Source organism: Fundulus heteroclitus, chromosome 2 (assembly GCF_011125445.2).
Source record: "Fundulus heteroclitus isolate FHET01 chromosome 2, MU-UCD_Fhet_4.1, whole genome shotgun sequence".
Classification (NCBI taxonomy): domain Eukaryota; kingdom Metazoa; phylum Chordata; class Actinopteri; order Cyprinodontiformes; family Fundulidae; genus Fundulus; species Fundulus heteroclitus.
The window spans coordinates 22371485-22514440 of record NC_046362.1 but is presented as its reverse complement, the minus strand read 5'-3'; the positions used below and the strand labels follow the sequence as shown (position 1 = coordinate 22514440).

The window sequence follows — 142956 nt, the reverse complement described above, 5'->3', positions numbered from 1 at the left end:
TTCAAGATTAAAAAACAAAATCAATGCGTGTCATGACAGAAATGGTTCAATTGTTTTCAAAGGCTTTGGGACTCCAGTGATCCACAGTGAGAGCCATCATCCAGAAATGCAGAAAAATGAAACAGTGCCGAACAACTTACCAAAATTATACCAAGAGAGTATCAACAACTCATCCAGGAGGTCACAAAAGAGCCAGAACAGCATCTAAAACACTGGAGCCTCACATGACTCCGTTCAACAGCAAGAAAGAAAAAAAGAGACGCGGGCCAAATGGATCTATGGGAGAGCTCCGGGTCAAAACCTCTGCTGACCAAAAAAGAACACGAAGGCCCATCTCACATTTGCTAAAAAAATAACATCATGATGTCCCAAAGACTTTTAGGAAAACTTTTTCTATAGGCTAACAAAACAAACGTAAAACTTTTTGGTTGGTGTAAGTCCTACCACATCTGGTTTCAAACGAACAAAATTTCAGTCAAACATGGTGGTGGTGGTAGTGTGATCTAGGGCTGCTTTTCTGCATTAGAACCTGGACAACCCTTCTGTCATTGATGGAACCATGAATTTTGCCCTGTGACAGCAAATCTGAAGGAGACCAGATTCTGATCGGCTCTGTAAAAACAAACAAAATTAAAAAAAAAAAACATTTTGGAGTGGCCTAGTCAAAGTCCGGACTTAATCTGACCAAGATCCCGTGGAGTGACATTAAACAGGTTGTTCATGCTCTAAACTCTTGCACGTGCTGTTGACTAGAAACAATTCTGTAAAGAGAAAGACACTTACTTCACATCCTTGATGGAGCTTTTCTCAACCAGGGCTGACACAACCAGTGAGGAGGTTTAAGAGGGGCAACCACTTTGTAACATAGAGCCAGACTGGTTTAACCTCTTAAGACCTGATAATTGAAGTCTAAACATAGGCTTTTTCATGCCTGAAAGGGATCACTTTCTCTTCAAACATATATTTTTCTTTCTCCTGACAGATCTTTAAATGAGGTTGACAACTGCTCAAACACATGTTTAAAGAGAAACTGATCTTTTCTGCCTCTTTTCGAATGTGTCTCAAAGCATATGTTTGGACCAATGTTCTCAGGTCTTAAGAGGTTAAATTCTGTAGCCATTTGTTCCTTAATAAAAAGAAAATCATACATTTTAAAAGGCATTTTGTATTTACTCAGATTATCTATTAAAATGATCTTGCTGTTTGAAACATTTAAAGTGAGACAAAAAGGCAGAAATAGAAGAAATCTGTAACTGTGTGCTCCTGTTATCTTTGCAATTAACTGGCTAACACGTATTTTATTTTACACAAGCACATTAGTCTTTGGAGTCCAGTATGTGACCTTAAAGTAATCACAACATTTTGTTTGATTACATCACTGTGTCACATCCAAAGAGCATTCTCTGCATCGCTGCGACAGAACTTTACCTTCTTTCACGGACATATTGGTACTTTCCTTCATTTTAAATTTGAGCATCCAAGCAATGTTTTCTTTTTTTCTTTTTTTTTCTTGAACCTGCAAGAATTAGAGTCTCATATCAGCTGCAGCATGTGGCAGACCAAACAACGCTGAGTTAGACTTAACAACTCTGGAGGCAAGCGAGTCTGCAAAGTTCAGCTGCATTTACCTTTACCGCCCGCATCCTAACTATGGATCAGACTGGAGGACCGGAGCTCCTCCTCCCAACATTTCTGCCTGAACAAAATCTTTGTTCCGCCGGGAGACGGTTACATTAACAGAGCAGCAAAAATTACTGGAACAGGTCTGACCGGGACTGAGTCCAGCATGCAACTTCTGCGCCACCTTACCTCAGCAGGTGGGTTTGTTGTCTTGGTTTAAAATGCAGATGGTGATAACTTTTATTAGAAATATGTGTGTGTGTGTGTGTGTGGTGGGGGGGGGAGTAGTAATAAAATTAAATGTCTATCACACCATGTTATTTTATATTGTTGTTTTGATATAAAGCTAGAAACACATATTTATCATCAAATTGTATTTGTTTTCATGCGTGTAGTTTTTTTTTTTTTTCAAATATAAGGTCAACATGTTTCTCTAGATCCCCTTAAAATGTTCAAATGTGGACTTTTTGCATATTTGCCCTGGACTTTCTGGTACGGCATTAATAGCCATTAGAACGCATCTTAGGCAGAATGATGCTTTTATGAGCTAATGCTTTGGTTTTAATGACCAGTCTTTTTGGTATCATCTGGTTTTGGCCGTGAATCAGTTCTGGGGCAGGTGGTCTTCACTAAAACACTAACACGAGAGGTCAGTAATAAGATCTGCACGCTTTCTATTGTTTTTGAGGCAGTTACAGAAACACGTCTCTGAGCTTTAAGTTAATATTTTTAGTAAATGTAGGAAAACAAAAATACTGTTCTGAAGAAAAGTGAATGTAGAGTCCAAAATGTCAAAACGTTTTATTTATCAGAAATTAAAATAGTGACATTTCTTTTCATCTTCTTACTTACACATCATGGCAATAACTAATATATATATATATTTTTTACATTTTCTGTTCCAACTTGCCGAAGCCTTTGATATTCTCCATTGTTCTGCACACACAGGAACAGATGAACCAGCACCTAATGCAGCTCTTTTTTCCCCCGGCGCACAAGGAAAACAGAAACATCAGTCGCATTACAGGCGCTGCCGCTTACTCTGAGCGCTCAGATTTTATGTCAACATAGTGGCCAGACATCCTTATCGTCTTTTAATTCAGATACAGGGGATGATCGGCGTGACTGCTATGGGGGGTTATGGACAAAACTCGTCCCCATCAGAGTCTGACTCTTTCACGCAGGCGGTGATCTGAGCTGATTGTGAACGATACAGTTTGGAGAAACTGAATTTTATCAGCAAACGGAAAACAGTAGCAGTGTTGGGGGAAATCTCTCTTGCAGAGCTTTTCTGATCTGCAGTTGTTTCACAGTCAGCTGGTGTAAAACAGCCTACGGCACAACATCTAACTTGGACACATATGAAGCTGTAAAAGCTGCCGGTACAAACAGAGATGGGGAAGCAGCTTGTCTGGTTCTAAGAAATGCCTCTTTTCTGTACAGATCAAATCAACTAAATGTAATGTAGCGTGAAAAACATTAAAGCATCACTATAATTTCATGATATTTACAAACAGCTAGACTTTCTTACACTCTTTGAAAAGTTCTTTGATAAGTAATTTTCTGGGGTTTCTAAAAGTAGTTTAAATTCAATTAAATTTTATTTATTTATTTTGGACTGCTTTTTCACTCAGAGGGAAAATGTACAAGTGGAGGACAAAGAATGACGAAAATACAGTATGAGCTAATTGACGAGTAGTTTTCCGCAGCCTTGCTATTACTAATATCCAATGAGATGAACTATAGTACTGTGAAAAAGTTTTAAATCACTCTGAATTTATTTCATTTTAACGTCCCAGGAGACAGATTTTTGTAATCTTTTACAGAGGTCGCCATAGTTTCTGAGATCTTTCTTTGGACTTGTCTATCTTTAAGAACCGCTCGCAAATAAGTCCAATGAAATAGTTTCTGACATCTTGAGCTCAGACTGGAGCTGATTCACCGCTATAGGAGCCAACACACTGAATGCTTCTTTCCTTATCAGTTCGAACACGAGGAACATGTAGAAGGATAAAGTCATTTGAGCGTAAAGCATGTGAAACTACTAGATCTATGCAAAAGAGAGCTTAAGTAAGTTGGTGTTAGTACAAGTAGAGATTTATAGATCAGGATCATCAAATGATTGTTTCTCCGAACACTTAAAGGAGGCCAATCAGCTTTTGCATACAAATCACAATGATGTGTCAACGTCCTACTCCCAGTTATAAACCCTTAAAGCACAATGATAAACAGTATTCAAAGATTTCAGACATTTGGTTGAAGCATTCATATATAAAACATCTCCATAATCCAGAAGTGGCAGGAAGTGTGCTGCTGCAACCAATTTACTTCTAGCTTTGAGTGGAGAAACACGGTCCATTTCGATAACTATGGGAATAAAGTGTAAATTGAGAATAAAGTGTAAAATTATGAAAGTAAAATAGTACTTTTTTATGAGCTCTGACAAAAAAATAGGAGTGTTGAGCATCTTGTAAAGTTATACGTTGGTACCGGTTTCACAAATAAAAAAATAAAAAACTTTTTAGTGTATCAGAATCAAATCATCCCGCCACCCCCACTTTGGTAACCCTTATTCTAAGTAATCGTATTTTTAATGGCATTTTAATTATTGTTGCGTCTAATCCAAAGTGTTAAACTATGTCATGGTTGGCATCACTGTAAACTATTAGTAATCTGAACTAAAATGGCAAATATTGAATATTTGCCGGATTGCTCTGAGGACAAAGCTAACGGTGACTTGTCCCCTTCATCAGTCTTTCTGGAAGAAGACCGAACAATGACCTTTCCACAAAATATCTCAGGAACAATGTTGCATTTTGGACATCCTTGTGTGCCCCAGTGTGTCATCTTCCTGTATCATCTTCTGTTTCTGTTGCTTTCAGGTTCCTGGAGTTCCCACTCACACCTGGCATGTTTCTTTATTGTCGCCCTGTACTCTGGAGGAGCGTCGTCCCTTTACGGGCCTGCCGTGGCCACGGGCCTCGGATCCGCCTTCTCCGCCGCTCAGACCAGCAGCGTGGTGGGAGGCAAGCAGAAAGCCGTGACTTTCAACAAGCTCTTGGTCAACACCGGAAGGGACTTTAATCCGGACACCGGCCACTTCCGCTGCCGCATCCCCGGGGCTTATTATTTCTCCTTTTCTGTGGGGAAGTTCCCCGGCAAGCTGCTCTCTGTCATCCTGGTGAAGAACGGGGAGGAGGTGCAAGCCATCGCTTATGATGACTACCGCAGGATTGGCCGGAAGGTCCAAAGCCAGAGTGTGATGATAAGTTTGAAGGAAATGGACACCGTGTGGCTGCTTTTGCAGCAGAGTCCCCAGTATGCCGTGTACAGCAACGCTGGCCCTTACATCACCTTCTCTGGTTATCTGGTGTACCCAAAGCTTCAGCCAGCCGCTCATGTCAGCAACCACCTCTCCTCGCCCGCTCTGTTTTACCCCGACTGCCCGCCTGAGGCTGTGGAGCGGCCGCGGTCGGCCTTCTCGGCGGCCCGGACGTCCACGCTCGTGGGTCAGAACGGCAGGCACCACGCCAAGCCTCCCCTGACCTTCGACGTGGAATTTGTCAACATAGGGGGCCACTTCAACAAAACCTCGGGCCTGTTCACGTGCCGCGTCCCCGGGGTGTACTTCTTCGCTTTCACGGTGGGCAAACACCCTCGCAAGGCCGTCTCCGTGAAGCTGATGACCGGGAGCGGGCAGGTGCAGGCCATGGTGTTCGACGAGGACACGTCGAAGAGGAGAGAGATGCAGAGCCAGAGCCTGATGCTGCAGCTCAGCAGGGGGGAAACGGTGTGGCTGTACAGCCAGCAGGACAAACGCTACGCCGTTTACAGCAACCAGGGAAGGTACACCACCTTCTCTGGCTTCCTGGTCTACCCCTCTGAGGAAACGACCCCCAACAACCCAGACAGACCCCACCTTTAAACAACTCTGTCTGCGATGCTGTCTGTGGTGAATGCCTGGGTCTGTGGGGGAAATTAAGTGATTTAAATGTGGACGTATGAGGCGAGTTTGTAGTGTTTGCTTTTGTTTTGTATTTTCTTCGGGTTTTTTGTTTTCCACCAGATGGCGCTACGAGACAGAATGACGCACAATGCCCAGCAGCAGGTTCTGACGCATCACCGTGATCCTGTGGCCAGAACAAGAATGTAAATTATGTATATTTTACTTAATAAAACAGCTTGCTTTAAAAACACATCATGGTCATGTCGCAGTCTCTTTCAGTGTTTTGTGTAAATCAATACTATATAAATTCCTTAGAATAAAAAGTGGTAATGTTAAAATACATTACCTTGCAAATATGTTTTTTATGTTACTTCAAATTTTCTGCAGATATATGTAATTTGATTGACCAAGACAAAGTGTTGCTTAATAGTGAAGAGGAAGGAAAACGATAGATGATGTTCACCTTTTATTCTGATACCTCTACATTGTCAGCAGTCATTGCATTAGTGACCAGAGTCCGCCTGTAATCTAATCTCAGTATAAATCCAACTGTTCTGTGAAGGCCTCAGAGGTTTGTTGAAGAACATTCGTGATCATGGAGGCCCAGGAAGACTGCATGTCTGGGATGATGAAGTGGCGAATTGACTGAATTTATATAGCATTTTATAGGCATGTTGACGGGAGACAGGGAGAAACTGGAACAACTACGCCACCCACTGGGCCCCAGTTGCATAAGGAGAAGTAGGATTAACGTATAAAACAATGTTCTGATGTGTGAACATCTCATGGAGCACGGTTCCATCCGTCATCTGAAGATCTAAATAGATGAGGCACAGCTGAGACAGAACCGACAGCCTGGGTAACCAGAGAGGCGGCCAGGAGGCCCATCGTAACTCTGGAGGAGCTGTAAAGATCCCCAGCTCAGGTAAGAGGATCTATTTGTCACGTCATCCACTAAAAAGCTAGCCTTTTTAAAAAAGTTGTGAAAAAATGCCTTTGTTGATCAAATATAGCCGCCAAAAGCCCAATTTGCTGCAAGTCAAGTTGAAGACACAGCAAACAGGTGGAAGAATGTTCACTTCACCCAGAAAACATTGTGAAACACGGTGGTGGCAGCATCATGCTGTGCAGATGCTGTTCTTTTCTGCAGGTGCCGGGATGCTGGTTGGGGTGAATGGGAAGATGGATGGAGCTAAATGTAGGGCAATCATGGAAAAAAACCCGTTGCAGGGTGTAAACACTTTAGACCATCCAGAGGTTTTCACATTTCAGCACAACAATCCTAAAAATCCTGCAGGAGGCACAATGGATATGTTCTACATAAAAGCAAATCCATGTGTGAAAAAGATTGAGATGTTTGTTTGTTTTTTTGTAGACAATTTATATTATTTGGCAGTTTCTTGCATGTTTGATCCATTTGCTGTCTGGGCAAGGAGAGTGAGTATCTTCTGTCCTAACGGCAGCTGGTAGGGATGGTTGTGCAAAGACTGGGCCGTTTGTACGGACTTATGCATGGCAGCACCTGGTGCTCATGGAGTAGAGGTAGAACTATAGTTGCTTTCACCTCAGTGTCTCCCAAAATCTCAAACAACAGTAGAAGTGCCTAAATTTGTTGCTAGTCAATCTTTAAACAAAAAAAGTTGCCTGAGCACCCTGAATATACGGAAGAGGATCAGGGCCATTAAAAAAAAAATAAAATAAAAGTCTATTCAATTCTGACTTTTCTCAGAATTCTGAGATTAAAGTCAGAATTATGAAAAAAAAAGTCAGAATTCAGAATTTTTACTTTAATCTCAGAATTCTGAGAAAAAAGTCAGAAATGAATAGACTTTCTTTTTTTTTTTTTGAATGGCCCTAATCCTCTTCTGTACTTGCTAAACATAGAGAAACAGTTGCAGGATTTTCTCTGAATAGATTCTTACCTCTCTGTGCTTTGTCTAACTTCCTTTCCAAACACCTCACTTGTTCTTTTATGTCGTATTTACTGATCGAATTAGATATTTATTTATTTTTAATATTTCCAACTGGTCGTCAGCTTATTGTGACAACAACAAGATGGCACCCGAACAGGGACATGATAATGTATAATTAATAAGCCAAAAACGGTCAGGTTCTGCTCCCTGGCTGAGGTCTTGGTGTATTTTATTATTTTTTTTGCTGTTTGCTTCTGTGAGGGCAGATTTCTAGGGGGGCTCTCTGAGAGACGACAGTCGTAATTAAATACACCAAACACCCTCAACAAACACCCCAAAGACTGATGGTTTAGTTCTGGGTAGTTAAGTTCCAGAGGGCAGAGATTCAGGCTAGCATATTGAAGACAAGCCTATAGTGGTATAAGTAAGTAAGAAAGGTATAAAAAAGAAAAATATAATGCTGAAAATTGTTCCAAATCTTTATTAAACAATTTTTATTGGCTATTATAAAATTGTCTGATATGTTACAGTCCTCTTATTGAGACGTTCCTGCTCTTACAAAGTCAACTACAGTCATAAATAAAAAATAATGCGTTCTCTGAGATTAAATAAAGGATTTATTTCATAAAGGAAATAAATACTTTGGCATTTGATTATTCTTTGGAAAGTTTTTTTTAGGCAATCCAATTGGATTTACACACATTTTATACGAAATAGGGTATATTATTTGTTTCCAGTGATGTATCCTCTGTGGTATAACAAAGGCTGCCATGTAAAACCTTTCCCTGGAAATGTCAAATATTAAGGCGGATACATAAAATGTACCTTTTTATGTGTCACACAAAAAAACAAAGCCATTATAAAACACTAATCTAAATATCTTACAACCTGCTTCTTGGCTTTGTAATAATTTCCAGTGTTTGTACTTCTTTGACTCATCAATTTGTTTTATAAAATAACCCCCAAAAGGCAAAAAAAGAGTATTTCTAATGTTTGCTTTAAAGCCAAATATCAGTAATAAAGCTTGAACATAAAAAAAGATCTGTTATAATACGCATATGTTACCATAACCTGCTAATAAAGTCAGGCACAACCAAAGCGAATGGGATGTTCAGGAACTGAATCCCGCAGTACTAACTGGCTCCCCTGCTGGAACGTCCATCTCTTCTTCCCTGCTCGCCGTGCCTCACTGCACGTCCCAGATCTCGCAGAGCAGCGGGGTGAATTTGTGGTCGTTCACCCTCCAGGAAGTGAGCATCTCTGCGTGGTGGTGGTTGAGAGTCCTCAGCTCCGTCAGCCGCCCCAGGAGGCGAGCAAAGTACTGCGGCTCCTGCGGATGCTGCAGAAGGCACAGCTTCTTCAGCAGGTCCACCATGGGCTCCTGCAGTCGCTCCACAGCCTGCTGGTCCTTTACAAAAGGCCGGTCTGGGGAGGAATACGGAGCACACTGTTTGTACAGTAAGCTTTCAAGGGGTATGGACATTAAAAGCATAGCAATAACTACCAGGAAGAACAGCAGACGGAAGTAAAAGATGGCTCACCTGGTGTCAGGATGGTTATTGCAGTGAGGAGAGCCTGTTCCTCCAGCACCATATGGAGTTCACCAACACTTTTGTAAAAATTAAACAAGGGCGTGATGAATTCTTCCGATATACCTGCAGAAACAGCATTAATCCATGTGTAAGAAATTACTTATTTGAAATAATCAAGGTTTGAAGTAAGTGTTTTTGAAATGTTAAATGACTAAGAACCACTTTGCATATCTATCTATCTATCTATCTATATCTCTATCTATCTATATCTATATATCTATCTATCTATACATATATATATATATAAAATATATATATATAAAATATATATATATTAAATATATATATATATATATATATATATATATATATATATATATATATATATATATATATATATATGAGGGGAGAAAGTATTTTTGGTATTGTATAATAATCTCCGTAGCCTACATGGTCATCTAGTTTGCTTGTATGATGCCATCTCTTCACTTTTGATTGCTGCACGGAGCGATTCTCATTCTTCAGGCTGGTACAGAAAAGCACCAAGACAAATATGCATTTATCTGCGGCAATAAGCTTCAAAGTCCACGTATTTGCATCGTGATCCAGGGAGCAATTTCTCTTCTCCTCCCAGAGGTGTGAGGACAGAGGGGCTGCTCCTCTGTCCTGTTTGTTTGGTTTTTTTCCACTATTTTTCTCCATTTGATCTTGACCGTTTTGCCAAATACAATGGCTTTATACAAGCAGGCAATCTTGAGTCTTCTAAAATAAAGTAGAGGGGTATATACACCTCTACTCTATATAGACCACGATTGTATGATTTACATGTGAAAAGGAAGGATTTAAAATATTTGTGTTTTAAAAAATCTATAAATATATTATATGCAAAAACTAAATATCTGAGCGCAAGTCAAAATAGTGATTATTTAGAGTCACAACTAAAGCCTCAAAGAGGGCAAGGAAGAAGCAACAGCTTTTAGTAACAGCTACCGTTTAAGCAGTCTTTGAGTCAATATTATCAAAAGAACCATTTGTTGCATTTAGTCGGTGGACCATGGAGAACTAAAATTATGTTGCTCTCTAAACTTGCTTTAAGGTTAAAAAAAAGGTTGAATAAATACATTATACAGGTCAATTAAAATGTTATAATCGCGATATATATTTACATTTTTTAACATTTTTAATTTTCATTGTTTTTACAACATATTAAATCATGCTTTAATTTGAAATGGCCCTTTAACAAATTTAAACAATCTGATTTCAATATCAAATATTGAAACTGTGTCAAACTTAGTTTGACACCCAAAGAGCCTGTTGAGTCACACCCTCAAAAAAACAGAAATGCAATTTCCTGAGGATGATCAGGATGATGATGTAGCACAAACAACTAAACAGTTTGGGAAATATCTGAATTTTTTTCTTGATTGAAAAAAGCAGTTTTAACAGGAAAGTTTCCAACACAGGTCTGACAGCTGATTAGTAACAGAAAGAGGGTGGAGGGAATTTCTTTTTTCTACAAAGTTCATCTCTGCAAGTAGGTGAGATCCATGGAAGTACAAATGCAAAGAAATCTGTCTTCATGGTCAAAAGCCGCCTCTGGGTGGGAAACACAATTTTCTCCAGCATCATGAAACAACTTAGAAAAGTAGCTTAAAGGGAGAAACAGCATAAAACTGAAGCAAGAGAATTTATGACAAAACAAGACGCCATGGCTCAAGCAGTGAGTCAACAGCCAGACCACTTAGGTGACTGTAGGTGCTGTTAACATAAAGTTTCTCAAGTAATGAAATGTTTTCTATTGCAGCAGATTCAGCTCTCTAGCAGAAAATCAAGAAGGGAAACTTGCTATCAGTTCATGACCTTAAAGGACATGTATCATGCAAAATCAACTTTTATGAGCAATTAACTATTTTATGATGCTATTCTTTCATACCCAAAGTGGTATTTTGCTTGATTAATGCCTGTCTGAGTAATCCTCCTGAATCTTGCTCTCTGACCAGGACCCAACCCGTCTAGGAAGTACTTATGTTGAGTGCACCGCCCCTGCCCAGCAAACAACACCAATGAGCGGTGATGTGAGGCATAGGGTCATCATTTCTGCTCAAAGTTGAGATGAAGTAGCTCTTTTAGCACCTAATCTGCACATCAATAGCAACTCCTCTTTTTGATACCATGCTGCAGCGGCTCTAGGGCGACCCCACATGGGGAGAAGTGGCGTTGCAGCAGAGAAAAGCGTCTTTCTTCCAGATTGGAAAAAAGCACCAGAAAACAACTCCTATTTCATAACAAATGAATACTCTGTAATGCCAAAGGCAATATTTCATCATATATGTGCATATAGTTGACTTTGGTAAGCTTAAAAAAAGCATGATATAAAACCTTTAAGCTCAAGCACACTTGTGTTGTGCAGTAGTACAATGATCCAAAGCAGCTCATCAAGTCCACCACTGAAAGACTCTGAAACCCACTGAAAAAGGAAAAAAACAAAACAAAAAAAACAGATGAATGTTTTGGAATGACCTAGTCAATGTTTTGGAGTCAATGTTCCATGGAGGCTGGACTGTGCAAGGAAGAGTACACCAAAATCCTTCCCCACCAATGTGAACCAATTCATGAAGGCCACAAAATAAAAAAATAAAAAGCCGGAAGATTTAGGCGTGACGAAAAAGCAAAAAGTGTTCAGTGTTTTTTGTTTTCAGCCATCTTCCTGTTTAATGCTTGGAGGCAGTTGAGGCTCGTCAAGCGAGCTGAGGGCGTCTGTCTGCCTGGAGACATCATTATCATAATCATCATCGTCATCCACATCATCATCATCATGGAGCTTTCAGAAATGCCAGTGGGCCTCAGAGGGAAAGAAGCGCACAATGGCACTTTTGATGTTGTGATAAGAAACAATGGTCTCTTCAGACAGCTTTGCTGCCTTTTCCTCCCCGACTGGCCTTTAGTGTGAATATCTCTTATCCCCACCATTCACCCAGGAGTTGAGGGACTCAGTGACACACACATACTTCTGCCGTCACCGCTGCTGTCTAACTGTCCGACCAGTTTGACACGATGACACTTCACACGCATAACAATGATTTTTAAAACCAGCACACCAGTACGGAGGATATTTGTGAAAACGGAGAGAGGCAGCGGGTGCGTTTTAATGCCCTGCAGCCCGTCCGGTTTGGTGTTCTTCGCCTGGAAAAACGCAGGCACACCTGAACAGAGTGAAACTGAACCCGCCAAGGGTGTACGTGTGCATGTGTAACCGACACCCGGCCCGGGATCAGGAGGTGACGCGCACGTCTCTCCGCTGCATCGCGCGGATCAAATATTTAGCAAGAATCCGACCAGATTTGGCCAGACTCCACCTGACAGAGCAAGAGACGGAGAGGCGGATGGCATGCAGCAGAAGGTGCTACGTTCGTGGTTCCAACGTAGTTTTCTTTTTAAAACCCAGGCTAACTTTTTTTTTAGATTGAATACACGCTATTATCTGCACGTACCTTTAAAGGACAACCATCCAAATATTGTGAGGGTGTGTGTACACATTTAAGCCTGCATGTATATATTTTCCACATGGCATTCAAACTTGTGCACCTGACTTTTGTCATCCAGATCAATTAAAACAAACTGATTTATTCAGTCCAGACTGAAATGTTTACAATTATAACGAATAATTCAGAGGTAAAATAGATCAATAAATAAATATGGCATTAGTAACTGTAATGAGTGCATGGAATATATGGCCTAGAATTGTATGATTACATGAAAAAGAGCAGTTGTTGTTTAAGTCATTAAGTTTTTTACATTTAAATGAAGAAACTGATGTTTTTCTCTACTCAAATTTCAGTTTTTCAAACATGTCAAGATCAGGAGACTTCTAAAATTAAATTCAGCGCTTTCTAAGACTTTTTTAAGGCTGAGTGAGAACCTCTGTATTGTTAGATTTTTGTTATTTTTGCAGTCAAAACTGGACCTTTCCTGTACTCTATAGAGTGAGCAAACTCACCACTTTTGCGTATCCTCTCTTCTAAAACCTCGGTGTGTCCTTTCGGCATCTTCCTGCTGAAAACTTGAGCCGAACGCAGAAACATGGCCTCCACAGCCGAACCCTTCAGCAGAGCGATCTGATCTTCATGATCCAGAGTCAGAAACCCTAAAAAAATAAAATAAAATACACCTCTCTGACTTTTCTGTCTCTTACTATATTAGATACAGTCCTGTAACAAAGTATTTGCCCCCTTACTGAATTTCTTTTGATTGCATTAAATGTTTTATATCAGTAAACAACATTTTGGTGTTAGATACAAAACCACAAAATCAAACAGTGATCACCCTCTTTGGGAATTTAAGAATAAACTTAGATTTTCCCAGTTTTGTTTTTTATTTTTTTGGAAAGCTGAGTTTCATTTCACATGGTGCACCTCGGTCTAATAACTACCAGATCTGTAGAGTCAAGGAATCGCTTAAATAGGACCTGTCTGACTACATGAAGTAGGTAAAAAGATATTAAAAAAAGCAATATACCCTGATCCAAAGAAACTCAAGAACAGAGGAGAAAAATACCTGGAATATTCTTCGTGAACTCCACCAACACCTGAACTTGGCTTGTTGCGATTTCAGTCAAGAGGAGAAAGTTTTCCTCTGTACTGTATTGTTCTTGTAGCTGGGAGAAAAACAAGAATAAAAAGATGATTTTTTTATTAAATTATTCCACATTATGCGAACATAATTCAGCATCAGGCTGAGCAAGTACCAGCTTTTTGGTAACATCCTGGGGGATTTGATGTTTGTTGTAAGCATCTAGAATGAGCTTCATGAGTGTTTCTTGCTCTTTAGTAATTTCCACCTTTTCCTACGTTTGAAAAGAGAAAAAAAACATGAAATTCTTGTCGCAGATTGACTGAATGTGCTTTGTCTATATTCATCAGGGACTCTGCAGGACGCTGTGTTTACCTTTGACAGCCTGGTGGTTGAGGTGACCTGCTTGTTGTCGGCGCTGTCTGCGCCCTCTGTCTCGTCTCCTGTCGACCGACCCGGGGAGGTCTTGGTGTTCTTGCGTAGCCTTTTGGATTTACACTGGATCTCTGTCAGCAGGCCTGTAGGCATCGACGAAGGCTTCACTTTCTGACTCAAACACCTCACGGCTTTTTAATCCAGAGAAGCTTTCCAAAACTAAACAAACTCTCTTGAACTTTCAATAAAGAAAAGACTCCTTACTGATATCAAATACATGAATTCATCCAAGATCCCTGTAGGTTGCATTTTATTGAGTATCTGTTTTATTTTACCATTTGATTAAATAAGTTTAGCGCATATTCAAAGAAGGAAAGGGGATTAAGAAAATGCTTTAATTTTTTTTCCCCTGCCTAATTAGCGAAGCTGTTAGTGCGGGAACGGATAGTATCATGAAGGCCCTCCATGCTGCAATATTGATCACAGCTGCCCTGAAGTATTCATGAGCAACAGGAGTCCAGTATGTCCTTCAGTGATTTTGTGCTTTTTAACAGAACAACTGGCTTCTGAAACTAGAAAATTGACCAGAGCGAGAGCTAAAACAGCCATTTTCCTGACCACATAGCAGTCAGCGACGTTGATTTCTTCTAGTCTGAACATTTTGTCAGACCGCTTCTCTTCCAGGAACCGAAACAAAAGCGGAGCCCTTCGTGTCGTGTGATATGAGCGACATATAATATCCCAGGGTAATTAAATAGACCACGTCAGAACGGAGAATGAGGATTCGCTCCCAGACAGACTCTTCCTGCCAGGCAGCACCATGTACGCACATCGACGGCTGCAAAGCTGCGTTTTAAAAGACGTCTGCATCGGTACTCACACTCTGCCAGCATGCCCATCTCCTTGCATTTTCTCAGCCTGCACTCCTGGCATTTCCGCCGCATGTACATGTCCATCTCACAGTTGCCGCCACTCTTGCATTTGTACACGGCGTTCTTTGTTATGCTGCGTCTGAAGAAGCCTGAACAAGACCAGAGCAGGACAGTGACTTCACTTCGTTTGTTGCATTCTGTGTTTTGTGTTCAAAATGGACTAACGCTTTAAAAAATCTGTTTTTTTTAGATCTGCAAAATTTGCACTTTTTTTTTTCAATGAAAAACTAAAAATCCCAAAGGTAATTTACAAGATGCATCATTAAAAGCTAACAGTTTGGACCCCATCATCTTGTTGTCCCATCATCTTCTTCGTTCTTCACCTTTCCATGACACCATCGGTTTCTGACGTAACTTGAAAGGACAAAATCCTGAGAATACATTTGACTTCCGCTAAGTCTAGTGAGTCTGGGCATTGATGCCAAGAAATGTCCTTCTAGGATCAGAGCTCAGACTTTACTTTATGTAAGAAGCTATGGTTGCTGTTTATCTAACTCATAAACCCAAGAAAATACATCCGATTATAAAAATAAATCTAAAATATTATATTTTAGGCAGTATATGAGCTAACTAGCAATCTAGTTATGTTCTATCATTTTCTTATGATTCCAGCTTTTTCCAAACAATCTATTTTTAGCAGGGGGGGTTTTAATCAGGGCTGCATTCCTTTCAGATTAAGTTCTGGTTTTGCATACGCTCAAACCCAAAAACAACGAGCACCAATGGAATACTGCCCTGTTTTCCCTACTTTTTAGAGGCTAAACTGTTGCGTGATCCATCCATCCCTCCATCCATTTTCCAACACGCTTATCCCTATTGGGGTATCTCCAGCTGTCAATGAGCGAGAGGCGGGGTACACCCTGGACAGGTCGCCAGTCTGTCACAGTTGTGTGATATGGACTAATTATTTGTGAGGAACAGCAGTTTCATACTGGTGTTCTGATAGTGTTACTGTCATACTGATGAATCCATTTAGGCCTAATCTAGACCAGCAGCCCTCAAACTGGGGTCCCCGAAACCCCGGGGGTCCCCCAACCACGGGTTGGGGGTGTGTGAAAAACATGTTGTGGGCCTGAGGAGGCACTGCTGATAATGTCGGGGTTGAACTAAGTAACAAAATGGACAAATATTTAACTCCATCCACTTCATCAAGTAAGGAAAAAGCCAAATCAGTGCTATTTAACAGTATTAAATAGTAACAGTATTAACAGTACAAAGGGCTGTTTAAAAAATACTATCAGCATGAGGAATCTAAAGGGGTCTGTGGAAAAAAATGCTAAGGGGTCCCTGGCCACGAAAAGTCCCTGATTTAGACGGCAACAGGTGAAAAGACACACGCACAATCTCTGCGCTGCTTGTTTAGCTGCTCCTCACCTTGAACCAGTTCTAACCTTTGGCCTCCACCAGGCGGCTGGTCCACGTAACGCCGTTAGACCCATCAAATATAGTAACAAACGGCGCTTTAACTCATTAACGTCAGGACAGCGGTTAGCCATTCTGACATCGTTAAACACAATGAAACGCAGCGTCGAGGGGCCGAGCTCAGGTTGCTCGTGCATTGTGCAGGAGAAAGGTGAGAAGGAATCCAATCGGGGCGCCGTCACCACGCAGGCCCGTGTCTATTCTCGGTGAAACGGCAGCACAGGTCAGCCGCCGCGCTCCTGGCATTGTCCGGCGCGGCGGGGTGGAATTACACTCATCCCTTCAGCCTGCTGTGCCACAGGAATCCCTCCGAATTCACGATGTAATAATAAAAAACACAGGGATGGGCTGCTGAAGGTCGCAACGGCGCTTTAAGACAAGTTAATCATTTGTGAACAGGGAAAGACTCGTAAAGTGCTCCCTCCCACTGTTTTATACAGTCATTCAGGCTTTTTTTTTTATATACCTTTAAAGTCTGCATCAGTCGGTCACTGTTGAACCTGCCTGATGTCGTAGGCTACGTGGATTTATTCCCTGTCCTTGGTGGGTAATTAAACATTCCCTCCTCAGCATTTAGAGCATGTTTTACGAGCGCTTTTTCAAGATCTTCAAAAGCCCTCACTTGAGCAGACTATCTTTAAAAGGACATAAAAAAATATTTCATTTTGGGGGGAAAGGTCCTCCTCTTCAGGCAGGACTGATGCATTTCAACGCAGATCTCTAAAAGTTGCGTAACTCTGGTCACTGTTGCCTCATGCGCACATATGATTCTTACCCAGATGTTTGGACTGTAGAAATAAACACTGGTGTCATGAACAGGTTCTAAAGGTCTACAGATATGGAGGACGGATTCTTTGCAATGCAGGGCAAATGTCTCTGAGCTTTTAGGTAAAAAATGTAAATATCATGACCGCCTGCGACTGGACTTTAAACGGATATCAGCTAGATTCAGCTAGCTATGCTGAATGCAGTGCCTTGCTAAAGTCTTCATACATCTGGAAGTTGTTCCACACTCGTGCCTTGAGGTCACGTTACAACCTCAAAACTTAAAGCATTTTGTTTGGATTTTAGTTTATGGACCATAAAATGCGGCAAATAATATTTTTACCGACAATAATTTCTCTATGAAGGCTTCATAGATTTGTTCCAGAACAGTTCAATGTATAAAAAAGATTGTTTTGTTTGTGGGTTTTTGTGACTCGTGACAACAAACAGAAAAAATTCACCTGTTACATTTTAGTATTTTAAGATCTCTGTCACAACGGTGGGGGTTGGAAGAACTTGGTATTGACTAAAAGCCAGTGTTGTAGTCAAGTCACTATGCCTCGAGTCCGAGTCCAGGTTCGAGTCTCCAGTGTTCAAGTCCGAGTCAAGTCCAAGTCATTAAAAAAAATCTGAGTTGAGTCTGAGTCAAGTCCGAGTCGAGTCCCTATTGATCAAGTTGAGTCCAAGTTCCGCACTAAAGTAAGCATAGCCTACATGTTTTTAAACTAAAAAAAAAATCCACACTCCACCACATTGCACTAATAATTTAGATATTAAAATCATACACCAAATAATATTCTAATGACATATTAAAATTTTAGCCTAACGATATAAAAAAGGTCGAGTCTTTTTCTCAATTTCCGAGTCAGAATGATCTGAATGTAGGAGTCCGAGTCCAAGTTCGAGTCATCAGTGCTCAAGTCCAAGTCAAGTCACGAGGCTCTAAATTTAGCTAATGACTCGGACTCGAGGTCGAGTCTCGGACTCGAGTACTACAACACTGCTAAAAGCAATCAAAAAGTTTGAGAGCAACTGATCTAGATCAAAGCATGTTCATGTATCAGAATGGCCTAGTCAAAGTCCAGTCCTAAATCCAGTGAAGAATCTGTGGCAAGACCTGAAATGTGTTGTTCACCCTTTATCCAGTCTGACTGAATTCAAAGACCAATGCTGCAATATCCTGTGATCTTGAGTCTTATGACGCAAGACTTTTCCACAGTGCTGTATCTCCTGTGGAAACTCCACACACCTTTGCATCCTTCACAGGTGAGAGCGTTGTAGTGGTATCCAGAGGCCTTGTCTCCACAGACCACACACAGTTCCTCCCCTTTGATCCTCCCAGCCTGGTTCACGTGCCGGTTCCTCTTGCACACAGCCGGCACAACAGAAGACCCCTCCTCCATATCCACCCCATAACTGCCCTCCAGGGGTCCCTTCCTCAGTTCATACAAGCCCATGTGGGAGTACCAATCGTCCCCGCCGTACGGAGGGTAATAGTTCTGAGTGGAGTAGTATGGAGTGGCGGACATGTTTGGCTCCATGGGTGGGTACTGCATGCTGGGGTAGGAGGTGAACGGCAAGATGTCGGAGTCCTGGAGAAGGGGACTGCCTTGATCTGCCAGTATGTCTGACGAAGGAAGAAAAGAAATGATTTAGAAAATATGCAACGCTGATATTACCGTTGTCTAGAATAACCATAGATTTAACACATTTAAAGGACCTGTTGACATAGTCCACCCTGTGCTGCGCATCAACATTTTCATTCGGCCTTTCTCACTGTGCGTGTGGTCCATTTCTGTTATTACACTGATTAGCGAACCATAGGAAATCTAAGATTTTAGTGACTTTTTTCCCCAAAGTATTGTGACACCTGTAGGAACAATAAATTTACCATTGTGAAGAATAATCTAACTTGGTATTAAGGAGCACTTTTCATAAAACAACAAAGTAAAATGTGAAACGTACTTTTTGTCGGTCAAGTTCACTGGCACTTTAGTTAATTAGCCTGGTAGGGAATTACTTTTAGAAGATAATAGGATGTTTTTTTTTGGTAGTTTTAGACTCTCCACTTATGCCAATATAAGTGGAGAGTTTATGCTTCCATATCCAGACTTATTGATATAATGATTTTTTTTAAAACTTTACATTTATTTGAATGTGTTTCCTAAAGTCCATCACAACTTATCAGCATCTATATACAAATTCTAGCTTGTGGTCAATATCACTATATTCTCTTGAGCACATACATACATACATACATACATACATACATACAGTACATACATACAGTACATACATACATACATACATACATACATACATACATACATACATACATACATACATACATACATACATACATACATACATACATAGATTTCATTTCAGTCACTAAAACAAATAGAAAACAGGTGATTATCCCTTATTTCCAATTCACATCTTTCCATCTTTGAATCTATTTGTTTTAATTTACGTGGATGAGTTTTAAGTCAGTTTATGGACATCATTTTACCTCTTAATATCATTATCACCATAAGCATGTATAGTCTACTTTTTAATTTTTGCTATATAACATATTGAGAATGAAAATCCCCCCACCCCCAAAAATATGGGAGAAGTCCACTACAAACTCGCAACCTCTCCAACAGACACTAACATGATCCTCGTGGCTAAGAGGAACTGCAAGGAAACATGGCAAATCATCAGTGCATTCGTCATTGTCGTGTTAAATCACCTGTAGTCCTTGGACTGATTATGGAGATCAATTTTAAGTGCAGCTTTAATGGATGAGACCATTTCATTGAATTTAAATGGTGGAACTTAAGTGTCATAGGCGGTAGAATACCAGGACATAAACCATGAGCACTTACCAGTCAGTTTAAACCATATATCTCTCCTGTATCACTCCAGAAATATAAATGCAAAGCCAAACGTATGAAAAGCAAAACTACTTCAGCCCGAAGGTAATAAAACACAAAGATCTGAAAAGATTGTGATCTGGGGAAGATGATGACAATGGGCATGCGGGTGTAAAAAAATTAGATAACAAAACCAGGCGTGCTGGAAGCGAGACTCAACTAACCAAGAGGATTTTCCTAATGTACAAAATGATATAAAACAAGCAGAAACATGATCCATCAGAATCTGAGAGGGAAACATGGACTCAGAACGATGAAACTAGCGCCACTAGAATCAGAAACCAAAATGTAGCACAGTAGTAAATCTGTACCTAACAATATTAAAACTACAACCTGCAGAATCTATTCCTAGTAAAACCCATCTCGCCCGCTGACAGCACCCTAGGAAACACAAAATGCCATAAAGTCATAAATGATTCACAACCTCTTTGTTCACAGTACACCTCGTCTTTAAGACTGGGGACGTACAGTAATCTTACCCCAAACAAGCTATTGACTCATAAGGATGTTAAAATGTTCAATTCAGTGAACCAGCTTCTAGAGCAATATTATTCATAATTCATGTCCATTCAGACACACAGAAATAACTTCAGCGAAACACAGAAATGCCCTCAGATGATTATTTGTTGAGAAGAATGATTCACTGACCTCTTGAAGTCTTGGTCTGAACCATGGCCGTCTCCATGTGGCCAGAGACACCAGACTACTCTGAGTCTTCGCTCTCTGACCTCCACAGTCCCGCTGTGTTTTGTAGTTCGGTCTTTTTCTCGAGTTTTAACAGAAAAATCATCTTCCACTCACACCTGTTGATCTGACCTCTTGCTAACGATGCGAAAACATCTTGCTCCCTGGTTGAGAAATGCCAAAGGGGAGCAAAGGTTGCTGAGGCTATTCATTAACTACCTAGTTATGGCGTCCTTACATCATTACAGGTAGCTTGCTGATTCAGGAGTTTGTGCGCGAACGGACTGCTACTGTACGACGTCTGGATTTCGCTACAGGCTCATTTACAAATTTGGCGGGTTAAGAACGGCAGCTACACGGCTGGTTGACGGTACCATGTATGAAAAGCTTTTTTTTTTCTTTTTTTTTTAAATACTGAGTGAGAACAAATGAGGATGGGTGAATGGTGGATTTTGTTTTCTTCCACTGGTGACCTGTCCTTGCACAGAAAGTCATATACTGTTATTGGTGTAGGAAGGAACGACCTTCTGTACCGGCGCATTTTACAGTTTTACAGAACCAAAGGCCCTTTGGTTGTTCATCGATTTATTGCATAAAAGTTGTGCTAAACAGATTTGCGTGTTTTACCTGGAGGAAATATTACCCTCTTTTCGCATCTATGCAGACGATACTTAGATTTACTCACACTTGACACGCCAAAAGCTCCATCTACTTGTCTTAAAGGAACTATAGCTGGGATTGTTTTGAACTTCCTTTAATTTTATGGATATGAGCTGAGCTAAAGCTCTTTGGATTCTGAGTCACTGTCAGCACTGTTTGTGTCCGTTAGCTTAGCCTTGAACAATTTAAAGAAATCCATGCTGGAAAAGTTGTTGGTAAAGCTTTCATTTTTTTTAAAGTCTAGACCTTTTCAAGTTTTCAAGTTATTACTATGGATGAGATCAGGGAAAAAAATAACTTTGTATATGGACTTATGCTGTTCTTGTTATTGTTGACTTTCACTATTACATCAGCTTATGTGGGGTTTTTTCTTTATCAGAAGTTTGTGCCTTAAACGTTGTGATGTTGAAATAAATTAAACAAAGTCAAACTTAATAAAAGGGTAATCCACGCTGGACGCTCTGGATGTTGTACAGCGATTCTCGAAAGTACACACCCTTGTTAAAACATCCAGTTTTTGTGGTGTCAAAAAAACGAAGCCATGAATAAAAATGTAAATTTTTTCCAAGCATTAATATGATGTAAATCCTCTTTAATTCAACTGAAAATCAAACAAATCAATTAGGAGAAGAAATTAAAAAATTATGCACATTAACATGTGCTTAAGCTAAAATTTTGGCAAAGGACACCTTTTGATTTAATTTCAGGGTTCAGTCACCTACAAACCTAACATAAATCCTACAAAATCATATTAATCAGAAATAAAACTTGCCTATCCAATTAAAATCTTCCTGATATTTGCTAATTTGCGTACTTTAGTTAAAACCAAAGTTTGTCTGACTGTACAATGGTGTCAGTCTGGAGAAGGGAATACAATCCACAGCACTATCTATATACCATAGCACACTGAAGACAATAGCTAAAGAAAATATTAAACAACAGTGACATTATGAAAACTGGACGTTACTCTAAGATTATCGTAAAAACAAACATGTAAACTGGTTAAGAGAACAACAGTAACATGAAAGGAGCTGCAGTAATTTCCAAAAAGTACTGGTTGTGCTTTAAATTTGACAGAAATGTCCTTTAATTTCTATACATCTGTACTGATTACCGTATGCTTACAAAACAGAAGCCAATTCTCTCCTGAAGGAAACATCCAATGTTGGCCAAAATCTTCTAAAATCTTGCAGGAGAACAAGTTATGATCCGATGGAACCAGATTTTTTAATTTGGAGCAAACTATTAAAAGGCAGCTTTGGCACAGAAACTGCACAGGGCATCAATAAAAGAGCATCGTGCTCAAAGTATAACATGACTGTGGCATCATCATGATCTGGTGCTACTTTTCTTCCAAAGAGAATGTTTTTGTTGTTGTTGTTTTTTCTATCAAGCATCTGAACAACCTTCAGATGTTTGATAGAAAGCCAAGGATCTTAATGAATCCAAACACACATCCAAATTGATATTTTGGAACTGCCTAACCAGAGTCCAGATGTCTCATTAAGAAAAAAATTTAGAAATAATTTGTCACGGTCTCATCTTCAAATCACACTTCTGAGAGCAACTATAAATCACGGCCCTCTTTATCACAGCAGTCTGAATTGCAGCAGATTTTCTGTTATCACGATCATGACAGCATGAGCACACCTACTTTTGTTCTTGCATCACCCTTAACTCACATCCTCCCCTGCCACTTCTGGCTTCCCGTTTTTTAACATCAAGATTGACTTAAAAACATTTTTTTTACTGTGTTTCAAGAGTTGCCTTTTCCTTTTCTTTTCCTTTTCTCGTATTTATTTATTTATTAGTCTGTGTGGTTCCTGCCATTCACACTTACCAAAGAAGTGGGTGCTCTCAGGGATGGAGAACTCATCGCTGGGTGGGATTTGCAGTGGTCCCACCACATTGATCTCGGGGCCCTCCCAATCATTCATTCAGGAACGCTTTCTGTCAGCAACTTAAAAATCCCACACAGCCAGGGGTCGTGACACGTTTTTGTCTGCTCCTGCAAAAAGATTTAAAACTTGATTTCGCCGTCTTGCCGAAGCTCTTTTAAGCAAACAATGCAAATAACCATTTGGATCCTGGGCAATAATAACGGTGTAATTAATCACTGGCACACCTTGACAGATTTGCTCTCTCCCACCCACGGATGAGATGTTTCGTAGCTGTAAGCAGGAAGAAAGAGAATGAAGGTCAGGTCACTACAAAGCCTTGGGAAGCACAACCAATGCAAACGAGACAGCCCTTTTTTGTCTTTTCAGTTATTACGCTAGCTCTCTCATTATGTACCAGAAGCTTCAGCTAATGTGCAAGATCTCCAATATTACTTTCCATTTAATCTCATCAAAGATGCATTTAACATAGCAAGCCTCCAGAGGTAGGTGGCATTTAAAAAGTAAAACCAAGGTGTGTTTTAAAAAAAAAAATCAAGGAGCTCTTTTGATATTTTCTTCTCCCAGGGTCACAAAATGGTCACACTGGACATTATCGACGACACTGCCACATTGTTTTAATTAAGTCAGAGTAATTTCCCTTGAGATAAAAAGCAACCCACATGGATTCCTTAACCTTCGCCCCGCATAAAAGCCACACATCGAGTGACAGTTAATAAAGGCATGGGAAAAGTAAGCACACTATTGGACCCGTAGGATTTAAGCATGCCACTTTAGAAGGGCCACAAGGCTGACCAAGCTGTTGCACAATGACACTGAATAAAAGAGATGCTCACAGGCCAGAGAATAAAAGGTACACAAGCAAATGCATGGTTGTGAAAAAAAAAGTATTTGACCCCTTGACAGTTCTTCTTCTTTGTTTTTTTGTGTGAAAATTAAACAGTTCAGGTCATAACAAGTTTGTTTTCCTACCAGACAAAAAAGAAAGAAAGAAACAAGTAAATATATAGCATGATTTTCAAATGGTTAAAATTGTGAAAATTAATTTATTAAAGGAAAAGGCTATTTACACCTAATTGGCCTTATAGGGAATAATAATTCCTCCCTCTGTTGAATCATGAAGTAACCGTGATTAACCACATCGTTTTGTTTAAGCCTGATTATTTCCCGACCTGCCATAGAAACAATGAACAGAACTTGTCTGTCGGGATTAAGCTGGATAAAATATATGAAAGACAACACATCAACCCCAAGTCTAAAGAAATTCAAGAACAGATGATAAGTTGAAGTCACCCACATTTATAGGGTATAAAGCATTCCTAAGACTTTGAGACTTCAGCAAACATCAGTGAGAGCCATTATCCACAAATAGAGAAAACATGGTGAACAATGGATGTGGGTCCATAACACAGTATTTCAGAAAGAAAACATGATACCACCACTCTATCAATATGACGATAGGGTAAGGGTCTGCGTTTACTTGCTATACCATGAATTATTTGTGAAAATCCAGTAGGAGAATGTCTGACCATCCGTCCATTAGTGGCCTCATAAGCTCAAGCGCACATTGGTTGTGCAACTGGACAATGATGCGAAACACTCCAGCAAGCCCAAGAAACCAAAGTGGTTTTAAAGTGGCACAGTCGCAGCGTAGAATAGATTTAAATCTGATTCGGATGCTTTGACATGACCTTGTATAAGCCTCAGCCCCCAGTACTGGGGGAGGAACGTAACTTTTCAACAGTTACAAACTATTCGAATAATCATATTAATTGTTTTTTGATTTGACATCTGTGGATTCCACACGTCTGTGTTTATGGAGTTTGTAATTGCTGAAGTAAACGTAACTGGAGTTAAAGATGTTATTTTGAGCTAAAGGTGTACAGATTCCAGAACTCAGCCTTCTACCTGGCTGAAGTAAAACAATTAAATGTGTGGACCACAATGCAAAAAAAATTAATGGTAGGTGTTGCTACTTGGTGTGGCATAATCAGATGTTAAGTTTGAGGAAAAATAATTTTTGGTTGGTTTAGATATATTTTCCCTGATAAAATAAATCATCATGCATTTTGTGTTTACCGAGGTTATTGTTGTCTGATGGTAAAATTAATTTGATGATCAGAAGCATTTAAGTGGCAAAAAAGCAAAAACAAAGAAAACCTGTCAGAGGACAAGCACCTTTGCACGATATTGTAAAAGTACTAAGACTTAAAAATAAACCAGTATACAGTACAACAATTAAGAAAGGGGGAAAAATGAGGTCACTGATTTTATATGTTGGTGGATAGACCTCAAATACTGGATTGTGGTGGGGCTGTTGCACCTGAACACCTGAATGTCTTCACTGTTGTTCTCATTAAAATTTGGGAAATTATTTGTCATCGGTCTATAGATAGTTGAGGAGAGCAGGCAGGGATGTGCTTCAATGAAAGATAAACACGGCAGTCGTCTGCATAAAAAATAATAAGAAAATGGAAAACAGCACTAGCTTGCAGCAACTACAAACAACAAAAAAGAAAAGGGGCAAGAATGGGGCCTTGAGGCACTCCTCCAGGTGCTGTTAATAAAATATACTAGAGTAATTGATGATCAGCAAGTGGGAGCACCTCTAATAAACCAGGAGTTTTGCTTTTGCAGATCTGGAGCAAACAGGTGTTTGTTGCCCACTGCCAAGATATAAAGACACAAGCATTGATTTAGAGTCTAAATTTTAGACAATCACTTGTTGTTGCCCATCAATCTTCAAAGCTTTATAAGGCTTCTCCCTACCAACCACTTAGCAGTGAGAATGACTCTTCATGAATGGAAACATCGAAGACAAACTCCAATGTCAGAACAGAGAAACTGTGAAAATTCACAAGCTTCCTCTCCTTTCAGAGTATTTGTGGCTCTGTTAGCAGATTAAATGTTAACCTTCATGACAGTAAAACCAGAAAATGACTGAACGAGATCAGCTTGTTTTGTTGTTTTTTTCAGGAAAAAGAGCATTGTGTCTAAAAACTATATTGCAGCGTCACTCGGGCTTGCATGGTTGTAGCTGAATGAGCCAACAATGGCTTCCAGAACAATATATTTTTGATAGCTGAAAGAAGAGATGTTCAACCTTAATGACATGGGATATGATGCATAATATTTATTTTGTGTTTTTTTTTACAACAAATGCAAGTAAGCAGAAATTGTCCATTGTGATTACACAAGTTATGGACTGAAAAGTGCAGGCAGAAGCTTTTACACCGACAGTCGTTTACAATCCTGAAAAATAAATGGCGGCTCTTAGTTTGATATTTTTCTTTCAATTTATAGCAAAAGAGATAAAAGGTCAGATAAAACTATCAGCAATTCTTGTGGTTTCTTCCTGTCATATCTATTTCACACATTGGCCTCTATAACATTGTTTTCTTGATTTATACTTTCATATATTTTCCCTTTAAATTCTCAGCGTGTTGCTCTGACCGCAAAAGACAGCTGGACGATATGGACAGAAAAAAAAAATCACTTGGTTATTTTTCTGTATTGAACACTCTGATAATTATCACAATATGGCTTCACATTAAAAGCCTAGTTTCTAAGATAGAATTTGTTTTAATGCACGGTATACTGGTTTTATATAATATTGCAATCATTTTAATTTGTACAATGTTTATGCGAGGCTTACAACTAAAATCTATGTTCAACGATCAATCACAAAAATCTGCTTTCAAACAGTCCCTCATTCTGAACATCTTTCGTCATATTCAGTAAACCTCTTTACGCAAAACCATTTCTACACACCTGTCAGTTTTCATTGTTGTAGTCAAAAGCAAAAATAGCAGCCGTTTTGCAAAAGAAACCAAATAAACAACAACAAAAAAAGCACATTAGCACAAACAGCCTGTGTTTACTCTCTAGCATGGTGGCGGAGGAGTAATGATTTGGGTTTATTTGGCGGCCACAGGACCTGGGAAACTCCTGTTGGTAAAAAAAAAATGTATGAACATTAAGCTTAATATCATCTTAGGATTGTCCCAAACTGGGTCAAAGGGTGCTGATCAAGAACAATCAAGGTGGTGTATTTGTCTATTAAAAGCCAAGATCTCAAATTAAAATGCTGTGCAAGGACCTCAAGGGAGTCCCCATAGAAATGAAGGTTGTAAATAGGAGAGGAAATAAATTTCTCTTCCATGATTTCAGGAACTAATGAGGTCATGAACAACATCCTCCAGTTTTTTTAGGTTATGAAGGTGATTCTAAAAGCTGTTAAATCATAGGCTGTAGCCAGTCTTTCCTACGACTGTATTGACCGTACTGGGAAAGTTTTCCCCCCCTCATGACAGTACGTACATCTCAAACTTCTTTGCTCGTCTCCTGTCTGGCAGTGCTTACCTTCTTCTGGCCGGCTGAAGTGGACAACGTGCCCTCTGTCTTTGTACACCCTCCGATTCCCACGCTGTGAGCATCAAGTCGAACGCGTCCGGACCTCAGGGAGAGGATGTGCGACCAGTTGAGGTCAGGGAGAGAAATGGACGGTGGTTATTAATTAAACTGTCCATTCCTGTCCATGTCAACCCACTCCCCCTGTACTTTTTATCAGAGCACGACAACAGGCCGCCTCATGGATCCCCCCCCCCCCCCCACACACACACACACACACACACACACACACACACGCATCATTAGCATGACTCAAACAGCTGCCATAGTCGTTAGTGAGCTGGACACATGTGTGGTCCGGCATTTTTCTAATAAAATTAAACAAAAAGGGGTATTTGTCTCTTTTTTTTAAAATTTCCGTGTTATTTTTTTTCCCCTTTATTTCTAACATTCATGGTAAATCTCTAAAGCCGACTGTGTGTCATACGTCCTTGAACTGATCCAGGCTGTTTCATCACGCAAGGTGACAGTCAATAGATTTGTTTATTTTGGCCTTGTCAGGGCTCGTGCATACCTCCCATCTTTGTTTTTTTTTTGTTTTTTTGTATAGGTTAATAAGAAATAAACTCCAAATGAAATTTCCTTTTGATTATAAATCCTTCATTTTCCTCCTAAAACGGGACAGTTTAATCATTGATGGGCTGTTGCTTAATCTGAAGAGGCCCTTCTGAGTCAACAGACTGTCTCCCTGAAATAAACAGAACCTTTGCCATTGACTGCTGTTTGTGGACTATCTGCTCTGGATTCGAGAGCATGTAATGATTGAAATAAGATGATACAAAAAAAAGCAAACCTTTATTTTACATATACACAGCTTAATTTGAAGAAACCTACTGGGTTTTAGTTGTTAGATTGTGGTTTTCATTGGTTTTATCCCTGATCCCGCCCCACACTGCGTTGTCGTTACTGGAAAGTAGCGCAGTTGCAGTACTACAAGGACAACCGGCAACAAAGTCCATAACCTTGAAGTTTCTTATCACAAAGTGAAAGGGTGTAATCGCCAGGCTTTTCAAAGCCAAATCACACAAAGTTGATTTGGAGGGTTTTACAGGTCTTAAACAGGGGAAGCTAAAAGAAGAAATGAATAAGCTGTCCAGTAATTATGAAACAGGCGCACGAGGATAGATAACGTTAAGGATGTTTATAGTGGGACTGAAAACAGACACATGTTTAAAACTTTGACCATCTTCACATAAACAACAAGCAAGAAGAGCATATCCTCATAATTTAAATAAGAGGTCATTTATATATATATATATATATATATATATATATATATATATATATATATATATATATATATATATATATGTGTGTGTGTATTATATATATATATATATGTGTATTATATATACATAAATATATATACAATATATATATATATATATATATATATATATATATAGAGAGAGAGAGAGAGAGAGAGAGAGAGAGAGAGAGAGAGAGAGAGAGACAGAGAGAGACAGAGAGAGAGAAAATCATGCTTTTCCTCTTTTATGCCTTTTTGGCTTGTTTCATTGTTATGCTTCTGAACCTCTTTTTCTGATTAAAGATGTCCTAATGCCATTTTTCAGTTGGCTTATTTTTTACATTTGATTTTCAACATATGCTTCTGTTTTTAATCTTCTACAATAAAGTTATTTAACCACCATTCCCATTAAATGTTCAGTCCATTTTATTGAAAAACTTTCAAAAATCAGTGTCCAACTTTTTTTTTTCTTGATCTCCAGAAAATAAAGAGGATAATTTTAAGTAAAGACTAAAGACATACTACTTTATAAACAAAAGATATGACCAAAAATGTGATTTGTAACTCAGGAACAGGCTAGGACAACCCAGAAGCAGATAATAGTCTTATCTTTATTGTTGGAAATCACTTCAGTGAGACACTTCCTGTGGACTTTCTCCAGTCTCCGACATCGGTCTGAAGAACGTTTGCCCCACTCCTCACTTTAAGCCAAGAGATGTTTGAGGGATTTCTTGCATGTAGAGCTGGATTCAAGTCACCACACAGCATCAGTGATGCTGGGCTCTAGGTCTTAATTCTCCCCATGACTTTCTATTTCCTAAGCCTCTGTCAGTTTGTGGTGGATTTACTGCTTGATGTTTTTGTCATGTTGCAGGGTCCACTTCTGCTTCAACTTAATGTTTTGATCCCTTGTTTTACAGTTTTGTCTCACATTTTCCTAAAGCATCATCTAATACATACTGCATACAATCTTCTTTCTGATGGCCTCAGAAAGGTCCTTGGATCTCCCCTTGATGTTCATCTGTCACCTCAACAGTAAATATATGCAATTCCCCCTGTTTAACCCTCCTTTAAAAATACTGATTGATGATTTTCCAATTCTGTACACCTGATATGATATGCCTGTGTGTGATATTTGCCATTTTAAGTCAGAATAAATGTTGTTTTTTCACTAGAGAAAACCTGCTTTTTTGAAAGCTGTTTTCTTCTGTTTAGTTTACCTTCATTAATAGAAATACTCTGTGCTGTTAAAAATACATGTTAAGTATCCACGTGTCCAAATATGTTAGAAAAACGCAGATGGGTGTCTTTGTTTTTACACATGACTCGGATAACAGTTTTTACCCAAGAGCCTTTGCTGCACTGAACTTTGCAGTATACATAAAGAACATAGAAAAACTGATCCAGGAGTACTTTATGTGACAAAAATAAATGCAGTACCAGCTTCTTCAGCGGCTACATTTAAGAGAGAAACAACTAGAAAAACAAGCTCTGAGCCAGTTTATAAGAGGGTGAAGGAGTGCACACACTGTTTTCTTAAAAGACAATCAATGGGAGCTTACCTGAATCTTGTCTATGCATTATGTATGCAATCGCAATAAAAGAATCATATCTAGTTTTGCATTTCTATACCTGAATGCTAGTTTTTACTTTTAAAAATTTTGTCTGTTTTGTTAATTTTGTCCCTTCTCTCATTCTGTTTCTGTCTTTCACTTCCCACATAACACCAGGATCCCAGTGGACCTCAGCAACACATCTTGGAAAAGTGGGATTTTCACTCCCCGGTAGCACAAGAGTGTCAAAAAAGTGAAAGATTGCATTATAATAAAGCAGAAGCAAGGGAGCCTTTAGACCAGGGGTGTCAAACATACGGCCCGCGGGCCGGATCTGGCCCGCCGAACAATTTAGTCTGGCCCTGTGGCTAAATGCATTATCATTATAAAAAAAATGATAATGATAATGATAATTTTTTTTTTTTTTTTTCCCAGTGTCCTGTCTGGCAATGTGGCAATAAGATGCCACAAAGAGCTCATCAGATTTGACTTTCACAAGTGGTCAAGATAAAAGGAAGAGAATGATAAAACAATTATTGAAAAAAACATGTACTTTGTTTAATTGAAAATATGCAGTTCCTATATTGTCCACGAGGGGCGCTGTGTTTTAATTAGCAGATTAAGCTTCAGGTGTGGAAAAATTCAAATACTTTCTCAATTTTTATCTGTTTGATGTATTTTGTCATGCAGGACAGTGTTTTTAAGTTCCAAAAAATGTGAATAAATGTTTTTCAACATTGTACAATCACTGTGATCAGTTCTTATGCATAATGCACAAGTAAATGTTTAACTGAGTAAAAGTATTGTTGAAATTGCACATACTTTTCTTAAAAACGCTGAGGTTATTCATAATATATTGTGTAAAAGTGAAATTAACTTAATATAAAAATCAACAAGTCCACATTTATTAGTTCTATTTAATCTTGCAATGAGTTAACTCGTGTGGCCCTCTTGAGATCAGATTAAGCTGTATGCGGCCCCTCAACCAAAATGAGTTTGACAACCCTGCTTTAGACCATGTGTTTTAAAGATTTCTGGGAACACATGGCTTTTTTCCCCCTCAACAAGATCTTCTGGGCAATGAGACCTGAAAAATAAATAAATCCAACATTATGCTGCAATTCAACGCTCTGATTTCAAACTGAACATAATGATTTGTGAGTAAACTTTGGATTTTGTTTTCACATCTATAGACAGACAATTAGTAATTTTATAAAGTCTTTAAGTTTACTTGACATCACAAAGGAACAAAAAAATGTTCATCATTCACATAAACACTACCCAGTAATCTAGAACCTTAAAGCCTTTTATATTATTCCCCATAAACAATCTCAATAATTTACAATAATGACATTTTTTTTTACACTGTATGTGTTCATGTGCAAATTAAGCCTAAAAAGTTCAAATTTACAACACAGTTTCTTTGTTCTACAGTCACAGAGAGTACTTCCCACATTCTTTTATGATTACAGTCAGATGCTCCATTGTTTTTAACCGGATCTCCATGTAGAGAACGCGAAAGAAGCTCAACATTCGTTTCGTCCAATTACAGCGTGGAGCTCAGAGCTCAGTAAATAATAAAGCTTATTTAAAGATGGTTCCCAAGCAGACGAGGGCACTAAGACCTGCTCGAACAAGCAAAAAGCAGTGACACGGTGCTAAACCATTCACCAACAGCAGATATACACAGAAAAACCTATGAAGACTGACACCATTAACACTGTGGTCTACTGAAGTCTCATCGTTACATTCCTTCAGGGTTTTTTTTTTCATGTTGCATAGCTGACACAAAACATTGTTCACATAGATTAACAGAAACTAATCGGCGCAATCTGCAGGAAATAGGAGAATGGGATGGAAGTTGATATGTGTTTCTCGTGTGTCTTCAGCATAGTGCTGGTTACAGTGGTTCGCACTGTGCAAAACAGACAGTTTTTTTCTAACATGGGTTAAATATGTAATTTCCTTGTCTCGTTTTTTTTTTTAATGACCGACATATCCTGCTTTTCCCCACTGGCTCTCTAATGCCAGAGTGATGTCCGATGTTAGCCTTTTATTTGTTATTTTTACATTTTCATGTTACAGTTAACCAAAGTACTGTGCAAAATGTAAGTCGTCCCTCATTTCTTTATATGTTGCTTCCAAGAAGTCAAATAGGGCCAGCCAGAGGTATAAGCGAACTTTGCAATTGCAACTGGTGTTTGAAATCTCCCCCAAGAAAACTTGGACAAAATGAACAGCTTCACAGCATGCAATCATCTGACTCCACCTGGCAGGAAAAAAGTTTATGACTTTTTGTCTGAGCTGCCAATTATGAATTTCTTCTCTTTACTAAAGACTTTAACGCTTACGCGAGAAAAAAAACATCCTTTCATAGAGGTGGTAGATTTGAAACTAGCAGAGAATTACAAGACTATGCCTATTGATTTATTTAATGCACATATCCACATGTGAAATACTATCCATTTTAGTATTTGACAAGTGGATCGCAGATCAAAGCTGATCAGTGCATCTCTGATGCTACAGAAAACATGGTTATATTCTGCAGCTGATTTATCTATAGATTTAATTTCCTCCACACAGGGATTGTTTGTAAGTAGATCAACCAGTGACAACCTTTTGACTTGTGAACTGAACATTAGATTTCCCCCCCTCCTTCCCGACTGTCAAAAGTTTTTGTATTTGCGATGCGCTTTAGCTGGAACTGGGACCCCAAACCAAATTCTGATAAGGGCTTCAGATAACCTTGGGCCAGCCATGGAGCCAAACTGTTTCCAATCTTGTTGGGAGTCTAGATCTTTCCTCATGCTTTTTAAATCTCAATGGCCACTTTTTATGCTCATTCTCAGTCCAAAAACCTGACCAGATTGACAGGAATGATTTTTTTTAAAGGCTGCAAAAGTGTATTGAAGAGCAGAGAAGACTGAACGGCTTGACAAACATGACCCAAACAAAATATAAAGATTTCTACACAGCATCTGGAGAGACTAAATTAAAGTTTTCTGCACTCCGAGGGACTCCAAGAACACAACAACATGTATCTAGGGGTTAAAAATTTGGATTTTGCATGATTTTTCCCCTTAAAAAGAGGATTTGAGGTTATTTTCTCTAATCTCCTCATAGTTTGGTAGGAGAAAATGTTTAGTGACATCAATAAAAAAAATATCTATCAGCAGGATGTTGATAAGTTAATTTTTGCTTTGATCACTGGCCCTATGCAGAAAATAATATAATCACACATTAATGTTTTTTTTAATGTCCATAGATTAAATTAAACAAAATAAACTAGAACGAAAATTAAACTGATATGCAATGGTTCAGTACTTGTTTAAGTTCCATTGAATGGATGTAGAAAGGGACTGAATGGTAAAACCCAATTTATCTAATTTACTTTCTGTCCAAAAAAAAAAAAAAAAAAATACTGAATTTAAAATCCTCTGACAGGCATCTAATAGTATTGTAACTATAACAACATTCTTCCCAAAAAGCTACTGGCTGAAAAACTAAGATGAAACCTTGTGAGGGCTGTTCGTCTTCTCTTTCCTTTCATGCTGCACAATACTTTGTGAGGATGGACTGATCAGAAATATGTGGAAAAACAGACAAAGCCTTAAGAAGGAAACCCGGAGAGTTATGGATCAAGACCACTAACATATTACGAGAATGCCTGGCTCCCCCTGAAATGAAATATTCTGATTTAGAAATGGTCTGAATTTGTTTGCACGGTACTCTAGATTCTTTTGTCAAAGCATGAAGAAAAAAAAAGGTTGTCTTGAGGTGCTCATGATGCTGCGGCTCCTCTTGTTTCCCTTCAATTGTTCCGTGGACTGAAATCAGACCTTCAGTGTCATCCGAGCGCTCTGGGAGTCCTGTAATCGTGATCCGCGCGTTGTCTCACTGGTACCCGTCCTGGTAGTCCCCGTTAACGCCGTGTTCCTCCTCCCCCCTCATGGTGACCCCCTTCTTCTTTTTCCAGCCCTGCTTTTGAGCGTACGAATTGTCCGTCGTCCCGTAGCTCTTCTTGAAAGCCAGGTCGCCTTCGCTGGCGAGCTCAGACTCCTCGGCCAGCTCGTCGGCGTCGATGATGCCGCATTTATCCTCGCTCAGGCTCTCGGGGTTGGCCCACTCCTGCTGCTCCCCTGACGCGAAGATAGCATAGAAGATGACCCCCGTGTAATGCACCATGGCGGCGATGACGAAGACGTTCTGCCACTCCAGACGAGTCTGTGGGGAGATGGAAGAGGCGGGTTTACTGATCTATCAGCGACGAAACACTGAGATTATGATAGATATCCGCAATCCTGCCACACCTGCACTAAGTATAATACATTTCACTGTAAGTTCAATTATAGACATAACCACTGGATAGCTGCAAATGTCACAGCAACACAGGAGTTCACATAAACATGTTCTCTATTTCATGCAAATTTCATCTAAATAGAAAGAATCCCATAGACGTTGATTAATGAGGTGTTTTGTGGATATCTTGGAAAATTAGTTTAACAATGGGTGCAAAAAAAAAAAATCAGACCAGAATATTACAGTCTATTAATTTCAAATCTGCCTCACAACAAAAAGTGTTAAAAAGACAGAATTTAATAATATGCACTAAAATCCACTAATTATTATTTTAAACTTTACTTTTTTATATATATATTTCTTTTTATCTACTGCCCACTTACTTGATAGGCTTACTATCCCCCCTGCAGTAGAGAGTCAGTGCTTTTCAAGGTTTATAATCATCTTTAATTAATCACAGGCAAAAGAGATTCTTCTGGGTTTTTCTTTTTGTCTTTTAGATCTCAGAGCAGCTTTTCAAGCCAGTGGACTACAACGATTTTATCCTGCGACTGGAGTGTCGTGTTTGGGTTTACTGGAACTGCGCTACAGTGGTTTGTCTCTACCTCGGCCTCGACTGGCGCCTAGGAGCTTAGAACTGGTGCGGACCAGGGCGACCCGCCTGTTTAATTAAAACACGCCCCAGATAGACAAGACAGTGTTCAGAGGCTCTGAGCCAAAACAACTTAAACTACTGAAATCTATGAAAAAGCATAAACAAGTTCCTTTATTTCCAGTGAATCTATCCAGCTTTGTTTTTTTTTTTCTTTGCGGTTGATGATTTCTGCTGAATATTTAAATATTTTGAAGACAATTAGTTTCCTTCCGACAAGTTTAGTTGAAATGCTTATTTCCCTTATTAAAATAATCTAGGATCCCTACTCTGAAATAGCGATTCACAGTAGTTTCATTTTTATGTAAAATAAACTTTAAAAAAAAAGCTTCTATGAACATACACAGCACTGTGACAATGTTTTTCTGCTCTTGCCGTTTTTGTCGGATTATAAAACAAATTTAATATCAGATAAAAAATATATAGAATTAAATACAAAAAGCACTTTTTCTTATCAACATAAAAACTAGTTTGACAATGTAAAACATTTCAAGTATGACAAAAACAGTAAAAATCTGTCCGGTGAATGAGAGTGAGGTGAGAGAATACTTTTCTGTCTGTCTAAAGCTTTTTCACCTTGTGTTTAGTCAAAGCTCCGACAATTAGGGGGCACACCATTCCCGACAGCGTTCCAACGCCGTTAGAAATACCCATCAGGATACTGGCATAGCGAGGAGCAATATCCAGATGATTGACGTTAAAACCTGAAAGCACAGCATGCACACATTTAGTGTTAAAAGAACGTAATGACGTGAAAATTAATCTGCATCCATACGGGACTTTTGTAGTGTCCTAGAAAACAATCTACAACATACCAAAACATAAAGTCTGTACAGTGGAACAAAGGGAAATAGGTGGGTCTTTAGACTAATTAGAAAATGTGCAAAATTCTGCATCACAGAATAAAACTCTTTATTAAGTAAATTAAAGTTTGAGGGTTTAAGAACCTGAAATGGCGAATCCACTGAAGCCTACAGCCAGCACGAGGAAAGAAATGGCGACTCCTCGAGTGTGAGAAAATCCAACAACCAGCAGGAGAGTGGCCTCCATACCAAAACCTGAGAAAAAGGCAACAAATTAGCTCATGTGAAGGTATTCTTAATAATCAGGTTAATAATAGAAATATGTTAATAAAATGAGCAGAAAAGGGTGCATGTTTTCATTCGGGAATTTCTGAAGGGATTCAGGTGCATTTCAAAATAGGAGCTTTGTTGTGTAGTTGGTAAATCTTGGTATGGTCCTCACTGAGTTTTAGCGTAACAGTAATATTTGAGAAATGGTTACACCAGCGTACCTCCGCAGTTCATGAGTTTCCTCACATTTGTTGTTGACATAATCTTTTTGCTCCGCAAGAAGTCCGCCAGTTGTCCTCCGATAGGGACGATGATCGTCATCACCATGTGGGGGACGGCGGACAGGATCCCCACCTGTAAACAATACACCCGTTCAGAAGGTAACGTGTTACAAAGCTAATCCCTGAGTTGGTAGAATGATCCAAATAAACCAACTATATGTTCAATTAGACCAGAAGTTCTCAAATGTTTTCAGCCCAACCCTCCAGTGAGCTACAATCTAAAACTTTATTTGGTAACGCTTTATATTAAGGTCCTTGTAATAAGCATTAGTTAATAGGTAATAAGACCTTAATAAGTGCCTATGCTGAGGAGGACTTTTTATTAATATACTTAAGCATCAACAATGTTTAACAAGTTTCTTATGAGTTCTTATAAATCTCTTATAGTCTGCTATTAACAATATTGTAATGATACTATTAATTCATATACCGTCTTATAAACACATAACAATGTTAATAAGCATCTTGCGTGCACTTACAAAGATCTTAACAAGTTTCTTATAAGTTATTATAAATATCTTATAGTCTGCTATTAACAATATCATAGGGAGTCTATTAATGCATATATAGTCTTATAAACAAATAATAATGTTAATAAGCATCTAGTAGGCACTTATTAAGGTCTTATTACCGATTAACTAATGCTTATTACAAGGACCTTAATATAAAGCCTTACCTTATTCGATTACTCTTCCTGTTCCTATTCACACTTGCATTAACATAGATTTAAAAATGAGAATACATATAATAAAGCATGAAAAATATGTTTATTTTAAATTAAATTAAGGTGAACACTGACTCTTCTAGTTCAAAGCTCAGCACTGGTAGCCCTTCGTGTGACACGACACCAATAAAGTAGCTCTCAGTTTCAAAAAGGTTGGTGACCCCTGGCCCAGATGAGGATATCATGGCTTTGTACCGTAACTACGAAATAGACATGGATATATGGGGAAAGAACATTATGTTGAAATACTGATGACATGGATGCATCGGTTCAGGAGTCATTCTGACAACAATCCACTGATATTTCCTATAATCCATCCACATAACAGAACCCCAAAACCTCTGTAGAGTAAGTTGGCAGACGTTTCTCGTGCTTTTGGGTCCATTGATACGAATGTCTTTGGCTCCTGAGACATTTATTACATGCCTTACTGTGGAAACCGAAGCTTTAGTGGCTGCTGCCACCTGCCTTGTTTCGGGTATTTTGACGATCAGTCGAGGATTTTGACCACCTGCCTCCTGTGACAGTCAGCCGTTAACGTTCTGTTTCCAACTGCATCTCTTAGAGCATTCAGGGCCATGGTTACCTTTTTTGTTTCCTTCTCCTTGTCTTCTCCAAAACCTTTTAATGATTGTAATTAATTCACGTAGCCATAATCCTAACATGCACTTAAAACCTGCTGGTGTAGAAGGCAAGGCAAGGCAAGGCAAGGCAAATTTATTTATATAGCACAATTCAGTACAGAGACAATGCAAAGTGCTTCACATGATTAAAAAATAGGAATGAAAGCAAGTAGGGATAGAATGTAGAAACAAAAATAAACATTAAAAACAGTAAAACAGTTTAACTAGAACATTCAAAGGCAATTTTAAACAAATGTGTTTTTAATCTTGATTTAAAAGAACTCAGGCTTTCCGCACTTTTACAGTTTTCTGGAAGTTTGTTCCAGATAAGTGGAGCATAGGAACTAAATGCTGCTTCTCCGTGTTTAGTTCTGGTTCTAGGTATGCAGAGTAGGCTGGAGCCAGAAGACCTTAGTGGTCTGGAGGTTGATACACTGATTACAAGTCAGTGATGTATTTAGGTGCTAAGCCATTTAGGGATTTATAGACTAACAGAATTATTTTAAAGTCTATTCTCTGAGATACAGGGAGCCAGTGTAAGGACTTTAGAACTGGGATTATGTTGGTTTATTTATATCTGTTTGAATAGCATTCTACCAACTCAGGGATTGTGATAGTGGTCTACATTTTTAAGAAAGGAGACACAAGAGTGCGTAACTGTAGAGTAACCTTTCTTTTTTCTTCCTCAAAACTGCAGTGGGCTAAAAAAAAGTCTGTCTATGAGGCTGACCTTGCTGATGGGGAATCCGAAAACTTCCTCAAAGTACGCCGGCTGGCTGATGAGGAGCAGGTAGAAGGTCCAGCTGCGGCAGAAGTTCGCCACAATGATGGCGTAGACCGGCATGGAGGTAAAGAAACGACGCCACGGAGTCTTGAATTTCTGTTGGAGGGCAAACGTGTGCGTCAGTGTGTCCGTAAGAAAAAAAAACGAACTCCAAAGTTTGCTAAACATGCACACCTCTGTAACACTCAGCTGGTTCATCGTTTCCCCGATGGCAGACTCGATGTACAACCTCTCCTCCTCTGTGATTGTGGGATGTTGAGCAGGACTTCCGTAAGCCAGCAGGAGCCACAGGATATACCACAGGATCCCAAAGACCCCTTCAGACGAGATAAGAGCAGAACGCGCTTGGCTTCAGCACGGTGGTTGTCTTTGCTGCAAAGCTTTTTTTTATAAAAGTAAGAATGAGCGAGTGTAGGACAAATTAATTAAAGCGAGCACAGACCCTCTCTGGATCGCATGAATTTCCATTATTAAAAATAGTCCCCGCATGAGTCACAGAGGTAGGACAGGAAAATGCTAATTTACATCAATAAATCATAAGATCATATCGCCGTGAGATCAGAGTGGGTTTTTTATTAAAACACGTTGGCCCAGGTACAAATTTCATGTGACTGTTAATCATTTTAATCCAACCAAGAAGCATTTTAGATAAAAACCCAGGTGCAAAAACACACCGAGCACAACTGGCGGGGAGCGACGTGTCGCACACAGATTATGAGAAGGAACGTATGTGGAATTAAACCGTCTATTTTCATTCAAACAAACTTGCCTCCTGTATTTACCAATGAGGTTATTAAAATCAGGCTTATTAGTGGCTGGTATTGATCAATTATCTAAAGAAGAGCTACAGTGGAGAGAAAGCAGCATTCGACCACCAGCTAAAAAATGCACACGGTTGTTCTAACTAAGGCCAAGTTCTGCTGCAAGTTTCTTCTACATGTATTACTCAGTATGAGGGATTGCTGCAAAGTTAATGACACAATGCAGTTAACCATCCACTGTCACAATACGTGTGTTCAGGAGGATGAATTGCTGCAAAGTGAGTGAGTCGAGCAATCGGCACTGTTCCCTTACATTTTTTACCAACTGGCACAATAAACCAAACTTGACTGCATTGCTGCAGGATCCAATTGTGTGTGCAACTGACTTTGAATCTGTCACTATAGATGGACTGAATTGTTTCTATATATAAAATAGATCTGTTTGTTTTGCAAAATGTCAATACTTTGTAGAGCTACGTTTCGCAGCGTTAACAGGGTCAAGACTTTTAGGACATGCCTGGAACAGCTTTGAACATCTAAAGAATACGATTTTTGCCACTCCTCTCAAGGTCAGTTAGCATGGATGTGGAGCATCTGCAGAAAATACATTTTAAGTCTTGCCACCGGTTTGATTCTCATTCTAACATATGACTATTATTCTATCTAAACCATTCCATTCTAGTTGTAGCTGCAGGTTCGGAGTAGTTGTCCCGTTTGAAGGTGCACCTTTGTCCCAGTTTCAAGCCTGTTGTAGCCTCTGACTGTTTTTTTTTTTCTTCCCAGGATTGCGCTGTATTTTAGCTCAGTCCATTTCCCCAACAACACTGAATAGTTTTCTTATCCCTGCTTAAGAAAAGCCATTCAAAAAGCATGATGCAGCCACCACCATGTATGACCATTGGGTGGTGTTAAAAACAGATTTACTGTACACCGGTTCCCGGAAAATTAACTGGAAATGTGCCTATTATATTTTTAATAAAGTTGAATAGAGACAAGAAGTCGATTCTTTTAGCAGTTTTACTGTAATTCAAATTGTGTAAAGGAAGTTGGTTGTGGCAGTTTTGTGTCTGTTGTGTTGTGCCTCACCATAAATATAGAAGACCGATGACCACCCGACGTACTGAACCAGGATTCCAGCTAAAGGCATCGCGATCACGGCTCCAGCGTAGGATCCTGATGACACCAAACACCACTGTCAGTCACTGCATCTCAGTGACAGCCACTGAAAAATAGGTTTTCCTTTGGTTGTTGTTGTTTTTTTCTTCTTTTCCCTCATGATTAAAACAGCTGAAATCCAGCAGCAACATTCAATACAATACATCAACGCTGAGGAGTTAAAATGTGTCTTATTGACTACAAACAAATCAAAGACATGCATTAGAGTCATTGAGCAAACACACTGTCAAAGTGAACCATTAGCGTTGCCATTACGGAGTCCGTGTTTTAGCCTGTTTTCTGCAGTCTGGCGCCTTTCATGAGCCGCGCTGAATTTCTATAGAGCGGCGAACGCTGAGAGGGCTTTTGGACGGTAAGCAATGTGACGCTTCATTTCGGTGAATGGACGGAGAAACTCCTTCAGACTGCACACAGGTGAGCTGTGTTCATTTACAGACAATGTCAAGAGGGTTTTGATGTACGGGTTGTCATGGTACCAGTTTAAAGTGCAACACTGTTATTTAAATTTCAATAGAGGCTGCGAGGGTCAGCATCTGCGGAGCAGAGCAAGCTCGCTCACGTCCATTTACTTGACACCCTCAGAGTGACTTGTGAAGAGGCTGCGTGGAAGATGTTTGGATCGGTGACGAAACTGAGAGCTGCTGTTTGTAGGAGTGAAGAAAGGAGAGCTGCGACTCACCGCAGAACGATGTGGTCGCCAGTCGACTACGTTCAAGAGGCGGCGCCCACTTGGACCACATCCCGTGACAAGCCGGGTACGTGACTCCCTAAAGGGAACAAGGTGCAGGAAGACAAACGGTCAAGGATTGGCTTGAGGGGAAACCTGGGATACAAAGCAGACGGGCTTTAGAGGGTTAATTAGTCAGACATTTAGGAAAAAGCAGTCATTGTATGATCATCCTGCCTACAAACAAAGAAAACAGCAGTCAGAATGTTTTGCATATAACTTGCCCCATATAGATTCTCTATGGATCACCAATAACTAGAGGAAACGGGATTTTTTAATGGGATTTTTTTAATTGCTTTACTGTGGTTATGTGAGCCAGAGTTACTTTAATAGAAATATGCATCGTCTTTGTCATGATTTCATTGCTACAGAGCTTGAGTTTGGCAGTGGCACATTTACACCCACGGATGACCAATGAGTGACAACCTGTCGCCACGTCAGACAAAACTCTCAATTTAGATAAAAACGGATGCTGCAAAGCTAGAACGTGGATCTTTAAACAAATGCAAACCAAACAAACCAGTAGAAACGGCTCATTGTTGTACTAAATGATCCGAATAACAAAGCATTACTCTTTATTTTACAAAGTTCATCACTGTAGCAGCTTGTTCCTTACTAAAGTCTACACAGTGCAGTGTCATTCCACTAAAATAAGAAAAAAAAGCCTGCAAGCGTGTAATAGTTGACTTTACTGTTATTACATCTTTTTATGTAACAGGGAAGATGTATTATGTATGAAAGTTTGGGATGGTGTTAAAAGTCCAGCTTTTCAAGTCTGGAAATCAGATTGTGGCGTTCTATGTAATTGTCTCAAGTTGGAAATCAGAAATTCCCACTTTTGAGTGAAAATGGAAACTGCATGATGATTTCCATTTTTTTTCCCCGTTTCTGGTTTTTACAATTAACAAGAAAATGATGTAATGATGGCCAGTACATTGGTTTTATTCAATAAGCGAAAGAAATGGGAAAGATACACATTAAAAAAATGCCCAAACCAACTCAACTGACTCCTTTAGATGTGGAGAAGCAATGGCTCTACTTCAAGCTCCAAGATGATTAAACTCCTCCCCCTATCTCTAAGGCTGAGTGTAGCCGTCCTCCAGAGGAAGCACATTTTGGCCGTTTGTTTCCAAAATGGAGAAGTTTGATTCCTAATCCAAATCTGATTACCATAGGTGAGGGTGGGAATGTAAGCGGACCAAGAAATTAAGAGCATTGCTTTGTTGCTCAGCTCTTTCTTCATCACAACAGGCCAAAGCTGTCCCCACATTACTGCAGATGAAGCCCTGATCCATCTGGCCGTCTCCTAATTTGATCCTACCATCACTTGTGAACAAGACACCACTGTGCCTAACCTGCACTGCTTTAGTCCAGAGACAATCCCCCAACACAGAAGGCCAAATGTAAAACTATGGCTTCCAAATACAAGGTTTGGAAATCAGAAGGACCCTCTGCAACACCCTCCACAGAATCCCCACATGGCACCCCTTCCAGGACATAATCTAGACACTCCAAGAAGGACACATAATCTGAACGTAATCTGCACTTCAAGCTTCCCTCTACTGACAAAGCGTTATGAAGAGGCTGATTTCATTTTCTAGCAGGATTTGACACCTGTACACTGCTAAAAGTACCAATATTTGGTTCAGTACCCACTGACAAACCTTGGATTAATGAGGGGAAAATGAAACATCCAAGCCAAAAATTTAGATGAGCTGGAGGGTGTTATTAAAGTAACCTGGGCTTCCATATAGCACCTTAGCAGAGGCACAGTCTGTTTGCCAACATGCCATGCCAGATTGATACCTTACGTCACGCAAAAGGAGCCCAGACCACATATACACTAACAACAGGCTGTATATGTACTTTGCAGGCTGGAAGAGAGAAGTTGTGGGACAGTAAAGAGGCTGCAATCTCTATATTCACAGATAGGTGGCACACAATATTCAAACTTTTAGAGCTTAAAGGGGCCTAGTCCTGTACTTTGGCTTTACACATTTCTACCTGCAGCTCACTCTGGTTGTGTAAAAATGTTTCCAGATTAAATTATCATGCCCTGTTGGCTTATTATGTTTTATGCCTTTGTTTTATACGTTGTTTTGGCTCTATTACTTAGTAAACACAGTACTTTTGTGTATATTTACCATAGCAAAATCATTAGATTGAAAGAACAATATTTTGCATGCACGAAATGAGTAAACAAGGACAAGCAATGGGGCCGAGCAAGTCAGCAACGTCCAGCGGATGTGCGAAAAAAGAAAGAGTCAAGGCCAAGACACACCAAACCATCTGACCGATCCGACGGACAGATCAGTACAGATTGTTTTCCAGACCTATTAGATACATAAAGGGTTCCCTCTACAAATGGAGTTTACTTCAATTACATCTAATTACTTCAACTTCATACGATGCAATTTTCCGTCGGAACGGCCGGTTTGGGTGATGGGGTGTGTCTCCACCTTAAGTAACCCTAATATGTCTCACTCCAACACAAAAACTCTCAGCATACTTTTCTTAGATCTCAATTTAGGCCTAATCTATCATTATTAATAGCAAAATCTATTTTTAGATGTGTAGATGTTAACCTGTCGTATTGTTCACATCACTCTCTCTTCCAGCGTGCAAATGACTTTGCTCATTTTTCCAGACTATTAGCAGACAGATTTCTTTCCTTACCTCTACTAACCCCTGTAAGATGCGTACAAACAGGACACAGCCATAGTGCACCCTCGCAGCGGATGGGATGAACATGTTCAGCACCGATGTTAGAAAAATGGCTGCCCCAAAAACTCTGTGAACAAAAAACAAGGGTTTACAATGAATCTGGACTCCATCTGAACAGCTTATGTGATTCAACAAATAAGTGTTTTTGGGAAATACATCTCCACTGAGATAACATAAAACTATGAAACAAAATAGGAATAGGTGAGTAGGAAATAAAATAACTTAGAAGTGCTGGTAGGTAGAAAGTTAGCTAAAGTTTATGTCAGCCAACAGTAAATCCCACCTTAAACTATGCTAACGAGCAGATTTTAGCTAGACCTAAGATAAACTGACGCGTTTTATGTTTTTGCTGCCACCTTTTCATACAAAGACTCGTGTTTGTGTTGTTTTACTTAGCAGGAGAATAATCTGACCACAAATGTATTTAAGCTGCTCAGTCAAAGCTCCTCTGGGACTTTTTAAAGTTTTGTTTATTTTTTTTTTTAAATCTGAGCATAAATCACTGTCTTCTTATTTGTATCTAAACTTGCAAAATTATTTTATGTGGCATAATTCTCCTTGGGAAAATGATTAATTGTCTTCATTGTCTATGCTTCCAGTGTATACAGGGGTATCTCAATAAGTTAAATAGTATGCCAGTAATTTAATTTAAAATTTCTTTAATTAATTTCACAAACATGGTCATATAAGACAAACACAACCTTTTATTTAAAAAAATAGAAACATAATGTTCTGATTATCATATGCTCCACACAAAGCCACAAAATTCTTCTTCTTTCGGCTTTTCCGTTTCAATGGTCGGCACATCGAGTAATTTGTCTCCATCTAACTATCTTCTTCTCTCACACCAACTACCTACATGTTTTCTTTTACTCCATCCATAAATCTCCTATTTGGTCTTCCTTCAGGCCTACAGCCTTGGCAGATCCACCCTCAGCATCCTTATACCGATGTACTGTACTCACTATCCCTCCTCTGTGTGTGTCCAAACCATCTCAGTCTGGCCTCTTTGTCTTTAACATGAGCTTGTCCCTCTGATGTACTTATTCCTGATCCCATCCATCTTTGTCACTCCCAAAGGAAACCTCAATGTCTTTATCTCTGGTACCTCCAGCTCTGCCTCCAGTCGCTACCTCAGTCTCACTCAAAGCCTAACAACATCACTGGTCTCATTCCCGTCCTGATACACCTTTCCCTTTTTTTAATACATGATACTTTTCTCCAGCCGTTCCACCTTGCTCGGATTCGTTTCTTCACATCTCCTTCACACTCGCAGTTGTTCTGGACTGTTGACCCTAAGTATGTAAAATCCTCCACCTTCTTTATGTCTGTTTTTTTTTTTTTTTTTTTTTGCTGACCAACAGAAGCCAGCATTACATAAAAACACAAAACGTGATTTCTAAAGAGGGATTTCATATTAATGGAAAATTGAGTGGAAGGGAAATTGGGTCTCGGTAGAGCTGTAAAGCAAAGCCCGATCAAGAGTTTTGAGGAGATTTGAAACTTTTTTGCTGAAATAAAGTGATGTTTCTAATTTGATGAGATGCACCTGCATGCGAGATGCTCCCCAAATCTTTCTGCAGATGTTGAAAGGACGACAAACACCGTGACGTGCCTGAAAGCTGCGGCGGTGTGATATTGCACCACATCTTTGAATCTATGACCGTCAAAGTGTCTCAGTCAGCATTATAGTCAGACATATCTCACACCTCTGTCATTCACAGACTGAGATAAAAAAAAAAGACATCCAATTCAACCCACTAGTTTCTGCTTCACCATCTCTGTGCCATTGCGCTCCTGTACACCTCACACCCCCATCGCCTTTTTTTTCCATAGCAGCGTGTAAGTGACACTTGTAATATTCCAGTGGCTGCTGTTTCAGAAGGAGATCACAAGCAGGATCTTTCATTATTAACTCTGTCAGTGGCATGTCCTTTTTTTTTTTTTTTCCTGTGAGGCTTTTATTACAGGATTGCTATCTGCTCCATCGGCAATGCTCACCACACCAGACAACTTTAACCCTTTAAACTGCACGCCCCTAACTTTAACACTCTTACTTATTTAGAAAAATTCGATATCTGTATATGCTCTACTGCTAAAACCGTAGTTTCCAGTGCTAAAACCAGCACACTGAAACACAGAGGCCAACCTGTTTGCAGACAGCTTGTTGGAGATGAATCCGCCTGGGATCTGAGTGACGATGTAGCCCCAAAAGAAAGATCCGTGGATTAGCCCCACGGTCTCTGGGTCCCAGTTAAACTGAGCTTTCTGAAAAAAAGGAATGAATAAAATATATAAGACAAAAATCTCATTTTTATGGAACATAAAATTGCAGAGTGCCTTCCTTAATTATCACACTTTTGTAATTAAACTGAATTCTTTACAAACAGATATTCCCGAAGAAAGAAAGTGTACATTGGCCTTTTTGTATGTTATGGCGGAGAATAAGTCAGTGACAAAACGTCGAAGGCCAACATAAACCTAAAAAGCCTGTTTTTCATAATTAACTGCATGTGATTTGAGAATAACACTATGTAAAGTGTAACCTGACACTCAGGGTTCAATTCCTGATTCATATGATAAAAGGTAATGCTGGTTTTATTCTACATTTCCCAAGAAACTGAGCCACATTTTCTTTTTTAGTTTATCTTGTGGGAATTAAACTCCTGGCTTGAAATTATAGAAAGGAGTGTTGCTACAATTTACATGTCAAAATTACATTATCATCAATCATTGATTGTCTCTTCAAAAATGTGTTATGGCCGTATTAGGTTGTACATAATAATTTGCTATGCTGTCATTGAGACCGGTCACAGAATGGGTAACCCACATTAACTGGCTGCTCACAGTGCTGTATATTGATGGAAAGTTCAGTGGAAGGAGAAAGGTGTGGTAGAAAAGGGATCATAAGCAGCAAGAATAACTATCAACTTAGAAAAGTTGCGATGCTCAGTCCATTCACAAGTATCCAGCTGGACTTTGTGATTGGAGAGCAGCTACACAGATCTTTATGTATGCAAGACCTGGGATGAAACTCACATTCTTTATACTATAAGTCATTACCAAAAAGGACTGGACAGTTCCTTTCAGACACCAGAAACAATTTTGGCATTACATTCGGAAACCAAGGTTCCAGAGTCTGAAGGAGGAGAGGAGAGGCGCAGAACCCAAGTTGTTTCAGCTTCATGATGAAGTCTGTGATTATTTGGTGAGCCAAATCATCTGCTATTGTTGGCCCACTGAGTTTTATTAAGTCAAAAATCAGCTTAAATGCCTAAGAGTTTATTTCAAAGCAGTATTTGTTTGCGTCGCCCTACCAGGAACAATTTATGTGTGTGCACAGTAATTCCTGTGGTAGCCGCCGTGTCGTGATCCACATGTCTAAACAAGGGGCTGTGTAACCAATGAGAGAGCTGGTTTCATCGGCTGGGCAACTGTGATTGGTTTAACTTGGTTTTCAGTGTGCTCAGGTACCAGAAGAATCACCCAAAAGCTAAATGGAAAAGGGAAACCGTTAAGAGAATGCACAGGGACCAGAGGGGTCACTGAAATGCTACACGAAGAGGGTAAAGTAAAAAGAAAACGCAAGAAGGTGAAAGGAAAATGGAAATGGGAAAAGAAATAATACCTTTTTAAATGTTTGATAAGAAAAGGTATTTCTTATCAGATTTATAAATAGTTTTTTAAATCTCCATTTAGAAATTGGATTTTAAAATTGCAGGAATGGATTAGTAAATACAGTTTACAAAACATTTTTCAAATTGTATTTCTAATTGTATGATTTAAATGTTACATTTTAAATGTTTGCAATGTTATTTAAAACTTTAAATGCCTAAAAGCCGCCACAGTTAATAAACATTGGAAATGGCATTGAAAAAAGTTTTACTATAGAGAGACGACATGGTTCAACTGTTGCATAAAGTGACTTTGAATTATAAAAGCACCTAATTTTGTTTTATTCAGAAGAGCCAGCAGCACAAATGGTACTCCACTATCCACTATTGTTGATATTTTCTTCTTCTGTGTTTTTTTAAATTGTAGGGCAGGCAGTTATTGTGTTATGATCATGTGCATTCATTTCTACTGATTTATATCATACTGCGCATGAGTCAGGGATTCCCTGTAAGAAAAAATCAGTTTTACCTGTTTACACAACAACAGAGACAGGGACGTTTTTCAACCATTACAGTCTGGAACCCGTTTTCAAATTGTGCCATTTTCAGAGAAAACATTTGTGGTTGTCGTGTATATGAACAATACAAACGCAACCAAACTTTTCCGTTATCATCAGAAAACGTTAGCGTGTAAACGGGGCCTAGGTGGTGTGGTTTGAGAGGATCCCACTTCCTTATACTCAGTGTAGTTGGACGTATACTTCTTTTATAAGTTTCACATTTTGAGATAATACAGAAATAAATCACCTTTTTTTATATCATTTACTAAAACCTGTGTCTTAAAACCTTTGAAGCCAAAGTAAGATTTAAAAAAAAAAAAAAGTATTCAACTTGCTGGGTACTGTCCAAGGTCACAATGTACCTGAATGACTGGAGTCCCATTGATATAGACGGTGTTGTTGTTCACCATCTCCACAATAGCCACACCCAGGTTGCATCGGATGCCAAAGGAGATGCAGAAGCCCAGGCCACTGAGGATAGCGATGATGTACCGTTTGGGCAGACCCCCACAGCTGCAGTCCAGCAGCGGGGCGGGAAGTCGTGCCGACGCCACCGGACGGCCATCCTCTGTCAGTTCAATATTGTTCTCGTCCTCAACATTGCTACCATCTAATTTCCTAAAGAGTAAAGAGGGATTGTTATCTATTCAGCTTCTTGCATTTTCATGTCACATTATTATACCTTTTATCATTATTATTATATGAAAGCACGTTTACAAAAAGCAGCAGACAAACAGAGGTGGAGGTGAAAGACGAGGATAAAGATCAGTGATCTGCTGTCATCAGGTTTCCTTAACGTCTTTCCTTTCCACGTCTACTCCACCTCCTGAATCAACCTCTCTCTGCTCACACCTGCCAGCAAAAGACCTCCTTAAATGCTGAGATATTACCAAGCAACAACGGAGTGGAGGGACGTTGCAATTTGCACAGTAATTCTGTTGCGGTGGGAGAGGACAGGACAAGCTTTGATGAATTGTAACATTAATTTATCTGAATTAATAAGCGTTTTTGCTCTCAGAGCGTCCCCATCTTGAATATTTGCCACTTCCTCTCAGTCTACGACCGATATATTTAGGTCTAAAATTAGGAGAATTGCTGTACTTTAAAAAAAAAAGCACTATATTTTTGCCGGAGTTGAAAAAGAGTTTTCTAACATATCAAACTGACAATATTGTAGCAATAATGATAATTATTATACACTGACAACCAATAAATAAATATTACTAGTATTACCAATATTACTATTATTTCTAATAGTACTGGTGGAAGTAATTGTGTTAAGTTTTATATTTGAATGTCGTTATTATTCTACTCTTAAGTCCTGGTTATAAATATAAATGTCATTATTACTAGATCTTGAATAAACACAATCCAGAAATTCACACTAAAGTTATCTTTCATTATTTTGTCCTATATATGGCTTCAACTTTAATGAGTTTTATGTATTTATTTTATTTTCTGTCATTGTGTTTTAATAATTCCATCCTTGTTGTCTTGTCTATGTAACCCCCCATTTTAGGTCAAGTTATCTAAATATATATTTGAGCTTCTCAATCACATACAAATGCTGCAGTTTAAAATGTATTAGATATAAAATATGTATTACTATCTGATTACATCACGGGCATTAGCTCGGCAAACGCTAGAATCAAATCTTTGTCTCCGGGATCTCTTACGGAGGAAGATGTCATGTGTTCACCATCAACGTTGACCCTCACCTGCACGATTTACACGGCTTACACGTACAAAAGGCTTCCTTTCCACACTTTTTCACACGAATGAACCCTCTCACCTCTGCAGCTTTCCTAAAGAGTCGCCCACGGTGTTCTTCGCCTCCTCCTTCCCAGGTTTTAGCACCTGCTTTTTCAAACCTGCGAAATCAAAAGGCATTTTTTTGTTTTCTGTTTTTTTTTTTTTCGTTCCTCTGAATCCAAAAACAGAAACTTTATTGCCCAAACGTTCCCACAAAGGAAACCAGAAAAATATCCGCTATATGCCGTCTGTCATCCTTCCTCGGTTTGTACCACTCGGGATTGACACCTGCGGTGCTGACGGTCCCACAGTGGCGACAAGGACTTTTCCCAACTTTTGGATCCGTGGAGAAGAGGAAGGGGAACGAGCCGTGGTGTTATAAGCGTCCCTCAGTGTCCTAAATGCCACAGAGTCGGAGATTTATGTGTCCTTAAAAGATCCATGGAGGAGTGAAGAAACAAATCAGAGGTGTGGAATCCACATTTTAGTGCCGAGACATCGTGGTACCGTCCTCCTCTGCAGCTGGAGAGAATAAGTCGCTCATACCTCCTCTCATCTCATAACTCATTCATTCCTGGAGAGGAGGGGGCAGGTGCAACTGGTTATCCCCCAAACCCAGCCCCTTCGCTTTCACACATCATCCTCTTCATCAGCTCCCCGGCTCCTCCCCATCCATCCAAGCCTGATTCATTTGATAGCTGCCCTGAAGACGAGCAAATGAAATATGCATAAGCCTGACATGCTGAAGAGAGACAGGGGTAGGGCTACTGTGAGGTAAAATGGTTGAGGCTGAAAACTGAGACAGAGTCTTTTAAAAAATCCAGGACGACCGCTCTACATATGTAATTTTTTCAGTTATTAGCATCTTTCATTTTCTGTTTATGGTGAATTGATGGGGTCCATTACAGTCGGCGTGAAGCTGCGAGTTTTACACTAGCAAATCTGAGGTATTAAGACACACCAAAGTGACGTTGTTGCATCCTTGCTTGGGAAAAATTCCCAATTGCAGATAATTCACTCAAAAACGGCCTTTTTGAAAACATTGTATCTGAGATTTCAAAATTTAATCAGCAGACTGGATGAGCCTGAAAAGTTGTGATATACCAACGGGCTTTATCTCACAGTAAATGTTGATACCCCAAGCTGTTAATGCTCTCCACAAAAGTTGTTTCTGAGGAAGCACTTTTTAAAAACAGGGTACTGTCTTTTTTTTTTTCTTTTCTTTTTTTTTTTTTACCTCCAAAGCATATTAGGAGAACTGGCCGACATTACAGAACAGTGTCCCCACTGCCCCATGGAAAAGCGGACGGCAGCAGCAGCTGGCGGTTCCCACAACAAATGGTAGGAGTGAACCAGCTGGAAATGTGGGAATCTCACCACAAAACAGATTTGCTGCACTTTAACATGACACTCAGGGAAAATAAAATCCTTTTCCTGACAACAAAGGTATGACAACATTCTTCGTTCTAAACGCTCTTCTCCTAAGTGGCCAGAGAGAGAGAGCAAGTCACACAGCCACAAACCTTAATATGAGGCAATGCAGCCGTGAATGGGATTAAACACTTCTGTGACAAGAAAAACATAGAAGTGATCATCTACGATCTTAACCGGGTGTCTTATATCTTAGAGAGCCTTCTGGAGATCATAAAAGAGCACCCGACCCTGGAAAACCTCACAATAATACACACTGGAGCCTTGGGTGATCTGAAGTATCTGAAGTATTGAAGGAGGATTTCATTCGTCTGCTAAATGAAGTTAAAGGCCTTAATGCCAAGGCGTTTTTCAGCGGACCTCTCACACCCATTAATAGTGGAGATGAGATTTTTTTTTCCAGACTTCTGATGCTCAACAACTGTCTAAAAAAAACATGCATTAAAACCTCTGTGGACTTCACCGATATTTCTTTTGGGAGAAAAGAGATCTTTTCAAAAGAGACAGTTTCTCTCTAAATAGGTCAGGAGCAAAACTCCTCATTTCCAACATGTTCTATTCTGTGAACCATGCACCAGTAGCTTTGTCTTTAAACAAAGTACAACAAGTGCATAAACAGATGATAAGGCCGGTACAGCCAAAAACAGCCAAGATAAAGATAGCCAGGAAGATGACCCAGAAAGAGACTTCTTCACTACTAGAGGAGGACTCACCCCAGATCTCAACAGGACAAAACGTGAACCCCAACAGAGCCCTCCTACTACTGAACCAGCACCTTCCAAAAGCCGCAGAGCCCACCGACCTCCTGATCTAGCTCCTCCACGTATCAAGGATGAACATGTCTGTGCTGAGGACCTTCAGATCACTTCACTGTGATACACACAGTGGCAACACTATCATAAAATGATAACTTCCAGAACAAGCTTTGTCCCCTGATGGAAGATAGCTTTAAAATCTTTGTGCTGTGTTCTTTTTGTGGCAGAAAGAACAAAGTTAAAAGGATAATAAACCGTAATAAACAATCTTACTTAAATTCCACAAATAGTCAGATACAACCAGCCACAAAGATAATATCAACTACGTCATCTAAAATCATTTTAATCAATGACTTCATTACTGACCATAATCCTGATGTTACGTTTTTAACAGAAACATGGTTACATGAATTCAATGAGGCACCTGTTCTACACCTCCAACCTACAAAGCAGACGACAAAGTAAAGGTGGAGGAGGGGTCTCTTTGTTTAGTCAGTCACTAAAATGAAAAAAGGTGTTTCTGAGCAAATTTGATTCTTTTGAACATTTGATTCTCCAGGTAGCCCGGTACAAACTATGCTCTTGAATGTCCAAAACAAACTTTTCTAAGGTTTTTAATGACCTCCTATCTGTGATATACGCTCAACAAAAATATAAACGCAACAAAGTGGAAGTAGAGGGGCAAGCTTGGTTAAAGATTTCAGCGGCATTGTCCTCAAATATGTGTTTTCTTATGATGTCTCTAGTTGTCTCACATTGTTCTTTTGCACCTCTATCTTCAGGATTGTCAATGTGAAAGTTGAATTCCTCCACAATAATTAAACTGTTGTAATCAACATACACTCAACAAAAATATAAACGCAAAACTTTTGGTTTTGCCCCCATTTTTTATGAGATGAACTCAAAGATCTAAAACTTTTTCCACATACACAATATCACCATTTCCCTTAAATATTGTTCACAAACCAGTCTAAATATGTGATAGTGAGCAGGTCTCTATTGCTGAGATAATCCATCCCACCTCACAGGTGTGCCATATCAAGATGCTGATTAGACACCAGGATTAGTGCACAGGTGTGCCTTAGACTGCCCACAATAAAAGGCCACTCTGAAATGTGCAGTTTTGTTTTATGGGAGGGGGGCGGCGGTCTGGGGACTCAGAAAACCAGTCAGTATCTGGTGTGACCACCATTTACCTCACGCAGTGCAACGCATCTCCTTCGCATAGAGTTGATCAGGTTGTCAATTTTGGCCTGTGGAAAGTTGGCCCACTCCTCTTCCATGGCTGTGCAAAGTTGCTGGATATTGGCAGGAACTGGTACACGCAGTCGTATACGCCGATCCAGAGCATCCCAAACATGCTCAATGGATGACATGCCGGCCATGCAAGAACTGGGACGTTTTCAGCTCCCAAGAATTGTGTACAGATCCTTGCAACATGGGGCCGTGCATTACCCTGCTGTAACATGAGGTGATGTTCTTGGATGTATGGCACAACAATGGGCCTCAGGATGTCGTCACGGTATCTCTGTGCATTCAAAATTCCATCAGTAAAATGGCACTAATGTTCTTCGTCCATAACAGACGCCTGCCCATACTGTAACACCACCACCACTATGGGACACTCGATCCACAACATTGACATCAGAAAACCACTCACCCACACAACGCCACACACGCTGTCTGTCATTTGCCCTGAACAGTGTAAACTGGGATTCATCCGTTAAGAGAACACCCCTCCAACGTGCCAGACGCCAGCGAATCTCAGCATTTGCCCACTCAAGTCGGTTACGACAACGAACTGGAGTCAGGTGGAGACCCCGATGAGGACGACGAGCATGCAGATGAGCTTCACTGAGACAGTTTCTGACAGTATGTGCAGAAATTCTTTGGTTTTGTAAACTGATTGTTTCAGCAGCTGTCCGAGTGGCTGATCTCAGATGATCTTGGAGGTGAACATGCTGGATGTGGAGGTCCTGGGCTGGTGTGGTTACACGTGGTCTGCGGTTGTGAGGCTGGTTGGATGTACTGCCAAATTCTCTGAGATGCCTTTGGAGACGGCTTATGGTAGAGAAATGAACATTGAATACACAAGCAACAGCTCTGGTTGACATTTCTGCTGTCAGCATGCCAATTGCACGCTCCCTCAAATCTTGGCATTGTGCTATATGATAAAACTGCACCTTTCAGAGTGGCCTTTTATTGTGGGCAGTCTAAAGCACACCTGTGCACTAATCATGGGGTCTAATCAGCATCTTGATATGGCACACCTGTGAAGTGGGATGGATTATCTCAGCAAAGGAGAACTGTTCACAATCACACATTTAGATTGGTTTGTGAACAATATTTTAGGGAAATGGTGATATTGTGTATGTGGAAAAGGTTTTAGATCTTTGAGTTCATCTCATAAAAAATGGGGGCAAAACCAAAAGTGTTGCACTTATATTTTTGTTGAGTGTATGTTGATTACAACAGTTTAATTATTGTGGAGGAATTCAACTTTCACATTGACAATCCTGAAGATAAAGGTGCAAAAGAACAATGTGAGACAACTAGAGACATCATAAGAAAACACATATTTGAGGACAATGCCACTGAAATCTTTAACCAAGCTTGCCCCTCTACTTCCACTTTGTCCTGTAACTCAGTAGAACTAGTAGACTAAACTTTCAGATTAAACTTTCAGACATCATTGACTGCATTGCTACAGTTAAAGTGAAGGTTGTTTCTGGGAAGAAAAAATATCCGTGGGTAAGTGCTCCAGCAGTTAGAAGTGGAAAAAAAGGAAGTGTGGAAAAGCTGAACGCAGGTGGAGAAAGACGAGACTCCAGGTTCACTATGACATCTATAAAGAGAGACTTTACGGATCTAACTTCAAACCGAAAAATGCATGGGAATCTTTCTTCTCTGAGATCATCAACAAAAACATTAATAATGCTCAGGACATATTTGCCACAGTTGACAGGTTAACAAATTCTCCTGTGTCTGTGGCATCTGCACTCCACTCTACGAGGGCCTGCAATGAATGTACCAACTTCTTTATTGAGAAAATCCAAAGTATTACTGGGGCAGTCCATATCAAGTTCAGTGCCAAAGTTGTCTCCAACTGGAACAGATTTTGACAAAATGTCCTCAATTCAGCCAAATAAACCACAAAAGCTTAGAAGAAATCATTTACCAACTAAGTTCCTCCTCCTGCTGTCTTGATGTTTTATCCACAGCTTTCTTCAAGAAGGTTTTGCCTGTCATAACGTCTGATTTGACGTGTTTGATAAACACGTCCCTCCTGTCAGATGTTTTCCCCGCAGTTCCTAAATACTGATACTGTTGATCACTCCATTCTGTTGGAGCGCCTGAAAAACTGGGTCGGCCTTTCTGGTTTAGCGCTTGACAGGTTTAAATCCTACTTAAAGGACAGGGACTTTTTTGTGTCAGTAGGTAATTTTACATTAGAGACGACAAAAATCACATGTGGGGCTCCCCAAGGGTCCATCCTGGGTCCCCTCCTCTTCAATATCTACATGCTCCCTCTAGCCCAGATAATAAAAAATAACAACATCAGTTACCATAACTATACAGACGACACACAGCTTTACATCACCATGTCACCAGGTGACTATGAACCCATTGAAGCGTTAAGTAAATCCATCCATCCATTTTCCGAACCGCTTAATCCCTCATGGGGTCGCGGGCGTTAAGTAAATACTTAAAATAAATCAATGCATGCAAAAAATTTCTACTGTTTAAAAACAAAACAGAGGTAATTATTTTTGGACCCAAGGAGGAGCGATCAAGAGTTAGCACACAGCTTTAGTTGCTTCGGCTGGTAATCATTGATCAGGCCCAAAATCTGGGTGTAGTGATGGACAATTACAAAGTTGGCCTTCTATCTCCTGAAGAACATTTCCAGGAATAAATTACTAATGTCTCAGCAGGATCTTGAAAACTAATCTATGCATTTTTCTTTAGTCAGACTGATTACTGCAACTGCTTTTTCACAGCTGCAGCTGATCCAGAACGCTGCTGCCTGCGTCCTTTCTAAAATTAAGAAAGTAGAGCACATCACCCCAGTTCTAAAGTCCTTACACTGGCTTCCTGTATGTCAGAGAATAGACTTTAAAATGCTTCTGTTAGTCTATAAATCACTGAATGGCTTAGCACCTAAATACATCACAGACTTGTTATCAGTGTATCAACCATCCAGACCACTCAGGTCTTCTAGCTTAACTCTACTCTGCATTATCAGAACAATAACCAAACAGGGAAAAGCAACATTTACTTCTTATGCTCCACTTATCTGGAACAAACTCCCAGAGGGCTGTAAAAGTGCTAAAACCATGAGTTCCTTTAAATCAAGGTTAAATCCTATTTTTTCATAGTTACCAGTGAATGTCAATGCTCTATTTAAACTGTTGCAATTAACTAAAACATTATCAGATAAAGTTTGTAGTCCAACTTATGTTGTCCTACTGCTACTATTCCATTGCAATGTACTTTCCCCTGTATGCTTTCTTTTCCTATGTTATGTTCATGTACAGCATTTGAATTGTCTTGTTACTGAAATGTGCTAGTCAAATAAGCTTGCCTTGCTTTGCCTAAAAGATTGAATGAGAATGGCCTCGACCTAGGTGAGCCAAAGGCTGTGTCTGCCATCTAGTGTTTGGAAAGAAGAAGTGATTGGAAGGTTTCCCATTAAATTCAGGGAAAGAACCCGCTAAAATGTGTTATGACATCTGGCTGCAACATCCAGTTCTCCAAAAGATACATCTGCCAGCTATTCAGAAGTTGCAGTGAAAATTTTGGATTTGTGTTTTTTTAGGTATATCATCAGCCTCACAATCTTCTCATGAATCTAGACAGAACCACTGACTCTGAATTAGGTGTAACAATTTAATGATACATCACTTCAGTTATGTGATTAAGTTTATTTACATAGAGCCAATTTATTATGTCAGCTAGTAAAAAAATATTCGAAAGAAGTTTTGTGAGCTGACGAGAGGACGAAAATATAAAACGGACCCCTCAATGACGGGTAAATGAGTTTTTAATTAAATATATAAACTGAAAAGAGAGAACAGGTGACACAAAGGGGAACTGTGGTGCATGAGTGAACAGAATATGACTGAGTGAACAGAGAGGTCCATGTGTTGCTGAGGTCATTAGTGAAAAACCAGCAGGTGGCTGATTAACAGGCTCAGTTAAGAGGGAAACTCACAGATGCCCAGAAACCCAAAAACTAACAGTCACCAAGCAGAAAGTAACCCAACACAGACAAGAATGACTCAAAATGCTAAACCAAAATGGTTTCATAACTAAAAAACGGAGGTAAATCAAAAACAGGAACAGGAAGTAAACTAAAGACAACACACAAAGGGAGATTGATCACTAAGATAAAACTGCCACTAAGATCTACGGGGGGGATAACTTAAGACTACAAATCAGAATCACAACACATAAAATAACTAAATTGCAAAACCTCAGTATGAATGGCCTTGTGCTGCAACCAACTTGGTGGCTGGATTTAGGAATGAAACTGCTAAATAAATAAACAAACCCTGATCCAGTTTTACTTTATATGACATGGAAAGGACAGTATATAGTACATAATCACTTCCACATCACCCCTGTTCCCACCTCCACGGTCTGCACTGAAATCTGCCCCAATCACCACTCTCTTGCTTCTCGGGATATTCTGCATCCCTTCATGTAACTCGCTCCAGCATTGTTCCTTCTGCTCTAACTCACACCCTGCCTGTGGGCATAACCACTAACAACACTGAGCATCACACCATCCACAGCTTCAGACTCGTCACCCTATCTGCGCTACGCTTTTTACCTCCAGAACCTTCCTAACAAACTCCTTCAAGGTACTGTAACTCCTGCACCATTTGTCTTCACTTCCACCACATCGTAGATGCCCTGCTACCTGTCCACTTGGTCTACCGAACACACAGCATGTCCTCTGCATCATGTCGGTCAACTTTCTGTTTTTTTCTATCATACGTCCAACATCCCTCTCGTTCCTAGATACTTGCTTTTCATCTTCTCTCTCTGCCTACAAAGACACGGGACACCGTGTCCCCCTTTGGGGCTAGATTGATACCATGATACTGTGTGTGCTTTTAATTTTTTTTATTTTAATTTTAATTAAATGGCAATAAACAGATGATATGCTCATTAATATAGGGTCAGTTTTTTCTGATAGATTGACAGCTTGAACATGGACAGGTCAAACGATGAAACAAATTAAGGGGTGGGTTTCTTTGGAGTGCATTTGATGATATGTATTTGAGAGTGTAAATGATGAGGGAGTGTACATGAGGAGGATTCTAATAATATAAAATAAGATAAGATAAGATAAGATAAGATAAGATAAGATAAGATAAGATGAGATAGGCTTTATTGATCTCACAATGGAGAAATTCACTTGCCACATCGGTTCATACAAGAAGGTGCAGAGTAGGAAAGGTGCATTCAGTTATATACAGTGAATATATAATACAATACATTTATAAATGGGTTTCAAGAGCTCTGATTGCCCCATATGTTCCTAACAGAGCACTTCACTCTCAGACTGCAGGTCTGCTGGTGGTTCCTAGAGTCTCTAAAAGTAGAATGGGAGGCAGATCCTTTAGCTATCAGGCTCCTCTCCTGTGGAACCAACTCCCAGTTTTGGTCCGTGAGGCAGACACCCTGTCTACTTTTAAGACTAATCTTAAAACTTTCCTTTTTGACAAAGCTTATAGTTAGAGTGGCTCATGTTACCCTGAGCTACCTCTATAGTTATGCTGCTATAGGCTTAGGCTACTGGAGGACATCAGGGTCTATTTTTCTCACTCTACTGATTTCTATTGTTCTCCAGTTTTGCATGACTGTTGTCATTTCAGCTTTTAACTTTTTGTTCTCTCTCTTTTTTCTTCATAGTAGGTACACCTGGTCTGGCGTTCTGTTAATTGTGACATCATCCAGAGAAGACGGCTCACCCGCTACTACCATCTAATGTAGAACAGATTACTAGATCAATGTGTGTTTCTGTGCTTTTTTGTCTCTCTTGTTGTGTCTCTGCTCTGTCTCCTGTAACCCCCAGTCTGTCGAGGCAGATGACCGTTCATACTGAGCCTGGTTCTGCCGGAGGTTTTTCCTTCCCGCTAATGGGTGGTTTTTCTTCCCACTGTCGCTTCATGCTTGCTCAGTATGAGGGATTGCAGCAAAGCCGTGTACAATGCAGACGACTCTCCCTGTGGCTCTACGCTTCCCCAGGAGGGAATGCTGCTTGTCGGGACTTTGATGCAATCAACTGGTTCCCTTATATAGGAAATTTTTGACCAATCTGTATAATCTGACCCAATCGGTATAATATGATTGAACTTGACTTTGTAAAGTGCCTTGAGATGACATGTTTCATGATTTGGCGCTATATAAATAAAATTGAATTGAAATTGAATTGAATTTTACCTTTTCTATATGCTATTCTAAACAACATAAAAAAGATTTTGGAAATTTTGGAAATTGGCAAGAGAAATGAAAATAAATATGCAGTATGCAGGACCAAAATTAGCCCTTGTAACAAGGGCCAATTGATCTTACCTACTGGAGGTTTTTTTTAGGAAAAACCAGAGCACCTGGGGGAAAACCTTTTCATCAAAGTCTAACACTAAAAGGCCATATCCAGAACCAGACACCTTTTACCTTTGCTATATACTATTCTAAACAACATAAAAAGAGATTCATATATCATGCCAAACTTTTGGAAATTTTAAAAATTGCCAAGAGAAATGAAAATAAATATTCAGTATGCAGGACCAAAATTAGCCCTTGTAACAAGGGCCAATTGATCTTACCTACTGGAGGGTTTTTTAGGAAAAACCAGAGCACCTGGGGAAAAACCTTTTCATCAAGACTGAGGCTGAATTAGAAAGGAAAAGGTGATGCATTTTCAAAGGGACAGAAGCGTTCTAGTAGATGGTAGAGACCGTCAGTTAAATCGGAGTTGTTGTTGGCACTCTGATAAATATATGCACCGAAAAGGGAGAAGCCAAATGTCATGCAGACGTGTGTCAGGACCTGAGCTGGACGACGCCAAAAATGTGAACTCTGACCCTGAGGAGCAACAGCCTCCTGATCGTCCACATAACCTGTCTCTGTCTGAGTTTGGACATCTAATTTAAGTACTTCCAAAGAAGCATCAGAGTCCGCAGATTCACATTCAGGTTCAAAAAATGTGTCATGGTTTTGCTCAGGAAACTCTTCCCAAGCAGAAAAAACTCCACTTTCACCAGTCTCCGGGGATGGAATAGGCAATAAAAGGCTACCTGTGTGCTTCTCCTCAAAGTTCTCAGGTTGCATATCCGAGATTGGCAAACATCCTATCTCATGATTCTCAGTCTCAGGAGTCTCTTCTTCTGGGATTGCAGTTTCCACAGCAGCATTGGCGCTCACCAATTCAGATTCAGTTTCCTGAGAATCTGCTTCAATCAACGTGTCACTGTGTTTCTCTTCTTCAACATCTGCATTCACTTCCAAACAGTCTTCAATCACTTCAACTTGAAATTGAAGTGCACCTGAAGCTTTACGCACACCTTTGATGTTTTCATTTACATCATCATGGTCGTCATTTCCAGATGAACTTACATTTTCAGCCACAGCCAGATTTTCTTCATCTTTGTGAATGATGTTGATTGATTCCTGTATGACACGCAACACCAAGAGCTCAGCTTGTAATTCAAAGCATATTTTGTTGTAATAGTCCTTTTGGTGCTTTTCTTCAGATAATTCTGTCTCAAGATAACAGTTTCTCTGTTGGAGAGAGAACAGCTCGGCTGTTTCTGCTTGTGCTGCACACAAACTTTGAGAGTCCCTGCTTTGTTCTGTTTCTTCTCTATCCTGGAGAAGGACACCGTCCAAACCAGAGGTCTGCTCTTGCTCCCGTTCTGGAGCTTTGCTGTCCAAAGGTGCGCTGTTGTTTTCCAGAGACATTCGATGGAAGTTGTCCCGCATTGCGCGCAACTCCAAGAGCTCAGCCCGTGATTTTTTGCACAGGTTTTGGTAATAGTCCTTTTGGCCCTTTACATTAAGAAGGTCATTAAGTAGCTCCGCCTCAACTTCAGAGTTTCCTTGTTGGAGAGAGAACAGCTCGGCTGTTTCTGCTTGTGCTGCACACAAACTTTGAGAGTCCTTGCTTTGTTCTGTTTCTTCTCGATCCTGGAGACGGACACCGTCCAAACCAGAGGTCTGCTCTTGCTCGCGTTCTGGAGCTTTGCTGTCCAAAGGTGCGCTGTTGTTTTCCAGAGACATTCGATTGAAGTTGTCCCGCATTGCGCGCAACTCCAAGAGTTCAGCCTGTGATTTATCCCACAGGTTTTTGAAATAGTCCTTCTTGTACTTTTCATTAAATAGTCTATTAAGTAGCGTCAGCGCACGATCACGGTCTCTTGGTTGGAGACAGAACAGCTCGGCTGTTTCTGCTTCTGATGTATACGCAGTTTGAGGTTCCCAATTTTGCTCTGTGTCATGTCTTGGCTCGAGGAGTTCATCCTGCAAAGCAGAGATCTGTTCTTGCTGACACTTTAGACCTTCAATATCCAAAGTTGTGCTAGATGTAGGTGTTGCAGCGGAGGCCTCCTCTGGCACAGGTTCAGAAGCAGTGATTTCCTCAACCTCCAAAGGAAATGCGTCCTTCGGGTTTGTTTCTTTGGGTTCACTGAACTTCTTAAGTTTTTCTGCTAATTCTTCGATCACTTGAACCTGTAACTCAAGTGCATCTGAAGCCTTCACGCACACTTCTAATGCTCTCATTTACATCCAGCTCCGTTGTCTTTTCTTCAGACCTCTGATTGAAGCTATCCAGCACTGCACGCAGTTTAATGAGCTCAGCTTGTGATTCATCGTAGAGGTTTTTGTAATAGTCCTTTTGGCCCTTTTCATTAAGTAGCTCCGCCTCAAGATCACAGTTGCTCTGTTGGAGAGACAACAGCTCAGCTGTTTCTGCTTCTGATGCACACAAACTTTGAGAGTCCTTGCTTTGTTCTGTATCTTCTCTATCCTGGAGACGGACACCATCCAAACCAGAGGTCTGCTCTTGCTCGCGTTCTGGAGCTTTGCTGTCCAAAGGTGCGCTGTTTTTTTCCAGAGACATTCGATTGAAGTTGTCCCGCATTGCACACAACTCCAAGAGCTTAGCCTGAGATTTATCCCACAGGTTTTGGTAATAGTCCTTTTGGCCCTTCATATTAAGTAGGTCATTAAGTAGCTGCGCCTCAGGATCACAGTTTCCTTGTTGGAGAGAGAACAGCTCGGCTGTTTCTGCTTGTGCTGCACACAAACTTTGAGAGTCCTTGCTTTGTTCTGTATCTTCTCTATCCTGGAGAAGGACACCATCCAAATCAGAGGTCTGCTCTTGCTCGCGCTCTGGAGCTTTGCAGTCCAAAGGTGCGCTGTTGTTTTCCAGAGACATTCGATTGAAGTTGTCCCGCATTGCACGCAACTCCAAGAGCTTAGCCTGAGATTTATCCCACAGGTTTTTGTAATAGTTCTTGTCGTACCTTTCATTAAAATACTTAGTAAGTAGCATCAATGCACGATCACGGTCTCTTGGTTGGAGACAGAACAGCTCGGCTATTTCTGCTTCTGATGTATACGCAGTTTGAGGTTCCACGTTTTGTTCTGTGTCATGTCTTGGCTTGAGGAGTTCATCCTCCAAAGCAGAGATCTGTTCTTGCTGACACTTTAGACCTTCAATATCCAAAGTTGGGCTAGATGCAGGTGTTGCAGCGGAGGCCTCCTCTGGCACAAGTTCAGAAGCAGTTATTTCCTCAACCTCCAAAGGAAATGCGTCCTTCGGGTTTGTTTCTTTGGGTTCACTGAACTTCTTAAGTTTTTCTGCTAATTCTTCGATCACTTCAACCTGTAACTCAAGTGCATCTGAAGCCTTACGCACACTTCTAAACCTCTCATTTACATCCAGCTCCGTTGTCTTTTCTTCAGACCTCTGATTGAAGCTATCCAGCACTGCACGCAGTTTCAAGAGCTCAGCTTGTGATTCATCGCACAGGTTTTTGTAATAGTCCTTTTGGCCCTTTTCATTAAGTAGCTCCGCTTTAAGATCACAGTTTCTCTGTTGGAGAGACAACAGCTTAGCTTTTTCTGCTTCTGATGCACACAAACTTTGAGAGTCCTTGCTTTGTTCTGTTTCTTCTCGATCCTGGAGAAGGACACCATCCAAACCAGAGGTCTGCTCTTGCTCGCGTTCTGGAGCTTTGCTGTCCAAAGATGTGCTGTTTTTTTCCAGAGACATTCGATTGAAGTTGTCCCGCATTGCACGCAACTCCAAGAGCTCAGCCTGTGATTTATCCCACAGGTTTTTGTAATAGTCATTTTTGCCCCTTTCATTAAGTAGCTCCGCCTCAAGATCACAGTTCCTCTGTTGAAGAGACAACAGCTTGGCTATTTCTGCTTCTGATGTATACGCAATTTGAGGTTCCACGTTTTGCTCTGTGTCATGTCTTGGCTTGAGGAGTTCATCCTCCAAAGCAGAGAACTGTTCTTGCTGACACTTTAGACCTTCAATATCCAAAGTTGTGCTAGATGTAGGTGTTGCAGCGGAGGCCTCCTCTGGCACAGGTTCAGAAGCAGTGATTTCCTCAACCTCCAAAGGAAATGCGTCCTTCGGGTTTGTTTCTTTGGGTTCACTGAACTTCTTAAGTTTTTCTGCTAATTCTTCGATCACTTCAACTTGTAACTCAAGTGCATCTGAAGCTTCACGCACACTTCTAAACCTCTCATTTACATCCGGCTTCGTTGTCTTTTCTTCAGACCTCTGATTGAAGCTATCCAGCACTGCACGCAGTTTAATGAGCTCAGCTTGTGATTCATCGCACAGGTTTTTGTAATAGTCCTTTTCGCCCTTTTCATTAAGTAGCTCCGCCTCGAGATCACAGTTTCTTTGTTGAAGGGAAACCAGCTTGGCTGTTTCTGCTTCGTCCTCATCGTGGTCAACCTCTACAGAAAACGCGTCCCTTTGGCTCGTTTCTTTGGGTTCACTTAACTTCTTAAGTTTTTCTGCTAATTCTTCGATTACATCAACTTGAAATTCAAGTGCATGTGTAGCTTCAAGCACACCTTTGATGTTTTCGTTTACATCGCGATGGCCGTCATTTCCAGATGAACTTACATTTTCCGCCACATTCTGTCTTTCTTCAGCTTTCTGATTGATGATCTCCTGCATGGCACGCAACGCCAAGAGCTCAGCTTGTGATTCATCGTACAGTTTGTTGTAATAGTCCTTTTGGTGCTTTTCTTCAGATAACTCTGTCTCAAGATCACAAACTCTCTGTTGAAGGGAAGACAGCCTGGTTATTTCTGCTTGTGCTTCACACAAACTTTGAGAGTCCTTGCTTGGTTCTGTATCTTCTCTATCCTGGAGAAGGACACCGTCCAAACCAGAGGTCTCCTCTTGCTCCCGCTCTGGAGCTTTGCTGTCCAAAGGTGCGCTGTTTCTTTCCAGAGACATTCGATTGAAGTTGTCCCGCATTGCGCGCAACTCCAAGAGCTCAGCCTGTGATTCATCGCACAGGTTTTTGTAATAGTCCTTTTGGCCTTTTTCATTAAGTAGCTCCACCTCAAGATCACAGTAGCTCTGTTGAAGAGACAACAGCTTGGCTGTTTCTGTTTCTGATGTATACGCAGTTTGAGGTTCCACGTTTTGTTCTGTGTCATGTCTTGGCTTGAGGAGTTCATCCTCCAAAGCAGAGATCTGTTCTTGCTGACACTTTAGACCTTCAATATCCAAAGAAGTGCTAGATGTAGGCGTAACAGCGGAGGCCTCCTCTGGCACAGATTCAGAAGTAGTGATTTCCTCAACCTCCAAAGGAAATGCGTCCTTCGGGTTTCTTTCTTTGGGTTCACTTAATTTCTTAGGTTTTTCGGCTAATTCTTCAATCACTTCAACTTGAAATTGAAGTGCACCTGAAGCTTTACGCACACTTTTGATGTTTTCATTTACATTATCATGGCCGTCATTTCCAGATGAACTTACATTTTCAGCCACAGTCAGATTTTCTTCATCTTTGTGAATGATGTTGATTGATTCCTGTATGACACGCAACACCAAGAGCTCAGCTTGTAATTCAAAGCATATTTTGTTGTAATAGTCCTTTTGGTGCTTTTCTTCAGATAATTCTGTCTCAAGATTACAAACTCTCTGTTGAAGGGAAGACAGCCTGGTTATTTCTGCTTGTGCTGCACACAAACTTTGAGAATCCTTGCTTTGTTCTGTATCTTCTCTATCCTGGAGAAGGACACCGTCCAAACCAGAGGTCTGCTCTTGTTCCCGTTCTGGAGCTTTGCTGTCCAAAGGTGCGCTGTTTCTTTCCAGAGACATTCGATTGAAGTTGTCCCGCACTGCGCGCAACTCCAAGAGCTCAGCCTGAGATTGATCGCACAGGTTTTTGTAATAGTCATTTTTGCCCCTTTCATTAAGTAGCTCCGCCTCAAGATCACAGTTCCTCTGTTGAAGAGACAACAGCTTGGCTATTTCTGCTTCTGATGTATACGCAATTTGAGGTTCCACGTTTTGTTCTGTGTCATGTCTTGGCTCGAGGAGTTCATCCTCCAAAGCAGAGATCTGTTCTTGCTGACACTTTAGACCTTCAATATCCAAAGAAGTGCTAGATGTAGGTGTTGCAGCGGAGGCGTCCTCTGGCACAGATTCAGAAGCAGTGATTTGCTCAGCCTCCAAAGGAAATACGTCCCTTGGGTTTGTTTCTTTGGGCTCTATTAACTTCTTAATTCTTTCAGCTAATTTTTCGATCACTTCAACTGAAAACTGAAGTGTATCTGAAGCTTCACGCACACTTCTAATGCTCTCATTTACATCCGGCTCGGTTGTCTTTTCTTCAGACTTCTGATCAAAACTATCCAGCACAGCATGTAATCTCCAGAGCCCCGCCTGTGATTCATTGCACAGGTTTTTGTAATAGTCCTTTTGGCCCTTCCCAATAAGTAGCTCTGCCTCGAGATCACAGTTTCTTCCTTGAAGGGAAACCAGCTCGGCTTCAAGCAAAGCTTTGATGTTTTCGTTTACATCATCATGGCTGTCATTTTCAAATGAACTTACATTTTCCGCCACAGTCTGGCTTTCTTCATCTTTCTGATTGATGATCTCCTGCGTGGCACGCATCGCCAAGAGCTCAGCTTGCGCCTCATTGTACAGTTTGCTGTAATAGTCCTTTTCACTCTTTTCGATACATAACTCTGTCTCAAGATCACAAACTCTCTGTTGAAGGGAAGACAGCCTGGTTATTTCTGCTTGTGCTGCACACAAACTTTGAGAGTCCTTGCTTTGTTCTGTATCTTCTCTATCCTGGAGAAGGACACCGTCCAAACCAGAGGTCTGCTCTTGCTCGCGTTCTGGAGCTTTGCTGTCCAAAGGTGCGCTGTTGTTTTCCAGAGACATTCGATGGAAGTTGTCCCGCATTGCGCGCAATTCCAAGAGCTCAGCCTGAGATTGATCGCACAGGTTTTTGTAATAGTCATTTTTGCCCCTTTCATTAAGTAGCTCCGCCTCAAGATCACAGTTCCTCTGTTGAAGAGACAACAGCTTGGCTATTTCTGCTTGTGCTGCACACAAACTTTGAGAGTCCTTGCTTTGTTCTGTTTCTTCTCTATCCTGGAGAAGGACACCATCCAAACCAGAGGTCTGCTCTTGCTCCCGTTCTGGAGCTTTGCTGTCCAAAGGTGCGCTGTTTTTTTCCGGCTGGGACACAACAAACTCCTCAGATTGAGCAACCATGTCTACGCAGTCTGTGTCCTTAAGTTCCTCGGTTGTTGCAGCACATGCCCCCTGCTGCGCTGAACCGGGAGCAACGGTTTCCAAAGAGACGTTATGATCCTGGACCTGGGGCACGTTGCGTTGGTCGTCCTCAGAATCCAAAATTGTGTAACGTCTGTGTTCGGTTTGCCCGAACTCGGCGGGGGTCCTTCTCGCGTTCTTTTTGTTTGGCTGTAATGAATCCTGCGCTTGGTGGCGGTTCTCCTCGGATCCTTCCACTTGAGCTAGAAGCTCGTCCAAAGCGAAACTAAGCCTATCAGTCTCTCTCGCTAAATCCGCATTGCCGTGGCTGACCCATGAGCTCACACTTTGAAACTCAGATATATGGATCTCAAGGTGTGGCTTTAAATTCGTCCACATTGAATGCACCCTCAAGAGCACAGCTTTGAATTGAAGGCACTGGTTCATGTAATACTCCTTCTCTGATTCCACTTTGACTATCTCTCTCTGAAGAGTGATACACATTGAACTCACATTTTCAAATTGAGTTCTCTTCTCTTCGGCCCGGATATTGAAGGTCTTCCTATTTGAGTACAGCTCAAAGAGCTCAGCTTGTGAACTAAGGCATTGCCTTTTGTAATACACCTTTTTGGTTGTTTCTTTCAATAAGCCCGTCTCGTAATTGCAATGCTCCTGCAGCAGCAAAACTGACTGTTCTTCTTCTTCTGGCACACCCAGCCTTCGATATTCCGCTCTTTGCCCTGTAGCGTGTCTCTGCTCCAAAGCTATAATCTGTTCCAGCTCACAGTCCGGATCTTCAACCTCCAAAGTTTTGTCGCACCTTCCTTGCACACGCAAAAAACTCACCTCGGATTTAGTATCTGCAGTTATAAAGTTGCTGTCTTTTAAGTTTTGAGACCGTCCAGCAAAGTTCTCTTCTTGCCACGACCCCGACTTGATTTCAAAAGAGATGTCGGGGTTCCGTACTTGGGGGACATACTGATCCTCGACTTCAGCATCTGAAAACACACAACGCCTGTCCTCGTCTTGCTCAAGCTCAACAGAGAGAGCCTCTTTGGAGATCGTCCGGTTTGGTTTGAAGAAACTCTGGCTGTTGCCTTCTCGCTGAGATACCTCTGCTTGAAATCGAAGTTTGCCCAAAACCAAAGAGAGCTTGGTGATCTTGTCCCTTAAACGAGCGTTGCTGTCATTGCTAAATGAACTCCTATTTTCAAGCGCGGCTGTCGTGCATTCAAGCTGCCTCTTCATATTTCCCCACAGTGAACGTACTCTCAAGAACCCAGACTGAAGCTGAAGGTACAGTTTTTTCCAATCCTCCCTTGCTGACATCGCTCTTAACAATTCTCTCTTAAGGCCCCGGCATTTGCTACCTGAAGGCAGATGTTCAAATACAACGGATCTTTCATCAGAGCCGCTGTAGTTCTTATACTTTAAATCTACCTTTAAGAGTTTAGCCGGGGATCCAATGTATTGGTGTCTGTAATGCTCCCCTTCTGCTCTTTCCTCCAAAAACTCTTCATGGTGGTCACAAGCTCTCTGCGGCAAGGCTAACGGTCTGACGGTGTCTTGGTCCACCATGCACAGCCGGCGAGATTCCTCCCATTTCTCGGCATCACGGGCAGACGAGTTAAAATGTTCCCTTGACATTTTTATCTTTCTGGCGGTTGTAAATCTTGGCAGCAAATGAAAAGTTGTTTACTTAGCTAAGATGGCTAAAATATCTGGAACAAAGATCCAGAAAAATTTTGTGGACATGAACACAGCTTGCATTCCAAGTGGAATTTGACGTCACAGTGCGCCTGTTGATCCAGCATGATGTCATAAAGGCAAGGGGAAAGCGTATCCTAGCAACACGGTGACGCGGTCGGTTCTCTCCACCCGCCCACGTTGTTAAAAATGTCTCGCCGTCCAGCTGCTGGTGCCGTGTGCTGACTGACGGCCAGGAAGCAGTGGCGGCGCCAGGGGGCGTCATAGCTCCACCTGGAAAAGTCATAGCACCCGCAAGAAAATATGAGATTATCATGATTTTCTTTTTCATCGGATATTATTTAACATGTGATTGTTGTGATATTTTCCTCACAAAAACACACCAAAATTTTAAATGCAATCAACTAAAAACAAACCTGTCACGCAGCAGGAATTGAACTCTGCATGTGTTGATTAACAAAATATTGCGTCAAAAGGGACCCTTGTTTTGGCGCACAACGCTTGCCGTTTTTGAATGAGAGAGGAAAAGCAGAGGGAAATGATCACGGCCACAGACATCTTATATCATGATGTCTATGATCACGGCCATAATGTTGTCCTGGCTCCAACGGGGCTCCGGACTGGACGATGATAGCACTTCAGAACGGTCCAACACTACAAAAAAATAAAATAAATTTAAAAAATGGTGATGATGAGAGGGCTGGAAGCCCTAAACCAATAGAGCAAAGATGAACACAAGACCTGCCAGAGACTTTTTAAGTAAGCTGATATTGTAATTCTAAAGTAGGTCATAATTGTTTTTTGATGAAGACTACTGTTTTCTAAATTATTATTAATATTTCACATTTTAACATCATACTGCATGTGCAAAACCTGTGGTTATATTTAAATTATTCAAAGTACTAAAACTGGCACTTATAAATTCCTGATGGAGTGAAATGTTCTCACAATATGGTTCATGTTTTGTGCTTCTTTTTGCTTTATCTTCCAGCCTCTGCTATCTCCTATCCATATCTTTTCCTGTGTGTGTGATGGAAGTGGAGACAGCTTGTTTTTGTTCTCCTCCAGTCGACTACACAAGTCCAGGCCTGATAACCTTTTATATTTCACACTTTCTGTATATGGCTCGTTACCCGATGGACAATCTAATATTAAATATGATTAAATATTTAAATATGTAAGCAGAGACTCTGCGTATGGCTGGTCATTATATTGAGTTGTTGAAGACAGCAATATATTTTTAGATTAATGGTAAGATAATGCTGCTACAATTACATGGGTTTGTTGGGGCCAGGCCCAATACTGAGAAGAAATATATGTTACAGAAGGAAGCTGTCATTGAAATATTAGATCTAAAATGTATAAAGTCTTTATGTTTTTAAGGATCATTTGTTTTAGTTTTTGGGTTATTTTTCATGTCCATGTTAACACCATGAGGCTTGAAGTTAGAAGTGGTTTAATTTTTTGTAATTTCTGTACAGTGAAACTATTGATTTATAGCTTGATAGATAGATCTATATGAAAAATTACTTATATTTCTAACCAATATTTGTGTAACAATAAGGGGGTGCCACACTTATTTTTATTTATTTTTTTATTTTTTTCATTTAAAGCACTTATTGAAAGGAATGTGTAATGGAAAAGTTTTTTTAATTTTTTACTGCCCAAATTTCCATGCACAAAGAAAAACTAATCTTGATGAAGGGGAGTTACATTGGGCCAAGATGCCCACATTGGGCCAAGATGCCCACTTATGCAAAAATATCCGTCTCGCCTGTTTGGAGCAACAGCGAAGTTTGAACAAAGGCGGACTTGATCAATATTTTCTTCATACATACAAATACATCTGGGGTTGCAGTGAATCCACTGTAACAGTTTACATACTACACTATTCTGTCACATGTCATGTTTGTATATGACCTTAGTTGAATACCATGTATTCATTTATCTGCTTAATTGAGGCATCAGTACTCAGAGAGGAAAGGAAAGGACTGACTGCAGGCATTGCGAGGGCAAAAACCACATACGCCCAGAAACTTCGGGGTCACTTCACCATCAACGACCCCCGGCGCATGTGGAAGGACATTAAGTACATCACGGATTACAACATCGGGATGCACAATGCCCAAAGGACCCCTCATTTCCAGATGCACTCAATAAGTTCTCTGCCTGCTTTGAGGATCCTAACCACCCTCCCTCCCCACCACCAACACCAGACTCATACCACCACCCAGTGACATGCCTCTCTGTGAGACTTCAGCAGACGCGAGGAAGACCCTCCGGGAAGTCGACCCCCCCTAAGGCTGTGGATAGTTTTCAGAACTTATATTCATCAATTAAGAGAACTATTGAAAAGGTAATTTATTTCAGAATTGCTTCACTATTTGAAACACATCAGACCAATAGCTAAATTACACATAGATTGATGTTTTGAAGTATTTTTTTTCTGTTGTTTATGACGATTTTTTTTTTGCTAATAAAAACATAGAATTCGGGCGCGCTTGTGGCGCAGCGGGTAGCGCGACCCATGTACAGAGGCCTTAGTCCTCAACCTGGGTTCGAATCTGACCCGCGGTCCTTTGCCGCATGTTTCTTCCCCTCTTCCACCCCCTTCCTGTAAGCCTGCTTTCTGAAAAAGTGAGGCACTAGAGCTGCAACCCCCCCCCCCCAAAAAAAACATAGAATTCAAGAGTAGAATATTACATCCAATTAAAATTATATATATATATATATATATATATATATATATATATATATATATATATATATATATACAAACTTTCCTTTTTGACAAAGCTTATACTTAGAGTAGCTTAGTTTATCCTGAGCTAAATGCAGCTATGCTGCTATAGGCTTTGGCTGCAGGAGGAAATTAAGATCTATTTCTCGCACAGGTCTCACTAGTTCTTCAACTATGCCCCAGTTTTGCATTATTTGTTATAATTATAATTTTATGTTCTCTCTGTCTTTTTTTTCTCTTCATAGTAGGTACATCTGGCCTGGCATTCTGTTTAGCTATGATGCCATCCCAGGGGGCAGATCGTCTGCCATCACCCTCTAACATTGAAAGTATTCCTAGATCAATGTGTGCTTCTGTGCTTGTCTGTGTCTCTGCTCTGTCTTCTCTAAGCTCGAGGCAGATGACCGTTCACACTGAGCCTGGTTCTGGTTCTGCTGGAGGTTTTCCGCCACAAATTTTGAGCCCCATGACAAAAAAAATCTAAATAATGTTGAAAGCTCATATATGTATAATATTTTCTTTTTGGGCCCCTGTTTGTGAGGAATTATTAAAAGTTAGGAATTATCCTAACTCCCCCCCATACGACGCCCCTGTTTGGGTGTTTAAAGCCAGAGACAAAATACTGGTTGTCCTTGATCCTGTATTAAGTGCATGGGTCATACCATAAGCTGACATTTTTGTCATATTGTTTTATGGTTTTATGTCACCTTCTATGTTTCTGAGAAGCATTTTTATCAACAGTAAGCCACAGTAGTTAATATTAACATGATAAGCACTTGAAAGGTGTAACTCTCTGTGCCATGGGTCGCCATTAACAAATCCATCCTCAGCCTGCATGCTGCCTCTTTACCCTTAAAATGTCTCAAGAATCCAAAACTCCTCCCGGAATTACACTGCAGCAAGAACTGAAATTGTCTAGTTTGATCCCTCTGGGACGTTTTGCACGTGTTAGATAAACTTGAGAAATCGTCATTTCCAGCCTGTTAATTTATTTATTTGTTGAGATTTTTCGCGGCCCTAGTGGCTCGCCTCTTACTAAATGCCCAGACAATGTTTCATGATTACTGTGATATTATTATTATCATTATTATTTTTATGTAGGATAACTGATGCCTTGTGTGTGGCGTTACAGGTCTCTCTACAATCAGACGACCAAGTTAATTAGATTACCTGTCTATAAGGCAGCAGCTCCACTATTATGAAGTGTGACCGTTCTAACTTATTGAGGTGTAGTTGATTTTTTATTTTTTATTTTTTTTTGTGAAGTTATCCATTAAACATTAAAGAGAAGGGGGTGAGTAGGAGCGGCGGCGGTAAACCGGTAGGAGGAGACTGTCCTCTGGCTTCCGCGTTCCCCCAACCCTCCTCCTCCTCCTCCTCCTCACCCCCGTCACTCCTCTCATTGCATAGCACGCCGGTAATTTCGGTCACGTTCCCAACCCCTTTAACCTTATTTATTCACGTTCTCTCATTTCTATCTACAGCAGGTTTATTAAAGCGGCGTTACAACATTTAGCGGCACCCACACACCCCAGTCCTACATAACCGGGGAGGGTGGTGGAGGAGAAGGAGGGGGGGGGAAGGTTGTCGGCCGCCTCATCCATGTATTGGAGTCCTGGGCCCCAGCGCACCGGCTCCGGCTTCAGCCATGTCGGCACAGAGCGCAGCGGCTGGCGGCGGCGGCGGCGGTGACTGGACGGGAAGCGAACCGGCAGGTAAATTAAAACGCGGACGCTGCTGACCGCTGCTCTCTATCCGGCGTATGCGGGCTGCCCTGCGTCGAGCTCCGGGCTGAAAGAAGGTTGAGGTGCTGGGGGGTTGTTTATTGTCGGTTTTGTCGCTGCGCTCAGCTGGGGCAGTTTGCGCTCTCCCCTCCACGAAAGTAGGTCAGTAGATCAGTAGAGCAAGCTCGCCCTCTAACGATACGCCATTTATGTAACGGCGGCACGACCTTGTTTGTCACGCCACCGCCGTTTCGCGTCAACAAAATAAGATTTTTTTTTTAATTATTGTTAAAATGTATTTTTGCTTTTAATGTTATTTCATATATGTGAACTACTACGACTGCTAGCTTAGCAGCAGCAGCGAGGCCTGTGTTTGTCGCCGCTCTCTCCCGAAGGACGCCTGTATTTAAGGTGGTGTCCGTTTTCTTCAGGAACGGCGTCTTAACGCGTCGTTTACAGATAGAAGCGGCTTCCGTTGTCACACGGCGCCGTTTTCGGTTGTGTTGTTTTTGTTTTTTTTGTCGCTTCTGTCAACAGCTGGAGGAGCTGAGCCCGGTTTGTGAAGCTTTGAGGTGGCCACAGTGGTGAGCCTGTCCGCCTGTAACAGCCAGTCCTCCTTTAATGTCACATAACTCAGTTTCTGGTTCCAGAACTGGATGTACTGGACTGTTCTAAACCAGGGTCTGGACCGGCTCACGATAAGAAAAACCATGGTTAAATACACCCCGGATGGAGGAAAGTGCTTCTGTTACAGCTGCACAAGTGAGAAGACACCGGTGATTGACAACAAAACGCGATTAAGATGTATATTTAATAAATTCAAATTAATATTTGAGGGGAAAAATAAATAAATATAATAACATGTTCAGTTTTTGGTTTTAAAAAAAAAGTAAATAAAAAATAGGTCTCCTATTCCAGACACACCATTCCAATAAAGTTTTAGATTTAAGGTTTTACACTTCCTATTTATTCATTACTGCATAACAGGTGTTGGGTTACCAGTATCAAGGCGTAAAACTGTTTAAAAACTGGTACAACATTGATCCTAAAGCGAAAACTTATGTTAATTAGATGCTATAGAACAGGGTCTTATTATCTAAAAGAATAAAAATTTGATTATCGTCCTTGTTGATAGATAATAAATTATCGGCAATAAAGGAGTACATTTTCTCAAAGAAATTCAGAAATTTTAGATTAATTTCACAAATTTGAAAGAAAAAACTTGGAATGAACTTGACATGTTTTCAAAAGGTCATATTTTGAGTTAGAAAATCTGTTTGCATGATTAAAGGCATGAATTTGCTATATTAAAACAATTAGGGGTAGGGGTTGTAAGACTATTTTGGGACCACAAGATGATCCAAATGATGATTCAATATTTCTGATTTTACAATGTCAGACATTTATTTTTTTTTTACTCAAAATGTATGACCTTTTGACATCAGAAAACATGTCAAGTTTATTCTATTTTTTTTCTTGCAAATTTGTGAAATTAATGTCAAAATTAAAAAAAAAAAATAAAAAATTGAGGAAATGTACTCCTCCATTGCCAATCATTTATTATCTATCAACAATGGCCGTAATACAAATCATTTTTTTGAGTTTACGAAAATAAAGTCATAATATTAGGAGACAAAAATAATAAAATTTACAAGAACAAAGTATTATACAAGAAAAAAAGCCGTAATATTCATAGAATAAAGTCACAGTCGTTTGCTCAATCGTGAAAGTCCTGAAACTAATCATAATTTGATGCCGATTTGCTAAAAAGTGTTAGTATTTCCTTCTTTGTGAAATCTATTCCAAAGTATACCTTTACAAGACGCTGAATATTCCTCATTTTAACACAGGAGGAAGACTGCTCTTTTTTCTAAGTGTTCTCCTAAAATTACTACTATTCTCACCATTTTATGACTTTACTCTTATAATTTCCAAAGAGAAAAAAAAATAATCCACCCCCTGCCAACAGGGGTCTCTGGTCTCTGTTAAGGTATAAGCGTTAAAACAACAGTTGGCAAGCTTTAAGTGGCACATCTGACAGCTGTCTGCAGAGTCTCTGTCCAAACAGAGAGCCTGACTAATCACCCAGCTTATATCAGCTTGTTGTACATGTGTTAGTCGATGAAGAGCAGAATGGCAAAAACATATAACGTTGTGTGCAGTATGCACTTTTAGCTATTTTTTGTAGTTAAATCATTCTAACTGTAATAATCAGTAAATCATTATTTTAGCAGCAATAGTGGTTTTAATTCTAACAACAGTAACATTAAGTATTTTACAGAGATTAAAAACAGATTTACAGACAAAACACTGGAGACAAACAAATAATTAAGGGGAGTGGTTGTCCTCGTTAGAGGAGGGCTCTTGGGTCCTGGGAAGGCTGGTTCAAATTCCCACAGACTGCCACTCTGGGTCCCTGAGCAAGACCCTTAGCCCTCCCAGCAGACTGCTCCTTAAGGGTTGAGTTAAATGCAGAGAACACATTTTATTGGAATGTACAAAAAGTTGCAATAACAAATAAAGATTATTTATATTATTAGTATTGAAATAAGACAGAGATACATCAGTCAGTTGTGTCAATCAGCGCTGAACCACTAGTAAAATTGTAAAAACTTAAAATCTAAATAGTAAAGGTACAAAAGTCAATCTATTGGGTGATATAACCTGAATTATATTAGTATGAAAAAGATAATGTAGTGTTTGCAAAACAATTATTTGAAATATTAATTTTAGGAATGTTATATTAGAAATATAATAAAAAATAATTGATTGTAGATTACTGCTGGAATTGTTAAAAATAAAAATTTATATACAAGTACATTTTTATAAATTTGAACAAAATTTAGAATGAATCGATGCCCATTTAGTTTGCTTTTAAAAGCAAAAAGTATTATTATTATTATTATTATTATTATTATTATTATTACTACTACTACTACTACTTCTATTATTACTACAGGGGGTTGGCAGTAATATATTGTTGAGAATACACCATGCTGAAGATTTCCTGTAATAATAAAAAGGCCATTCTTTAATAATTTCTTTAATAATAATTTTTAAACCTCCAAATCCCACTTAGTTGGGTATGTTACTTTAGTACTTTCATGCTGTATAAATAGATAGATCCAAACAAAAGATCAAAAGATTTGTCATTGAAATAAATGCCCTGTAGCCTGTCTGACCTGTAACCAGTTACTGCTCAGGTTACTTTAAAGAGTTTACCACCTGTGTCACAGTATCAAATGTACAGATATATAATCCCATATGTATTGGCCAGAATAGTTATGGTAAAGAAGGAGTGACTGCGCTAAACAGCATCAAGATATTGTCATTTTAGTATGTGTGCTGGAGCAAAGGTTGTTGAAAATCCCTATAATGTGGAGGAGAAGTTGTAGGGTCCCATGGCTCTGGGATGATGGTGTTTTTGAAAACAAAAAAATATATTTTTGAGATCCATAATTTACTTCTCTGTGGCGATGCACCAATAACCTGGTCAGTTTTTGTTCTGTTGAAAGGTTATTATAATCAGGCATTTTCTTAGCTGCAGAAGAGAATTTATTTGGTGTCGTCATTAGGTATGAATCCAGACCAGTTGATCCTGGAGGCTAAGGTTGTCAAAATGATCCATATTAAGAAAATCAATTATTCAAAGATATTTATTAGCGTCAAAATCGATATAAAGCGACTCATTCACATTTGTCCAGATTGTCGCACTTCGGCCACCCTTACTGCGGCCGCTCCTCTCAACAGCGATCTGCTGTTGGAAGATTATACTCTGCTAACATGTCGAGTACAGAAAGAAAGGAAAAAAAACGCATCCCTTTGTATCAACAAGACAAACACAAAGGCATGTAGAGGAGCTTTCTCTATAAGCAAGAAGGCTGTTGAACGATGTCAAATGCTACGCTATCGCTACAATACACTATAGCTATAGCTACACGCTATAGCTACACGCCCAGTGATGGTGTTCTGGCGGTCTGAGCTTCTGCTGCAAGATGCCGGTCTGCTCCATTCTGTGGTTCAAGTCAACAGGGGAAGATGTTAATTATCTGACGCCTCATGCGGCTAAAAAAAATTGTGAACAACGAAACAAACCAGTGCAACCCCTTCATCACTCCTTCATTTAGTTTTAAGGGCATCAGAGGTGAAGGTGGCTAATAATAAGACAGGTTATAGCAGAGCCAGACAATTAGAGCAGAAAAAAAGTATGAATGTAGCCTGATGCTGTTGTTGATCACTAAAGAAAACTGAAAACAAAATGACTAGAAAGGCAGAAATTGTACAAGGCTGCTGCTCAATACATTTGCATGGACCAGATCCTTGTTTGCTGAATCCCTGTTTGTATTGAAACATGGATCTGGTTATCTTTTTTTATTTCGGAACAGAATGATTCTTTGTTTGTCCCTCAGTAGTAACATTTAATGGTGGTGATAGTTAATTGACAGTCAAATAGACTGACACAGTTGCACACTGTAAAGATAAGCAATCATAATGAAATAAAATTACTGCATGACTGACTCAAAGGTACAAAATTCTATGAAGGATATTAACACTTAAAGTGTTATCCTGTTTACTGTTCTGCCAACTGCATTTTATGACCCTGTTACATTTGCATCGGGAAATTATTTTCATGGAAGCCAGTGATTATATATGTGGGAAACTGGCGTAGAGTAATATACAGAGCGATCTGTGTAAAGCATGTAGTGAGAACAAAAAATGTAAAGCACTTCTGGTCTGAGTGAATGTCTGACAGAAAAGGAAGGCATAAATAAAAAATTTAAAATGGTGTTCACTTAAATGGCTATTATATTTGTGTTTGACGCAGTTTCACTTTTTATGGTTTCTCTAGCTTCAATTGTTTGTTTCTTTGTGAGTAGGTGTTTAAAACACAGCGATCAATGAAGGTTAACCGCCTCCTCTAGCCGTTTCCTGGATGAATAATCCTCACTTCTTTGTAAATAAACACCTAAATTAACATCTTAAACTGTATAAAAAAACAGCTTACATAAACATTAATGGTGTTTTTGAGAATGGACTTGTTTTATATTGAGATAATCACTTTACCAGAATATCATGAACCTTTAACTGTGGGATTTTTCTTTTGGTGTCGGTTTCAGGGTTCTGTGATGCTAAAGGAATCTGCAGGACGTGTTCCTTGATATTCCTGGTTTTTATATTTAAACCAGTTTGTTTATATTTGCTTTTGTCCTCATAAAAGAAAGTCAGGACCAGCAGGGCAGATGTCAAAGAAAAATGGAAATCCGTATTAACCAGTAAAAGCCAGATCGGTGCATCTCTAAAGTAAAAGCATTTAACTATAAAGCAATAAAACTGTAAAACATTACAAATAACTATAATTTGACATTGACCTGTCTCTAAAAGGTTAGATTAAGGAAAATAGTATTAACCTCTCTTTAAAGAGACCAAAGCAGTCACAATATTCAAAACATCACATCGTCGTCTCCGGGTCAATATTACCTGCTGATTTTTCTTTACTACATGAGGATAAAAGCCGCTTCTCAAAAAAGGGAAACATTTATATCAGAGTATAATATCAAGTCAGTTAAACTTCTTGAATATTGATCTAGTTAGTTCATTACTAGAGAGGGGGTGTTAATCAGTGTCGGCTGTGGTGTTAACTAAATTAACAAAAGGGCAACAATGAGACGACCCGCAAAACAGAAATGGTTCTGCAGGTGGAGATCACAGACACTTTCCCCTGCTATTTTTTTTTAACTTCTTTTCAGTAGTTTTGCATTAGACCAGGTTCAGTGTCACTACCAATAGCTTAAGGCAATACTTGGACTCTATGGAAGTTACACAGGCTGTCCAGTATCAATGGTACATCGATATGCGCCATTGCCAGAAGGTTTTCTGTGTCTCTCAGCACAGTATCAAGAGCATGGAGGAGATTCCAGGACACAGACAGTTACCCTAGTAGAGCTGGACAGCGCTGTCTTAGGTCCTTAACCCATCAGCAGGACTGTTATCTGCTCCTTTGTGCAAAGAGGAACAGGATGAGTTCTGCCAGAGCTCTACAAAGAGACCTCCAGCAGGCCACTGGTGTGAATGTATCTGACCAAACCATTAGAGACAGACTCCATGACGGCGCCCTAAGGGCCTGACGTCTTGTAGTGGGCCCTGTGCTCTCTGCTGTGTACCGTGGAGCGTGACTGGTGTCTGCCAGACAACACCAGAACTGGCAGGTCTGGCGTTGGTGCCTCGTTCTTTTCTCAGATGAGAGCAGGTTCACTCTGAGCTCATGTGACAGACATGAAAGGGTCTGGAGAAGTGGCGGTGGACGTTATGTTGCCTGCAACATTGTTCAGCATGGTTTGGTAATGGGTCAGTGTTGGTTTGGTTGGACATGTCCCTGGAGGAATGCACAGACCTGTACAGAATAAACAATGGTACCCTGACTGCCATTAGGTATTGGGATGAAATCCTTAGACCCATTCATTGTCAGACCCTTCACTGGTGCAGTGGGTCCTGGGTTCCTCCTGGAGCACGGTAATACCGGAGCTCATGTGGCAATAGTATGCATGCAGTTTCTAAAGGGTAAAGGAATATATACCATTGACAGGCCTCCATGCTCCCTCCCAGAATGTCTCAGGGACATCATGTTTGGGTCCATCTAACGCCACCAGGTTGCGTCTCCGACTGTCCAGGAGCTCAGTGATAACTCTGGTCAGGATCTAGGAGGAGAGACTCCAGGGCACTACCCGTCATCTCATAAGGTGTATACCCTGACGATGTCAGGCATGGATACTATGCTCACCAAGTACCATTGTGAGTTACTTGCTGCAGTAACATTTCAGGAAATAGGACTAGCCTGCCTCATCAGTTTTTCAGTTTCACTTTCTCTGTGACTTCAGATTAAGCCCTCGATGGGTTGATTATTTGCATTCTCGTAAAATTACGTGGCAACCCTTTTGTTCCTAACACATTACCTATTCTATATCAGTACGGCTATCCAGCAGGATTTTTACCCCAAATTGAGATCTGACCTGTTTTCAAAGCGTTTAAGTTTTTTGGGCAGTGTATTTTACCAACCATTTTATTATTATATATATATATTTTTTTTTTTAGCAATAGATATTATGGCTAATTAATTATTTTCTGTAACACTTTACTTGAAGGGCTGTACATAAGACTGACATTACACTGTCATAAACATGACATAACACCTGTTATGAACATAAATGACTCTTTATGAATGTTTAGGACTGTTGTCATTAATTGTCATTTGGTAAATTATGACACTATTAAAGCAAAGTTGACATTGTTTAAAATGTCTTTGTTATGACAAGCCCTTAACTTAACAAAACCCCAAGTTAAGCCCTTAACTTAACCGAATCCTACTTTCCAGTCAAACTGCTGTTAGTGGCATGGGGATGACAACAATGGTAATTAGTTTGTCATTTACTTAGATGAATTTAAACATAGGTACAGAGTGAGACAAAAACATTAGCATCAGGTTCAGTACATTCAGGCCTGCTCTGGAGCTGCCATGCATTTTTACGTTTTCCTTGTGCGTGTTGGATTAATCTGAATGAAAAGAACTGGATAAGCAGCCAGGGTTTGGACATGTCTGTTTATTCAAAGTAAAAGGATACGTGGTACATGTGTCCACAACTGTATAGTGCATTACTTTATGTAGCCGTCAAGCCTTGGGGGGGTTGTCCTTCAGTTCTGGCACATCTTACACTGAAAATCAGTCTGCTTGGAGCAAACAAATTAAAATATTGCAGTTTTGGGAGTATAATATGAATTATACATGTTGAAATAAGGGAAATTGTGTGGAATAGATACAACTCTGGCTCTTTGGGGGAAAAGAGTGGTTATATGGAAGTTATATGGTTAGATGATTTTACATACCTGCAGATTCTACAATAGGCAGTGGTTCTGTTCACCAAAATGCCATTTTAGCTCTAAGCTTAAGGCCTATTTCTTGGCAGTTAGTCACATTCAGTTATGATCTGTGTTTCATAATTGCATTGACACTCTTAACCTTATCAAAGCTCAACATGATTTGAATAATAATTGAAACTCTGACTCCTGTTTTCTAGTCATGAACATCTGTGCTGTTTGAGCTTGTTTTCTCTCTAGGGTTTTTTGGTTATTTATATTCTTATTTTTGAAGTTATAATGTATAAATACCCTAACACCTGCTCTAATTAAGGTGAATAAATATGAATTTACATCAAACAGCATGTCCCCGTGATACCATAACTGGGAGACGCACACCGTGTGGGGTTACGTAGGTGCAGCCATTACTCCAGTCAGATATTCGGTGAATGTGCTAGTAAGTAAACACGTGAGATTTATTGGTAGAGTGTGTGCAGACTTGTAATCTCGCAGAGTTTGGCAGAGTGAGGAGGATTAGAAGTCAGATCACCGCTTATCTGATAAAGGCTATTTGGGTCACAGGGTTGGTGGCTCATGGTTAAAAATAGGTGCCATCAGTAACGGCCATCTCTGGGGCTGTTTCTAGTCATTCTCTGTGTGTGGAAGTCAAATCTACCTTTGATCAACAAAGGTGAATTTTCCATCCATGGCGTAGCGCGTAACAAACTCGGTTTTTTAAATCATACATTGCAATGTCTGATTCAAAGCAGATACACATCTAAAGACTGAAAGTCAGCAGCTAACCAGGAAGTTCTTTTAGGACAATTAATTAATATACCTTTGACCATATTCACTTAATAGTTCTAAACTTGCTTATTTTATAATGTAGTAATTAAGAGAGTTGACCTAATTTCCCACAGGTTTCATTCACATCTTTCTGCCTGATTTTTGTAGACTGCACCACAAGTCTAAGGTCCAATTACCATCCTATGAGGTCCATTGCCCAGCTCCATGGCACACGAAGAGGTCCTGTCAGCAGTTTGGGCTTTAATTGCTCGCCTTAACATGGTCAACTTAAGCAATTTATATATCTTACATATGTGTCTTTGGACAGGGAGAAAACTGAAATGCTTTAAGAAATCCATTATGTTGACTGGTTTACAGAAAACCTGCAAACCCATAACAGAACAACCCAAATTGAGGTTGAAATCAGGAATTTGTTGTTTTGAGAAGGCATTGTTAACCATTGCACCATACTGCCAGCAGCCATGTTGCTTGTGGACAAATGTGTTGTAATAAAAATACCAAAAAAGGGTGTTTTTTCTCTTTCCACCTATGTATAACAAAGAGTATTTAGCCAGTCTATCCAGTCAGTCCACACCAGTATGCAGACCTTCAATTAAATTTAATTTGGGAATCGAGTGGATTACAGTGATGGAATCATTAACCACAAATGGAGAACACCATGAACAGTGGTGAACAATCCCAATATTGATCTACCTCCCAAAATTGCTAAAAGAAAGCTTCAATAACTCAACCAGGAAGTTGCAAAAAAGGACCCAGAACATCATCTAGGGCTCTGCAGGCCTCATTTGTTTCAGTTAAAGCCAAAAATATTGATTATCTTCAGGAAATTTGGGAAATATTTGGTGTTATTGATGGATAAGAATATTCATCTCTACCAGAAACCTTTTCAAGGAGAGTGTCCAGCTATCAACTTGTAGCCTAAAGCTTAAGAGAGCTTTGGTTACACAGCAGCAAAATGATCTAAAGCAGGCGTCACCAACCTTTTTGAAACTGAGCGGTACTTTGTTGGTACTGTGTCTCTCAAACAGCTACTAGTACTGACCTTTTGAGCTAGAAGAGTCAGCGCTCACCAACAAAAAAAAATTGCAATGTTTTTTGTTTTTTTTTAGATATTGTCATTTTTAAATCTATATAAATGCAAGTGTGATAACAAAAGTAGAGCAACAGACTAAAATAACATTTTAGATGCACTGGAGGGTAGGGCCAGTTTTAGAATGGACCGGAGGGCATCACATGTCGTCCTTGTGGGCTACCTGGTGCATGTGGGTGATTTCTAATCTAAAGCACAACAGTAGATCCACATTTGAATGCCTAAAAAATTATATATATAAAAAAAGACATTTCTTAAGTGACCTAGTCAATTTTTAAACATAATTTGAGATCCTGATGCATGAAACTGAAAAGCCCACTGACTGTTGAAAAATGTTGCAGAGCTAAAATAAATCTGCAGAAAAGACTAGGTCAAAATTCCTCCACTGTGATGTAAAAGATTCGTTGTTGTCATAAAAAAAAAAAAACCCGATAGCATTTGTTGCTGCCAAGGATGGGACAATCAGTTATTAGGTTTATGGGCATTTTGAATAGAGTGGTTGAATAACTTATTCTGCTCATAGTAGGCTAGGCTATCTGTTGATGGCCTACTACGAGCGACAGTGAGGAGATTCTGGGTGCCAGACCTGAGTGACCAAGATGCAGATTAACGCCAGTGTGGCTGACAGTCTTGTAGACCTGCAGGAGTACCTTAAAGGTTATCCGCTGGTTGACAGGGAGTCAGTGGAGGGAATGGAAGACTGGGGTGACGTGTGGACGGACTTCCTGGTTTTGGTGAGGATGCGCACGGCGCTGTTCTGGACACATCTTCTGGATGGATTTGGAGACCTGCTAGCAGGGAGTTACAGTAGACAAGGCGAGATGTGACGAAGGCGTCTACCAGTCTTTCAGCGTCCAGGTTGGATGAGGGAGGGTCTAAGTTTGGTTCCTCAGATGGTAGTAAGAGGTCTGGCAAAATGATTTAATATGAGCAGTAAAGGAAAGGGAGGAATCAAACTTGACACCAAGACTGGTGACAAGTGAGGAGAGAGGGATGGAGTGATTGTTGATGGTGATGTAGGTGATGCCAGCTGGTTTAGTTTGATGGGGGGGGGGTGCCGATGAGGATGGTCTCGGTCTTACTGCTATTTAACTGGAGAGAGTTTTGGCTATCCAATGACGTATGTCGCTGAGACATCTGGTGGCTCAGGAGAGAGCCAGATGAGTGTCAGGGGAGGTAAATCTGAGTGTCATCGGCGTATGAGTGGAAGCTGGTGCCATGGCTTCAGAGGATATTACCAAGGGGAGGATGTAGGTGCTTATTTATTTATTTACTCTCGTTATATTTGCCCAAAATTGAGTTGTTTTTTTCTGAAATATTTAATTGTGACAAAGAAGTAAAAACAGGATAAATGTGTAAGTGAGAAAATGTATTTTTTACAGCAATGTAGATTTAGAAAATACTTTCCTTTTGTGAAATGCTATGACACTCCAATATGACTGTAGGTTTGTTGTAATGTTTATCCATCCATCCATCCATTTTCCAAACCGCTTTATCCCTCATGGGGTCGCGGGGGTTGCTGGTCCCTATCTCCAGCGTTCACCGGGCGAGAGGCGGGGTACACCCTGGACAGGTCGCCAGTCTGTCGCAGGGCAACACAGAGACAAACAGGACAAACAACCATTCACGCACACACTCACACCTAAGGACAATTTGGAGAAGCCAATTAACCTAACAGTCATGTTTTTGGACTGTGGGAGGAAGCCGGAGTACCCGGAGAGAACCCACGCATGCACAGGGAGAACATGCAAACTCCATGCAGAAAGACCCAGGGGTGTACTCGAACCCAGGACCTTCTTGCTGCAAGGCAACAGCGCTACCCACTGCGCCACTGTAATGTTTAATCAGCTGATTTTTTTTTTTCTAGTTGCAATAGCAAAAACTCCAGCTGCCACCTGGATTTGCTTAAAGAAATTGGTTAGAGCCCTCAGTGGAAGGTTCAGCTGTTATGTATTTGCTTTTACTTCTTTGAACACACAGCTTCTGGTTCTTCAAAGCCAGTTGACCGGCAGTGTGCAGCACCTACTCAGGGAGTTAAATCGTGTCCCATACAGGCTGAAACAACTGTGGCACTTTCTCTGGTATCTGATTAAAATAACTTTTTAAAACCTCACTATAGCTTGGTGCTGATAACCGAACCTCTGTTGCACATAAATGACGTTTTTAGCATTTAGCGCCTGTTTCAGTTCGTTTGGTGTTTGTGTTTCAGATGATGTGCTGGTTGAGGAAGAACAGAGCAATTCTCTGCCCAGCTTGGTGACCCCATCCTTAACCTCCGGCATGTCCTTTAGCATGGACATGCCAAGGAAGCGCAAGGGAAGCACAGACAACCAGTGAGTATTCCTGACACGTTTGCTCCGATTTAAACACGTTGGGCGGAAAATTTGTCGACTTAAATTACGTTTTTATACTCTTTAGGGATTCAAAATTGGCTTTAATCAATGATGCGGATATGGAAGATGACCAAAACAGGTGCTTTGTTCGTTTTTAATGGAAGCTAATATTTTTATGCCAGTTTCTTCAGAGTAAATGAAATCGATCCATTGGTTATTTTTGTCTCCACAGGTCAGACGGAGAGGACCAACATGTCAAAATTAAATGCTTCAGGTAGACAAGACTTAAAAACGCATCTTTCTAAACATTGAAGTGTGCTGCTTCTCGGGGGTCAGTGACGCGTTTTGGTGATGTTTGTGCAGGGAACCTCACAGCCAAATTGAGAAGAGGAGACGGGACAAAATGAACAATCTCATCGACAAGCTTTCAGCCATGATCCCTACGTGTAACCCCATGTCCCGTAAGCTGGACAAACTCACGGTGCTTCGAATGGCAGTGCAGCACCTGAAGTCCCTCAAAGGTGCAGATTACATCTATAACCTCTAGTTATCAAAGACTCTAAACCAGGGGTGTCAAACATACGGCCCGCGGGCCGGATACGGCCCGCCGAACAATTTAGTCCGGCCCTGTGGCTATATGCATTATCATTATAAAAATTATTTATTTATTTAGTTATTTTTAGTTATTTTTTCCCCCAGTGTCCTGTCTGGCAATGTGGCAATAAGAATTGTTGTCTTAATGCCAAAAAGAGCTCATCAGATTTGACTTTCACAAGTGGAGCAGTATAGTGCTCCGCTTGATTTATGAATGTGAATAGTTTTATTATGATTAATGCGGGGAATATCTCAAATGATATGGACACTACAATGGGAAAGTAGGAGAGGAAAGGAAGAACAACAAGAAAAAAAAACAAAAGGTGAAAGAAAGAGGAGATAAAAGGAAGAGAATGATAAAACAATTATTGAAAAAAAACATGTACTTCGTTTAATTGAAAATATGCAGTTCCTATATTGTCCACGAGGGGCGCTGTGTTTTAATCATCAGATGGTAGCACTGAGCTTCAGATGTGGAAAATTGATTTTAAATAATTTCTTAATTTTTATCTGTTTGTATTTTGTCATGCAGGACAGTGTTTTTAAGTTCCAAAAAAAGTGTATAAATGTTTTTCAACATTGTATAATCACTGTGATCAGTTCTTATGCATAATGCACTAGTAAATGTTTAACTGAGTAAAAGTATTGTTGAAATTGCACATACTTTTCTTAAAAATTAATTTAATATAAAAATCAACAACAAGTCCACATTTATTAGTTCTATTTAATCTTGCAATGAGTTTACTCGTGTGGCCCTCTTGAGATCAGATCAAGCTGTATGCGGCCCCTAAACCAAAATGAGTTTGACACCCCTGCTCTAAACAGTACTTGTTTAAGTTAAAAGTATATATTATGGTGTAACAAAATGTATTTTTACAGTAATTGCTGGCCGAACTGCAAGCATGTTTTGCTTACCCTCCTTTCCTGTATGCAGAACTGTTTTTAAATAGACTAATACTGTCTATAATTTCAGGCTCAGCGAGCTCCTTTTCCGAAGCGAGCTACAAACCATCATTCCTTCCTGACGAAGAGCTTAAACACCTTGTGCTCAAGGTAAACGTTAGATAGTAAGAAATGTTTTACTGTAAGATCAAAATGTTGAAGACATTAGATATAAGTAGACTAAATTATGTTTTTTTGCTTTTATTTAGATTAAACTGCATTATAGTTACAATGTATAAGAATGTATAAAAGGCCTGATGGCTTTGTGCTTTTTGTCTTGAGCAGATCCTGACTGTCGCTCTTTCCTTGTCTCTGTTGTGCAGGCTGCAGATGGGTTCCTGTTTGTAGTGGGCTGTGATCGTGGGAAAATAGTTTTTGTCTCAGAGTCCGTCACAAAGATATTAAATTATAGTCGGGTAACACTTTTACACTTGTCACATAATCTGCTTTTGTTGTGACTTCATGTAAAAAAAAAAAAAAACACCAGACACCCCCAGCTGGGTTTTGTTATTATGTCTGTATTGTGGATAGACTGGAATCTACGAGTTGTGGATGACTTCAAAGGGGCCTGTTCAGCATCCTGAGCATGCTCTCTACTGTAGAACAGCCAAGTCAAAGTAAAACATTTGTTTCCTATACATGTGCTTAACAGTTACGTTTTGTACTGCCTTTATACATGGACATTTCTGTTTGGAGTTTTGAGCATTTTAAAATCTTAATCTGTCATACTTCTGGTTACTTGCCCTACATTGTAAACGTCCTCGCATTTTCTCACATTACAGCCACAAACGTCAATGGGTTTTACAAAATGATGCATAATTGTAAGACTGAAGGAAACTGATAGATAGCTTTCAATATTTTCAACAAATAAAAATCTGAGAAGTGTGGCATGCATTTTGTACCCTCTACCCGGATTGAGCATCTGGGGTTATGGGGCTACCATCTTTGCACGTCTGGACACTGAAACTCTCCTCTTTTGACTCAGACTCATTCTGATTGGCCCGACAGTATTTGGAAATATTACATTTCTATTCTTATTGTCTTGGTGAACCTTGTTCCACTCCATGTTAAAGGTAGAATGAATGATTTTTCTTTTTTCCTCGGAAATTTAGGTCAGAAACTCCCAAATCCATTTTCTAGTACCTGCACATCGACAAGACCTGTCCTACCTGCTCTTCCACTACTCAGGTGGATCGCGTGAAAAAAATCTCCCAAATCCACTCTGGTCTTCTTTCTTCTGTGGCCTTCCTCTTCTTCTCATAAACGTATAAGACAGTTTACCTCTTGCAACTCTCAGCCATTTTCAATGTGTACGGTGAGAGCAGCGGAGCAACAATGAACGGAAGCTAACTGGATACATAAACGCTAGAAGTGCGCAGCCAGCAAGCCGGAACTAACAAGGAGCGAATTTGACGTTACGAGAGCGCGTTACAATGATTCGAGCGTCGGACAAGATGACCCCCCCTTCTCAGAACTCAAAGCCGAAAAAGATCGTCCGCTATACCTTTTAACTTCTAGTTTCGCCCTGTATTTTTAGCTCCGTCAACTATAACCAGATCCCCAGTCCCTGCAGGAGCAGAGAATCCACTCACCATGATGCTGCCTCTACCATGTTTCACCATCAGGATTTCATGATGTGCAGTGTTAGTTTTCCACAGCACATAGTATTTTGCATCTAAATTTTAAAGTTTCATTATGGTCCTTTCACATGTTAAACTAGTCCCCTCAATGAATGTGGCCAACAATTCCTCCTGCCACTGAACTTTACCCCTGACCGGTCTGCTGTGACCCTTTTTAGTCTTTACGATTCAGATTACACCGAATTTAAACTATACACCCCATTAGTTGTCACATGACAGACAGTCTGATGAAGAGGACGCTCTGGGTTGTCTATAATGTTCTTCATTTTATGAAGAATCCTTCTTTGCGCAGTCATCTCTAGCTGTTCTGGCTCAGACAGCCCAGAACAGATGCAGCTTTCTTTATCAGCTTGTGGAGCGCTTTAAAGGCATCGGCTCTGATGCTGCTACCCCAACAGATGATGGCAGAGGAGATTAAACTCTCCACAACAGATTTATAGAACATATCCAACATCTGGCGGCAAATCCTGAAAGGACCTAAGCTGCCACATGAAGCACAGTCTGCTCTGTCGTTTCTTGTAGACAGTTTCACCGTCTCCAGTCTGTTGTCCAGGTGAACAACTCTGAAGCATTTACACTCCTCCACCACCTCCACGTTTTCTCCCATGATGGAAATAGTGTTGTACTTATTCCTGTTTCTCCTGAAATCTACAATCTCCTTTATTCACATTCAAGATGAGATGATTGTTTCCACACAATGCCGAAAAAGCTGTCCACCACCTCCGTGTACTCAGCTTCTTGTCCATCTCTGATGCACCCGATGACTGTAGAGTCATCTTGAGTATTTCTGCAGATGAGAGGAGTTTTAAGGTTGAAAGAGTGAAAAGGAATGGCGAGAGTACGGTCCCCTGTGATGGTGCTCCTCCGCTGCTGACTACCTGGTTAGACTCATCACCCTTCAGTCTCACAAACTGTGGTCTTTTTGTCCGGTTGTTTCTAATCCAGGTGATCGTTGAGGCCTCCACCCGAAACATTCTGGGTTTACACTTGCAAAAACGTTTGTATGATTGTCGTTTAACTGAATTTACAGTTATGCACTACTTTGTGTTCCCACAAAATCCCATTAAATATATTGAACTTTGTGATTGTAATGTGACAAAATGTAAAAAAAAAAAATTTAAAAAGCATGAATACTTTTACAAGACACTGTTAAAAAAAAAACATTAGTAGTGCGTGCTTCAAATCTGACTCACTTCCAGCTTAACGCACGGTCTGGTGTGCTTCTGGGCCAAAAGCCCTCAGTAAAAAAAAAAAAAAAAAACCTTGTGAAACTATTTATTTTTTTAGCTCGGTTTAAATTGGATGTATTTGATGGCTGTTTTATCCACGCGGGAGCCTCGTTTAAGTCTGTGGTGGTCTGTGTGTTTCCCTTTTAGACGGAGCTGATTGGACAGAGCCTGTTTGACTACATACACCCCAAGGACATGGGAAAAGTGAAGGAGCAACTGTCTGCTTCTGAGCTGCACCCTCGCGAACGGCTAATAGATGCTAAAAGTAAAAGTGTTTCCGTCTCTGCCATATTATTATTATTATTATTAGTGTTATTATTATATTATTATAATTAACTGCATTGCGTCTAACACCACGGCTGTCTCCAGCTGGTCTGCAGGTCCAGGCTGACCTTCCCATCGGCGCGTCGCGGTTGTGTTCGGGCGCTCGTCGCTCCTTCTTTTGTCGCATGAAGTACAACAAGATACCTGTGAAAGTAGAAGAAAAGGAAACCCAGGCCAACACCTCTAAAAAGAAAGGTGATTGTAAGAAATGGTAACAAATGAGGTCTATTTTATGCATTTTTTTATTGACTGCATATCATTTTTTATTTTTTATTAAGAGTCTCAGAAATACTGCACAGTCCACTGCACCGGATACATGCGCAGCTGGCCAACCAGTCAGATGGGAGCGGAGGGGGAAGGGGAAGCAGACAAGCAGGACAGCTCCTACTTCAGCTGCCTGGTGGCGGTGGGACGCATCCATTCACACTCGGCGCCGCAAGTTAACGGAGAGGTCCGCGTTCGACCCACCGAGTTTGTTACGCGCTACGCCATGGATGGAAAATTCACCTTTGTTGATCAAAGGTAGATTTGACTTCCACACACAGGGTGGTGAAATGGGCTAGGAGATGGTGTTGCTTTTCAGTAGAAGGGACTAAGTTTTGAAAATCGTTTTGGATACATTCGCTGCTGGAATGTTAAAACGCTCCTTTTAAATAAATGATTTTTGCAGCTTAATTAGGGACTTAACAATAATTGTAAACGGCTGAAAGAAATAAAAGTGAATCCCCTCAAATAAAGGAAGCTATTGGCCTTCAGACAAGAGCTCTGTTTAGAGTATTGTGTTTAAACAATGATTGTTTTAACACCGTGTGTGTGTGTGTGTGTATGTGGAGGTGAAAGCACATTTGCGTCTTAACACAGTGTAGTTTCCACTGTGAAGCTGGAGAACTGGTTGTTTTAATGTTAAAACAAGAGTTTAGACACAACTAAACTCTGAAAACCTGTATATTTGTGTGGATTTCCATTAACCCACCTACAATCCAAAACTCACTTGGTAAAGTCACTATTAGCAGACATTACAGCGTCAGGTCTTCTCGGCAGCGGCCTAAACTCCAGTCCTCGAGGGCCGCTGTCCTGCAACCTTTTTGTGTCTTATTTCCAAATTGATTACCGTAAAAGGAACAGTAATCTATGTTTAAGAAAACTCACGTATTTGAAGAAAGTTATTTAAAAAGCTTTGCTCAATTTTTCTGCATTTGGCAATTGAAAATAATTTATGGTAATCCCACCTGGCCCAAAAGTGTAGGAGTTTACTGTGATTTAATATCAGGCAGTACGTATAAATAAATGGTTTTCAGTGTGGTGATTGACATCGTTTGACACTCTAATCTAATGCAGTTTTTAAAGTTAATGATTAATTTTCAATAATCCGGAGTATTTTTGCAAAGGTCCATTCCATCCTTTAAATTCCTGCTGTGAGACAACAAAGCAGATACTGTCCAAGAGAGTAAACACTCTTTCATCTAGGGCTGGACAATAATTCAATACCGATATATATCAATCGATAGACGAGTGATTCAATAGAAAAAAGGGTCAATAAAAAGTTCAATGGAACAGTTTTCCTTCCTTTTGCGTTCTAGTTTTTCATGTAGGTTAATACTACAGTCATTACATCTTCCCAACCAATCATAGCCAATCACAGACACAGGAGAGCTCCATCACCAAGTTTTAGAGTTCAGAGAGAACGTGTTTTTTTTTTTTTTTTTTTTTAAGACTTACAGTTTTGGTAAAAATTAGGTTGAGTTAAGAGTTAGATGTCATAAAATGGCCAGGACTGCACTTCAAATATATATTTTTAATTTTTTGATAATTATCGAAATCGATCAATCTGATTTCTATTTTATCAATACGGGGTTTTTTTCTATATCGTCCAGCCCTACTTTCATCCCAATTTAAGCCAAAAAGGTGAATGTTTTTCTGTAGAGGTTGACCGATACATCGGCCGGCCAATAGTCTATTTAGTCAATAGCGGCTTCAAGAATTGGACCAAAAAATCAGCAGCACTTATTGGGTATTGGTTAAACTGATGTCAAAATAATCGGTAAAGACATTGGCCTTAGAAAAACCTGTATCAATCGATCTGTTTTACACAATTTGAAATAGGGAAGCACGCGTGAAAATAGCAAATGAAAACTTGTTTCTGCGATCAAAATATTTTATTATTGGGTCAATAATAAGTAAAATATTTTTCTTTTTGATTTAGTTTTTTTTAGATGAATTGCATTCATTGTAATCCTTAAATAGATTTTTCTCTTAGTGTTGCACAAAATAAAACTTTTAATATTCTATTTGTTATAGAACACAATAAGTCTGTTTAGGAATGTGGGAAAAATCTATTTTTGCCGGGATAATTTATTTTAACCTTTCTCCCCACAGAGCGACAACCATTCTAGGTTACCTTCCCCAGGAATTGCTCGGGACCTCGTGCTACGAGTACTTCCATCAAGATGACTTGCTCCATTTAGCTGATCGACATCGAAAAGGTAGCTTACGTTTCTCACTTATGTTGCTTCTTTAAAGCCTTTGAAAATATCAGCTATTGTGACTCATATCCTCTTTACTACACGTTTACACATTGCTGCGATGCACATCAGTAAATTACTAGTTTTTGCAAAGTGTTACACACAGTACGTGTGGTCTGCTGTGTTTAACTTGTTGTTTTTCCTTCCTGTTGCCTCCTTATAGTCCTGCGGAGTAGAGAGAAGATTGAGACGAACTGCTATAAATTCAAAACAAAATACGGTTCTTTTGTCACTCTGCAAAGTCAGTGGTTTAGTTTTGTCAATCCCTGGAACAAAGAGGTCGAATATATAGTGTCAACCAACACAGTCATATCGTGAGTATATGCTTACTACGCCTGTTTTGGCTCCATCTAACCATTTTCTGCACCTGTCTGCTCGGAAAGTGATCAGCTTCCTGTCATCTCGTCCCCTGACTGAAGGTATGACAACAGCCGAACGGGGCGGTCAGGACATAAGTCGGAACAGTCGGGCAATTCCAAGGCTTCAGAAGGTCAGAGCATAAGAATCGCTAATCTGTATCGACGCACCGCTCTATGAGTTTCCCTGCAGCCGAGCATGTCGCTGTTGCGTATGAATGATGGAGTGGGTGGTTTTCCTTTGAAGTCAGCAAATTAAGTCTGACCTAGAAACATTTATAGGTCACTTTCAACATGTCGTATTCAGAAACTGGTGCAAACTGAAGGACGGGCTCGATAGGTGGGTTAAATATGGGAATCTAAAAGACGTTATTAATTAAATGACTGTTAAACAGCTTATGTGTTGTGCCTAAGAGTTTTTATCATAATGCTTGAGCTGAAAATGACTCCTGAAAGAACAAAGCCTTGCAGGTGAGTTGTGGTAACTGGTTTTCCTAAAAGCACATATTTTGCAACATGTCACTTGGCTGCATTCTGCAGAGCTGTGTGTGAATATTGCAGGGTTCTAACACAGTTTTAAAAAGTATAGATTTTGCTTTTATCATGATGAGAATAGAAAAAAGATTTTTTTTTTCCCAGGCTTCTTTCTTCTTATATTTAAAATGAAACGCGTCACGTTTCAATTGCCACGCCACGTGTTGATTTGACCCTTTTACCAATTATTATTTTGTTTTTGTTATTTGTTTTTTTCAAACTGAGTGATTGCACACATTCATTACTACCTGTCTGTAGAAAAGATTAAATTCAGGTCAAACTGAACCTATGAAATGTAAAAAAAAAAAAAAAAAAAATACAAAAAATTACTAAAACTTAAAATTTCTATTTTTCAAAATGTATTAATGCTACCAGAGTTAACAAAAAGTTATTTTATAAAATTTTATTCAGAATAGGATACTTTATTCCTTATTTGACAAGTCCAAGAGTTCCAGATTTTGAAATAGAGCTGATGACTAGTGGTCAATTCTTTATTATTTACGGAACTGATAGTAATTCGACTCAATTACTATTCAAGCGGGTTCAGAGATAATACTTTGTGCTCTGTTTTTATTTTATTTTTTACACTGAATAATAGCTAATTATTCATTTTTAAGGCACTTCATATAAGATGAGGGGTCAATAGCTCCTAAAAAGTTGGAAACCACCTAAATACCCTTTGAAACCACTCTGTATTATACTTTTATTTGTGTGATCCAGGAAGAAAAAGACTTGGTCATAAAATACACTATTTAGTCCTCTCTTATATTTAGCTTAGCTGACTTTAGTTGGTGTCTTTGAATGATAATGTTACAGATACAGTTTGTCTGATTTGATGACACTTTGTTGTTTTAAACAGACGGTGCTTTTAGCCTGGCCTGAAAAGGCCTTGACAATTAAAAATGCACATTTGAAGTTTTCTCATCTAACTTGTTTTCTTACAGACTGCAAGAAGTCCCTTCCGGTTATACCAGGCATCTCCTCTGCATCTGGAACAATGATTTACGCTGGAAGCATTGGGACACAGATTGCCAACGAGCTGCTGGATTTCAACAAGTATGGCTTCATAACAAGAGTGTTAAATAAGAGAAGAAGAAAAAAATTAGATGCTGAAAGAAGACTCCAAAAACCCATAAATGTCAAAATGGGACCAACAGAAAGGCTTTGCTGCTGTTGTTGATGTGAAAGTGCATTTCTGCAACCAGAAATAAACCTGAGAAGTTAACCTTTGTGCTTGGTGAGCAAAGAGCTCTCTAAGAAAAACATGAATGCCAGACTGAGGTTTGTTAGAATGATTGTAGACTAAAGACTAGGACTTCCAGAATAATATTCTTTAGACAGGATCATTTGGATGGCAGAAAATTGCAGGGGGAAAACGACGTCACACCTAATATAACGCACAGAGGTGGAAGTGTCATGGTTTTGGGGGTGTTTTGCTGTAGCAGGACCTTGTCAGCTAAACATCATGGAGTCCACGCCTAAATTTGGACAAGACGAAATTCATGGTCTTTGGGAACTGTTATAAAAATATTGAAATTCAAGTTCAAATAGAGGACGTAACTCTAGAAAGGGTTTTTGCTAATAAGTTCCTCGGTTTAATAATAGATGACAAAATCAGTTGGAAACCTCATATTCAACATTTACAGAGTAAACTCAGTAGAAGTATATCCATATTGGCCAGAGCTAGACATGTATTGAATGCTAAATCACTTCATACTCTATATAACTCTCTGATTTTACCATATTTATCATATTGCTGTGAAGTGTGGGGAGTTAATTACAAGAGCTCTTTACATCCGGTAACCGTCCTACAGAAACGAGCCATTAGAATCATTCATAATGTCGGTTATTATGAGCATACAAACCCGCTCTTCATAATATCCAGAACTCTCAAATTTGACGACCTTGTAGAATTTAAAATGGCTCAATTTATGTTCAAGGTATCAAAGAAGTTGTTACCTGAGCACATACAGAGCACGTTTTCTGAAAGAGAAGGGGGGTATAACTTAAGGGGTCACTCAATCTTCAAGATCCGCAATTTTAGAACAACAAGGAAAAGCTTCTGTATTTCAATTAAAGGTGTAAAGTTATGGAATAAGTTACATGAAGATTTAAAACAAAGCAATAGTTTAACACAATTCAAAAGAAGGTACAAAGAGGTAATTTTCAATAGATATACACATGGGGACAGAAAGCAATAAGGTGTGTATTGAAGATAATAACTTGGTGTAAGGGTTTAGAAAGATAAACCAGCATAAAATGGGAAAATGTATAGGTAAATATTAGTAACTGTTACTTCAAACTGCCACTTTGATTTTGATTTTTTTTTTTTTTTTTCTACTGACAGTAGGACTCTAAAGTCTCAAGTGTTTAGGGGTAGGAGTTTATAAGTTCTCACTTCTTCCTACCCCGTTTTGAGCATGATATGTTAACTGAAACAAAAATCTGTATTTTCTCTTCTTGTTATGCACTTCTTGTTACTGTGCACTATTTTATTTTTATATTTGTATCATGTTTGAATAAATAAATAAATAAAAAATTTCTACCATTTACAATGCTGTAAAATATATCAGTTGATCCACCAAGGACCAGCTGATATGTAACAAATGGAAAGTCTAGCTTTTTGTCTGATTGAGGTCCTGTAGCATGCCTTAAACCAGAAAACTCCCAGAAACCCCTGAAACAGTGAGGAGTCCTCAGATTAATGTGCGAGTGGGGGTGGATGGCTACAGGGAGGTTCTCAGTGAACCTACTTCAACCAAAGAAATTAAAAATATATATTGCAGGATAGGGTGTAATAACTTTTTCTTCTTCTATATAACATATTTTAGCTAGTAAAACAATAGTTGATTTTTGTTTTTAAAGTGCAGCTAAACCACTTTCTTTCCCATATTAAAAAAAATGATTAGAAATCTGTATGTGATGATTTCTTAATGAAGAACTGAATATTTAATGCTGTGTCCCAATTTTCCTCACATAACTATAAAACTGATTATAACTTACATTTTCTAGGGGTTTTCTTCTTCTTCTTTTCATCCATCTAATTAAGCAGCTGTGTTTTTCCAGTAACAGTGGTTGATACCGTTTTTGATTTGGTCTGTTCAGGCTGAACTCGTCACCTTCCAGTGGGAACGTCAGTCCGTTCAGTCTGGCACAGGATAAGTCTCCTCAAACTCTCCATCAGATCACCAACAGTGTAAGTTTCACTTTTAGTCCAGTAGTCCATGTAAATTTAGTCTTATCCCAGAAAATGGTTTCAATGTTTCCACCCAGTTTAGAAGTTAAACATCCCCCTTTCCACTAGATGGCGCTGTTAAAGCCCAAAACTACTCATGGAGAGCACAGGTTTAGTAGTTTGATTACCTTAGATATAATTTCACGTTGGATGTTTTTATTTATTCAATTAATCTAAAAAGAGATACTCTTAGTAAATTAACATGCTGTGATAAACAAGCGTTTTGAACTTAAAATATACATTTATTGCATCTTAAATGCATTGTGATTGGCAAAAACATTCAATTCAATTATCTGTTGACTATTTTTTGTTTTTGATTAACAGATTAATAATCGGATAGCAAGTGGTGCTTTTTTTTACCCTTTTATTTTTTTACAGAATTTTAACCAAGTAAAGCTAAAACTGCCACTTGAGAAGTTTTGGATAGAGCATATTTACAGATAAAGAAGTTTTTCATCTTAAATGCACGACGTGTATATTTTTTGTACAGTTTTGGCTTAGTTACTGCCCTGAGTGGGTTGTTTGTTCCGCAAACGTCAAGTTTTAAAGTCTTAACACTCCAGTTAACAACAACAATAAATGAGTTGACGATGATTTGAATAATCAATTAATCATCATTACTTGATCACAATGATTAGTTTCAGCCCTACTGTTTTTGCAGCAGCACAGATAAATAAGAAATATTGTTTTTCTGCGTAAACACTGGAAGGGCTTTGCATTACTTTAGACATTTTTCCGTAAAACACTTGTTTATTGCAGCTTTGTACATTTTCACGTCTGCAGTCAGGAAAGATGCTGGAAGTTTGGATGACATTTATTAGATGTTTAGTTTTTCATCCCATTCTGCCGAGGGGGCCTTGGTGAATCCTGGCCAAGTAGCCTAAACTAAATGACTGATATAAACACAGTAGACTTACTTGGTGGCCGAAACAAAACATAAGGTCTTAATATTGAATTAAAGTCATCGAATCGGCGGACCCAGGATGTCTATCACTCTGGAGGCCTTCTTTGCTGATTTATATTTTATTATTGCTTGTTTATGTTGTTGGAGATTAATTATGTAGCAGCAAACCCCTGCTTTAGGGGTAGGGGGCTCCTCCCAGTCCGTTTGGTCAGCATTTCGACCCGGATCATTTCCTTCATGACTGTTAAAGAATGCTCCTTGTAAAATAATATCAGGACTTGCTGTTGAAACTCCGATGGTGCATTGATTTATATTTTTTTTTAAATATAAATGATTTATATTTATATTATATAAAATATAATCTAAAAACAATTATATTGTTTAAATACCCAGATAAATTATGACACTAAAAAATACGCAGTTCAACAGCTCCTATCTGGACCTTAACTGGGCCTAGGATTCCTGTATAAATCATTTAGAGTATCTCTAAAAAGTTAATTTCTTTCTCTAATTAAATTTTAAAAAGTGAAGTTCAAATTAAATAAATTCACGACACACTGTGATTTATTTCTAACAATAATTTCTGTTAATTTTCCTGATTATGGCTTATAGATAGTGAAAACACAAATAAACAGTTTTTCAGAAAATTAGAATATTACAGAGGAAAAATACAGAAAATGTGATATTTGCTACAGATAAGTGATGGCCTAAACTTGACAGTTGTCAAGCAGAAAGTCGCCAACACCCTTCAGAAGGAGTGTAAGCCACAAAGGCTAATGGCTGATTTAGGCTAGCCGTTCACTGTCCTTTATCCGAGCATTTTCATGAAAAGTTGAGTGGAAGGAAAAAGTGTAACAGAAAGGTATGCAGTAAAAAAACATATTACCTTCGTGTACTTGCATAGTGAGGGATTTTGTAAAACTGGAAATTAACAAATGACCAAGTGCTTACAAGTGGCTTGAACCTAACTCTGAGTTCTGTGCAGGTGTTTTAATGCAACCACTCTGTTAATTAAAACTCTGTTTATTTTTAAAATAATATTTTAAAGGATGCATATCACTGTATGAAATAATCAATTCAATTCAATTCAATTTTATTTATATAGCGCCAAATCATGAAACATGTCATCTCAAGGCACTTTACAAAGTCAAGTTCAATCATATTATACAGATTGGGTCAGATTATACAGATTGGTCAAAATGTCCTATATAAGGAAACCAGTTGATTGCATCAAAGTCCCGACAAGCAGCATTCACTCCTGGGGAAGAGTCATCTGCATTGTACATGGCTTTGCTGCAATCCCTCATACTGAGCAAGCATGAAGCGACAGTGGGAAGAAAAACCACCCATTAACGGGAAGGAAAAACCTCCGGCAGAACCGGGCTCAGTATGAACGGTCATCTGCCTCGACCGACTGGGGTTACAGAAGACAGAACAGAGACACAACAAGAGAAACAAAAAAGCACAGAAGCACACATTGATCTAGTAATCTGTTCTACATTAGATGGTAACAGCTGGTGAGCCGTCTTCTCTGGATGATGTCACAGTTAACAGAACGCCAGACCAGGTGTACCTACTATGAAGAAAAAGAGAGAGAGCAAAAGTTAAAAGCTGAAATGACGACAGTCATTTCAATGTAATACAATGCAAAACTGGAGAACAGTAGACTGAAGAACAGTAGAAATCAGTAGAGTGAGAAAATTAGACCCTGATGTCCTCCAGCAGCCTAGGCCTATCACAGCACAACTATAGAGATAGCTCAGGGTATGAGCCACTCTAACTATAAGCTTTGTCAAAAAGGAAAGTTTTAACATTAGTCTTAAAAATAGATAGGGTGTCTGACTCACGGACCAAAACTGGGAGTTGGTTCCACAGGAGAGGAGCCTGATAGCTAAAGGATCTGCCTCCCATTCTACTTTTAGAGACTCTAGGAACCACCAGCAGACCTGCAGTCTGAGAGCGAAGTGCTCTGTTAGGAACATACGGGGTAATCAGAGCTCTGATATATGATGGAGCTTGATTATTAAGGGCTTTATACGTTAGAAGAAGAATTTTAAATTCTATTCTTGATTTAACAGGAAGCCAATGAAGGGAAGCTAAAACAGGAGAAATATGATCCCTCTTGTTGATTTTCATCAGAACTCTTGCCGCAGCATTTTGAATCAGCTGAAGACTTCGAACTGCATTTTGTGGACTTCCTGATAGTAAAGAATTACAATAGTCCAGCCTTGAAGTAACAAATGCATGGACTAGTTTTTCAGCATCACTCCTGGACAGAATGTTTCTAATTTTGGCGATATTCCGGAGGTGAAAAAAGGAAACTCTGGAAACCTGTTTAATATGAGATTTAAATGACATGTCTTGGTCGAAAACAACACCAAGATTTTTAACTTTATTACCAGAGGCCAAGTTAATGCCATCCAGATTAAGGGATTGATTAAGAACTTTATTTTTTGAAGACTCTGGCCCAAAGATTACAACTTCTGTCTTGTCAGAATTTAAATGCAGGAAATTTAAAGTCATCCAGCTTTTGATGTCATCAAGACATGACTGCAGTCGAAGTAACTGATTGGATTCATCAGGATTTATGGATAAATATAGCTGAGTGTCATCAGCATAACAGTGGAAATTAATCCCATGCTGTCTGATAATTTTGCCAATCGGAAGCATATATATAGTAAATAGAATTGGTCCAAGGACTGAACCCTGTGGTACTCCACAAGTGACCCTAGAGTTTGAGGAAGATTTATTATTAACATGAACAAACTGGAATCTGTCCAACAGATAAGATTTAAACCAGCCTAATGCTTTTCCCTAGCATTACCAGGGTTTTCGTCCTTCCCCCTGAAGTCCCGAAAGAGGGTCAAAAGACCCTGAGTCCAAACTGACGACTCTGGTGGCTCAAATTAGCATCCCTTGTTCAATTGTAAATAGGGCCATTGCCTGAGGAATCAGCAAGGGGGGAGGAGAGCCGAACTCACAAAAGCATTCCACACTTCTGTACTGTCAGGCCAGAAGGTACGTGTGAATAGTCCATGTTGGGGGTGGGTGCGATCTATGATGGAGGCAGCTCTACAGTAGAAAACTAACCAAATTAGCAACACGGGTTGGCGTTCAAAGTTACTGCAGGACTATCATTGGATGGGGTTAAATAATAATAATAAAAAAAGACACATTTTACTGTAGGCAACCAGTGTTTACCTTACAAGTTTTCCTTAAGGAGCTGTTTGCTGATTTCATACATCAGAACACCCAAGAAAACAACTTTTATTTCATTAGATTATAATTGCATTGCATTTAACAAGGTCCCCTTTTTTTACTCTGACCAGTTTCCCTGTATCTAGTGAATATAGCATCCCCCAAAGAATAAAAGCAACCGACACTATCACTTTACAACTATTACCCTGCAGTGTGGATAAAACTAAATACTATAATAATAAACAATTGTTTGTTATTAGCAAAGTGCAGCATTTTTGGGATACAAAATCTCTAAAACCATCGTGTATGGTTTATTATGTATGTATGTTATATTATAAATCAACTAGCTGCTTGGGAGTAAGGGTAGAAAAATAAGCCTACTCTGTGCTACCATCACAAACAAGGTAGTTCTGAAAATTATTTTAAAGAAGGAGATGTTTGTCTGAGTGATACCCTGTCAGTTTAGGCTGATGACCATGTCCTGGTCATGCCTAAGTATGCCCCTCTCTTTCCGATTTCAATCGAACAATAACACGCTTGTTGTTTCAATCGAACAGTAAGTTTTGTGTTGACTAGAATTTAGTAATTAAGCATTTTTTTTAATCTAGGATTGTCAGGCCCTGAATACAAATGCAGTCCACACTTTTTCAGATTTGCCTTTGAAAACCACAGATCCATTCTATTCACATTACAATTATGCACTAATTTGTACGAGTCAATGTCATAAAATACCAATGAAATACACTGATGTTTGTAATCATAATTTAACAAAATGCAAAACAGTTCAAGTAGTATGAAAACCAAATTGTCCAAATTGCCATTGCCTCTTATACCTTTGTATATTTCTCATGCTGGAATTTCAGTCCTCTTGACTTAGACACAAATACTTCTGGTCATTGCTCACAGCTGTACCTGGCAGTTAGTAGGGAGTTAAGCTTCCCCCTTCCTTTGGTGCACCAGTAATGGCCTTATTTACAGAACAAAAGCACCGGTTCACAACTGCTTATAGGATGCTAATTAAAATCCTTCAGGTCAGTCGACCCGTCTCTGGGCTCCAAAGGTAGAAATGTTAAATGACCCTTCTCTGGTAATTCTAGTGTTAATCCCTACAGTATGCTCAAGTCTTTGTAGGAGAATACTGTGATCAACTGTATCAAATGCAGCACTGAGATCTAACAGGACAAGTATAGACACAAGTCCATTATCTGAGGCCATGAGAATATCATTGGTGACCTTCACCAGAGCTGTTTCAGTGCTATGATGAGCTCTGAAGCCTGACTGAAACTCCTCAAGTAGGTCATTACTTTGTAAATGTTCACATAGTTGATTAGCAACTACTTTCTCAAGAATTTTAGATAAGAAAAGAAGATTAGATATAGGTCTGTAATTTACTAACTCATCTTGATCAAGAGATGGTTTCTTAAGTAAAGGTTTAATAACAGCTACTTTAAAAGCCTGTGGTACATATCCATTTACCAAGGATAGATTAATCATGTCTAAAATAGGACCACTGATCAGAGGGAATACCTCCTTAAACAACTTGGTTGGGATTGGGTCTAACATACAGGTAGAAGGTTTAGATGAAGCTAAAATTTTAGATAGCTCAGAAAGCTCTACTGCTTTTAAACAGTTCAGACACTGCGCAGGTTCTAAGGATTCCTCCAATGCTGCCTCACTTACTGAGGATGAGGTAATCATGTTTGGGAGGATGCCAATTATTTTATTTTTAATGGAATCAATTTTATTTATGAAGAATCCCATAAAATCATTACTGCTAAGAGCTAAGGGAATGGATGGATCAACAGAGCTGTGGCTCTGGGTAAGTTTGGCAACTGTACTGAAGAGAAATCTAGGATTATTCTTATTCTCCTCAATTAATGATGAAAAATATGCTGCTCTAACTCTGCGAAGGGTCTTGTTATACAACAATAGACTGTTCTTCCAGATTAAGTAGGATTCCTCTTGGTGTGTAGAGCGCCATTTTCTCTCCAATTTCCTAACATTGTGCTTCAAGGAACGCAGCTCTGAATTAAACCAAGGAGCCAGCTTCCTGTGAATAATCACCTTCTTTTTCAAGGGAGCTACATTGTCTAATGCAGAACGCAATGACGAAGTCATACCGTTTACAAAGACATCTATTTGTGAATTGGAAGAAACAACATTGCTGCCATCTACAGGGCATTTCTGCAATACGGAGGATATTAAAAAGGGGACAGACTCTTTAAGTTTTGATACAGCATTATCCGATAAAGATCTACTATAATGGAACCCTCTTTTGGGGGTGGAGAACTCAGTTAGATTAAACTCAAATGTTATTAAAAAATGATCAGATAGGACAGGGTTGTGAGGAAATACTGTTAATTCTTCACAATCAATGCCATATGTCAGCACAAGGTCTAAAGTATGGAGCCAAGAGTGCGTCGGTTTATGCACATTTTGAGCAAAACCAATTGAATCTACGATAGTTTTAAAGGCTACACTAAGGTTATCACATTCTGTGTCAACATGGATGTTAAAATCACCCACTATAATAGCCTTATCAGTATTTAACACCAAATCAGATAAGAAATCTGACAACTCATCCAAAAACTGAGTGTAAGGGCCTGGTGGACGATACAAAACAACAAACAGAAGAGGTTTTATTGCTTTGCAGTTTGGATGAGGGAAACTGAGGGTTAAATGTTCAAAAGAACTGTAGTTATTAATTGGCCTGGGACTAATTAATAAATCAGACTGAAAGATGGTTGCCACTCCTCCTCCTCTTCCCACAGATCTGGGAATGTGGAAATTTGAATAATTGGAGGGAGTTGACTCATTTATACTAACGTAGTCCTCTTGTAGCCAGGTTTCTGTGAGACAAAACAAATCAATCTGTTTATCAGAAATCAATTCGTTAACTAACAAAGTCTTTGGAGGGAGAGACCTTATATTTAATAGACCACATTTAATTGTTTTATTTTTAGGTTCAAGGTGAACCGTATTGATTTTTATTAGGTTTTTATGATTTGTTCCTTTTAGATAAGTTTTTGATCTGTTAAGTTTTGGCCGTGGGAAAGACACCGTCTCAATAGGATAATGGATGGGTAACAGTACAGAAGCTGCAGAGAGGTGTGTTAAACTACGGCTCTGCTTCCTGGTCTGGACCCTGGGTTGTCAGCATTTAGGAGGACTCAATGTTGAAAGAAATTGAGCTTTGTAATTGTTATCCCCTTTTATTTTACCCTAACGACACTGACGTAAGGACTCTAATCTGCTACTATTTTGTCTCAAGGTACCAAACGGAGAAACTTCGGATATGGAGATTCCAGGAAAGTCGAGCTCAGAGGGCGAACCTCAAGGGGCTTCGTTCTCAGGAGGAGACTCGCTCATGGGTACTCTATCACATCCTTTCATTTATCCTTTTATTTAGCCTATTTATTTATTTTAAGATTGAATCACATTTCTTAGGGTGACACTACCTAACCTCCTCCCTCCCATTGTTCCTTGGTCTCGCTGTTAAAATATTCCACTGAGAAATAGGACTCTAAATTAATTGTATTTATATTCACAACACGTCACCTCAAGCCATTTTTTTAAATTCACCCTGATAAGCAGATATCAGTGAGTTTTTAAGTCTGCAGGATGAAAGAGAGCACATACAGTTGGTTGCAGTAAAGATTCAGCCAATATCTAAGTCTTGGAGAGAAACGTTTTTTTTTTTGTTTTTTTTTAGCCCTTAACTGCTCAAATGTTGCAAAGTTGTGTTGTTGTGGTACAAGGTTGTTGTGTGCATTACAAGAAATGGCTCAATCACCGAAGAGAAAATAGATCCAGAGATGCACACGGAGCTCTTTGAGATAGAAGATCCTATCAAACATTGCACACAAAAAAGTCCTTTTACGATCACAATATTGCTCACGCTGATATTGTGCTGATGCAGTTCGATATATATTGTGCAGCTCAACTAATCTTTAGATACCCTTGGCGTATACTCAAGATGCATTTGCACAATATATCATGTTATTGCAATATCAGTGTGTGCAGCGTAGCAGAGGAATACGTTTCAGGCGCCTTATACAACAACAACATATTTCACCAGTTACTCTAATCGCCCTTAGTTATTATTATTGTTATTAGTGTTATTATTATTACTGAACCTGATGGAGCGGTGTGGGGGTAGCGTCAGAGGCCTCAGTCGTTAACTTGTCTGTCCCAGGTTCGAGTCCTGGACCGTGTCACGTCTTCCCCCTTTCTTTTAACCCAGTTTCATGTAGCTTGCTGTGTAAAAAAATAGTCCAAAAATAAAGTGAAAAGCCTGATGTAGATTCTTAGTGGCTGAAATGCCAGGACTGAGAGAGTGGTGGAGACGTTACGTAACGTAAGGAAAGAATAGTCGAAAAATCATGAGATGATCAATAACAATAGTAGTTTTCTGATGTCATGCAGCCCTACTTACAGTAGTACAATAATGTTTCACTTGGGAAATGCCTCAGCATGAGTTGAACTATAAATTAAAGTTTGATTCCAGTCTTGTTTTTAAACAGAGACGCCTCTCTTTCTTTTCCTTTTTCCTTCCTTGCTTGTTGAGAAGAAAAACATTGGAATGCACCAAACGAAAAAATATTTCTTGGTATGATGAAGATATTTTAAATCAAAAAAGACTTTTTTGGTGATGAATAACGATAAATTAAAAGTAAACACTAAAGTGGTTATTATTCCACTAGAGCAGTGGTTCTGAAATATCTTCTGCTGCCCCCCCCCCCCCCCCCCCCCCCCCTCCAGAGTCCCTTTTAAAAATGTATAACATATATATGGATTATAACAACTATAATGGTTCAACATTGCCACAGTTTTTTTAACTATATTAACAACAGTATAAATGTTTTTTTATACACATACCTACAGTCAACTGTTAACTAGCTATGAATCCCATTGCAAAAATAATATCAAGCCATTAATATTAAAGATAAACTTCAGAAACATTAAGTTTTGTGCTTTTTTTTTTTTTACTGCTGACCGCAGGGTACAGAGCAAACAGCAGGGGGTGCTGTTGTCACATTTAGAATGATTTAGAAGTCCTGTATTTTCTGGACATAAAAAAAGGCAATGGGTCCATCCGAATACTGTTATTTCCGTTTCCGTTCTATAATGAAGTCAGGGTTAAAGGCTGTCCAAAATCGGCACAGCAGTCCGATGCTCCTTTCCTCCCTACGATGAGGTTTTTAGCAGCGCCAGTGGCTCGTTTTTACAAAGTAGGCTGACAGGAAAGGGGGTTTGGGAGATGGGGGGAGGACATGCAGCAAAAGGCCTCAGGCCAGAATCGACTAAGGCCTCCGTACATGGGTCATGCTCTCTACCGCTGCGCCATCGGAGCACGCCTGAGTTCTTACTGTTGACTGCATGAAATGTCGAGGAAAAGGAGCTAGGAGCTATAACTAAGGGTATTTTGATGGAGCCAAGTGTTTTCTTGCGCCCCCCCTGTAGTACCTTCACCCCCAGGGGGTGCGCCCCACTATTTGAGAAGCACTGCATTAGAGATATGTCAACAGAGAAAGTACTAACATTTGTCAGGGGATTTCTGACCCTTTGTTTCCTGGCGTGTTTCTCTCTTAGCTCTTCCCATACTCCACACACTGCAACAATAGAGCTAAAAATAAGATAATATTTCTTGAAATGGGAGTATTTTTCTTTGATTTGAGCAGATAAATAAGATTATTTGCCAATGGAATAAGATTTTTACACTTAAAATAGGAACAATTCATCTCCATCATCTTATTTCAAGTGCAGTATATCTAATTATCTTATTTTAGGGGTAAAGATACTCATTTCATTGGCAAATAACCTAATTTACCTGCTCAAATCCAGGAGAAATACATTAATTTCAAAAATATTTTACTTATTTTTAGTTCTCTTTTTGCAGTGCAAAAACAATTGGCACGCCCTATACCTTAGAAACGTAGGGTTAAGGGCAGAGGGAGGCAAGGGTTGAAATGGGATTCAGTCTAAAATGTGTCTCTGTTGGTTCATGGCTTTTCTCTCTGCTTCAGGGGAGAATTCCCAGCTGGATCTGGACAGCGTCGTCGGAGCCAGCCTGAACAGTCTTAGCAACGACGAAGCAGCCATGGCGGTGATCATGAGCCTGCTGGAGACCGACACAAACTTGGGAGAAGCCGTAGACTTTGAAGAGATGCACTGGTCTTTATAGAACCCGTTTTTCAGCTGCTGTGGGGAAAACGTCTGAACGATCGCCGTCTTTGTGACAGGAATGCTAACTCCAAAAAGCAGCACTCGTGTTTTTTTTTTTTTTTTTTTTTTAGAGACTTTAAATTATTAGTTACACCCTTTCATCATAAAGCGAGTCGTTTCTACTGCGGTCACAAGATCGGGGGCCGGTGACAATGTGGGACACTGTTTCCCTCCTCGGATGGAGGATGTGCCCCCTTGAGCCCCTGCGGCTGTTTCTCACTGACAAAAGTTTGAACAAGTCCAGACAATAATCATAAGGGGAATTCCCAACTTTTTATCCCTCCATCCCAGTTTTAAAAATGGTTTAGGAATGGGAATGCAAAAAAAAAAAAAAGTACTGAACTTATGATAGGTTGCTACTGTATGATTAAAAGAACACGGGGAAGACCACCTGGCCCCTCTCTGTAAAGTCTCAGGATCTAAAGCGTTAGCATGGAGCGTACCACGGCAGGCCACGCCTCTAGCCTCTACCTTTGAGGGTCGACTCTGATGCTCGGAGGGTTTCTCCTGTCAATATCTGAACTTCTTATTTTCATCTGAGCAACCCTGCAAATCTATTCTCTTCTCCACTAGCCTGTATTTGTTTGGGGATAATGAGGGCAAACGCCGCATTTTCAGACCACATGTGTCTTAAAGGGACAGTTTGCAAAGGAAGCCTCGGTTGTTCTTAACTTTAGCATCAGATATGGAACCGGTCGACACAATATTTGTCCTTATATTCAGAACTATTGCAGAACACGTCCGCTTCATCCTAAGCCAAAAAAAAAAAAAGAAATTTTTTTAAAGTGGTGACGATGAGGTTTTGGTAGCAACAGCTAAACGCCTCACTTTACATTTAATCAGTCTGTGTTACAGTTGAATCTGAGTAATGATAGAAGAGATAACTCAGGGAGTTACCCTGTTTAAGGATTTACAGACTTCCCTGCTTTCTGTGTATTGTTGCCCAGTTCACCCGTGTGTTCTTATGGATTATCAACTTTATAGTTTTGCAGGTAAGCTTTCTCTTTTCTTTTTTTTTTTTTTCTCCTATGTACATTTATGCACTGACATCTTTCCGAAGACACGACGATATTTCTCCGTGCTTATTGGGTGCGCTGCCTCGTATAGCTCTGGTCAGTAGTTTACATGCATTGTCTGCCAGCATAGATGTTGTACTATTTGGACGTCTGAAGTTTTAAAAAATAATTTTAATAATCAAACAACATACATTTTTTTTAATTATCATTGAAACAAGAATTGGCTGCGCAGTTTTAAATTCATTGTGAATTTCTTCTCATCCACTCAGTGGTAAATTTATACACGCAGGTTTTAAATATAGATCCGCTCCCTGTATTGTTTGTATAAATGTCTCTTGGAGAGTTTTGGAGAAACCCCAAAGTTTTTGCCATAATTCTGGCTACGTGTCAGAGCACCGCTGTCATCATAAACAGGGGAGCTTGTTTGATTTGGTTGATTTGCTGCCAGGATCCTGAGTTTTGCTGCTGCCTTTTGGTCACATTTGGCGAGCGAGTCATTTATGGGGGCCTAGTTCCACGACATTGGCCCTCCTGGGTCCCCTCAACAATGTCTTCCACCTCTCAACCCCATTTCCTGTCAGGCCACTTTCAAATAAAGGCCACTAGGGCCATAAAATTAAAAAATAAATACATATTAGCAAAGTACTTTTACTTTCAACAGGATTGAGGTCAGGGCCAATCCAGAAGCTTCATGTTGGTCTGATTTTATCTATTCCAAAACCACTTTCAGCCATCTAGCTGTTGATTTGAGGCAGAGTTGAAGGCTTTGTGCAAAGTCCTTTTTATTTATTCCCCTTGTTTTGTGAAATGCGCCAGTACAACTGATAGTGAAACAGAGCCTCAGCATGCTGCTGCCACTCCCATGCTTCACAGTTGCTGGCTTCCCAAACCTCACCTTGATTTTCCCCCAGACATTCCTCTTGTTGTTATGACCAAATAGCTCGATCTTCGCCTCGCCTGCCCATAAAACGTTTATGTGGACGGTGACACTAGTGTTCAAAACAGCTTCCAGTTTATGGCCTCCCTAAGGCCCTGACCACAAGCCTATTGAATATGTATTCTTAAAAGCTGTGTGCATATTTGACCCTGTATGAATTTAAAACAAATTTATCTCGTCTTTAAAACTAATTAAAGTTGCTCTAAGAACTGGTTTAAAGAAGGGTTCAAATATGTAATTAAAAGCCCCAGATTTATCTTTCACACGAACACCTGTGATGTTTTGTATGTGAACTTCAGACCAGAACTGTGCGTTCGTTGAGGGATCGTGCTATGCAGAACTATCATTCCATACATTTCTACATTGAAATGTGTTCGCTGTAGTTTTCTCTCTGCATAACAGTTTTGTGCATGCATAACGTTTATTTTAAAACTTGGGAGTCTCTGAATTTTTTTCCGAACCCTGTTGCCGTTTACCTCATGTAAAGTTTTGACTTCCCTCTTAGAATTGCACATTTCATCTGAAAGGGAGAAACGTGATAGCCGTTATTATGATGATCTGTTTTTTTTTTTTTTTTTGGTGATCCACGGTACAGATCTGTCCCACAAATGTTCCCTCCAAATTGACAAAATTCCCGCTAATAACAGCTATTATTGGAGTTATGTACTTGTCTGTCGGCTCATAGAAAGAAGCTAATTTATTGGTTGTTTTGATTGTATAAAAAATATTTTTAAATGTAAAATGCCAAACTATACAGGCATTTGATATGCTGTCAAGTTCCTTTGCCATTAACACATTTGTTTTAAAGTTATATCCTCCCGAGTGTCGCGGATATGACATGTTTTTTTTTTAGGTTTTGAACACATAATGTTATAAGAAGAGCTTTGGAAAGAAAAGCAGACAATTTTACAATATTTTTGTCAGAAATGTGTGTATGTCTATTTTACCCCATATAAATACTATCTGAGATACTTGCACCTAAGCATTACATGGAATAGTTTGTTGTTGTTGGTATCTAGGGCCACGATTTAACGATTTCCTGAGGACTGTTAGGTTTTTATTTTCCCAATAAGAACTCCTGTTTCGTGGATAGAAAAGGTTGTGAATCATGAAGAATGCTGTCTTGTCTTATTAAGCTTGAATTTTTGAGGAGCCAGTCGACGGAGCAGCTGTATTCACAGGGACCTTCCTGCCTGTGTCCGAAGTGCCTTTGGACATTTCTGCTCGGACACACAATGAAACCTGTGTTTATCTTTAGTTTTTTTTTTTTGTTTTTTTTTCTCGGAGACACCTCTGCGGACTGAACGGAGGGCTAAAATGTATATTGTTGGATTAACTTGAAGCTCCATGGCGTGCTGTGCTCACCGTGGATGAAGTGGATACTTATGCAGACGTGGAAGCAGAAGCCACACATGTTGGCTTCAGAACTCACTACCTAACCAAACACGCAGAGCTAAGGAGTCATGCCATGGATGCAGGCTGGTTCCTTTTTCTTTCTTTTTTTTTTTTTTTGAAAGAAAAAAAGCAAAAAGACATCTTTTTCTAAAGGCCATTTGGTGTTGTTACTGTGCTGCTTCCTCCATCGTTTCTCTGTTGTGGCCATTGTTCCCCCCCCCCAGAAAAACATAATATATTGCTGTCATGTCAGCTTGTTTTTGCTGTGACAGAGTGATTGACCTTTTCAGAGATTTGCTTTGTTTCCATTTGAAATAAAATGTAGTTTTTGTAAGTAAGTAAATGCTGTTGTTGTTTTTTATCAGCTGTCTCTTTGTGTGTCTGGATAACCGTGGTTTTTAAAAACCAAACATTCAGAGCTGCAGGTTTTATTTTAAGTTTGGTTTATAGGACTCACCCCCCAGGGCAGTAGGGCATCGGGGGTGTCATGAATGTTCAAAAAAAGTTGGGTTGCTCCCTGAAGAGTCAAAGATGACTTCGCCATGGTTTTGCAGAATGTTCTCCAACTTCAGTCCTGGAGAGGCAAGGCAAGTGTGTTCATATTTCACATTTGATCAACTAAAATGTGCCTAAAACTAAGTAAATATATCAAGTTTCTTGAAATGAGGGTATTTGTCCTTGATTTGAGCAGGTAAGTTTAAATGATCTGCCAATGGAAAAAGATTTTTGCACTTAAAATAGGAACAACTCATCTTATTTCAAGTGCAGTGTATCTAATTATCTTATTTTAAGGGTCAAAATACTCATTCCATTGGCAGATAATCTTGTTTACCTGCTCAAATTAAGGGACAAATACACTCATTTAAAAAAAATGTAATTCATTTTATTTCCGTTTTTGCCTTGTGGTCCCGTGGGTCTTTAAAGTGCTTTATAAATAAAATTGGTATGGTATGTAGAGCTACATATTTTTATGTCCATGTTTTAGTGTAACTCACATGCTTATATAAGTGTACAGATTAAAAAGAAAAAGCACAAGTATAATAACAGTACAAATGAACATCAACTCAGAATTTTGGGGGCTTCTAGAAACTTCTATAAAGCCAATGGGGTTGGGAACAGAAAACATTCTGGGATACATACTGAAGAATCTCCAGATGTACATATTATTTCACACAGTATTGCTATATTGGCACCCAAACAGCTCTATCATATTTATATCAACCACTCGAAGTGGCCGCCCACCGCGCCTTCGCTCTGAATCTGTGCGCCGCTTCAAATCTTCTGCGTTGATTGCCTCGCCGGATGAGAAATGGTGCGGACCCCAAAGAAAAATTCCTGCTCCTGGACAGAGGAGGCTGTTTGCTCATGTTTGCTCCTGCCATAGACATAGTTCAGGTAGACGCTCCATGCTGCCTAATGGAGCTGACGTTTCAGCGCGACCGCCATTTTGGATAGGTCTCTCACAATGCCTTTGTTTGTACCGAGGAAGCTGTTTGCCCAACAAAAATAAATCATAACACCCGGAATTTTTTCCGGACTTTCACACGCTTTGGTTTGTTACAAATGGCAGAGATGTGGTTATGATACAGGTTACACATAAAAACATGTTTTAATACTGAAATACGTTGTTTAAACAACATATTTCACAAATATATGCTCTTTAACAGACGTATGGAATATTAATGTATAATTATATGATTGCATACTGAAATGCTTTGTTTTATGCTATTTAACAAAGACAGATGTTGTATGGCATATTATTAAAAATATAAATAAATATGTGCTTTCGTGTTGAAATACTTTGTTTTACGCTCTTAAACAAAGAGACATGTATCACAAATCAAATCAATACATGTATAAATGAATACATTTTATACTTTAATAACGAAACAAGTTGGACTGTTCATTTAAATTTATTTCACTCTCTCACATGTACAAGCCTGAGCCAATGATTTCTTCATACTTTTGCTTGCTGTACATCTACACATGCATTAACAGTTTATTTTTAAGCCTGGAAAAGTGTTCTTTAAAATTTCCAGCTCATTCCAGTGTCTTACACTGCTCTGCTTGCAACTAGGTCTGGAACTTAAGACCCTTGAAAAATGACTGTTTTGCACAGCTTATTGCATGTTCTTGTACTCTGTAAATCCAGGGTTCTTGATTCGGAAATGTGATTCAGCCTTATTTTGTGAAATACGGCGACATCAAATTAATAAGCATAAAATTATGGTCCACCTGTTGGGTTTCTGCATTGTTCTTCTCACCAAGTAAAAACTCGTCTTCAGAGCCAATCTCAGTCCAAACTGCTGATGTGCACCACGTGATCTACTTTGAGTAGCTATGCCCGGTTAACTGAAGACATAAACTGCAGAAAATACGGGTAAAGTTGCTCCCTCTGCGTTTACTCTCGCTGGCTGCCATGCCAGCCCTGAGTAGGAGAGACCCATCCAATATGGCGGCGACGCACGATGCGCTCCAGCACGAAATGAGGCGTTTACTTATATAATGTCTATGACTCCTGGACCAATCCAGGCTGGAGCGGGGCGGGATTTTCCAGCTGTGTCGTCATCAACCCCCCCCCCCCCTCCCTCCACAGCAGAGACCCGAGTGTCACATCGACATCATGGCGTAGCGATGCGGAGGAGTTGGGGGTTGCGCTGGTGGGCACGGAGAAGTTTAGAAACTGTGGTTTTTTAAAACTTTATCAATTAAGGATACAAGTCCACGGATAAGCTCATTCCTTCGGACGCAGGGGTGGTAAGATATACCGCTGTTCTTTTGGCTGTGATTTATTTATGCTTTTGTTCTGTTTCGTTAAAACTTGGTTCAACGGCTGTGTCTCGCGCGCCTGAATGTGTGCGTTGCTCCTTCGTAGCTTAACGTTGAAACGGCTAATTTAAAAAAATTGATATAAAGATATATTTATTTAGCGGTTTTAGCGGTTATCAAACGGCTTTAGGCGGTGCTGCGGTGGTTACAACATCCCGCTGCAAGTTACGTCCGTGGGCAATAAAGTTTCACCTTTGTTCCGTGTTTGTTAGCGAGCAAAAGTTGGGAACAAGTGATAATAGTGTTATTATGTCGGCGTTAGCTTGTTTTTCGAAGGAGTTTTACGCCAAAACAATCCATTCCATCTGAAATCGCTTAAACTAAACTTTCAAGGATAGTGAATAAGGGCAATAAAAAAGAATTGATGCGTTAATGTATTGAATCAATTCATTGTTCTTGTATACAGGTGCATAGACAAAAACGCAAAAGAGTTAAGCAGTTTTTAGACCTTATTCCTTAGAGTAAGATGGTATAAATATGTCACCTCCTCCTCTATTACCAATTTACTCGTTTCCATGGCCTCAGGGCACGTTTTCTTAACAAAAACGTAGTTTTATGTTGCCTTGGTGTGTTTGACCTCAGGGGATTTTGTTTTTTCCAGACCTGTGAAACATGATCAGATGTTGCATTTGCCCTCAAGTCGACCCTTCAAACTGTTTGGTCCTTTCAGATTTTTTTACCCCCCATGACAGCTGGATTATCTGTAAACCAATTTCACAAGAGAAATGAGAAAATAGACTGTTTTTGCTTTTTCATTAGGTGGGTGGTAGATAAAATTTCCAGGTTTTTGTTGAACATTCTTTCCCTGAATATATTGTGGCAAACTGCAAATCATTGACGGACGAGGGACGGCAAAATCGTTTAGAAGCAGATTTCACCGATAGTCGTATACTCGTGTATATATAATATAAAACTAATAAATATAGTTTGAAATGTTTTTAAAAGTGTCTGACAAAAACATATGAGAGGTCATTGAAGGAGCTTTTACATTATACCAAGATCCTGTATACAGGTTAAAAATAGGACAGCTATAGTGTTAAACGATGACATTTAATCAGACTAAACAGTTCCTGTTTCAGGCTGGTGAGAATTACATATTTTATCTCTAATTTAATGTCCTCCTTACAGAATCGGTGCGAGTGAGGCCCTGTACACGCTCAGCCAGGTCTTTATTAAAATGAATATCTCCTGTGCATCGTTCTTAAAAATAATATGTTACACACAGGACTGTTTTTAGAAAAGTTTTAATCCACACGAACCCGCACAAATGCGCCGTTGATCGTTGTTTTCAACGTGCCAAACGCGCAGGGGGCAGCGTACCACAAAGGTGAAACTTGTGTCACCCGGTCGGAATCCTTCAAATAAATAAACGAGTGGATTTCGCAGCAGTGAATTTGTCCAGTTGAACATTGATCAGGCACATATTGTAAACAGCCAGCCACAACAGCAGCGTAAAAATCAGCGCCTCTCTGACAGCTTTCCTGTCGTCAGTACTGCATTGTTTGTCACCGGCTGTGAGCCGCGGGATCCTAATACTCCCTTTTGCCAGGTACACACGCAAACACAAAAACGCCGTTTGCTCAAATCGCCACTTTGGCCGAAATCTTCAGGAATAATCTTGTTTATGGGATGAAAAACAGAGTTTTGGTGTGGATGAAAGACCAACAGGCATACAAATTTGTTCATTTTCCTACGTATGCGGTTACCTGTGGACAGTGCCTCAGTCTGGGTTTTTAGACCACTTTGCTCACAAAGATCTTCACTTCAATTTTGGTTTTAAGGAAATGTTTCTACAAAATGAAGTTATTTTGTTTCCCCTTTGTACATTTGCAATGTTCTCTTTTTACTCTTTTAGAGTAATGGCTTATTCCTGGAGTAGTAGCTGGTGACAGTCATCTCACTGTGGATGTTGGCATTCTCTTACCAGTTTTAGCCAGCATCTTTACGAGGGCAGACACATCTCCCACCAAGACATATTTATCCCCGGGTCCCAGAATCTGTCTCCTTCCTGAACCCCATGATGTTTAGACATTCCCCTTGGAGTTTATCCTTGCATATAATTCTTTGAACAGGTCAGCATGGCAGGTTTAGGCATATGAACGTTGTACCCAAGGAGGAACCAAACTTGGTGAGGTCCCCAATGCTCTTCCTGATAGCTTGCCTGTTTTTTTTTCTATTTATTTATTTTATTAATTTCTATGCTGTAACCCAAGGTGCCAGTGTGTTTGAGGTGTTGCCTTAAAATACACAGGTGTGTCATGCATTAACTTTCCAGAAGCGTGCAAAACTGTGAAGTCGGCATCCGGGAGTTTCCTAACAGCTGAAAGGCATAGTTTGAAGAAAGTAAACCAAAAAAAATGTCTGTGTTTCTATCTTAATGTTTAGCCTGATTTCATTTCAGACAATGAAGAAAAAAAAGAACAGTTTTTTTGTACAGGGAATGTAAATATCTTTCAGCTAACCTAAAATCACGAAAACTGCTTAATTAAGAAAAATAAATATTACCACAAATCCTTCAAACAGTCAAATCCTGCAATTAAACGACGATTTACAGCTTTTGTCCGAATTTGGACTTGCACGGCGTATTTAACCATACGCCCAGATAACAGATCAGATGACTGTCTGACTTTATGTTCTTTAAAAACATTAACTAACAAGTTATTTGGTTCATTAAACAAATTCTACACGTCATCGGGAAAAAAAATTAACAATTTTTGTCAAACCAGATCATCATCAATAAGCCCTGACTTTGTCATTAGGAGGAATTGGAAGAAAAAATAATAATTCTCAACCTGCCGTCCTCAGCAGCAAATAGAAATCTGTTCACTTGGAGCCGCGCAGCCGGCGGGGTTAAAACCCCAATGAAACAATTGGAGCAGAAATGGCAGCTGAATGCTCGCTGATAGTAACAAACTTCACGGAGGGCCTGCGGTCTGTGCCACAGACGGGCTGCACGGTCTGGAATAACGTCAGAATGAGTTCCTAATCAAGTTAAGGCACAAGTTGTGAGTAACGTGACAAGAATGCGTCCCGCGGTCCAACATAAATGAACGTCTTATACGAGCCGGAGCGCACACGCGGGCAGGAAATTCTCCTAGACGTTTATCACAGCAAGCCTTGATTGTTTTAAACACTTAATCTCCATCCTGTGCTCACGTTGGCTCACCCTCTTAATATGAAGGCTTCCCCAAACTATGCCCCCCCCCTTCTTTATTTTTTATTTTTTATGTATCACCTTTCCACGCTGGCCTTTTAATTGGCGGTTATAAAATTAGCCATGATGTGTTCTGCCTGCTCTCAGAGTTTGGAAATAGCTGTAGGTTATTCTGGAGCGGCGTCCTGCAGGCCCCTGGCCGTGTTTACACAGGCTGGAATATCAGACACAACCTTACTGTACCGCTCCGTCCTTAAACCCCACATGTAATGTGGAGTCATTCGTATCTCCACGTAATTTGTGCGTATGCTTTCCGGCGGTCTGTGCCTCGTTGAATCGCCTGACTGTCCCCCCCCCCCCTCCCGCGCCACATGACACAGGATGAGGTGTTCGGGCCGCAGTTTAGGCTTTTTCCTGCGGAATCTCTGTCAAGGTGAAAAGGAGCCGCGGCCCGCACGAGTCAAAACACGGTGTCGTTCTGTGGCTCAGGCTTGTACCCGCTCGGCCGTGCCCTCGGAAATCGTTACGTTGCCCAAGCAAAAAATAGAAAGGGCTGTCTGGTTTATGGTTTGGCGTATACGTCTGTTTCCGAGGACGGGCTGCTAAGGCGAGCTGCATTTTGGGTGTAAACTCTGGAGACATGGGACCCCCAAGGCTTGTATTCTGCTTCCTGTCCATGTTCAGTTTTTTTTTTTTTTCTTTTAATACCAGGAATTCCTGAGAACTCAGATTGTCCAGTGAGGATGGGCTGTAATGGCGCTCTCTGCCCGGAGGGACTGCCGTTGAAGGATTTTAAAGCAATTATTACGGTCCACTCTCCCCCTTCTATTCATTCTCTTCTGGACGTCTCTGTGAGCTATCACACAGTTTTTACCAAGCGGGGTAGCACTACTTTTTCTAAGTAGTGTGTTTTTTATCTCTAGGGTTGAGCTTCGAGGATCTTTCTTTTTTTCTTTTTTATATAAAAAAGAAAGTATAAAGAGGCAGGTGGTGTTTTAAGCGTCCCGCTCAGCGTAGCGCTGCATGCCCTTCCAGTCAAAATATGCTTTGATGCTGAATGACGGCGCTGCCTTTGTGTCTAATAGCAGAGTCAGTGGTGCTCGTGGAAAGGCTGGCAGCGAGGCGTTGTTTTCATGGAAGGTGGCGGGATTTCTGAGACGTCTCCCTGTGATAGCGAGACAGCAAAGACCAGATACAGTTCAGAGTTTAGCAGCTGATTTATCCGGATGAATCACCCCCTCCTCCTCCTCCTCGATACGCTTAAGAGAAGATGGAGCGGGTCCAAGTCTGTAGCTCAGAAGGCATGACTTGCAACTTTTATCCACCTGGTTAGGAAGAACAAATGTACCCGGGGTTTGTTTTTTTTTGACAAACGCGCGTAAAGTCGTCTGCTGGCTGAGTGTTGCTCCCTGACACGCCATGCTCCGTGCTGCTGAGATCCGTCAGGATGTAAGATAAGATAAGATAAGTTAGGCTTTATTGATCTCACATTGGAGAAATTCACTTGACGTATCAATAATCAGAAGAAGGTGCCAAAAGTAGGAAAAGGTGCATCAGTTATATATACAGTGTGTCCTCGTATATACAGTGGATCAAAAAAACAGTAAATAAGAAAGAATAAAAATACAAAAATAGAAATAAGGCAAAGGATGTCTTATGTACATTCACAGTGAGTTATATACATATGTATTGACATATATTCAGGTGGTAATAGCAGCAGAAGTACGCGTGGAAACACTCAGACGGGGGTTTCGCAGGCGTTCGGACTTGGCGCTGCCCGACACACGGACAGCAGGTCCCCCAGCAGCGTGTCTGGACCCGGTCTGATGTGTTTGAACTGTGTTTGCTGAAAGCCGCGTGTTCCCTTCCACCCTTGTTTGCTCTTCCTCCGAGGAAGACAAAGAAGAAAACTCATTCAAGTATTTAAAAAGGGGGGAGGGAGGTAAGGGGGGGGGGGTGCCCTGCAGGCCTCCATTCCAGCTCAAGCCAAGGCGCTCTGCGTGAGCTTAGCCGCTGGTTCTGTCATGTTCTGCTGCAATAATGCAAGGAGCGACTGATTTATGGTCGTCGGCGCAGCTGATTGGAGGTTTGGGAGTTTTCCAGGATTCAACAATAACAAAAGTCTTAGCTTGGTGTTTGAGCTGTCGTTTGTTCACCACATCCTAACCATGGCTTCCAGATTCAGTTTGCTCTGAGTCTCCTGGGGTCTCACCGTGGCTTGATTGCGTCAAGAAGGCGCTATTCTCGCAACAATGCTATCACAAGCCCCCTCCTCCTTCAGGTCGTCTTCCCCATGATTGCATCCTCTTCCTCGCTGACAGCACGGTTGGCGGATCCAAATGTTTCTGGAAATGCTGAGCCGAGGCACGGACAGCTGCATTTCACCAGGCGTCACATGATTCTTGGGTTTAAATGCCAAATAGGAACTCTGCCGTGCCCGCTTTGGGGGGCGTTTAGTTTCTGTTGTGTTTTTGTGTTACTCAGAGAAAAACGTCTGGCATCTCACTGAAAGACGCCTAAACCGTAGGACCCGCTCCAGAGTAAAAGATGTTGCAGTTTAGGAATATAACTCAATACTAGAAACCAACCCACGTCTCATTAACTACAGATCATTTATATATAATCTTTTTACATATTCTGATTTTGTCTCTCCACTAACACCCCTAAAAGAGAGATTTAAGGGAGTTTTTTTGTCTACTTGTCCTTTTTAAAATGTCATGTCTGTGTATTTCTCCCAGTATGTGGGGCAAACCTCCACTGTAGGCGACTAGCCGTCGGTCCGCTGCGTGTGTTTGCGACGCACGCTACGTTTCACCGCCTGCCTGCTTCACACATAATGGAAAGTGTGGCCGCAGAAATGCTAAAATAACAGCGCCTGGAATGTGGGCGGCTGCCACAAAGTTTGTAAAAATGGCAGGGCGCTCCCAGGGTCCGACGCAGGCGGTTAAAGGAAGACGGCTCCTTATGTGCGCATGAAAATACAGGAGAGTGGTGTGATTAAGACATGCAGAGATAAAGGGCCCGCTGTGTCCTCGGGGCAGACGTCCAGGGCCGGGACAGTAAAATGTATCTTCACACTGCCGCAAACAAAGTGCCCAGTGTCTCTCTGGCGGAACGTTCTGAGGTAAAAGGCCCTGATTGATGCTTGAAAATGCTTTTATTCATTCGTCGTTCTCCGACAAATCTTTGGTGCATTTCAAAGACGTCGGTTTTCCCCACGACGATGACCAAAATATTGTTTGGATGTTAAACTCCCCTAACAAACACAATAGTTTAGCAGCTAGAATCCTTTTTCTTTAGAGCAGAGTGGATGTAAGACATCCTAGTTCCAGGGTCTGAAGCTTTGACCGAAGTTATGCCTGATCCCACAGTTACTGCCCTGGTTTTGCCTTGAAATCCTCACCGTATAACTTGGAGTCGCTTTGGTGAATTTGTTCCTTTCTGTGCGCTGTAGATACTTCGCAGGAACTCGGTTTTTCTTACACTCGCCTCAAACCATCAAAGATTTGGGAGAACGTTGTTTTTGATTTACAGTTTTAGAAACCTGCATTGTTGTTTTGTTAATTGGCATGGTTTATACATTGCAATAGTATTCACACCCCTCCAGTGTGCAGCGGGACACTAGCCATGTTTACATGCACAAAATTTCACGGTCGGATTAACATGTTTGGATTAAATAATCGAATTCTACCGTTTAAATGGGGACACAATCGATTAATCCGATCATAATGTGTGTGTATATGCACCTGGGTTTATTCAGAATAGAACCACTCTGACATGCGGGTATCAAATTTCCCCCCAAAAAAAAACAATAATAAAAAAAAAAAAAACAGAAGACGTACTTCCTTCCTTTCTGAACCACAAAAATATTATACGTTTGTTTGTCTTCCAAGCGCCTAAGCTGGACTTGCCCGATGTTCTAATTATGGTTGAGAAGTTGCTGAGTAAGCAACAATTTTGAGCTCTTTTATTTTTTTCAAAGGTAAATGTTGTATCGGGAGCCCCGACAGTTTTGCTTCCCGACGTATTTCCGGCACTCACCAACGTGGAAATGTGTCACCTTTACGTCGGCTGCACATGTGCACCCGGGTCAGTTTGCCACATTCAGAATAACTTGAGCCAAAAAAATGTTTATATGCACTTGATCTGATTATCGATCGGCATAAACCTCTCATTCAGATTACAATTTCATTCCGATTGAGCTTAATCCGATCACAATATTCCAAATGGTTTATTTACGTGACGCTTTTTTATTCCGATCGGCCCTTTATTCCGATTACTTTTGTCCATGTAAACGTAGTTATTTTGTTACAGTCACAAATGTTACTGTATCTTATTGTGATTTATATATGATGGACCAACACTAAGTGGTGCATAAAAGTGAAGTAGGAAAAGGGGCACATTGGGTTCATTTTCTTTTTTATTTCTCGTCTGCGCTTCCGTCACTCTGACCTTTAGAGTTTTGGACAATGTCATTTGTGCTGCTGTGAGACTCTGTCCAACTAGCTAAATATTATTAGCAAAAGGAATATTGCATAAAGTGATATTGCAAAAACAACAGTTAAATGTCAGCGCTTTGACTTTTGATCTAAAGAACAGCGTTAAAGGTTTAGAGGTAATATTTGATGAGGATTTCTATTTAAAAATTCAGTCAACTGAATGGCCAGGACGAGCCTTTTCAGCTCCGTCTTTTGGACAAAGTTAAGCTGTTTTTGTTTTTAAATCGAGCCGACCTGGAGAAGGTTGTTCCTGCCTCCATTAGGTCCAGACCTGACTATTGTCACGCTCTCTACGTCGGGGCCTTTCATTCCAGTCTAATTCGCCTCCAGCTTGTCTTTTTTTAACTGAAACCTGCCAACAGGTCGCTTTTTTGTCACTCACACCATCCTGGCTCCTTAACGATAACTCCAAAAAAGTGTTGTTTTTATTAAATCAACATAAATCACAGCACAGGATACATTTACACAGTTAATGTACCAACCCAAAAACCTCCCTCCCACCCCCCCACTCACATTCATTCACCCACATTGAATGAATCCTTTCATCCACTAATTACATTTTCAAAATAAACATTTGAGAACTTCCCATCTATTTTTATGTTTTCTGGCTTCATTATTGTTTTCAACCATATAACTTTCTAAAGTTAAAAAAATTCTGAATAAATGTTTTAAAGAAATGAATACTAAGTGAGAATCTATTTTTGGCTTTAAAATTAAACCTTTTTACCGAGTACAGTGATTAAATTAACTAAATCGTGACTGTCGATAAACTCTCCTAGTAAAACAGAAACCACATCAAGCTTCGTAGACAGACCAATCCTTAAACACGTTTTTTTTTTCAACTTCCACCCAAAATAGAGACGCAATATGACGATACCAAAGCAAATGCAGGGATTGATTCAGACTCCTGACAACAGAAACGGCAAAAAAAAAAGTGCTTTTTGTTTTTCTTATCTGAATGTGTCAGGATTATTGAGACGTACAAGCATGGTTGGACGCAGTAAAACAAATTTGTTAAAAGAATCCTGCTGGCAAGAGGACAAAAAGTCATTGGATAGGCTGGGAAAAAAAACATTTATCTCCGCTGAGTCTGCAGAAACGGACGGATCCTGTTGACCAACAGGCAGCATTTCGTCTCTCGCTCCCGGTTCTTTACCACGGACCAGCCATGTGAATGTGAACACCTGTAACTCTTTACTCAGTTTACAGATAAAGGAAGTTTGTCTCAGGATCTGAGAACGCTTTAGGAGTATGAATGTTTATACAAAAGCGCTGTAAAGCCTTACTTAGTCATCAGTTTGTTTTTCTTTTTTTATGTTCAGCATTTTAAACCCAGATGATTGTTGTTGTTGTTCCTAAAGGTTCGTCAGCGACTGAAGATGATGTCTGATGCCAGCGACATGCTGGCTGCTGCCTTAGAGCAGATGGACGGCATAATAGCAGGTAAACCTCTTCCAGCAACGTTGAGCACCGTCAAAGCGGGGGATCTTTAGGCGGATAGATTTGAATCCCTTGGGTAAACCATGTTCTGTCAGCACTGCAGCGTGGGAGCAAAAAGCGGCCGGGTCTCTGTTACATCCTCTGCCTGGTCCACACTCAAACCACGGCTGTGTTTTCAGTTGTTGCCCAGCTGACCTTTTTCACAGACATACGATAATGGCTCACAACGGCAGAAGGACTTTGAGTAAATGCGAACAAAGATCTTTTGATATGCCACAGCGAACTACTATTGTCTGCTTTTAATGTTTATGTGAATATCAGCCAAAAAATAACAATATTATTCATTCCCCCCATTCGCTCTCCCTTCATAATTAAGTTTATTGCTCTCTGTGCCTCTTTGCCTCAGGCTCCAAGGCCTTGGACTACTCCAACGGTCTGTTTGACTGTCAGTCACCTACCTCTCCGTTTATGGGCAACCTGCGGGCGCTTCACCTGCTGGAGGACCTGCGGGGCGTGCTGGAGTTGATGGAGACGGAGGAAAGGGAGAGCCTCCGCTGCCAGATCCCCGACTCCACAGCTGACAGCCTGGTGGAGTGGCTCCACGGTAACCTGGTGAGAGTTGTTGTCTGATTGGCTGCAGACGCCGATATGAGGTTTAATAATCAAAGCTGTCAGGACGACCCGATTCTTTTCCACCGGAATGATGTGGCGTCATTAACAGTCCGTTTCTCTGCAAGCATCTAATCGGCTTTTCTAATGTACGGTTTAAAAGCAACATCTACGTCTGCGTTTCTTTTAATACAACGTATAAATAAACTTTATCTGTGGAGTTTGAATCTGAGCGATGCTGAGCTTTCTGCTCCAGTGAATGGCCGACAGCTTCAGCCAAACCCTCTGCCTTCGTTTTGTGTACAGGCGGTTTGTAAACTTAGAGCTTAGGTTTTTAGCCGGTTGTGTTGATGTCAGCCAGAGAGCAGGAAGAGACACGCTGATTTCTTTGGGTATGTGAGCAACGTTTGTGAAAGGGATGGGCTGAATGCCATGGGGAGTTTTAATGTTATGCTGTAACATTCTGACTGTACAGCAGATTGTGGGCAGGTCTGGCCTTTTTCTTTTTCGTCTTTTTTCTTTTTAGCCTTGTAAGGTTTTGTTTGTGCTGGCTGAAGCTAGCCCCCGTTTGAATTGGGGGATAAATGTCAGCAGAGATAATTTTTAAACAAATGAAACCACAGATTATCTGTATTTCAATTGATCTGATAAAGTTTAGGACATTTGTGACTAATCTGTGTGTCCCCCCCCCCTATCATTTCTAGTCCAATGGGCACATCTCTCTGGGTGGAGGTGACCACTACCAAGAAAGACTGTCAAGATTAGAAGGTGACAAGGAGTCTCTGGTGCTTCAGGTACGTATTCAGCAACACATGGTTAACTTTCTGTTATATGCCATAAACACCGAAGCTTTATATCCGTGCATCAGCAAAATAAAGTTACTGGAGACCTTTTATTTGTCATGTTTAGCAATTTATTATTAAGAAGCACTGCAGTTCAGTAGTTTTTTATGCTATAAACTGATGCCTTGAAATGAGCAGCTCAGCTTGGAAAATGTGAGTAAACAGCAGCGTTTGAGAACCGTCTCTGCAAAGTCAATCTAAGGTTCATTTTTTATGAGCCTTTTTCCAAACAGATTTTATGTTCGCTGTGATGAGCAGGATTGATGTTTTTTTTTTTTTCTCGTTTCCCTGGTGATACTGAAGCATCAAACTTCGTGTATAAATGCAGATCCAAGAAAAGTTCATGTTGCCGTTTCAGTTAAAAACTGCATCGTCGGGTCTGTGTTGGTGGTGATGCACTTTCTTTTTTTCCTTGCAGCTATAATAATAAAGCTCTATATAGTTTAAAACACCAACCATGTGTTGGTTCCCCATAATTCCCTTTTAAATACTGCAGAATACTTTTTATTCACTTTAAAAACCTCCTTTATTTCCAAAACCTCGTCAAGCAGTCTGTAAAACACATTTCTAAGTCACCGGATTAGGCCTGTATGATATTAGGAAACTATCTTACTGCAGTGTTCTCTATGCCTGTTGCAATTCGCCCACATTCCTCATTCTTCCCCTTGTTTTTGTCATCAAGTTTTTTCCCCACGGCTTCCCATGAGCTTTAGCACCTCAGACACAAAAATCTACATTCAGTGAGGGGATCGGGGAGCGAGAGCCCTTCCAGCTGGCCACATATATTCGTAGTGTGTCGAATCCGGCTGCGTTGCACGTGAAATTTAATAGAATACAGAGAATTGCTTCAAAGCAGTCCTTTGCTAATGCGATATTGCACATGCCAACACTGTGGTGACGTCCGGTACGTTGTACAGTTCTTGTTTGGTTCAAACACGGTACTACTTGGTTTCATGCAGGTGAGTGTGCTGACGGACCAGGTGGAGGCGCAGGGAGAGAAGATTCGAGATTTGGACATATGTCTGGATGAGCACAGAGAGAAACTCAACGCCACAGAGGAGATGTTGCAGCAGGTGTGTGTCTGCAAATATTTTCCCTCGTAAGAACCCCGTTGCCTTGGTGCACGACGCTTGCCGTGCGTTCAAGTGGATGTAGGCGCTTCGCATGTGAGAGGAAAAGCAGAGGAAAATGTTCATGGCTGTGATGTTTACCTGGCTCTAAGAGGACCTGCAGCAGAGTTAAACGATAACGCTGGACAGTCCTTCACTGCACAAGAAAACGGAGGTCGGACTCAGCTGGCATTAGAGCATCCAACAGGGAACCTGCTGCTGCCTCTTTATTTCTCTTTATTTCCAAAATAACTTCTGAATATTAATGTTTTCAGTTGCAACCAGTTTACCAAAACCGTTTTAGAGGAGAAATTTAAATCCTGAAAAAAAAAAACATTAAACTAATTTTGTATCAACTATGTTGCATATACTTCAACACAATGCAACTGTTTTATGTTTTAATTATCAACGAGGAAATTTAACAGACAATAAATTTTAAGTAGGATTAAAATGAGAGGGAAATAAGTAGAATGAAAAAATGCAACAATGGGCAGCGTAACACAGAACAAGTACTCATCCTATAAAGTGTTCTTAGAATAAGACTTATTTTTTGTCCTCTTTTCACATGTTGTATTTGTTTGAGGAGAACCAACTTCAACTTTCCAGAGGAAACTGAACAATGTGATTATGACAAGTTTTGTTTTCCTGAGAAAAATGAATTGGGAGGAGCTCATTAAAACCAAAGATCCTCAAAGTCTGCAGAACGTCTGCAAATGTTTTCAGATTACTGCTGTTCAAAGTGAACCGTTTTGAATTAGGACAGATGTAACATGGGATCAAGTCTCATGTCTTTGTTACTTTTGTATTTATCATTTTTCATGTTTTTCATAAGTTCAAAGACATTTAGTGTTGCTTTAGTGAAAAACTGCACGTGAAATGATACATTACTACTTTTTGGTCTTCAAAAGTAAAAAAAAAAGTAATTTTTGCAAGAGTTTTTCAACATTGCCGTTGCCAACGTTTTTTCCATTTAAGTCATGACTTTGTTAAAGTGTCGCCTGTAGCTTAGGTCCCGTTTTTCACTACTCAATTACATATTTGGCTCATGGAGGAGAGACTGGACAGATGTCCATTTGTCTTGAACAAATATGCTCATACAGCTTATATTTAACAACACGCTTTAAACGTTTTAATTTTAAATACGTTGTTATTGTGATTACTATAACTGTGATGTAAATCTGGCTGGACTCCACACAAAAAAAACAGCAGTATCAGCACTTTTTTCCCTCCCTTAAAGCACTGAATAAACCCAGACTCAAACTAACCCTAGAAGAGCCAAACAGGAGTGGAATATACGGTATGTGGAGTACAGGCATGCTGCTTTTAGATATCCTTTTATTTTATTTATCATTGCAGGAGCTTCTGTGCAGAACTGCACTGGAGACCCAGAAGCTGGAGCTGATGTCTGAAGTGTCCAACCTCAAGCTGAAACTCAACTCTATGGAGAAGGAGAGACTGAACTTTGACAGATTTAGGGACAGCGAGGTTTGTGCATCTAGAACATAATGGGCTCTGGCAAGCTTAGCTTTTTTTTTTTTTGTGATCATTTGTCTTTTGGCCAAAGGCTTTATACAAAAAAAAAAATCCCAATGTTTATAGGAAATGTGGAGATCCATTCTAGCAGCTAAAGTTTGCTTTCCAACACATCACGTCATTGTTGTTTCAGCGCGGTTGTCTCTTCCACCCCACTGGAACAAAAAGCTACTGTCAGTGTTCCGCCTCATCGCTCATAAATCACAGCTTCCTCTCTCCGCTGCTGCTGTGCAGTATTCACTCTCTTAGGAATTTCCTCCAAATGCATCTGGAATAGTTTAAAGAATTTGCTTAGACGTCATTGTCGTGCAATTACGTGCTTTTTAAGTTATTTAATGTTTAATCAAATAATCCTCGGTCTGTCTGGTATTGTCCAGAGAATATCAGCCCAATTTCAGGTTGATATTAAGACAATAAGTGAAAGAGGGATTCTTCTAACAGACCCTGAACACATGTGGAATACATGAGTGGTATAACAACTTATCAATGGAAATAAATGCTTGTTCATGGATCTTTCCAAAAAAAGGTAAAAAACAAAGCAACTGGACTTGTTTTCCGTAGTTGAAGACGTTTCGCTTCCTCTCCCGGAAGCTTTCTCAATTAGTGTTCATGGATCACTATTCATAATGTTGTTTACCTGAATTAACAATACACTTAATTCAACAGCTCTCCTTTACTAGGCTGGGGAAAGTTAACTAAAACTACTGAGCAAAATTAAAGTGAAAGAAACTAAGGAACTATGTACACATAAAAGAACAAAATGACGAATAAAAATAGTTGAACACCATCACCATTAAATGATTTTACAGTTCAGTGAGGATCTTTAGGTTAGAGAACTAAAGTTCATCTTAAAGAATTTGGAATGAGGTCAAATTAGCTTAGCTAATTTAGAATAACATTTGGTACGTGTTCAACCTATTCACAATAAGTTGATTTAGATTAAACATTTGAGAAAAGAATATTTCAAAGAACGATTTTCTAAATAATAAAAAAAATATCAATAACCTTTATTACTTGATTTTTAAGTATGATAATTATTTCTCCAGAAAGAATTAGACTTGAATTGGTAACTTAAAATGGTGGAGGGCGCTGTAAACATAACCCTACACACATTAGTATAGCTTTGTTTCAGAGGATTGCTAGCGGGTAGCTTAGCCGGTTAACTTTTGAGATAAACTTTAAAAATGGAGTGAAAACACATTAGAAGTAAACAATCCAAATAGTTTCATCCCAAACTAACTTTTTGTGTGCCTTTCTGGTGACTAGGGGCATCCAGCAAATAAATATGAGTTGTTGCTGGGGAGGACAAAAGTTTTTGCCAATTAAGCTGAGGAGGACTCTTATTTGGGATCCAGGTGCTCTGAATAAACTCTGCTGGGGTCTCTAGTGGGGCTTCTGCAGAAAACAGACTGTACTTTAACTTTCTGCCCAGTTTGAAGATGTTTGATGTCTCTCCGATGCTGCTACGGCAGCAGGAAAAGATTACCGTAGGCTCTACTTTGGAAAACATCTTCTCTGTAGGGGTCCATGGAGAAGAGGGCGATTTGAACCCGGGGGGCAGTTTTGTAGAAGCCAGGAGACGTCTTGTTGTGAGGGGAGTCCTAAAGAGGAGGCTTTTACTGTCTCATATTTCTCGGATATCAAATAACAGTCAGATTTATATACCTTCACTACAAAAAGGGAACTAAAAGTAAGTAAAATTTTCTTGAAATGAGTATATTTTCCTTGATTTGAGCAGGTAAATAAGACTATTTGCCAATGGGATAAGATTTTTGCACTTGAAATAAGAACAATTCATCTCTCCATAATCTTATTTCAAGTGCGGGATATGTAATTATCATATTTTAGCCGTAAAAATACTCATTCCATTGGCAAATAGTCTTATTTAGCTGCTCAAATCAAGGAATATATACGAATTTCAAGAAAATTTTACCTACTTTTAGTTTCCTTTTTGTAGTGTTATAGCTGAGGTGCAAAATCATTATACAAAAAATAGATTTTTATTTTATGATTTGCCTATTTTTATGATGACTCATCAAAATTGCCCTACTTCAATCATTTTAACTCAAAGCTTTTTTAGGACATTTGATCTTGGAAAAATAGAATTAATAAAATTGTAAAACTTTATGGTAATTTTTCTCACACAGCCTCTTCTGTATGTTTGGTGTTATGTTGAAAAATCATCAACACATCAGTCAGATGATTGAATGTTGTTGTGTTTATGTGACAACATCCATTTTTAAGTGTGGTTGAGCAGGTGCACAACATATGTAAAAAATGTATAAAAGTGTAGCAATTGTGAAGATATTAATGTGTTCTATTCTTTACCCTCTGCAGGATCTGATTCTTGAAATGAATGAACTTCGGTACAGACTGACGGAGCAGGAGAGCGAAAAACTACAGTACGAAAAGAAACTTAGGTCCACAAAGGTGAGTTGTTGTTTGACTCTGCTATAAAAAAAATGGCTTGAAATAGAAACATTTATTCAAACGGATTTTAATAACATCCCAAATCAAATCTATACATGTTTTTAGTCAACTAAAACATTGCATAGCCCTACTGTTTTTACATTTTACAGCCACAGGTCTTTAGTATTGGACAGATCTGAAAGCCTCTTAGCCGGAACATGGCGGTGGCAGCATTATACTGAGCGAATAAGTGTTTGTTTTCATCAACCTTTTTTGGTTTTTTATTTGGCATTTCTTTAATTTCAGAGAGTCTAATGGCTGTTAGCAGAGATTATTGTGATCCCAATGATGCATGATAAAGAGGCCGATGTGAGAGAGAAGGTGGCTTAAACTACAGTGCTTGTTTTAAATATACTGATACTTATAAAATCTGTGTTTGAATCTTTGATATTCCTCACTCTTGATCTCTGCTGTCTTGATCGTTTCTGTACTTTGCTGTTTCTTTTTTTTTTTTTTTTCCTTTGCTTCACTTGTCTTTCTACTGCCAGCCCCTTATGGCTAAGCTTTCTAGCATGAAAATCAAAATGGGCCAGATGCAGTATGAGAAACAGAGGAAAGAGCACAAACTCCAACGTATGAAGGTTGGCTTCTTCTCAGGGTGAACGTGGTGCTTGATGTATGATTATGGTTTTTGACCTCTCCCTTTTTTTTTCTTTTTTTTTTAACACCAAAAATAAATATCCTGCGTTCGCTACCTTTTTTTTTGGCATATTGATGTTATTCTGTTGTGCTGCACGTTCTTTATTTAACAGCGCAATAAAACATAATCTAGAAAGTTAATTGCAGTTCTAGATACCACTTCCTGGAGTTTATAAAGCAGCAGTGTCAGCAAACCTTTTTTTTCTTTCTTTTTTTTTACAAACCACAGGTATGCGTTAATGTTTGGTTTAGTAAAGTGTGTTTTTACACTTGTTCCTCTAATTTCCTTTCCTCTGATCTCTTATTTACAGTAAAGTTTTTATTTTATGTTATCCTGTGCTTGATTTTTTTTGTTTATTATTGTTTTTGTTTTGTATTTTCCTTTTGTTTTTGATCATATCTTCTGCTTTGGTCCTCCAAGACATCTGCGCATGCCGCCCACCTCACACACATCGGCCTCACAGCAGGTGTGGCTTGCGTGCCTCTGTGCCACGTCAGCATCTGTGAACCTTTGTGTTGTGGTTTGTTTGTATTGTTGCGTTGAGTTGGGCCGGGGGAGGTGATTCTGGTGGTGTAAGGGGAGGTGGGGGGGAACATGCTCTCACCGTTGTCCTCTTTTGGACAGGAGGAGCTAGCTTCTCTGAGGAGGCAGCTGGAGGGCAAAGACGGGGAAAGGAGGAGGCTACAGGAGGAGACGGGCTTCAAAGCTATCGCCACAAGCAGCCCAGATGGCCTAGAAAGAGGTGGGGAATGCAACCGGTCACGAGCCAAGCTGAAAGTCTGGCATGCTTTAACTTTAGTTTCTCTAATGTCTGATTTTTAAGTCCTTTTTAAGGCGAAAATTCGACAGAGTTCCTGTGTAACTGTTTTCATCCTGTGTAGTGTCTCATCCAGATGAAACGCTTAGAAAGAGGCTGAAAGAAAAGCGTAAGGGGGTTTATACTTTTTTTTTGTTTTTATCAGCTCAGTACTGCACCCAGCCCGGTCCCTGTTGCATGAACGAGCATGAGCCGTCTCTGCTTGTCCATTATAACTCATTGAAGTGCAAGTAGTTGTCCACCCTGCACCATCTCCTAAATAAACTGAAGTATGGACCTTTTCATCCCCCTTTGTCACTGTGTTTTCCATGTTTGACCTAAAAAAAAAAATAGCAGCGAGAAGGGTTTTCTGTTTTCAGCAGGAATGAGGAATCCGGCGCTGTCATAACCATTCTGGCTGCACATTCATCCCTCTCACTCGTGTTCTCCAGTGAAAATCACCTCATTTACCAACCCATGCCTCTTCAAAATCCTTCTAAACCTTCCTTGCTCACACCAGCAGCTCATTCGTCTCCTTCTAACCTCTAACTATTGTCAAATGCAGTGTTGTCTGACTGTATCTTTGTCGTTTCTGTGCCTGTTCCTGTCAGTCGAGTTTAAAAAGATTAGAAGTTGTATAGAGCAATCTCATTTTCCTCAACGCACACGTCTGAAAGACAAATCAGCGTATAGCCTACTGGAACTGGGAGCCATTGGTCCCTAACTCTTATCAAATTTAAATTTGAGAGTTTGCCTAGTAATACTAAGAAGAAGAACACACACATTAAACGATATGTCTTATTGATAGAAAGTTGGGGATTCTTTGATTTAAAAACCTTAATCATGGGTTCACCAAGCATTCCCGGATGTGTGTTTAACACATTTAAACACACATAAGCAACACAACAGCTTGCAATAATAGATCTTTTTTTAAGAGCTGGTATAGATTAAATTAGTAGGTTTTTAACTGTGAAAATAAACCACGGCTCACATAAGTGTCTTTCTAAAAATTATCATAATATACTGTAAAGATAAAGCAAATGTAATCCAACTCGCTGACTCAACGGTCCGGCTCTTCCAAATTGTGACCCAGATCCGCTTGATTGGAAAATATTTGCATCATAGTTATTCTGATGTTATCTCTCACCGATTCCATTAAGGTCTAATTCATTGTTTCAGTTTAGGTAAGATTTGCAAGAAATCTGTTAAATCATTTGTCATCTTAGTGTCTCATTAAGGTCCTCATTTAGGGTATTTTATCTTGAAACTATTGACTGAACGTGAAATGATAAACAGTGAGTACTGGTTATGCTGAAAACAGACATCCTTTAAAACTGGGTGTTGGAGTGTGTGTGTTCTGAAAAATGAAAATGTTCTCACAAAGTGAAATAGGTCGAGTCCTAATGTGACGAGAGTAACAGTAATTTTTGCTTCCTCAGTGGACTGGAAGTATTTGTTATCCCAGCTTCACTCTGCTTTCAGGCTTTGTACGCGTCCCAAAAAATGTCTGCTTGTCAGAGCTTGGCCGTGCCTGGCCTCTAATCATATTTGTCCTCACCAGATGTGGAAGTGCAAAGGATGAAAAACGCAGTCGAATCGTTAATGGCAGCAAACGAAGAAAAGGTACGTTTGACAGCATTAGATTAGATTAACTTTATTGTCCCAAAGGAAATTTGATTTGGGTTACAGACTCTGGCTGCTACATAGTCCAAACTATGCGTCACACTGCATTCACACATAAAACACTACTATAAAAATTCCATTATAAGACAATAAATAGATGCATAAAGAAGCATGTTACATTATATTCACAATAAAAATTTGAAGGAAAAAAAAATAAAAAATTATAATAATAATAATGATGATGATAATAAATAAAGATGTATAAAAACCATTCTTTAAAAAAAATCTGTTTTAAGAGATAATGAATACAAAAAAAAAGAGCATGCAAGCACTTTGCGTTGTGCAAGAATTTTCGGATCACTTTTTTTTTTTCTCATCGTTTTCTCCTGTACAGGATCGCAAGATTGAGGAGCTCAAACTGTCGCTTTTGCGGTACAAGAAAGTTCAAGACATGGTGATGTCGGTACAAGGGAAGAAAGGTGAGGCTTTGGCTCTACAGAAAACACGAACCATATGCTTTAATAAATCAGCCTCCAAAACATCTCACAGAAATTCTGCATCATTAATGGCTACCAGATTCTGTTTTTTTCCTGCATTTCTTTGCAGCATTTAGTTTTTTTTTTTAGCTATTAGCTGGGATTATTCTTTGCAAGGGATCTGATCGGTAGCTGGGAGTTTTGATTAATTGCTCTAGTTGTATGTTTACACGCTAAGCACGTTGTTCACTGCAGAGAAAACAAAAGACGGCGAGCGTGTTGAGAGTCCCGCTGATGGATCCAGTCCGCTCTTGTCTGGCAGCTCCGGGTCTGTGGAATCTGAAAAACAGGACTTGTCAGATGTTGAACAGCTGCAGACAAGGAAGCCAGATGAGGTCGGTAGAAGACAATCGAATCTGCTTTATTGTTTGGTTTGTTAGAGTAAAAGGATGTATTTTTGCTTATTAATGCTTATTAATAGTTTGTAAGGGAAGATGGTTCTGTGTTTTTAGTTTTTTTTATTGTTCCAGCTGTGAATTTCTATATTTGGAAGGGAAAAAAAACTCCAACCTCTCACATCCACAATGATCTAATGTTGTTGTACCAGTGGATTAATTTTGTGTTTATTTTTTCTCTGCTCTAATTCATGATCAGCCAGAAAGACTGAGTGGACTGAGTGAAGACACGTCTCCCTCTCCCAGCCCAGCTGATCCAGCACCGGAGCACGCGCCAACAGATGGACAAAGGTAAAACGTGTAAAACGCCTAAACAAATTAACCCAGTTGTTTAAGTAGTCAAGATACTCTGACACACATCTGCCCATTCAACATGCAACACTTGATGGAAACCTAATAAAATCCCCATATGTCGAGTTTACAGCAGAGGTGACCAGACTTTCTCACACACGGGCCAAAATCATTCAGTGGAAAGTGTTTTCTGGTTGTTGATTTTTTTTTTTTTTTTTTTTCAACACTTCAATGAAAAAAACCCAAATTATTTTTGAGGGAAATTAATCTGTAAATCATTGTCAATCTTAAATTTTGAGTAAAGGCTCCAGGGGTATTGGTCCTGTTGACCGCAAAATTAAAAAGTAAGAAAAAACATGATTATTAAGAGATAAGCACTTTTTGTTGTTCTTAACATTGTCCATTTTAACATTTTAATAAAAAAAAGCCATCACCCACATCCAACCGGCAGTGCCAGGGGGGCAATGATGTACCATTCTTGGATTGTGGTCGGATAAAAAATGAGGTGCGGTGAGGGCTGCTCCTCCTCCCGCTGGTGGCACATTGGACACCCCTGGTTTGCCGTCTTGTTTATGACACTGGCTGGTACATTCAGTGTGCCGGCTGTGGCGCAGTAGCACATGTTGGTTTTAAGAAAGCCATTGTCCTCTTACAATGTTTGCAGTTCACTGTGGATACAGTGGTCCTTTCATGAGCGGAGGGCATTGTGGCGGCTGCTCTAGCGAGAGGAAATCAGGGCAGATTCTCCTCACTAAAAACCACTTTGCACTATTTACAAAAAAAAAAAAGAAAATCTGCTCAACATTATTATTTTAGTCTGGAAATAATTTATGGGAGTTTTAGAAGGTTTTGGAAAAAGAACAAGACTTCGTTTTTCTTTTACTGTCATAGAACAAACTAAATGCAAACTGTGCTTTGCTTGGACAAAGTTGTTGTGTTAGACTTAAGTTTTCATCTGTGTGTTACTTTAGTAATCAAGAGCCGACCAAATCGGACGGCCTGATCCAAGCAGAGGAAGACCGTAATGAGACGGTAAGGAAGGGTGTGAAGAACATTAATTAAACAGAGCAAAATGCTAGTTTCTATTTCTGACTTTATGTCTGTAATTATTTCCCAGCGTACAAGTGAGGAGAGCGGTAAGCTGAGCGAAAAGCCCCCCGTGAACCCCTCTGCCACCTTGCCCGCCTCCGTCGAAGACAGCAGCTTCGGCTCCAGAAAGGCTCGCTCGTCTTTCGGGAAAGGATTCTTCAAGATCCGGGGAGGCAAGAAAACATCCGGCAGCCCCAACCTCGGTATGAGAAAGCTCCAGCGCTGGGCTAAATATAAGCGCCGTTGTCACGTGTAACCTGAAATAAGACCTGGGAATAACAAACTCTTCACTGCAGGGTGAGAGTTTCTTTTTTTTCCAAAAGCCACACCCTTGGAGTACATTACATGGACCAAAGACCATAATTTGCAGCCTACTCAGACCTTGGCCTCATTTAAATATGGAAGTCTGTTTCCATGGTACTGTTTGTCCCTTTGTCCTGTCTGTGTCCCCATTGTTTTGTTTTGCGTCTCCATCCATCCCAGCTCCCCCGGTCCTGTTTTTATTCCACTCCTCTAATTTCTGCGCTCTTGTCTTGTTTTTCTGTCGGACGCTGTCCTGTGTCGTGTGCTCTCTGTAACACATGAAGACCGCAGCAGGAGTGCAAGTGCGCCTATGCTAGGTACAGTAAAGACGACGCGTCCCCGTAGGGTTGTTGTAGTTCCCCAGCAGCAAAAAAAACAAAACAAAACTATGAAACATCTCCTATAGCTTTGTGCATTTGCTTTTCTTCCTTTTGTACCTTCTTTTTTTATATATATATATATATATATTCCTGTACCGGATTGCTTTAACATCCACAGCCTCACCATTCTCCTTTGTTGCACAAACATCTGCTCAACGTACAGAACCTGCGCTCTGTGTATGTTGATCTTCCTGTGTACCTGCATGAAGTAGAGTGCTTGTTTTTGCCCCCCAAAACAACCCCTGTTAAAGACACTTCTTCTAATTTAAGCCCTCTATCCTATACTCTAAAACAACTACTGACTTTAGCTTTCATTCCAGTATTAGTCAGACGTCAACATGTCTGATGCATGCGCGCTAGAGAGCCTCTTCTGTCACGACCTCTCAGCTTTGCCCCCCCCCCGTCTCGGAGCCGCCGTGTGTTTCCTCCGGCCCCGGACCGCCTCTGTTCAACAGCTGCGTCTCCCTTTATCGGCGCGTGCCTCTCACGCCGACGCTTACGAGGGTGTCGTGTGGGCATTTGTTTGTTTGTGCAGCCGAAACGGAGCGACAGGGCACCGACCATCTGGACCTCGCCGGAGTGCCGCAGAGGTCGTCCAACAGCGACAGCACACACACGCTTCCTACGACCCCGGAAAGCAGGAAGAAATCTAAAGGCATAAAAAAGCTCTTCGGGAAGTGAGTAGGAAAACGACACAAAAGTCCTTAAATCCTTTTGCGATCGTTTGAATATTTAGACGCAAGTTTCTGCTCGGCAGGCTTAAGCGGAGCCAGTCTACCACGTTCAACCTGGACGACAACCTCCCAGAGGGAGAGTTCAAGCGGGGCGGAGTGCGAGCCACGGCCGGACCCAGACTGGGCTGGTCTCGTGATTTCCAGCGAGCCAACAAGTGAGTCGGTGCATTCAGCGTGAATAATGAAAAGCCAGAGTGCGGTTTCCTTGTTTTTCCATCGCTATTGTACGATGACTTTTTAGGCGTAATGAATTGGAGGAGAGCAAAGGCATGAAAGTAGATTTCCAGTGTTTGACACAGGAAGTGGTGCTCATTCATTATATTCTCCAAACGTACACATGCTTCTTAATTTTCACGGTTGGTTTATGAAGAATCTTTGCTCTCCTGCTCATTTCAGCTGCGCTTTAACCAAAATGAACTCTTGATTTAACCGCTATGTTTAAATAAGCTGCTTTCATCAAATGACAAATAGTTTTTCTGACTTTCTAAACGGTTTTATTGTTTCGCTTTAATGAAAACCATAATTATTATTACTATGTTTAGTTTTGATACTTTGCATAAGCTCTCACATCCCTTTCTTAATGACATTGTTGTACAAATGGATAAATGTTATGCATAAACACATATTAATCCTTAGTAAAAAAAAAAAAAAATCTTGATGGAATGGTATGATATTAACCTTTCAGAGGGATTTTTAATAGTAACCATGTTGATTTCTTTATGTAAATTAGACTAAGTTTAGTTTGTGACAAACACTTTGGCGTGTTGCGTTTGCTTGTTAGTGAAGTGGACGCGCCGTTCGCGCGCTGGTCAAAGGATCAGGTGTGCGACTGGCTGCAGGAGCAGGGCCTCGGCCTTTACGTGAACATGGCCCGCGTGTGGATCTCCTCCGGACAAACTCTGCTGCAGGCGTCGCAGCAAGACCTCGAGAGGGTGAGCCGTGGCAGAACAATTTAAATAGCTGGCAGACACAAAACCCGCTTTGCTGTATCCATGGAAGCTGGAAGCTCTCCTTTGTGTTCCGGTGGATGTTTAGGAGCTGGGCATCAAGCAGCCGCTGCACAGAAAGAAGCTGCAGCTCGCTCTGCAGGCCCTCGGCTCCGAGGAGGAGGATAATAAGGGGAAGCTGGACTTCAACTGGGTGACCAGTAAGTCCAGTTATGCCTTTTATTATAGTTTTGTTCTTACTTGCATTCAGCTTTACTGTATATTACGTATAAGTCACGGTCACATTAACATATTGGTTATCTGTTTGCTCTCAGGGTGGTTGGACGACATCGGCCTTCCTCAGTATAAAACCCAGTTTGATGAAGCCAGAGTGGACGGTCGAATGCTTCACTACATGACGGTGGTGAGTGTTAACATGTGACAGATTTTACTTTGACCCATTAAATGAATGCTCTGCCTCAGCTGAGGATTGTTTTACTTACAGACCGAAGGGCCTCGCTGGAGTTTAATACGGTGTTGTGAGTTTGCTGGAATATCAGACAGCAACTAAATTTCTTCTGTGCAACAATTCTGACCTGCAGAACATTTTTTCTCTTGCAAACTCAAAACTCTGTCTTAAAAGTACATTCAGTCCTGCGGTGTGCACAGCAGTGATCATTTTTAGTGGGTTGGAAGCATACACGAACTTGGAATTGCTGGATAAAGATGAGAGGAACTAATGAAAGTATTAAATTTAGTTTTTCCTACTTTCATCTACTTATAAAAAATGTGAGCTGTGGTTGTTTAGTGCTGCAGGACTGAATATATCTGCAAACTGACACGTCTGTCCATCCCATGCTTACTCCAAACTGCTTGGGTCATGAGATCGAGTCAAATCCATATGTTTAAAATAGTGTTGACTCTCTTATTTCTATCTTGCTGCAGAGTTTTGGACCACTTGAAAGCAGTCGAGGTTTTTTTTTTGTTGCTACTTTGTGCTGTGAATGTTTAAGCTTGTAGAGTGTTTTAGAATGTTTTTGGCAGTCAGACAAAACTGTTGTTTAAAAAAAATGCTCCATACATGGTAGTCCTGCTGCCTTATGAACCAGTGTTATGCCAAGGTCCAAGTCCATTTTATTTATAAAGCACATTTAAAAAGCTTTATAAACCAAGTGGTGTACAGTCCTAAAACACATCAAAGCAAGAAAAGAAGCCCGTTTAATATTTAATGGCAGCTTGTTCTATACGTTTGGAGCCAAGACTGAAAAGGCCTGTTCACCTCAGAGCTTTAGCTCTAAGCAGTTCTAAGGGTGCCTGGGGAAATATTAGGAAGCGAGTCAGAGAGGTATGAAGGAGCAGGACCATTAATGCGTTTAAAAACCAAGAGAAGGATTTTAGAACTGATTCTTTGGCTCGCTGCCAGACAGTGGAGAGAAGAGAAGGACAGGTGAGATGTTCCCGTTTGTGTAAAGCTGCAGCGTTCTGAATTAACCGAGGCCTGACGGATCCCAGCATGAAGAGAATTGCAAAAATCTTGTCAAGTTGTGATTAAAAGCTTGGATCATATTCCCAGATCATGTTTTGACACGAGTAGTTTGGGGGGAAAAAATGACAACTATTGTCACTTTTAGAAGTGGGTGTATAGGGAGTAATTTTCACTTTGATGAAGGGTATTTGAAATAGACTTTCTGGAAACTTCTGAATATTTTGTATAAGCAGTCTTGAGTTTTTAATGTAGCAGTTCTTGCTTTTCATGCATATTTTTTCCCCCCTGATGGCCAATAATTGTTTACAACAGTTACTGATTCTCTGACTGCTGTCTGTCAGGATGACCTGCTCTCCCTAAAGGTGGGAAGCGTCCTGCATCACCTCAGCATCAAGAGAGCAATTCAGGTTCTGCGACTCAACAACTATGAGCCCAACTGTTTGCGTCGCAGACCATCAGACGAGGTACGTTTCCGAGGTTAACAGGCAGTATAAAAATCACCAGACAGATGGTTTTTCTCGTAGACATAAGCTTATTAAACAGCGCATAGACGAAGCATCGGAATATCCATCCAACAATTAGGTTTATGTATTTCAAAATAAACCTAATGTGGTTTAAATTTGAAAATAATGATCCAAAGTATAAACCCAGATCTGAAACATATCCCACAAACTGCAAAGAAATTAAAAAAATATTAACATTATACAAGATTTTAAGCAACTTTTTACCACAGCAATTTAATTAGAACTATCTCTATAATTGATATTCTTTAAGTTTAGTTGTTTTTAGTTTTTCTCTCACGTCTGACAGGCCTCCACACAGCTGTAAATAAACATCTGTAGAAGTTTCTAGTTTATTTCTCCACGTTCTCCTTGCATGCTGCCCGTAGAACAACATCACGCCTGCAGAGATTTCCCAGTGGACCAACCACAGGGTGATGGAGTGGCTTCGATCCGTGGACCTCGCCGAGTACGCTCCCAACCTCCGAGGCAGCGGCGTCCACGGAGGCCTGATGGTGAGAAGCTCCGGCTTTCTTTCACCGCGTCAGGCACCAGATCTCCTCCTGATACAGCCGCTCCCATCACGTGTTCCCCTGTGCAGGTTCTGGAGCCCCGGTTTAACGTGGAGACCATGGCGCTGCTGCTGAACATCCCCCCCAACAAGACTCTCCTGCGGCGCCACCTCGCCACACATTTCAGCCTGCTCATCGGCTCAGAGGCGCAGCAGCTGAAGCAGGAGTGTCTGGAGAACCCAGACTACAATTTGCTTACTGCCACCACTAAAGTCAAGGTAAGCTCTGATGTCCTGCTTTGTTTTCCAAGATTGTGTGCACAGACATTAAATATAAATATCTAAACCTTAGATATATATAAGTATGTAGAGCCAGGCTTTTTTTAATCTTTGCTGTTGGACTTAATGATTGCAGATCCTCCTCTTTTCAGTTGTGTGGGGCACCGCAAGGCTCGATTTTTGGACCTCTGCTAATCTTTTACCTACTGGCTCCATTTTTAGGAATTATAAGATTGCTTTTAATTGTTATGCTGATGATACTCAGGTACGGCTGGAAGATATAGGGAAAAAAGTATATTGATTATATAGAAATCATATTGATTGATATCGATAATGAGCAACAAATTCATAACATATATTTTAAGTGCAGCCCTGGCCATTTTATGCTGTTGCTTAGCAACCTATTTTTAGTTACAGAACACACAAACACTGAAATTAAACTCAACTCTTTATTCAACCAACTTTTTACCAAAACTACAAGTTTTTAAAAAAGAAAAAATAATGCGTGTTCTCTGAACTCTTTGAAGGGGGCGGAGCATTCCTGGGTCTGCGTTTCTGATTGGTTGGGAGGATGTAATAACTTTGATATTAACCTACATGGCTAGAATGCAAAAGGAAGGAAAACTGTTATTCTGTTGAACTTTTTGTTGCGTCTATCGACCGATACATATTGTTATTGCATTATTGTCCAGCGCTATACTCGGGTTTATCTGCTTCAAAAATGAGAAGGATCTGCAGCAATCACAGTTTAAATGATTGCCTTCAGGAATTAAAAAGTAATGGAGGACTTTTAACTTTCTAAATTTGAATGAAAATAAGACTTAGGTGGTCATTTTTAGTCCTGATGTCGCTGGCGGGTCTTCCTTTCACATAGACTGGATGTTTGGCAGACTATAGAAAGCATATTGTTAAAAACTTTGGTTTTAAAAATGGACGGACAGATCAGTGCAGCTTTTTTTCACCTGAGGTAACCGGCCAAAATAAACTGCATCCTGTCAAAAGACTTTCTATTTTTTAAAGACTCACCCCTTTTCTGACTTTTAGACCACTATAAGGCGTTAAGCAATTTTCCTAATATCTTCTAGTCAGTGTTCATGTTGCTACTTTTACTTGGATTGTTTTATTTTTTACTTTTAATTATCTTATTTTTAATGTTTCTTTTAAATAATTCATTCCTTTTGTTGGGCACTTTGGTCAGTGCTGTTTTTAAAGTGCGTTATAAGTAAAGTTGGCTAGGCTAAACAAAATGAAAATGGCATGTCGCTGTTTTGCTTGTTTGTTTCACGGCAGCCAAGGAAGCTGTCGTTCGGTAACTTCGGTAACCTGAGGAAGAAGAAGCAGGAGGAGAGCGAGGAGTACGTGTGTCCGATGGACGTGGAGATGCCAAAAGGGCGAAGCTTCCAGAAAGGCTTCGAGCTCCAGATCTACGAGGACGACCTGGACAGGCTGGAGCAGGTGAGCGCGTCACGCCAGCAAAGACATTTTTCCCTTTCTTTTTGAGTATTTTAAATTCAAAGTTGTATGTACCATATTTTCCGAACTATAAGACGCTCCGGAGTGCAAGTCGCACCAGCCATAAAATGCATAATAAAGTAGGAAAAAACATATATAAGTCGCATTTTTGGGGGAAATTTATTTGATAATATACAACATCAAGAACAGACATGTCATCTTGAAAGTCAATTTTAAATAAAAAATAGAACGGAGGCAACAACAGGCTGACTAATTGTACGGTTAGCTTACGCTACATGACAACTGAGAATGTGCCTGGTATGTTAACATAACATATTAAAAGCTATTCAGATAACTATAGCATAAATAACAAGCGTAGAAGTTAACCAAAGCGCCCGTGTCAATCCAAATAACTAAAATCCAGTGAAATCTTCATCCTCGGTGTCACTTTCAAAAAACTCCGTTAACTCCGAAGGTAGAAGATGCGGCACTTCTGCTTCTACGTCGCTCACGTCTGATTCAACACAGGCCTAGAGCGCCCTCTTGTGGTTTGGTGGGAAAATAACAGGTGTAATGATATACTGGTAAAAATGTGCAATAATTTCACACATAAGTCGCTCCAGAGGCCAAACTATGAAAAAAACTGTGACTTATAGTCCGGAAAATACGGTAAGACTGGAAACAATCAGCTGACTCGTTGTAAGCAGGACGCTGTAATTGTTTTCTGGAGGGTGATCCGATCAGCTGTCTCACTTTAAGTCGGCCGTCTCTTTGTAGATGGAGGACTCTGAGGGGACAGTGAGACAGATCGGGGCTTTCTCTGAGGGAATTCAGAACCTCACCGTAAGTGTCCACAGGCATCGAGACGCCCCACTGCTCCTTTATTCAAGACCTGCTGGTGTAACGTTTGTCTGTTCTGGGTTTTTCCAGAGTATGCTTAAAGACGACGAGTTCTTCAAAGAGATGTCAAACTCTCCCAACCCCAGCGTGACCGATGAGGAATCCAACGCATGAGGACGGGTCTGGGTCAGACCCGGTCCCGCTGCTGTGAATGAGACTCTGGGCCAAGCCCTCCTCCTGCACGCGGCCCCCAGTTAACACCGTTAATGATCCTTCATCGCCTGTCAGTGTTAAAGAGCCAAAACCGTTCTAGCTTCCTCCAGCCGTGAAGAGCTTCAGTCCATTCGTCACGATTACTGATGTCCAAGGGAACATTTAGGACGACACCACTGCTTTCCTGCCAGCTGGTCTCTGGAAATATTTTGTACTTTGTGATATAGAAACACTGTTCGGATTCTGAAAGCGTCAACCAGCGAGAAATACCATGAAAATATGATTTTATATATTTTAATATATCAATTTTAGTTGCCTTCTGACTTAAGAAAGTGAAAGTAAGACGCGGGCTTTGCTCAAACTGAAGAATTCACATAAGTAAAATCCTGAAAGTGTCACTAAAAAAAAAAAAACCTGCAGCTGCTATGTGTTCTTTTTTTTCTACACAACTGAACCTTGCTGATTAAACAATAATGGTCTTGTTTTTTTTTTATCTTTTTATGAAGATTTGTAAGTTCATTAATTTGCACATATACATTTACATTACTCTGTCTAAAGAAAATCATTGCATGGTATCTGACTTTAACACATTCGTATTTTACTTTTTAACCTGGAAGGATTTTGGGAAACCTGTTGGGTTGTTCCTACGAACACGTAGTCTGAGAAAATATCATTTTTCTGCAATAATACTGTAATTCAGCTCTTTAATATATGATAGGATTTATGTTTCTAAACTCAGTTATTGAGAACAATAAACTAACTCAACCTGTTTTTTTTTTTTTCTTTCGTTTTTTTTTCCAGTGGACAATAAACTACCAAATACTGAAAGTGTTGCTTATTTTTCTGATTGATTGCATCTTTGTTGGTTTTTTACAACAACAGCAAAATAAAGGTATAACACAAACCATTATGTTCTAAAATTTAGGTTAATTATCCCAAGCAGGATGTCCAAGAAATGTACATTTTAAGAAGATTTACTTAAAAGTCAGCAGGACACACACTGACTTT

The 142956-nt window shown here is 40.0% G+C and overlaps 5 protein-coding genes across 15 annotated transcripts; 3 read left to right on the top strand and 2 right to left on the bottom strand.

Moving 5' to 3' along the window:
• Positions 1-1613: 1613 nt before the first annotated feature.
• c1qtnf13 (C1q and TNF related 13) lies at positions 1614-5770 on the top strand. The gene is made up of 2 exons (XM_012876028.3): positions 1614-1817; positions 4503-5770. The coding sequence occupies exons 1-2, from the start codon at positions 1787-1789 to the stop codon at positions 5543-5545; spliced, it is 1074 nt and encodes a 357-aa protein (XP_012731482.2). The 5' UTR covers positions 1614-1786; the 3' UTR covers positions 5546-5770.
• A 2174-nt stretch (positions 5771-7944) lies between these two features.
• nr1h4 (nuclear receptor subfamily 1, group H, member 4) lies at positions 7945-23340 on the bottom strand. 2 transcript variants are annotated; one of them, XM_036151082.1, is made up of 9 exons: positions 23177-23340; positions 18324-18701; positions 14836-14976; positions 13956-14098; positions 13756-13854; positions 13566-13665; positions 13009-13155; positions 9021-9134; positions 7945-8904 (listed from the first exon to the last, which is right to left on the bottom strand). In XM_036151082.1, exons 1-9 carry the CDS (start codon positions 23271-23273, stop codon positions 8666-8668), a joined length of 1458 nt encoding a protein of 485 aa, XP_036006975.1. In that variant the 5' UTR covers positions 23274-23340; the 3' UTR covers positions 7945-8665. The 2 variants fall into 2 exon arrangements, with proteins under 2 accessions (XP_036006975.1, XP_036006982.1); XM_036151089.1 differs by lacking the exon at positions 23177-23340 and adding an exon at positions 20641-21067.
• An 8866-nt stretch (positions 23341-32206) lies between these two features.
• slc17a8 (solute carrier family 17 member 8) lies at positions 32207-52811 on the bottom strand. The gene is made up of 12 exons (XM_012876029.3): positions 50237-52811; positions 48807-49062; positions 46420-46538; positions 44223-44337; positions 41499-41586; positions 40730-40816; positions 39057-39199; positions 38829-38978; positions 36692-36824; positions 36345-36455; positions 35974-36101; positions 32207-34670 (listed from the first exon to the last, which is right to left on the bottom strand). Exons 1-12 carry the CDS (start codon positions 50332-50334, stop codon positions 34341-34343), a joined length of 1758 nt encoding a protein of 585 aa, XP_012731483.2. The 5' UTR covers positions 50335-52811; the 3' UTR covers positions 32207-34340.
• A 20183-nt stretch (positions 52812-72994) lies between these two features.
• On the top strand, positions 72995-110804 carry arntl2 (aryl hydrocarbon receptor nuclear translocator-like 2). Of its 3 annotated transcripts, none has more exons than XM_036151067.1 (17): positions 72995-73332; positions 85296-85419; positions 85505-85558; positions 85652-85693; positions 85783-85940; positions 86987-87066; positions 87279-87371; positions 89972-90089; positions 90194-90343; positions 90427-90670; positions 92525-92631; positions 92834-92984; positions 93090-93160; positions 94505-94616; positions 96666-96756; positions 104169-104268; positions 106924-110804. In XM_036151067.1, exons 1-17 carry the CDS (start codon positions 73266-73268, stop codon positions 107079-107081), a joined length of 1920 nt encoding a protein of 639 aa, XP_036006960.1. In that variant the 5' UTR covers positions 72995-73265; the 3' UTR covers positions 107082-110804. The 3 variants fall into 3 exon arrangements, with proteins under 3 accessions (XP_036006960.1, XP_036006965.1, XP_036006969.1); XM_036151076.1 differs by lacking the exon at positions 72995-73332 and adding an exon at positions 73392-73503; XM_036151072.1 differs by lacking the exon at positions 87279-87371 and having other exon boundaries at positions 106924-110692.
• A 2273-nt stretch (positions 110805-113077) lies between these two features.
• On the top strand, positions 113078-142718 carry ppfibp1b (PPFIA binding protein 1b). 8 transcript variants are annotated; one of them, XM_036151030.1, is made up of 28 exons: positions 113078-113227; positions 122314-122395; positions 122799-123004; positions 123706-123795; positions 124803-124916; positions 126309-126437; positions 128823-128915; positions 129443-129535; positions 130219-130336; positions 130476-130520; positions 131952-132013; positions 132408-132492; positions 132745-132884; positions 133144-133235; positions 134207-134267; positions 134353-134527; positions 134912-134944; positions 135543-135684; positions 135765-135896; positions 136523-136673; positions 136777-136888; positions 137003-137091; positions 138495-138617; positions 139043-139168; positions 139255-139443; positions 140734-140898; positions 141673-141738; positions 141826-142718. In XM_036151030.1, exons 2-28 carry the CDS (start codon positions 122332-122334, stop codon positions 141907-141909), a joined length of 2979 nt encoding a protein of 992 aa, XP_036006923.1. In that variant the 5' UTR covers positions 113078-113227; positions 122314-122331; the 3' UTR covers positions 141910-142718. The 8 variants fall into 8 exon arrangements, with proteins under 8 accessions (XP_036006923.1, XP_036006933.1, XP_036006930.1 ...); XM_036151033.1 differs by lacking the exon at positions 113078-113227 and adding an exon at positions 122087-122128; XM_036151040.1 differs by lacking the exon at positions 130476-130520.
• Positions 142719-142956: the final 238 nt, after the last annotated feature.

What these genes read in the sequence shown, in the direction of transcription:
- c1qtnf13 (XM_012876028.3), top strand. Translation starts at nt 1,787, where the DNA reads ATGCAACTTCTGCGCCACCTTACCTCAGCAG. An exon ending in GCGCCACCTTACCTCAGCAG is followed by an intron (nt 1,818 to 4,502) that starts GTGGGTTTGTTG and finishes TGTTGCTTTCAG; the next exon opens with GTTCCTGGAGTTCCCACTCA.
- nr1h4 (XM_036151082.1), bottom strand. Translation starts at nt 23,273, where the DNA reads ATGAATGATTGGGAGGGCCCCGAGATCAATGTGGTGGGACCACTGCAA. An exon ending in TGAGAGCACCCACTTCTTTG is followed by an intron (nt 18,702 to 23,176) that starts GTAAGTGTGAAT and finishes TTCCTTCGTCAG; the next exon opens with ACATACTGGCAGATCAAGGC. An exon ending in AGAGAGGATACGCAAAAGTG is followed by an intron (nt 9,135 to 13,008) that starts GTGAGTTTGCTC and finishes CTGTTTCTGCAG; the next exon opens with GTATATCGGAAGAATTCATC.
- slc17a8 (XM_012876029.3), bottom strand. Translation starts at nt 50,334, where the DNA reads ATGCCTTTTGATTTCGCAGGTTTGAAAAAGCAGGTGCTAAAACCTGGG. An exon ending in CAGTGGATTCGCCATTTCAG is followed by an intron (nt 36,102 to 36,344) that starts GTTCTTAAACCC and finishes CTGTGCTTTCAG; the next exon opens with GTTTTAACGTCAATCATCTG. An exon ending in GAGCTTTGACTAAACACAAG is followed by an intron (nt 34,671 to 35,973) that starts GTGAAAAAGCTT and finishes ATCTCCCCACAG; the next exon opens with ACTCGTCTGGAGTGGCAGAA.
- arntl2 (XM_036151067.1), top strand. Translation starts at nt 73,266, where the DNA reads ATGTCGGCACAGAGCGCAGCGGCTGGCGGCGGCGGCGGCGGTGACTGG. An exon ending in CAACACCTCTAAAAAGAAAG is followed by an intron (nt 90,344 to 90,426) that starts GTGATTGTAAGA and finishes TTTTTTATTAAG; the next exon opens with AGTCTCAGAAATACTGCACA. An exon ending in GAGCTGCTGGATTTCAACAA is followed by an intron (nt 94,617 to 96,665) that starts GTATGGCTTCAT and finishes TGGTCTGTTCAG; the next exon opens with GCTGAACTCGTCACCTTCCA.
- ppfibp1b (XM_036151030.1), top strand. Translation starts at nt 122,332, where the DNA reads ATGATGTCTGATGCCAGCGACATGCTGGCTGCTGCCTTAGAGCAGATG. An exon ending in TGCAAGTGCGCCTATGCTAG is followed by an intron (nt 134,945 to 135,542) that starts GTACAGTAAAGA and finishes TTGTTTGTGCAG; the next exon opens with CCGAAACGGAGCGACAGGGC. An exon ending in CTGCCACCACTAAAGTCAAG is followed by an intron (nt 139,444 to 140,733) that starts GTAAGCTCTGAT and finishes GTTTCACGGCAG; the next exon opens with CCAAGGAAGCTGTCGTTCGG.